This window comes from Paramisgurnus dabryanus, chromosome 7 (genome assembly GCF_030506205.2).
Source record: "Paramisgurnus dabryanus chromosome 7, PD_genome_1.1, whole genome shotgun sequence".
NCBI classification, from domain to species: domain Eukaryota; kingdom Metazoa; phylum Chordata; class Actinopteri; order Cypriniformes; family Cobitidae; genus Paramisgurnus; species Paramisgurnus dabryanus.
In genome coordinates, this window is record NC_133343.1 from 44,632,106 (window position 1) to 44,776,284 (window position 144,179).

Below are 144,179 nucleotides of genomic sequence, written 5' to 3' on the forward strand. Positions count from 1 at the left end.
TGCACACTCAGTTCCTGACTGGCATCACAAGTACCAAGTGTCGTGTCAATAGGCCTAAGTTTGACGAAGATACAGCCTAAAATCAGTTTTTTTGTGCTCTACGTAACATTTGTTGACGCGCTATACGACAACGGATTGGTTTATCAAAATTCTTTTAATAACTTTTTGCCGTGAGGGTCTCTAGATGCTACATACCAATTTTCGCGGCAATCGGGTAAAAACTCTAGGACGAGTTCGCAAAAGTAGGTTTTACAAATAATTCAAAATGGCGGAAAAATGTTCATGACGGAAAATGACGTCATAGGGTCCAATCGAATTGTCTTGAGCAAAGGAATTAGAGGAAACAAGAATTTTGTTTCTAGGACTTACGGATCAGAAGTTATAAGCAAAAACATAAGTGCAACTTTGGACTGTTGGTGGCGCTAGCGGGTTTGAGATAGAGACTCCAAATTTGCTGTGGGGACACATTGGACTGTCCTTTATCAGTGTGCCAAATTTCATAACTTTCCTACGTACGGTTCTATGGGCTGCCATAGACCGCAATGGCGGAAGAAGAAGAAGAAGAAGCAGAATAATTATTAATATAGCTGCAAGCAGCAATCACCGGGGTCAAGCCGAAAAGGGCACAGAAGGATGTAAAGTTGCGTTTGGATAAGCAGACTGAAGAACTTAGGTAAACCTAATGATTTCAGATGAAAAAATGCAAAGTAATCAACAAAAATAATCTATGTTCTTGTCTACTGCAACTGTCCTTCGGTTATTGACAATCATGGAACATTAGAGCACTGAAGGACATGTATGTGATGCTTACAGTGGGCAAACATGGGTCACAACATGTTACAACAAGTTAAAAGAGTCAAAAGAGGCCATCCCCATGTCTCTGCGATGTTCTGATGCAGAGAAAAAGCTCTTGCAAAAACAGTTGATAAGGTATTCTCATTGGTTGCTAGAGAGTAAATGGACATCCACTAGTGATTGTAGTCAAAGCCATGAAAGGAATAATCCATGATGACTCATGGTTTTAGATGTGTTGTTACAGTAGTTTTAGGCCAAAAAAATGCCATATTCTATCTCAAAACCAGTAGGTGGCGCAATGACAAAATTCGTGGATGCAACCTCAGGTCATAACTGTGTTACATCTAGCTAGTTTTATGACTATACACTTTAGTTTAGTGAAGAAACAGTTGTATGACCATAGGGTGGCTTGATTTCAAAGGTTTTATTCAATTATAAGGCCAACTAGTGGTGCAAGCATACAATTTTTTTTGTGTAGCCTCAGACTGTGGTCGTACATCAGCGTATCAAATATGGTGAAAAAATCTCTTTGCGTTACGAAGTTATAACCATTTATGTGTAAAAACAGAAAATTTAAAGGTAATTTTTCGTTTTTTGCAATTTTCGGCCATTTCTGATGAAAATTTTAATACAACGCAAATAGAACTTTTTGTTCAGAAGGTAATGCAATATTCTTCCTATGATGTTTTCGAGTCGATCAGAATTACGCTCGCGGAGATATTCGCGCGTGTTTTTTAAGTGCTGTTTTGCTGCGCAGGGCTAACCGTAAGGCGAAATCTGGCATGTTTGGTAACGTTGGACTCGGCAACTATTCTGGACTTCAGCGAAACAAGTCCCGTGAAAAAACACAGATCAGAGCCAAAGTTATAAGCATGTACAACATTCGTATGACCACTAGGTGGCGCTGTGACGAAACTCTGCATGCCCCCTCAGATCCTCACTGGCATCACATCTACCAAGTGTGGCATCAATAGACATAAGATTGGCGAAGATACACACTAAAACCTGTTTTTTTGCTCTCTACGTAAAATTTGTTGACGCGCTATACGAAAACGGAATGGTTTATCAAAATTCTTTTAATAACTTTTTGCCCTGAATGTCTCCAGATGCTACATACCGTTTTTCGTGGAAATTGGGCAAAAGCTCTAGGACAAGTTCGCAAAAGTAGGTTTTATGAATAAATCAAAATGGCGGAAAATTTTTCATGACGGAAAATGACGGGTCATAGGGTCCAATCGAATCGTCTTGAGCCAAGGAATCAGAGGAAGCAAGAATTTTGTTTATAGGACTTATGGATCAGAAGTTATAAGCAAAAACATAAGTGCAACTTTGGACTGTTGGTGGCGCTAGCGGGTTAGAGATTAAGACTCCAAATTTGTTGTGGAGACTTTTTGGACAGTCCTCTATCAGTGTGCAAAATTTCATAACTTTCCTATGTAAGCTGCTATGGGCTGCCATAGACGCAATGGTGGAAGAAAAAGAAAAAGAAAAAGAAAAAGAAAAAGAAAAAGAAAAAGAAAAAGAAAAAGAAAAAGAAAAGGGAAGAATAATAATAAGAAAACTAACGGATACAATAGGGGTCTTCGCCCATTCTGGGCTTGACCCCTAAAAAGAAAAGGGAAGAATAATAATAAGAAAACTAACGGATACAATAGGGGTCTTCGCCCATTCTGGGCTTGACCCCTAATAATAAGAAAACTAACAATAACAATAGGTGTCTATGCCACTTCGTGGCTTGACCCCTAATAAGAAAACTAACAATAACAATAGGGTTCTACGCCCCTTCGGGGCTTGACCCCTAATAAAAAGAAAACTAACGGATACAATAGGGGTCTTCGCCCCTTCGGGGCTTGACCCCTAAATATAGCTGCAAGCAGCAATACCGGGGTCAAGCCGAAAAGGGCACAGAAGGGTGTTAAGTTGAGTTTGGATAAGAATACTAAAGAACCTATGTAAACCTCATGATTTCAGATGAAAAAACCGCAAAAGTAATCAACAAAAATAATCTATGTTATTGACAATCATGGAACATTAGAGCACAGAAAGACATGTGAGTGATGTTTGCAGTGGCATAATATGGGTCACAACATGTTACAACACGTTGAATCAGTCAAAAGAGACCATCCCCATGTCTCTACAATGTTCTGATGCAGAGAAAAAGCTCTTTCAAAAACGGTTCATAAGGTTTTCTCATTGGTTGCTAGAGAGTAAATTCACATCCACCAGTGATTATAGTCCAACCCATGAAATGAAGAATCCATGATGACTCATGGTTTTAGATGTGCTGTTGCAGTAGTTTTAGGCAAAAATAGCTATTTTCTATCTCCAAACCACTAGGTGGCGCTATGACAGAATCGTGCATGCAACCTCAGGTCATGACTGCATTACATCTAGCTAGTTTCATGACTATACACTTTAGTTTGGCAAAGAAATAGTTGTATGACCATAGGGCTTGCTTGATATGAAAGATTATGTTCAATTATAGGGCCACCTAGTGGTTCAGGCATACCAATTTTTTTGTGTGGCCTCAGACTCTGCTCATACATCAGCGTATCAAATCTGGTGAAAAAATCTCTTTTCGTTGCAAAGTTATAACCATTTATGTGCAAAAACCACAAAATCTAAAGGTAATTTTTTGTTTTTTGCAATTTTCGGCCATTTCTGATGAAAATTTTAATATAACGCCAATAGAACTTTTTGTTCAGAAGGTAATGCAATGTTCTTCCTATGGTGTTTTCGAGTCGATCGGAATAACGCTTGCGGAGATATTCGCGCGTGTTTTTTAAGTGCTATTTTGCTGCGCAGGGCTAACCGTGAGGCGAATTCTGGCATGTTTGGTATTGTTGGACTCGGCGACTACTCAGGACTCCTAAAAATCAAGTCCCTTCAAAATACGTCAATCGGAGCCAAAGTTATAGGCGTGTAAAGCATAAGTCTGACCACTAGGTGGCGCTGTGACGAAACTCTGCATGCACTCGTAGTTCTTGACCGGCATCACAAGTACCAAGTATCGTGTCAATAGGCTTAAGTTTGCCGAAGATACAGCCTCAAATCCGTTTTTTTGCGCTTTACGTAAAATTCGTTGACGCGGTTTACGAAAACAGATTGGCGAATCGACTTGAATTCCATAACTTTTTGCCTCGATGGTCTGTAGATGCTACATACCGATTTTCTTGACAATCGGGCAAAAGCTCTAGGACGAGTTCGCAAAAGTAGGTTTTACGAATAATTCAAAATGGCGGAAAAATTTTCATGACGGAAAATGACGACATAGGGTCCAGTCGAATCGTCTTGAGCCAAGGAATCAGAGGAAACAAGAATTTCATTTCTAGGACGTACGGGTCAGAAGTTATAAGCAAAAACGTAAGTGCAACTTTGGACTGTTGGTGGCGCTAGAGGGTTGGAGTTAGAGACTCCAAATTTGCTGTGGGGACACATTGGACTGTCCTTTATCAGTGTGCCAAATTTCATAACTTTCCTACGTACGGTTCTATGGGCTGCCATAGACCGCAATGGCGGAAGAAGAAGCAGAATAATTATTATAATAATAATAAGAACACTAACAAATACAATAGGGGTCTTCGCCCCTTCGGGGCTTGACCCCTAATAATAATAAATATAGCTGCAAGCAGCAATGCCGGGGTCAAGCCGAAAAGGGCACAGAAGGGTGTAAAGTTGAGTTTGGATAAGAATACTAAAGAACCTAGGTAAACCTCATGATTTCAAATGAAAAAAACGCAAAAGTAATCAACAAAAATAATCTATGTTCTTGTCTAATGCAATCGTCCTTCTGTTATTGACAATCATGGAACATTAGAGCACTGAAGGACATGTGAATGATGTATGCAGTGGCATAACATGGGTCACAACATGTTACAACAAGTTAAAGCAGTCAAAAGAGACCATCCCCATGTCTCTACGATGTTCTGATGCAGAGAAAAAGCTCTTTCAAAAACAGTTGATTAGGTAATCTCATTGGTTGCTAGAGAGTAGATTCACATCCACCAGTGATAATAGTCCAAGCCATGAAATGAAGAATCCACGATGACTTATGATTTTAGATGTGTTGTTGCAGTAGTTTTAGGCAAAAATTGCTATTTTCTATCTCCAAGCCACTAGGTGGCGCTATGACAAAATTGTGCATGCAACCTCAGGGCATGACTGCGTTACATTTAGCTAGTTTTCTGACTATACACTTTAGTTCAGCAAAGAAATAGTTGTATGACCATAAGGCTTGCTTGATATGAAAGGTTTTGTCCAATTATAAGGCCAACTAGTGGTGAAGGCATACCAATGTTTTTTGTGTGACCTCAGACTCGGCTCGTACATCAGCGTATCAAATCTGGTGAAAAAATCTCTTTTCGTTGCGAAGTTATAACCATTTATGTGTAAAAAACACAAAATTCAAAGGTAATTTCTCGTTTTTTGCAATTTTCGGCCATTTCTGATGAAAATTTTAATATAACGCCAATAGAACTTTTTGTTCAGAAGGTAATGCAATATTCTTCCTATGGTGTTTTCGAGTCGATCAGAATAACGCTCGCGAAGATATTCGCGCTTGTTTTTTAAGTGCTGTTTTGCTGCGCAGAGCTAACCGTAAGGCGAAATCTGGCATGTTTGGTATCGTTGGACTCGGCGACTACCCAGGACTCCTAAAAATCAAGTCCCATCAAAATACGTTTATCACAGCTAAAGTTATAGGCGTATAAAACATTCGTCTGACCAGTAGGTGGCGCTGCGACGAAACTGTGCATGCACCCTCAGATCCTGACTGGCATCTCAAGTACCAAGTGTCGTGTCAATAGGCCTAAGTTTGACGAAGATACAGCCTAAAATCTGTTTTTTTGCGCTCTACGTAAAATTCGTTAAGGTGGTATTTGACAACGGATTGCTGTATCAAAATTCTTTTGATAACTTTTTGCCATGAGTGTCTCAAGATGATACATACCAATTTTCGTGGCAATCGGACAAAAGCTCTAGGACGAGTTCGAAAAAGTAGGTTTTTCGAATAATTCAAAATGGCGAGAAAATTTTCATGACGGAAAATGACGTCATAGAGTGTAATCGAATCGCCTTGAGCCAAGGAATCAGAGGAAGCAAGAATTTTGTTTCTAGGACTTACGGATCAGAAGTTATAAGCAAAAACATAAGTGCAATTTTGGACTGTTGGTGGCGCTAGCGGGTTTGACATAGAGACTCCAAATTTGCTGTAGGGACACATTGGAGTGTCCTTTATCAGTGTGCCAAATTTCATAACTTTCCTACGTACGGTTCTATGGGCTGCCATAGACCGCAATGGCGGAAGAAGAATAACTAATAAATATAGCTGCAAGCAGCAATGCCGGGGTCAAGCCAAAAAGGGCACAGAAGAAAGTAAAGTTGAATTCGGATGAGCAGTTTAAAGAACCTGGGAAAATCTCTTGATTTCAGACTAAATAGTATAACAGTTATCAGCAAAAAAGCTGTGTTTTCATTCAGTGTCATCTCTCCCTCTCTTCTCGAGGAGCATTGACAACTAGAACACTGAAAAAAATGTGAGCGGTGCTTGCAGTGGCAATTCTCAGCTCACAAAATGTTACAGTGGTGTTAATGAGTCAAAAGAGACCACCCCCATGTCTCTACGATGTTCTGATGCAGAGATATAGCTCTTGTAAAAAGGATTGATAAGGTATCCTAATTGGTTGCTAAGGAGTTAATTGGCATGCACCAATGATCTCCAAGCCATGAAAGGAATAATACATGATGACCCAAGATTTTAGATGTACTGTTGGAGTAGTTTTAGGCAAAAATACCATATTTCTATCTCAAAACCACTAGGTGGCGCAATGACAAAGTTGTGCATGCAACCTCAGGTCATGACTGCGTTACATCTGGCTAGTTTCATGACTAAACACTTTAGTTCGGCAAAGAAATAGTTGTATGACCATAGGGCTTGCTTGATATGAAATATTTTGTTCAATTATAGAGCCAACTAGTGGTTCAGGCATACCAATTTTTTGTGTGGCCTCAGACTCTGCTCATACATCAGCGTATCAAATCTGGTGAAAAAACCTCTTTTTGTTGCGAAGTTATAACCAATTATGTGTAAAAACCACAAATTTTAAAGGTAATTTTTCGTTTTTTGCAATTTTCGGCCATTTCTGATGAAAATTTTAATATAACGCCAATAGAACTTTTTGTTCAGAAGGTAATGCAATGTTCTTCCTATGGTGTTTTCGACTCGATTGGAATAACGCTCGCGGAGTTATTCGCGCGTGTTTTTTAAGCGCTATTTTAATGCAAAGGGCTAACCGTAAGACGAAATCTGGCATGTTTGGTATCGTTGGACTCGGCGACTATTCAGGACTCCTAAAAATCAAGTCCCGTCAAAATACGTTGATCACAGCCAAAGTTATAGGTGTAAAAAACATCTGTCTGGCCACTAGGTGGCGCTGCGACGAAACTGTGCATGCACACTCAGTTCCTGACTGGCATCACAAGTACCAAGTGTCGTGTCAATAGGCCAAAGTTTGACGAAGAAACAGCCTAAAATCTGTTTTTTTGTGCTCTACTTAAAATTTGTTGACGCGCTATACGACAACGGATTGGTTTATCGAAATTCTTTTGATAACTTTTTGCCGTGAGGGTCTGTAGATGCTACATACCGATTTTCGTGAAAATTGGGCAAAAGCTCTAGGACGAGTTCGCAAAAGTAGGTTTTACGAATAATTCAAAATGGCGGAAAAATTTATATGACAGAAAATGACGTCATAGGGTCAAATCGAATCGTCTTGAGCCAAGGAATCAGAGGAAACAAGAAATTTGTTTCTAGGACTTACGGATCAGAAGTTATAAGCAAAAACGTAAGTGCATCTTTGGACTGTTGGTGGCGCTAGAGGGTTGGAGATAGAGACCCCAAATTTGCTGTGGGGACACATTGGACTGTCCTTTATCAGTGTGCCAAATTTCATAACTTTCCTACGTACGGTTCTATGGGCTGCCATAGACCGCAATGGCGGAAGAAGAAGAAGAATAACTAATAAATATAGCTGCAAGCAGCGATACCGGGGTCAAGCCAAACATGGCAAAAAATGATTCATACGTGATGACTGCCATGATTTAACATCTAAGTTTGCATTAGTTTTATGAAAAAAAGCAATTTTTTCGTATCTTGAGACCACTAGGTGGCACTGTGCCGAAGGAATAGATGGTGCCTCAGGTCATGACTGTGATGACACCCACCAAATTTGGTGTAAATACAATAAAGCGATACGGAGATATAGCCTTAAATGACTTGACCACTAGGGGGCACTGACCAAAAAATAAATTGTGACTCAGGTCTTGATTGTAATGACACCCACCAAATTTGGTGTAAATACAATAAAGAGATGCAGAGATATAGCCTTAAATGACTTGACCACTAGGGGGCACTGACCAAAAAATAAATTGTGACTCAGGTCTTGATTGTGATGACACCCATCAAATTTGGTGTAAATACGATAAAGAGATGCAGAGATATAGCTTCAAATCTCTTGACCACTAGGGGGCACCGAAAAGTTTACAAGTCCTCCCAGAACATGTTGCTGATGAACCATACCAAGTTTCATAACAATACACAATTGCGTTTCTGAAATACTTGAACTTAAAGAAAATTCAAAATGGCCGACACACAAAATGGCCGACCAAAAACCATTTGGTATCGTTTGACTCGGCATGCCTCATGAAATCTAACAAGACCAGTCTCATAATTTTACATTCAAATTTGCAGTAGTTATAAGCAAAAATAGACATTTTTTATATCTCGTGACCAGTAGGGGGCAGTGTGACGAAATGGTGCATGCACCCTCAGGTCATCACTGTTATGACATATACCAAGTCTCACATTAATACGCAAAAGTTTTGCGAAGATACAGGCTCAAACACATTTTGGCGTGCTCGCCCTCGCATTCTTTGATGTGTTATACGACAACGGATAGGTCTACCGAAAATCTTTTGATAACTTTTTGTCTAGACTGTCTCTAGATGATGCATACCAAAAATCAAGTCAATCACACGAGCGCTCTAGGAGGAGTTCGAAAAAGTAGCTGTTCAATATAAATCAAAATGGCCGACAGGAAGTAGGTTTGACTCTGACATATTTGGTACAGTCGGACTCAGCATGAGCCAAGGAATCAATAGAGTGAAGTCTTATGTCATAGTGGCAATTTAATCAAATGATATAAAGATTTAAAAAATTTATTTTACATATCCTGACCACCAGGTGGCGCCGTCCTAAAGATTTATAGGTGCGCTCAGAACGAACATGTCACTGATGAACCATGCCTAATTTCGTAGCGATACGCCAATCTGTTTTTGAAATACTGAACTTAATGAGAAAATTCAAAATGGCCGACACCCAAAATGGCCGACCGAAAACTGTTTGGTATCGTTTGACTCGGCATGCCTCAAGGAATCTAACAAGACCACCTTCATGATTTTAGACTCAAGTTTGAAGTAGTTATAAGCAAAAATAGGCATTTTTCGAATCTCGTGACCACTAGGTGGCGCTGCGACGAAACGTTGCAGGCACCCTCAGGTCATGATTGTAATGACAAATACCAAGTTTCGTGTCGATACAATAAAGTTTTGCGAAGATACGGCCTCACGTCCGTTTTGGCGTGCTCGCCGCCATATATGTTGTCAATTTATACGAGAACGCATTGGTCTATCAAAAAGTTTTTGATAACTTTTTGTCTGGGGTGTCTCTAGATGCTACATACCAAAGGACATGCAAATCGGACGAACGCTCTAGGAGGAGTTCGAAAAAGTAGGTTTTACAGAAAATTCAAAATGGCGGAAAGATTTGCATGACACAAATGACATCAATGTGTGCAATTGAATCATTATGAGCAAAGGATTCAGAGGAACCAAGAGTTTAGTTTCTAGGACTCACGGGTCAGAAGTTATGAGCATGAACATAAGTGGACTTTTGGACTGTTGGTGGCGCTAGAGGGTTTGAGTTAGACACACCTATGTTGCTATAGTAACTTCTAAGACTGTCCTCTACATGTGTGCCAAATTGCATAACTTTCCTACGTACGGTTCTATGGGCTACCATTGACTTCAATGGCGGAAGAGGAAACATAATAATAATAATAATAAATATAGCTGCAAGCAGCAATCACCGGGGTCAAGCCGAAAAGGGCACAGCAGAAAGTAAAGTTGACTTCGGATGAGCAGTTTAAAAAACCTAGGAAAATCTCTTGATTTCAGACAAAACAATATAACAGTTATCAGCAAAAAAGCTGTGTTCTCATTTAGGCAAGGCAAGGCAAGGCAAGTTTATTTGTATAGCACATTTCATACACAGAGGTCATTCAAAGTGCTTTACACAGAGATGAGAAAACAATATATAAAAAAAGAAAAAGAAAATGTAAAAATAAGATATACACGATAAGATCACAATAAAGACATGAGAATTTTAAATAACAATTAAAGAAAATAAATGTGATTTTAATAAAACAGTTTAAAATATTAAAAAGAATAAAACAGGAGTAAAAGTGACTTGAGTTAAAAGTGCAGTCAGTGTGAAGCAGCACAGTGCTCATTCAGTAAATGCAGAGTTAAACAGATGTGTTTTTAATCTAGATTTAAAAGTGTTTACTGTTGAAGCACATCTGATCTCTTCTGGAAGTTGATTCCAGCTAGAGGTGGCATAATAACTAAATGCTGACGCACCTTGTTTTGAGTGAACCCTTGGTATTTCTAACTGACCGGATCCTAATGATCTGAGTAATCTTTTAGGTTTATATTCAGTTAGCATATCTGTCATGTATTTGGGTCCTTAGCCATGAAGTGATTTATAAACGGGTAACAATACTTTAAAGTCTATTCTAAATGTAACAGGAATTTAGTGAAATCTCTCCCTCTCTTTCGACGAGCATTGATAACTAGAACACTGAAGTAAAAATAAGTGGTGCTTGCAGTGGCAATACTCAGCTCACAAAATGTTACAGTGGTGTTAATGAGTCAAAAGAGCCCACCCCCGTGTCTCTACGATGTTCTGACACAGAGATATAGCTCTTGCAAAACGGTTGATAAGGTATTCTCATTGGTTGCTAGGGAGTGAATTGACAACCATCAGTGGATTATAGTCAAAGCCATGAAAGGAATAATCCATGATGACTCATGGTTTTAGATGTGTTGTTGCAGTAGTTTTAGGCAAAAAATGCCATATTTCTATCTCAAAACCAGTAGGTGGCGCAATGACAAAATTGTGCATGCAACCTGAGGTCATAACTGTGTTACATCTAGCTAGTTTTATGAGTATACACTTTAATTTAGTGAAGAAACAGTTGTATGACCATAGGGCTTGCTTGATATGTAAGATTTTGTTCAATTATAGGGCCACCTAGTGGTTCAGGCATACCAATTTTTTTGTGTGGCCTCAGACTCTGCTCATACATCAGCGTATCAAATCTGGTGAAAAAATTTCTTTTCGTTGCGAAGTTATAACCATTTATGTATAAAAACACAAATTGTAAAAGGTAATTTTTCTTTTTTTGCAATTTTCTGCCATTTCTGAAGAAAATTTTAATAAAACGCCAATAGAACTTTTTGTTCAGAAGGTAATGCAATGTTCTTCCTATGGTGTTTTCGAGTCGATCGGAATAACGCTTGCGGAGATATTCGCGCATGTTTTTTAAGTGCTGTTTTGCTGCGCAGGGATAACCGTAAAGCGAAATCTGGCATGTTTGGTATCGTTGGACTCAGCGACTATTCAGGACTCCTAAAAATCAAGTCCCGTCAAAATACATTGATCACAGCCAAAGTTATAGGTGAAAAAAACATCTGTCTGGCCACTAGGTGGCGCTGCGACGAAACTGTGCATGCACACTCAGTTCCTGACTGGCATCACAAGTACCAAGTGTCGTGTCAATAGGCCTAAGTTTGACGAAGATACAGCCTAAATTCTGTTTTTTTGTGCTCTACGTAAAATTTGTTGACGCGCTATACGACAACGGATTGGTTTATCGAAATTCTTTTAATAACTTTTGCCCTGAGTGTCTCCAGATGCTACATACCATTTTTCGTGGCAATTGGGCAAAAGCTCTAGGACAAGTTCGCAAAAGTAGGTTTTATGAATAAATCAAAATGGCGGAAAATTTTTCATGACGGAAAATGACGCCAAGGGTCCAGTCGAATCGGCTTGAGCCAAGGAATCAGAGGAAACAAGAATTTCGTTTCTAGGACCTACGGATCAGAAGTTATAAGCAAAAACATAAGTGCAACTTTGGACTGTTGGTGGCGCTAGAGGGTTAGAGATAGAGACTCCAAATTTGCTGTGGGGACACATTGGACTGTCCTTTATCAGTGTGCCAAAATTCATAACTTTCCTATGTACGGTTCTATGGGCTACCATTGACTTTCGGCGGAAGAACGAGGAAGAAAAATAATAATAATAATAATAATAATAATAATAATAATAATAATAAGAAAACTAACAATAACAATAGGGTTCTACGCCCCTTCGGGGCTTGACCCCTAATAATAATAATAATAAGAAAACTAACAATAACAATAGGTGTCTACGCCACTTCGTGGCTTGACCCCTAATAATAAGAAAACTAACAAATACAATAGGGGTCTTCGCCCCTTCGGGGCTTGACCCCTAATAATAATAAATATAGCTGCAAGCAGCAATACCGGGGTCAAGCCGAAAAGGGCACAGAAGGGTGTAAAGTTGAGTTTGGATAAGCAGACTGAAGAACCTAGGTAAATCTAATGATTTCAGATGAAAAAATGCAAAGGTAATCAACAAAAATAATCTATATTCTTGTCTACTGCAATCGTCCTTCTGTTATTGACAATCATGGAACATTAGAGCACTGAAGGACATGTGAGTGATGTATGCAGTGGCATAACATGGGTCACAACATGTTACAACAAGTTAAATCAGTCAAAAGAGACCATCCCCATGTCTCTACGATGTTCTGATGCAGAGAAAAAGCTCTTTCAAAAACAGTTGATTAGGTATTCTAATTGGTTGCTAGAGAGTAAATTCACATCCACCAGTGATAATAGTCCAAGCCATGAAATGAAGAATCCATGATGACTTATGATTTTAGATGTGTTGTTGCAGTAGTTTTAGGCAAAAATTGCTATTTTCTATCTCCAAGCCACTAGGTGGCGCTATGACAAAATTGTGCATGCAACCTCAGGGAATGACTGCGTTACATTTAGCTAGTTTCCTGACTATACACTTTAGTTCAGCAAATAAATAGTTGTATGACCATAGGGCTTGCTTGATATGAAAGCTTTTGTCCAATTATAAGGCCAACTAGTGGTGAAGGCATACCAATTTTTTCGTGTGGCCTCAGACTCTGCTCGTACATCAGCGTATCAAATCTGGTGAAAAAATCTCTTTTCGTTGCGAAGTTATAACCATTTATGTGTAAAAAACACAAAATTCAAAGGTAATTTTTCGTTTTTTGCAATTTTCGGCCATTTCTGATGAAAATTTTAATATAACACCAATAGAACTTTTTGTTCAGAAGGTAATGCAATGTTCTTCCTATGGTGTTTTCAAGTCGATCAGAATAACGCTCGCGAAGATATTCACACGTGTTTTTTAAGTGCTGTTTTGCTGCTCAGGGCTAACCGTAAGGCAAAATCTGGCATGTTTGGTATCGTTGGACTCGGCGACTACTCAGGACTCCTAAAATTCAAGTCCCGTCAAAATACGTTTATCGCAGCCAAAGTTGTAGGTGTATAAATCATTTGTCTGGCCACTAGGTGGCGCTGCAAAGACACTGTGCATGCACACTCAGTTCCTGACTGGCATCACAAGTACCAAGTGTCGTGTCAATAGGCCTAAGTTTGACGAAGATACAGCCTAAAATCTGTTTTTTTGCGCTCTACGTAAAATTTGTTGACGCGCTTTACAACAACGGATTGATTTATCAAAATTCTTTTAATAACTTTTTGCCGTGAGGGTCTCTAGATGCTACATACCAATTTTTGCGGCAATCGGGTAAAAACTCTAGGACGAGTTCGCAAAAGTAGGTTTTACGAATAATTCAAAATGGCGGAAAATTTTTCATGACGGAAAATGACGTCATAGGGTCCAATCGAATCGTCTTGAGTCAAGGAATCAGAGGAAACAAGACTTTCGTTTCTAGGACTTACGGATCAAAAGTTATAAGCAAAAACATAAGTGCAACTTTGGACTGTTGGTGGCGCTAGCGGGTTTGAGATAGAGACTCCAAATTTGCTGTGGATAATATTTGGACTGTCCTTTATCAGTGTGCCAAATTTCATAACTTTCCTATGTACGGTTCTATGGGCTGCCATAGACCGCAATGGCGGAAGAAGAAGAAGAAGAAGCAGAATAATAATAAATATAGCTGCAAGCAGCAATCACCGGGGTCAAGCCGAAAAGGGCACAGAAGCATGTAAAGTTGCGTTTGGATAAGCAGACTGAAGAACTTAGGTAAACCTAATGATTTCAGATGAAAAAATGCAAAGTAATCAACAAAAATAATCTATGTTCTTGTCTACTGCAACTGTCCTTCGGTTATTGACAATCATGGGACATTAGAGCACTGAAGGACATGTATGTGATGCTTACAGTGGGCAAACATGGGTCACAACATGTTACAACAAGTTAAAAGAGTCAAAAGAGACCATCCTCATGTCTCTGCGATGTTCTGATGCAGAGAAAAAGCTCTTGCAAAAACAGTTGATAAGGTATTCTCATTGGTTGCTAGAGAGTAAATTGACATCCACTAGTGATTATAGTCAAAGCCATGAAAGGAATAATCCATGATGACTCATGGTTTTAGATGTGTTGTTGCAGTAGTTTTAGGCCAAAAAAATGCCATATTCTATCTCAAAACCAGTAGGTGGCGCAATGACAAAATTCGTGCATGCAACCTCAGGTCATAACTGTGTTACATCTAGCTAGTTTTATGACTATACACTTTAGTTTAGTGAAGAAACAGTTGTATGACCATAGGGTGGCTTGATTTCAAAGGTTTTATTCAATTATAAGGCCAACTAGTGGTGCAAGCATACAATTTTTTTTGTGTAGCCTCAGACTGTGGTCGTACATCAGCGTATCAAATATGGTGAAAAAATCTCTTTGCGTTACGAAGTTATAACCATTTATGTGTAAAAACAGAAAATTTAAAGGTAATTTTTCGTTTTTTGCAATTTTCGGCCATTTCTGATGGAAATTTTAATACAACGCCAATAGAACTTTTTGTTCAGAAGGTAATGCAATATTCTTCCTATGATGTTTTCGAGTCGATCAGAATTACGCTCGCGAAGATATTCGCGCGTGTTTTTTAATTGCTGTTTGCCTGCGCAGGGCTAACCGTAAGGCGAAATCTGGCATGTTTGGTAACGTTGGACTCGGCAACTATTCTGGACTTCAGCGAAACAAGTCCCGTGAAAAAACACAGATCAGAGCCAAAGTTATAAGCATGTACAACATTTGTATGACCACTAGGTGGTGCTGTGACGAAACTCTGCATGCCCCCTCAGATCCTCACTGGCATCACAACTACCAAGTGTGGCGTCAATAGACATAAGATTGGCGAAGATACACACTAAAACCTGTTTTTTGGGCTCTACGTAAAATTTGTTGACGCGCTATACGAAAACGGAATGGTTTATCAAAATTCTTTTAATAACTTTTTGCCCTGAGTGTCTCTAGATGCTACATACCATTTTTCGTGGCAATTGGGCAAAAGCTCTAGGACAAGTTCGCAAAAGTAGGTTTTATGAATAAATCAAAATGGCGGAAAATTTTTCATGACGGAAAATGATGTCATAGGGTCCAATCGAATCGTCTTGAGCCAAGGAATCAGAGGATACAAGAATTTAGTGTCTAGGACTTACGGGTCAGAAGTTATAAGCAAATACATAAGTGCAAATTTGGACTGTTGGTGGCGCTAGCGGGTTAGAGATACAGACTTCAAATTTGCTGTGGAGACTTTTTGGACAGTCCTCTATCAGTGTGCCAAATTTCATAACTTTCCTACGTACGGTTCTATAGGCTGCCATAGACCGCAATGGCGGAGGAAGAAAAAGAAAAAGAAAAAGAAAAAGAAAAAGAAAAAGAAAACTAACAGAAACAATAGGGGTCTTCGCCCATTCTGGGCTTGACCCCTAAATATAGCTGCAAGCAGCAATACCGGGGTCAAGCCGAAAAGGGCACAGAAGGATGTAAAGTTGCGTTTGGATAAGCAGACTGAAGAACCTAGGTAAACCTATTGATTTCAGATGAAAAAATGCAAAGGTAATCAACAAAAATAATCTATATTCTTGTCTACTGCAACTGTCCTTCGGTTATTGACAATCATGGAACATTAGAGCACTGAAGGACATGTATGTGATGCTTACAGTGGGCAAACATGGGTCACAACATGTTACAACAAGTTAAAAGAGTCAAAAGAGACCATCCCCATGTCTCTGTGATGTTCTGATACAGAGAAAAAGCTCTTGCAAAAACAGTTGATAACGTATTCTCATTGGTTGCTAGAGAGTAAATGGACATCCTCTAGTGATTATAGTCAAAGCCATGAAAGGAATAATCCATGATGACTCATGGTTTTAGATGTGTTGTTGCAGTAGTTTTAGGCAAAAAATGCCATATTCTATCTCAAAACCAGTAGGTGGCGCAATGACAAAATTCGTGCATGCAACCTCAGGTCATAAATGTGTTACATCTAGCTAGTTTTATGACTATACACTTTAGTTTAGTGAAGAAACAGTTGTATGACCATAGGGTGGCTTGATTTCAAAGGTTATGTTCAATTATAAGGCCAACTAGTGGTGCAACCATACAATTTTTTTTGTGTAGCCTCAGACTCTGCTCATACATCAGCGTATCAAATCTGGTGAAAAAATCTCTTTTCGTTGCGAAGTTATAACCATTTATGTGTAAAAAACACAAAATCTAAAGGTAATTTTTTGTTTTTTGCAATTTTCGGCCATTTCTGATGAAAATTTTAATATAACGCCAATAGAACTTTTTGTTCAGAAGGTAATGCAATGTTCTTCCTATGGTGTTTTCGAGTCGATCGGAATAACGCTCGCGGAGATATTCGCGCGTGTTTTTTAAGTGCTGTTTTGCTGCGCAGGGCTAACCATAAGGCGAAATCTGGCATGTTTGGTATCGTTGGACTCGGCGACTACTCAGAACTCCAAAAAATCAAGTCCCGTCAAATTACGTTGATCGCAGCCAAAGTTACAGGTGTAAAAAACATCTGTCTGGCCACTAGGTGGCGCTGCGACGAAACTGTGCATGCACACTCAGTTCCTGACTGGCATCACAAGAACCAAGTGTCGTGTCAATAGGCCTAAGTTTGACGAAGATACAGCCTCAAATCTGTTTTTTTGTGCTCTACGTAAAATTTGTTGACGCGCTATACAACAACGGATTGGTTTATCGAAATTCTTTTGATAACTTTTTGCCGTGAGGGTCTCTAGATGCTACATACCATTTTTCGCGGCAATCGGGTAAAAACTCTAGGACGAGTTCGCAAAAGTAGGTTTTACGAATAATTCAAAATGGCGGAAAAATTTTAATGACGGAAAATGACGTCATAGGGTCCAATCGAATCGTCTTGAGCCAAGGAATCAGAGGAAACAAGAATTTCATTTCTAGGACGTACGGATCAGAAGTTATAAGCAAAAACATGAGTTCAACTTTGGAGTGTTGGTGGCGCTAGCGGGTTAGAGATAGAGACTCCAAATTTGCTATGGGGACACATTGGACTGTCCTTTATCAGTGTGCCAAATTTCATAACTTTCCTACGTACGGTTCTATGGGCTGCCATAGACCGCAATGGCGGAAGAAGAAACGGAAGAAGAAATATAGCTGCAAGCAGCAATCACCGGGGTCAAGCCAAAAAGGGCACAGCAGAAAGTAAAGTTGACTTTGGATGAGCAGTTTAAAGAACCTAAGAAAATCTCTTGATTTCAGACAAAACAATATAACAGTTATCAGCAAAAAAGCTGTGTTCTCATTTAGTGAAATCTCTCCCTCTCTTTCGACGAGCATTGATAACTAGAACACTGACGTAAAAATGAGTGGTGCTTGCAGTGGCAATACTCAGCTCTCAAAATGTTACAGTGTTGTTAATGAGTCAAAAGAGCCCACCCCCGTGTCTCTACGATGTTCTGACGCAGAGTTATAGCTCTTGCAAAACGGTTGATAAGGTATTCTCATTGGTTGCTAGGGAGTGAATTGGCAACCACCAGTGATTATAGTCAAAGCCATGAAAGGAATAATCCATGATGACTCATGGTTTTAGATGTGCTGTTGCAGTAGATTTAGGCAAAAATAGCTATTTTCTATCTCCAAACCACTAGGGGGCGCTATGACAGAATCGTGAATGCAACCTCATGACTGCGTTACATCTAGCTAGTTTCATGACTATACACTTTAGTTCGGCAAAGAAATAGTTGTATGACCATAGGACTTGCTTGATATGAAATATTTTGTTCAATTATAGGGCCACCTAGTGGTTCAGGCATACCAATTTTTTTGTGTGGCCTCAGACTCTGCTCATACATCAGCGTATCAAATCTGGTGAAAAAATCTCTTTTCGTTGCGAAGTTATAACCATTTATGTGTAAAAACCACAAAATCTAAAGGTAATTTTTCGTTTTTTGCAATTTTCGGCCATTTCTGATGAAAATTTTAATATAACGCCAATAGAACTTTTTGTTCAGAAGGTAATGCAATGTTCTTCCTATGGTGTTTTCGAGTCGATCGGAATAACGCTCGCGGAGATATTCGTGCGTGTTTTTTAAGTGCTGTTTTGCTGCGCAGGGCTAACCGTAAGGCGAAATCTGAAATGTTTGGTATCGTTGGACTCGGCGACTACTCAGGACTCCTAAAAATCAAGTCCCGTCAAAATACGTTGATCGCAGCCAAAGTTATAGGTGTATAAATCATCTGTCTGGCCACTAGGTGGCGCTGCGACGAAACTGTGCATGCACACTCAGTTCATGACTGGCATCACAAATACCAAGTGTCGTGTCAATAGGCCTAAGTTTGACGAAGATACAGCCTAAAATCTGTTATTTTGCGCTATACGTAAAATTTGTTGACACGCTATACGACAACGGATTGGTTTATCAAAATTCTTTTAATAACTTTTTGCCGTGAGGGTCTATAGATGCTACATACCAATTTTCGCGGCAATCGGGTAAAAACTCTAGGACGAGTTCGCAAAAGTAGGTTTTACGAATAATTCAAAATGGCGGAAAAATTTTCATGACGGAAAATGACGTCATAGGGTCCAATCGAATCGTCTTGAGCCAAGGAATCAGAGGAAACAAGAATTTCGTTTCTAGGACTTACGGATCAAAAGTTATAAGCAAAAACATAAGTGAAACTTTGGACTGTTGGTGGCGCTAGCGGGTTTGAGATAGAGACTCCAAATTTGCTGTGGATAATATTTGGACTGTCCTTTATCAGTGTGCCAAATTTCATAACTTTCCTACGTACGGTTCTATGGGCTGCCATAGACCGCAATGGCGGAAGAAGAAGAAGAAGAAGAAGAAGAATAATAAATATAGCTGCAAGCAGCAATCACCGGGGTCAAGCCGAAAAGGGCACAGAAGGATGTAAAGTTGCGTTTGGATAAGCAGACTGAAGAACTTAGGTAAACCTAATGATTTCAGATGAAAAAATGCAAAGTAATCAACAAAAATAATCTATGTTCTTGTCTACTGCAACTGTCCTTCGGTTATTGACAATCATGGGACATTAGAGCACTGAAGGACATGTATGTGATGCTTACAGTGGGCAAACATGGGTCACAACATGTTACAACAAGTTAAAAGAGTCAAAAGAGACCATCCCCATGTCTCTGCGATGTTCTGATGCAGAGAAAAAACTCTTGCAAAAACAGTTGATAAGGTATTCTCATTGGTTGCTAGAGAGTAAATGGACATCCACTAGTGATTATAGTCAAAGCCATGAAAGGAATAATCCATGATGACTCATGGTTTTAGATGTGTTGTTGCAGTAGTTTTAGGCCAAAAAAATGCCATATTCTGTCTCAAAACCAGTAGGTGGCGCAATGACAAAATTCGTGCATGCAACCTCAGGTCATAACTGTGTTACATCTTGCTAGTTTTATGACTATACACTTTAGTTTAGTGAAGAAACAGTTGTATGACCATAGGGTGGCTTGATTTCAAAGGTTTTATTCAATTATAAGGCCAACTAGTGGTGCAAGCATACAATTTTTTTTGTGTAGCCTCAGACTGTGGTCGTACATCAGCGTATCAAATATGGTGAAAAAATCTCTTTGCGTTACGAAGTTATAACCATTTATGTGTAAAAACAGAAAATTTAAAGGTAATTTTTCGTTTTTTGCAATTTTCGGCCATTTCTGATGAAAATTTTAATACAACGCCAATAGAACTTTTTGTTCAGAAGGTAATGCAATATTCTTCCTATGATGTTTTCGAGTCGATCAGAATTACGCTCGCGGAGATATTCGCGCGTGTTTTTTAAGTGCTGTTTTGCTGCGCAGGGCTAACCGTAAGGCGAAATCTGGCATGTTTGGTAAGGTTGGACTCGGCAACTATTCTGGACTTCAGCGAAACAAGTCCCGTGAAAAAACACAGATCAGAGCCAAAGTTATAAGCATGCACAACATTCGTATGACCACTAGGTGGTGCTGTGACGAAACTCTGCATGCCCCCTCAGATCCTCACTGGCATCACAACTACCAAGTGTGGCGTCAATAGACATAAGATTGGCAAAGATACACACTAAAACCTGTTTTTTGGGCTCTACGTAAAATTTGTTGACGCGCTATACGAAAACGGAATGGTTTATCAAAATTCTTTTAATAACTTTTTGCCCTGAGTGTCTCTAGATGCTACATACCATTTTTCGTGGCAATTGGGCAAAAGCTCTAGGACAAGTTCGCAAAAGTAGGTTTTATGAATAAATCAAAATGGCGGGAAATTTCTCATGACGGAAAATGACGTCATAGGGTCCAATCGAATCGTCTTGAGCCAAGGAATCAGAGGATACAAGAATTTAGTGTCTAGGACTTACGGGTCAGAAGTTATAGGCAAATACATAAGTGCAAATTTGGACTGTTGGTGGCGCTAGCGGGTTAGAGATACAGACTTCAAATTTGCTGTGGAGACTTTTTGGACAGTCCTCTATCAGTGTGCCAAATTTCATAACTTTCCTATGTACGGTTCTATAGGCTGCCATAGACCGCAATGGCGGAGGAAGAAAAAGAAAAAGAAAAAGAAATATAGCTGCAAGCAGCAATCACCGGGGTCAAGCCGAAAAGGGCACAGAAGGATGTAAAGTTGCGTTTGGATAAGCAGACTGAAGAACTTAGGCAAACCTAATGATTTCAGATGAAAAAATGCAAACTAATCAACAAAAATAATCTATGTTCTTGTCTACTGCAACTGTCCTTCAAGAAAAAGAAAAAGAAAAAGAAAACTAACAGAAACAATAGGGGTCTTCGCCCATTCTGGGCTTGACCCCTAATAATAAGAAAACTAACAAATACAATAGGGGTCTTCGCCCCTTCGGGGCTTGACCCCTAATAACTAATAATAAATATAGCTGCAAGCAGCAATACCGGGGTCAAGCCGAAAAGGGCACAGCAGAAAGTAAAGTTGACTTCGGATGAGCAGTTTAAAGAACCTAAGAAAATCTCTTGATTTCAGACAAAACAATATAACAGTTATCAGCAAAAAAGCTGTGTTCTCATTTAGTGAAATCTCTCCCTCTCTTTCGACGAGCATTGATAACTAGAACACTTACGTAAAAATGAGTGGTGCTTGCAGTGGCAATACTCAGCTCTCAAAATGTTACAGTGTTGTTAATGAGTCAAAAGAGCCCACCCCCGTGTCTCTACGATGTTCTGACGCAGAGTTATAGCTCTTGCAAAACGGTTGATAAGGTATTCTCATTGGTTGCTAGGGAGTGAATTGGCAACCACCAGTGATTATAGTCAAAGCCATGAAAGGAATAATCCATGATGACTCATGGTTTTAGATGTGCTGTTGCAGTAGATTTAGGCAAAAATAGCTATTTTCTATCTCCAAACCACTAAGGGGCGCTATGACAGAATCGTGAATGCAACCTCATGACTGCGTTACATCTAGCTAGTTTCATGACTATACACTTTAGTTCGGCAAAGAAATAGTTGTATGACCATAGGACTTGCTTGATATGAAATATTTTGTTCAATTATAGGGCCACCTAGTGGTTCAGGCATACCAATTTTTTTGTGTGGCCTCAGACTCTGCTCATACATCAGCGTATCAAATCTGGTGAAAAAATCTCTTTTCGTTGCGAAGTTATAACCATTTATGTGTAAAAACCACAAAATCTAAAGGTAATTTTTCGTTTTTTGCAATTTTCGGCCATTTCTGATGAAAATTTTAATATAACGCCAATAGAACTTTTTGTTCAGAAGGTAATGCAATGTTCTTCCTATGGTGTTTTCGAGTCGATCGGAATAACGCTCGCGGATATATTCGTGCGTGTTTTTTAAGTGCTGTTTTGCTGCGCAGGGCTAACCGTAAGGCGAAATCTGAAATGTTTGGTATCAGCGACTACTCAGGACTCCTAAAAATCAAGTCCCGTCAAAATACGTTGATCGCAGCCAAAGTTATAGGTGTATAAATCATCTGTCTGGCCACTAGGTGGCGCTGCGACGAAACTGTGCATGCACACTCAGTTCATGACTGGCATCACAAATACCAAGTGTCGTGTCAATAGGCCTAAGTTTGACGAAGATACAGCCTAAAATCTGTTATTTTGCGCTATACGTAAAATTTGTTGACACGCTATACGACAACGGATTGGTTTATCAAAATTCTTTTAATAACTTTTTGCCGTGAGGGTCTATAGATGCTACATACCAATTTTCGCGGCAATCGGGTAAAAACTCTAGGACGAGTTCGCAAAAGTAGGTTTTACGAATAATTCAAAATGGCGGAAAAATTTTCATGACGGAAAATGACGTCATAGGGTCCAATCGAATCGTCTTGAGCCAAGGAATCAGAGGAAACAAGAATTTCGTTTCTAGGACTTACGGATCAAAAGTTATAAGCAAAAACATAAGTGCAACTTTGGACTGTTGGTGGCGCTAGCGGGTTTGAGATAGAGACTCCAAATTTGCTGTGGATAATATTTGGACTGTCCTTTATCAGTGTGCCAAATTTCATAACTTTCCTACGTACGGTTCTATGGGCTGCCATAGACCGCAATGGCGGAAGAAGAAGAAGAAGAAGCAGAATAATTATTATAATAAATATAGCTGCAAGCAGCAATGCCGGGGTCAAGCCAAAAAGGGCACAGAAGAAAGTAAAGTTGAATTCGGATGAGCAGTTTAAAGAACCTAGGAAAATCTCTTGATTTCAGACTAAATAATATAACAGTTATCAGCAAAAAAGCTGTGTTTTCATTCAGTGTAATCTCTCCCTCTCTTCTCGAGGAGCATTGACAACCAGAACACTGAAGAAAACGTGAGTGGTGCTTGCAGTGGCAATTCTCAGCTCACAAAATGTTACATTGGTGTTAATGAGTCAAAAGAGACCACCCCCATGTCTCTACGATGTTCTGATGCAGAGAAAAAGCTCTTGCAAAAACAGTTGATAACGTATTCTCATTGGTTGCTAGAGATTAAATGGACATCCACTAGTGATTATAGTCAAAGCCATGAAAGGAATAATCCATGATGACTCATGGTTTTAGATGTGTTGTTGCAGTAGTTTTAGGCAAAAAAATGCCATATTCTATCTCAAAACCAGTAGGTGGCGCAATGACAAAATTGTGCATGCAACCTCAGGTCATAACTGTGTTACATCTAGCTAGTTTTATGACTATACACTTTAGTTTAGTGAAGAAACAGTTGTATGACCATAGGATGGCTTGATTTCAAAGGTTTTGTTAAATTATAAAGCCAACTAGTGGTGCAACCATACAATTTTTTTTGTGTAGCCTCAGACTGTGGTCGTACATCAGCGTGTCAAATATGGTGAAAAAATCTCTTTGCGTTACGAAGTTATAACCATTTATGTGTAAAAACACAATATTTAAAGGTAATTTTTCGTTTTTTGCAATTTTCAGCCATTTCTGATGAAAATTTTAATACAATGCCAATAGAACTTTTTGTTCAGAAGGTAATGCAATATTCTTCCTATGATGTTTTCGAGTCGATCGGAATAACGCTCGCGGAGATATTCGCACGTGTTTTTTAAGTGCTGTTTTGCTGCGCAGGGCTAACCGTAAAGCGAAATCTGGCATGTTTTGTAACGTTGGACTCGGCGACTACTCAGGACTCCTAAAAATCAAGTCCCGTCAAAATACGTTGATCGCAGCCAAAGTTATAGGTGTATAAATCATCTGTCTGGCCACTAGGTGGTGCTGCGACGAAACTGTGCATGCACACTCAGTTCATGACTGGCATCACAAGTACCAAGTGTCGTGTCAATAGGCCTAAGTTTGACGAAGATAAAGCCTAAAATCAGTTTTTTTGCGCTTTATGTAAAATTTGTTGACACGCTATACGACAACGGATTGGTTTATCAAAATTCTTTTAATAACTTTTTGCCGTGAGGGTCTCTAGATGCTACATACCAATTTTCGCGGCAATCGGTTAATAACTCTAGGACGAGTTCGCAAAAGTAGGTTTTACGAATAATTCAAAATGGCGGAAAAATTTTCATGACGGAAAATGACGTCATATAGTCCAATCGAATCGTCTTGAGCCAAGGAATCAGAGGAAACAAGTATTTTGTTTCTAGGACTTACGGATCAGAAGTTATAAGCAAAAACATAAGTTCAACTTTGGACTGTTGGTGGCGCTAGCGGGTTAGAGATAGAGACTCCAAATTTGCTGTGGGGACACATTGGACTGTCCTTTATCAGTGTGCCAAATTTCATAACTTTCCTACGTACGGTTCTATGGGCTGCCATAGACCGCAATGGCGGAAGAAGAAGAAGAAGAAGAAGAAGAAGAAGCAGAATAATTATTATAATAATAATAAGAAAACTAACAAATACAATAGGGGTCTTCGCCCCTTCGGGGCTTGACCCCTAATAATAATAAGAAAACTAACAAATACAATAGGGGTCTTCGCCCCTTCGGGGCTTGACCCCTAAATATAGCTGCAAGCAGCAATGCCGGGGTCAAGCCAAAAAGGGCACATAAGAAAGTAAAGTTGAATTCGGATGAGCAGTTTAAAGAACCTGGGAAAATCTCTTGATTTCAGACTAAATAATATAACAGTTATCAGCAAAAAAGCTGTTTTCATTCAGTGTCATCTCTCCCTCTCTTCTTGAGGAGCATTGACAACTAGAACACTGAAGAAAATGTGAGTGGTGCTTGCAGTGGCAATTCTCAGCTCACAAAATGTTACAGTGGTGTTAATGAGTCAAAAGAGACCACCCCCATGTCTCTACGATGTTCTGATGCATCTCTTGTAAAAAGGATTGATAAGGTATCCTAATTGGTTGCTAAGGAGTTAATTGGCATGCACCAATGATCTCCAAGCCATGAAAGGAATAATACATGATGACCCAAGATTTTAGATGTACTGTTGGAGTAGTTTTAGGTAAAAATACCATATTTCTATCTCAAAACCACTAGGTGGCGCAATGACAAAGTTGTGCATACAACCTCAGTTCATAACTGTGTTACATCTAGCTAGTTTTATGACTATACACTTTAGTTTAGTGAAGAAATAGTTGTATGACCATAGGGCTTGCTTGATATGAAAGATTTTGTTCAATTATAGGGCCACCTAGTGGTTCAGGCATACCAATTTTTTTGTGTGGCCTCAGACTCTGCTCATACATCAGTGTATCAAATCTGGTGAAAAAATTTCTTTTCGTTGCGAAGTTATAACAATTTATGTATAAAAACACAAATTGTAAAAGGTAATTTTTCGTTTTTTGCAATTTTCGGCCATTTCTGATGAAAATTTTAATATAACGCCAATAGAACTTTTTGTTCAGAAGGTAATGCAATGTTCTTCCTATGGTGTTTTCGAGTCGATCGGAATAACGCTCGCGGAGATATTCGCGCATGTTTTTTAAGTGCTGTTTTGCTGCGCAGGGCTAACCGTAAGGCGAAATCTGGCATGTTTGGTATTGTTGGACTCGGCGACTATTCAGAACTCCTAAAAATCAAGTCCCGTAAAAATATGTTGATCACAGCCAAAGTTATAGGTGTAAGAAACATCTGTCTGGCCACTAGGTGGCGCTGCGACGAAACTGTGCATGCACACTCAGTTCATGACTGGCATCACAAGTATCAAGTGTCATGTCAATAGGCCTAAGTTTGACGAAGATACAGCCTAAAATCTGTTTTTTCGCGCTCTATGTAAAATTTGTTGACGCGCTATACAACAACGGATTGGTTTATCGAAATTCTTTTGATAAATTTTTGCCGTGAGGGTCTCTAGATGCTACATACCAATTTTCGCGGCAATCGGGTAAAAACTCTAGGACGAGTTCGCAAAAGTAGGTTTTACGAATAATTCAAAATGGCGGAAACATTTTCATGACGGAAAATGACGTCATAGGGTCCAATCGAATCGTCTTGAGTCAAGGAATCAGAGGAAACAAGACTTTCGTTTCTAGGACCTAAGGTTCAGAAGTTATAAGCAAAAACATAAGTTCAACTTTGGACTGTTGGTGGCGCTAGCGGGTTAGAGATAGAGACTCCAAATTTGCTGTGGGGACACATTGGACTGTCCTTTATCAGTGTGCCAAATTTCATAACTTTCCTACGTACGGTTCTATGGGCTGCCATAGACCGCAATGGCGGAAGAAGAATAATAATAATAATAAATATAGCTGCAAGCAGCAATCACCGGGGTCAAGCCAAAAAGGGCACGGCAGAAAGTAAAGTTGACTTCGGATGAGCAGTTTAAAGTACCTAGGAAAATCTCTTGATTTCAGACAAAACAATATAACAGTTATCAGCAAAAAAACTGTTCTCATTTAGTGAAATCTCTCCCTCTCTTTCGTCGAGCATTGATAACTAGAACACTGACGTAAAAATGAGTGGTGCTTGCAGTGGCAATACTCAGCTCTCAAAATGTTACAGTGGTGTTAATGAGTCAAAAGAGCCCACCCCCATGTCTCTGCGATGTTCTGATGCAGAGAAAAGCTCTTGCAAAAACAGTTGATAACGTATTCTCATTGGTTGCTAGAGAGTAAATGGACATCCACTAGTGATTATAGTCAAAGCCATGAAAGGAATAATCCATGATGACTCATGGTTTTAGATGTGTTGTTGCAGTAGTTTTAGGCAAAAAAATGCCATATTCTATCTCAAAACCAGTAGGTGGCGCAATTACAAAATTGTGCATGCAACCTCAGGTCATAACTGTGTTACATCTAGCTAGTTTTATGACTATACACTTTAATTTAGTGAAGAAACCGTTGTATGACCACAGGGTGGCTTGATTTCAAAGGTTTTGTTAAATTATAAGGCCAACTAGTGGTGCAACCATACAATTTTTTTTGTGTAGCCTCAGACTGTGGTCGTACATCAGCGTATCAAATATGGTGAAAAAATCTCTTTGCGTTACGAAGTTATAACCATTTATGTGTAAAAACACAAAATTTAATGGTAATTTTTCGTTTTTTGCAATTTTCAGCCATTTATGATGAAAATTTTAATACAATGCCAATAGAACTTTTTGTTCAGAAGGTAATGCAATATTCTTCCTATGATGTTTTCGAGTCGATCAGAATTACGCTCGCGGAGATATTCGCGCGTGTTTTTTAAGTGCTGTTTTGCTGCGCAGGGCTAACCATAAGGCGAAATCTGGCATGTTTGGTATCGTTAGACTCGGCGACTATTCAGGACTCCTAAAAATCAAGTCCCGTCAAAATACGTTGATCACAGCCAAAGTTATAGGTGTAAAAAACATCTGTCTGGCCACTAGGTGGCGCTGCGACGAAACTGTGCATGCACACTCAGTTCCTGACTGGCATCACAAGTACCAAGTGTCGTGTCAATAGGCCTAAGTTTGACGAAGATACAGCCTAAAATCTGTTTTTTTGCGCTCTATGTAAAATTCGTTGACGCGCTATAAGACAACGGATTGGTTTATCGAAATTCTTTTAATAACTTTTTGCCGTGAGGGTCTCTAGATGCTACATACCAATTTTCGCGGCAATCGGGTAAAAACTGTAGGACGAGTTCGCAAAAGTAGGTTTTACAAATAATTCAAAATGGCGGAAAAATTTTCATGACGGAAAATGACATCATATGGTCCAATCGAATCGTCTTGAGCCAAGGAATCAGAGGAAACAAGAATTTCGTTTTTAGGACTTACGGATCAGAAGTTATAAGCAAAAACATAAGTTCAACTTTGGACTGTTGGTGGCGCTAGCGGGTTAGAGATAGAGACTCCAAATTTGCTGTGGGGACACATTGGACTGTCCTTTATCAGTGTGCCAAATTTCATAACTTTCCTACGTACGGTTCTATGGGCTGCCATAGACCGCAATGGCGGAAGAAGAAGAAGAAGAAGAAGAAGAAGCAGAATAATTATTATAATAATAATAAGAAAACTAACAAATACAATAGGGGTCTTCGCCCCTTCGGGGCTTGACCCCTAAATATAGCTGCAAGCAGCAATGCCGGGGTCAAGCCAAAAAGGGCACATAAGAAAGTAAAGTTGAATTCGGATGAGCAGTTTAAAGAACCTGGGAAAATCTCTTGATTTCAGACTAAATAATATAACAGTTATCAGCAAAAAAGCTGTGTTTTCATTCAGTGTCATCTCTCCCTCTCTTCTCGAGGATCATTGACAACTAGAACACTGAAGAAAATGTAAGTGGTGCTTGCAGTGGCAATTCTCAGCTCACAAAATGTTACAGTGGTGTTAATGAGTCAAAAGAGACCACCCCCATGTCTCTACGATGTTCTGATGCAGAGATATAGCTCTTGTAAAAAGGATTGATAAGGTATCCTAATTGGTTGCTAAGGAGTTAATTGGCATGCACCAATGATCTCCAAGCCATGAAAGGAATAATACATGATGACCCAAGATTTTAGATGTACTGTTGGAGTAGTTTTAGGCAAAAATACCATATTTCTATCTCAAAACCACTAGGTGGCGCAATGACATAGTTGTGCATGCAACCTCAGTTCATAACTGTGTTACATCTAGCTAGTTTTATGACTATACACTTTAGTTTAGTGAAGAAATAGTTGTATGACCATAGGGCTTGCTTGATATGAAAGATTTTGTTCAATTATAGGGCCACCTAGTGGTTCAGGCATACCAATTTTTTTGTGTGGCCTCAGACTCTGCTCATACATCAGCGTATCAAATCTGGTGAAAAAATGTCTTTTCGTTGCGAAGTTATAACCATTTATGTATAAAAACACAAATTGTAGAAGGTAATTTTTCGTTTTTTGCCATTTTCGGCCATTTCTGATGAAAATTTTAATATAACGCCAATAGAACTTTTTGTTCAGAAGGTAATGCAATGTTCTTCCTATGGTGTTTTCGAGTCGATTGGAATAACGCTCACGGAGATATTCGCGCATGTTTTTTAAGTGCTGTTTTGCTGCGCAGGGCTAACCGTAAGGCGAAATCTGGCATGTTTGGTATCGTTGGACTCGGCGACTATTCAGGACTCCTAAAAAAAAAGTCCCGTCAAAATACGTTGATCACAGCCAAAGTTATAGGTGTAAAAAACATCTGTCTGGCCACTAGGTGGCGCTGCGACGAAACTGTGCATGCACACTCAGTTCCTGACTGGCATCACAAGTACCAAGTGTCGTGTCAATAGGCCTAAGTTTGACGAAGATACAGCCTAAAATCTGTTTTTTTGCGCTCTATGTAAAATTCGTTGACGCGCTATACGAGAACGGATTGGTTTATCGAAATTCTTTTAATAACTTTTTGCCTTGAGTGTCTCTAGATGCTGCATACCGATTTTCGTGGCAATCGGGTAAAAACTCTAGGACGAGTTCGCAAAAGTAGGTTTTACGAATAATTCAAAATGGCGGAAAAATTTTCATGACGGAAAATAACGTCATAGGGTCTAATCGAATCGTCTTGAGCCAAGGAATCAGAGGAGACAAGAATTTGGTTTCTAGGACTTACGGATCAGAAGTTATAAGCAAAAACATAAGTGCAACTTTGGACTGTTGGTGGCGCTAGCGGGCTTGAGATAGAAACTCCAAATTTGCTGTGGATATTATTTGGACTGTCCTCTGTCAGTGTGCCAAATTTCATAACTTTCCTACGTACGGTTCTATGGGCTGCCATAGACCGCAATGGCGGAGGAATAATAATAATTATTATAAATATAGCTGCAAGCAGCGATACCGGGGTCAAGCCAAACATGGCAAAAAATGATTCATACGTGATGACTGTCATGATTTAAGATCTAAGTTTGCATTAGTTTTATGAAAAAATAGCATTTTTTTGTATCTTGAGACCACTAGGTGGCGCCGTGCCGAAACAATAGATGGTGCCTCAGGTCTTGATTGTGATGACACCCACCAAATTTGGTGTAAATACGATAAAGAGATGCAGAGATATAGCTTCAAATCTCTTGACCACTAGGGGGCACCGAAAAGTTTACAAGTCTTCCCAGAACATGTTGCTGATGAACCATACCAAGTTTCATAACAATACGCAATTGCGTTTCTGAAATACTTGAACTTAAAGAAAAATTCAAAATGGCCGACACACAAAATGGCCGACCAAAAACCATTTGGTATCGTTTGACTCGGCATGCCTCACGAAATCTAAAAAAGACCAGTCTCATAATTTTACATTCAAGTTTGCAGTAGTTATAAGCAAAAATAGACATTTTTTTTATTCCGTGACCAGTAGGGGGCAGTGTGACGAAACGGTGCATGCACCCTCAGGACATCACTGTTATGACATATACCAAGTCTCATATTAATACGCAAAAGTTTTGCGAAGATACAGGCTCAAACACATTTTGGCGTGCTCGCCCTCGCATTCTTTGATGCGTTATACGACAACGGATAGGTCTACCGAAAAGCTTTTGATAACTTTTTGTCTGGAGTGTCTCTAGATGATGCGTACCAAAAATCAAGCCAATCACTCGAGCGCTCTAGGAGGAGTTCGAAAAAGTAGGTGTTCAATATAATTCAAAATGGCCGACAGGAAGTAGGTTTGACTCAGACATATTTGGTACAGTCGGACTCAGCATGAGCCAAGGAATCAATAGAGTGAAGTCTTATGTCAGTGTGGCAATTTAATCAAATGATATAAAGATTTAAAAATTTCTTTTTACATATCCTGACCACTAGGTGGCGCCGTCCTAAAGATTTATAGGTGCGCTCAGAACATGTCACTGATGAACCATGCCAAATTTCGTAGCGATACGCAATTCTGTCTGTGAAATACTGAACTTAATGAGAAAATTCAAAATGGCCGACACCCAAAATGGCCGACCGAAAACCGTTTGGTATCGTTTGACTCGGCATGCCTCAAGGAATCTAACAAGACCACCTTCATGATTTTAGACTCAAGTTTGAAGTAGTTATAAGCGAAAATATGCATTTTTCGAATCTCGTGACCACTAGGTGGCGCTGTGACGAAACGTTGCAGGCACCCTCAGGTCATGACTGAAATGACATATACCAAGTTTCGTGTCGATACACCAAAGTGTTGCGAATTTACGGCCTCACGTCCGTTTTGGCGTGCTCGCCACCATATATGTTGTCAGTTTATATGAGAACGCATTGGTCTATCAAAAAGCTTTTGATAACTTTTTGTCTGGGGTGTCTATAGATGCTAGATACCAAAGGACATGCAAATCGGACAAACGCTCTAGGAGGAGTTCGAAAAAGTAGGTTTTACGGAAAATTCAAAATGGCGGAAATATGTGCATGACACAAATGACATCAATGTGTGCATTTGAATCATCATGAGCAAAGGATTCAGAGGAAACAAGAATTTAGTTTCTAGGACTCACGGGTCAGAAGTTATGAGCATGAACATACGTGGATTTTTGGACTGTTGGTGGCGCTAGAGGGTTTGAGTCAGACACACCAAAGTTGCTATAGTAACTTCTGAGACTGTCCTCTACATGTGTGCCAAATTTCATAACTTTCCTATATACGGTTCTATGGGCTGCCATTGACTTTCGGCGGAAGAACGAGGAAGAAAAATAATAATAATAATAAATATAGCTGCAAGCAGCAATCACCGGGGTCAAGCCAAAAAGGGCACAGCAGAAAGTAAAGTTGACTTCGGATGAGCAGTTTAAAGTACCAAGGAAAATCTCTTGATTTCAGACAAAACAATATAACAGTTATCACCAAAAAAGCTGTGTTCTTATTTAGTGAAATCTCTCCCTCTCTTTCGACGAGCATTGATAACTAGAACACTGACGTAAAAATGAGTGGTGCTTGCAGTGGCAATACTCAGCTCACAAAATGTTACAGTGGTGTTAATGAGTCAAAAGAGCCCACCCCCGTGTCTCTACGATGTTCTGACGCAGAGATATAGCTCTTGCAAAAACGGTTGATAAGGTATTCTCATTGGTTGCTAGGGAGTGAATTGGCAACCACCAGTGATTATAGTCAAAGCCATGAAAGGAATAATCCATGATGACTCATGGTTTTAGATGTGTTGTTGCAGTAGTTTTAGGCAAAAAATGCCATATTTCTATCTAAAAACCAGTAGGTGGCGCAATGACAAAATTGTGCATGCAACCTCAGGTCATAACTGTGTTACATCTAGCTAGTTTTATGACTATCCACTTTAGTTTAGTGAAGAAATAGTTGTATGACCATAGGGCTTGCTTGATATGAAAGATTTTGTTCAATTATAGGGCCACCTAGTGGTTCAGGCATACCAATTTTTTTGTGTGGCCTCAGACTCTGCTCATACATCAGCGTATCAAATCTGGTGAAAAAATTTCTTTTCGTTGCGAAGTTATAACCATTTATGTATAAAAACACAAATTGTAAAAGGTAATTTTTCGTTTTTTGCAATTTTCGGCCATTTCTGATGAAAATTTTAATATAACGCCAATAGAACTTTTTGTTCAGAAGGTAATGCAATGTTCTTCCTATGGTGTTTTCGAGTCGATCGGAATAACGCCCGCGGAGATATTCGCGCATGTTTTTTAAGTGCTGTTTTGCTGCGCAGGGCTAACCGTAAGGCGAAATCTGGCATGTTTGGTATCGTTGGATTCGGCGACTATTCAGGACTCCTAAAAATCAAGTCCCGTCAAAATACGTTGATCACAGCCAAAGTTAAAGGTGTAAAAAACATCTGTCTGGCCACTAGGTGGCGCTGCGACGAAACTGTGCATGCACACTCAGTTCCTGACTGGCATCACAAGTACCAAGTGTCGTGTCAATAGGCCTAAGTTTGACGAAGATACAGCCTAAAATCTGTTTTTTTGTGCTCTACGTAAAATTTGTTGACGCGCTATACGACAACGGATTGGTTTATCGAAATTCTTTTGATAACTTTTTGCCGTGAGGGTCTCTAGATGCTACATACCAATTTTCGCGGCAATCGGGCAAAAGCTCTAGGACGAGTTCGAAAAAGTAGGTTTGACGAATAATTCAAAATGGCGGAAAAATTGTCATGACGGAAAATGACGTCATAGGGTCCATTCGAATCGTCTTGAGCCAAGGAATCAGAGGAAACAAGAATTTAGTTTCTAGGACCTACGGATCAGAAGTTATAAGCAAAAACATAAGTGCAACTTTGGACTGTTGGTGGCGCTAGAGGGTTAGAGATAGAGACTCCAAATTTGCTGTGGGGACACATTGGACTGTCCTTTATCAGTGTGCCAAATTTCATAACTTTCCTACGTACGGTTCTATGGGCTGCCATAGACCGCAATGGCGGAAGAAGAAAAATTTACTAACAGAAACAATTGCCAATATAGCTGCAAGCAGCAATGCCGGGGTCAAGCCGAAAAGGGCACAGAAGGATGTAAAGTTGCGTTTGGATAAGCAGACTGAAGAACCTAGGTAAACCTAATGATTTCAGATGAAAAAATGCAAAGGTAATCAACAAAAATAATCTATATTCTTGTCTACTGCAACTGTCCTTCGGTTATTGACAATCATGGAACATTAGAGCACTGAAGGACATGTATGTGATGCTTACAGTGGGTAAACATGGGTCACAACATGTTACAACAAGTTAAAAGAGTCAAAAGAGACCATCCCCATGTCTCTGTGATGTTCTGATACAGAGAAAAAGCTCTTGCAAAAACAGTTGATAACGTATTCTCATTGGTTGCTAGAGAGTAAATGGACATCCTCTAGTGATTATAGTCAAAGCCATGAAAGGAATAATCCATGATGACTCATGGTTTTAGATGTGTTGTTGCAGTAGTTTTAGGCAAAAAATGCCATATTCTATCTCAAAACCAGTAGGTGGCGCAATGACAAAATTCGTGCATGCAACCTCAGGTCATAAATGTGTTACATCTAGCTAGTTTTATGACTATACACTTTAGTTTAGTGAAGAAACAGTTGTATGACCATAGGGTGGCTTGATTTCAAAGGTTTTGTTCAATTATAAGGCCAACTAGTGGTGCAACCATACAATTTTTTTTGTGTAGCCTCAGACTGTGGTCGTACATCAGCGTATCAAATATGGTGAATAAATCTCTTTGCGTTACGAAGTTATAACCATTTATGTGTAAAAACACAAAATTTAAAGGTAATTTTTCGTTTTTTGCAATTTTCAGCCATTTCTGATGAAAATTTTAATATAGTGCCAATAGAACTTTTTGTTCAGAAGGTAATGCAATATTCTTCCTATGATGTTTTCGAGTCGATCAGAATTACGCTCGCGGAGATATTCGCGCGTGTTTTTTAAGTGCTGTTTTGCTGCGCAGGGCTAACCGTAAGGCGAAATCTGGCATGTTTGGTATCGCTGGACTCGGCGACTATTCAGGACTCCTAAAAATCAAGTCCCGTCAAAATACGTTGATCACAGCCAAAGTTATAGGTGTAAAAAACATCTGTCTGGCCACTAGGTGGCGCTGCGACGAAACTGTGCATGCACACTCAGTTCCTGACTGGCATCACAAGTACCAAGTGTCGTGTCAATAGGCCTAAGTTTGACGAAGATACAGCCTAAAATCTGTTTTTTTGCGCTCTACGTAAAATTTGTTAACGCGCTATACGACAACGGATTGGTTTATCGAAATTCTTTTGATAACTTTTTGTCGTGAGGGTCTCTAGATGATACATACCAATTTTCGTGGCAATCGGACAAAAGCTCTAGGACGAGTTCGAAAAAGTAGGTTTTATGAATAATTCAAAATGGCGGAAAATATTTTATGACGGAAAATGACGTCATAGGGTCCATTCGAATCGACTTGAGCCAAGGAATCAGAGGAAACAAGAATTTTGTTTGTAGGACATACGCATCAGAAGTTATAAGCAAAAACGTAAGTGCAAATTTGGACTGTTGGTGGCGCTAGCGGGTTTGAGATAGAGACTCCAAATTTGCTGTGGGGACACATTGGACTGTCCTCTATCAGTGTGCCAAATTTCATAACTTTCCTATGTACGGTTCTATGGGCTGCCATAGGCCGCAATGGCGGAAGAAGAAGAATAATAAATATAGCTGCAAGCAGCGATACCGGGGTCAAGCCAAACATGGCAAAAATGATTCATACGTGATGACGGTCATGATTCAAGATCTAAGTTTGCATTAGTTTTAGGGAAAAAAATTGCAATTTTTTGTATCTTGAGACCACTAGGTGGCACTGTGCCGAAACAATAGATGGTGCCTCAGGCCATGACTGTGATGACACATACCAAATTTAGTGTAAATACGATAAAGCGATACGGAGATATAGCCTTAAATGACTTGACCACTAGGGGGCACTGACCAAAACAATAGATGGTGACTCAGGTTATGATTGTGATGACACCCACCAAATTTGGTGTAAATACGATAAAGAGATGCAGAGATATAGCTTCAAATGTCTTGACCACTAGGGGGCGCCAAAAAGTTTACAAGCCCTCTCAGAACATGTTGCTGATGAACCATACCAAGTTTCATAACAATACGCAATTGCGTTTCTGAAATGCTTGAACTTAAAAAAAACTCAAAATGGCCGACACACAAAATGGCCGACCAAAAACCATTTGGTATCGTTTGACTCGGCATGCCTCACGAAATCTAACAAGACTACTCTCATAATTTTACATTTAAGTTTGCAGTAGTTATAAGCAAAAATAGAAATTTTTATATCTCGTGACCACTAGGGGGCGCTGTGACGAAACGGTGCATGCACCCTTACGTCATCACTGTTATGACATATACCAGGTCTCATATCAATACGCAAAAGTTTTGCGAAGATACAGGCTCAAACACATTTTGGCGTGCTCGCCCTCGCATTCTTTGATGTGTTATACGACAACGGATAGGTCTACCGAAAAGCTTTTGATAACTTTTTGTCTAGAGTGTCTCTAGATGATGCGTACCAAAAATCAAGCCAATCAAACAAGCGCTCTAGGAGGAGTTCGAAAAAGTAGGTGTTCAATATAATTCAAAATGGCCGACAGGAAGTAGGTTTGACTCAGACATATTTGGTACCGTCGGACTTAGCACGAGCCAAGGAATCAATAGAGTGAAGTCTCATGTCAGTGTGGCAAATGAATCAAATGCTATAAAGATTTTAAACAATTTCTTTACATATCCTGACCACTAGGTGGCGCTGTCCTAAAGATTTATAGGTGCGCTCAGAACATGTCACTGATGAACCATGCCAAATTTCGTAGCGATACGCCATTTTGTTTGTGAAATACTGAACTTAATGAGAAAATTCAAAATGGCCGACACCCAAAATGGCCGACCGAAAACCGTTTGTTATCGTTTGACTCTGCATGCCTCAAGGAATCTAACAAAACCACCTTCATGATTTTAGACTCAAGTTTGAAGTAGTTATAAGCAAAAATAAGCATTTTTCGAATCTCGTGACCACTAGGTGGCGCTGAGACGAAACGTTGCAGGCACCCTCAGGTCATGACTGTAATGACATATACCAAGTTTCGTGTCGATACACAAAAGTTTTGGGAAGATACGGCCTCACGTCCGTTTTGGCGTGCTCGCCGCCTTATATGTTGTCACTGTATACGAGAACGCATTGGTCTATCAAAAAGCTTTTGATAACTTTTTGTCTGGGGTGTCTCTAGATGCTACATACCAAATGACATGCAAATCGGACAAACGCTCTAGGAGGAGTTCGAAAAAGTAGGTTTTACGGAAAATTCAAAATGGCGGAAAGATGTGCATGACACAAATGACATCAATGTGTGCAATTGAATCATCATGAGCCAAGGATTCAGAGGAAACAAGAATTTATTGTCTAGGACTCACGGGTCAGAAGTTATGAGCATGAACATAAGTGGATTTTTGGACTGTTGGTGGCGCTAGAGGGTTTGAGTCAGACACACCAATGTTGCTATAGTAACTTCTAAGACTGTCCTCTACATGTGTGCCAAATTACATAACTTTCCTACGTACGGTTCTATGGGCTGCCATTGACTTCAATGGCGGAAGAACTAGGATGAATAATAATAAGAAAACTAACAATAACAATAGGTGTCTACGCCACTTCGTGGCTTGACCCCTAATAACAAGCCAAACATGGCAAAAAATGATTCATACGTGATGACTGCCATGATTTAACATCTAAGTTTGCATTAGTTTTATGAAAAAAACAATTTATTCGTATCTTGAGACCACTAGGTGGCACTGTGCTGAAAGAATAGATGGTGCCTCAGGTCATGACTGTGATGACACAAACCAAATTTAGTGTAAATACAATAAAGCGATACGGAGATATAGCCTTAAATGACTTGACCACTAGGGGGCACTGCCCAAAAATAAATTGTGACTCAGGTCTTGATTGTGATGACACCCACCAAATTTGGTGTGAATACAATAAAGAGATGCAGAGATATAGCCTTAAATGACTTGACCACTAGGGGGCACTGACCAAAAAATAAATTGTGACTCAGGTCTTGTTTGTGATGACACCCACCAAATTTGGTGTAAATACGATAAAGAGATGCAGAGATATAGCTTCAAATCTCTTGACCACTAGGGGGCACCGAAAAGTTTACAAGTCCTCCCAGAACATGTTGCTGATGAACCATACCAAGTTTCATAACAATACGCAATTGCGTTTCTGAAATACTTAAACTTAAAGAAAAATTCAAAATGGCCGACACACAAAATGGCCGACCAAAAACCATTTGGTATCGTTTGACTCGGCATGCCTCATGAAATCTAACAAGACCAGTCTCATAATTTTACATTCAAATTTGCAGTAGTTATAAGCAAAAATAGACATTTTTTTATATATCGTGACCAGTAGGGGGCAGTGTGGCGAAATGGTGCATGCACCCTCAGGGCATCACTGTTATGACATTTACCAAGTCTCATATTAATACGCATAAGTTTTGCGAAGATACAGGCTCAAACACATTTTGACGTGCTCGCTCTCGCATTCTTTGATGCATTATACGACAACGGATAGGTCTACCGAAAATCTTTTGATAACTTTTTGTATAGAGTGTCTATAGACGATGCATACCAAAAATCAAGCCAATCACACGAGCGCTCTAGAAGGAGTTCGAAAAAGTAGCTGTTCAATATAATTCAAAATGGCCGACAGGAAGTAGGTTTGACTCAGACATATTTGGTACAGTCGGACTCAGCATGAGCCAAGGAATCAATAGAGTGAAGTCTTATGTCATAGTGGCAATTTAATCAAATGATATAAAGATTTAAAAAAATTGTTTTACATATCCTGACCACTAGGTGGCGCCGTCCTAAAGATTTATAGGTGCGCTCAGAACATGTCACTGATGAACCATGCCAAATTTCGTAGCGATACGCCATTCTGTTTGTGAAATACTGAGCTTAATGAGAAAATTCAAAATGGCCGACACCCAAAATGGCCGAGCGAAAACCGTTTGGTATCGTTTGACTCGGCATGCCTCAAGGAATCTAACAAGACCACCTTCATGATTTTAGACTCAAGTTTGAAGTAGTTATAAGCGAAAATAAGCATTTTTCGAATCTCGTAACCACTAGGTGGCGCTGTGACGAAACGTTGCAGGCACCCTCAGGTCATGACTGTTATGACATATACCAATTTTCGTGTCGATACAATAAAGTTTTGCGAAGATAAGGCCTCACGTCCGTTTTGGCGTGCTCGCCGCCATATATTTTGTCAATTTATATGAGAACGCATTGGTCTATCAAAAAGCTTTTGATAACTTTTTGTCTTGGGTGTCTCTAGATGCTACATACCAAAGGACATGCAAATCGGACAAACGGTCTAGGAGGAGTTCGAAAAAGTAGGTTTTTCAAAAAATTCAAAATGGCGGAAAGATGTGCATGACACAAATGACATCAATGTGTGCATTTGAATCACCATGAGTCAAGGATTCAGAGGAAACAAGAATTTTGTTTCTAGGACTCATGGGTCAGAAGTTATGAGCATGAACATAAGTGGATTTTTGGACTGTTGGTGGCGCTAGAGGGTTTGAGTCAGACACACCAATGTTGCTATAGTAACTTCTGAGACTGTCCTCTACATGTGTGCCAAAATTCATAACTTTCCTATGTACGGTTCTATGGGCTGCCATTGACTTTCGGCGGAAGAACGAGGAAGAAAAATAATAATAATAATAATAAATATAGCTGCAAGCAGCAATCACCGGGGTCAAGCCAAAAAGGGCACAGCAGAAAGTAAAGTTGACTTCGGATGAGCAGTTTAAAGTACCAAGGAAAATCTCTTGATTTCAGACAAAACAATATAACAGTTATCACCAAAAAAGCTGTGTTCTCATTTAGTGAAATCTCTCCCTCTCTTTCGACGAGCATTGATAACTAGAACACTGACGTAAAAATGAGTGGTGCTTGCAGTGGCAATACTCAGCTCACAAAATGTTACAGTGGTGTTAATAAGTCAAAAGAGCCCACCCCCGTGTCTCTACGATGTTCTGACGCAGAGATATAGCTCTTGCAAAAACGGTTGATAAGGTATTCTCATTGGTTGCTAGGGAGTGAATTGGCAACCACCAGTGATTATAGTCAAAGCCATGAAAGGAATAATCCATGATGACTCATGGTTTTAGATGTGTTGTTGCAGTAGTTTTAGGCAAAAAATGCCATATTTCTATCTCAAAACCAGTAGGTGGCGCAATGACAAAATTGTGCATGCAACCTCAGGTCATAACTGTGTTACATCTAGCTAGTTTTATGACTATCCACTTTAGTTTAGTGAAGAAATAGTTGTATGACCATAGGGCTTGCTTGATATGAAAGATTTTGTTCAATTATAGGGCCACCTAGTGGTTCAGGCATACCAATTTTTTTGTGTGGCCTCAGACTCTGCTCATACATCAGCGTATCAAATCTGGTGAAAAAATTTCTTTTCGTTGCGAAGTTATAACCATTTATGTATAAAAACACAAATTGTAAAAGGTAATTTTTCGTTTTTTGCAATTTTCGGCCATTTCTGATGAAAATTTTAATATAACGCCAATAGAACTTTTTGTTCAGAAGGTAATGCAATGTTCTTCCTATGGTGTTTTCGAGTCGATCGGAATAACGCCCGCGGAGATATTCGCGCATGTTTTTTAATTGCTGTTTTGCTGCGCAGGGCTAACCGTAAGGCGAAATCTGGCATGTTTGGTATCGTTGGATTCGGCGACTATTCAGGACTCCTAAAAATCAAGTCCCGTCAAAATACGTTGATCACAGCCAAAGTTAAAGGTGTAAAAAACATCTGTCTGGCCACTAGGTGGCGCTGCGACGAAACTGTGCATGCACACTCAGTTCCTGACTGGCATCACAAGTACCAAGTGTCGTGTCAATAGGCCTAAGTTTGACGAAGATACAGCCTAAAATCTGTTTTTTTGTGCTCTACGTAAAATTTGTTGACGCGCTATACGACAACGGATTGGTTTATCGAAATTCTTTTGATAACTTTTTGCCGTGAGGGTCTCTAGATGCTACATACCAATTTTCGCGGCAATCGGGCAAAAGCTCTAGGACGAGTTCGAAAAAGTAGGTTTGACGAATAATTCAAAATGGCGGAAAAATTGTCATGACGGAAAATGACGTCATAGGGTCCATTCGAATCGTCTTGAGCCAAGGAATCAGAGGAAACAAGAATTTAGTTTCTAGGACCTACGGATCAGAAGTTATAAGCAAAAACATAAGTGCAACTTTGGACTGTTGGTGGCGCTAGAGGGTTAGAGATAGAGACTCCAAATTTGCTGTGGGGACACATTGGACAGTCATTTATCAGTGTGCCAAATTTCATAACTTTCCTACGTACGGTTCTATGGGCTGCCATAGACCGCAATGGCGGAAGAAGAAAAATTTACTAACAGAAACAATTGCCAATATAGCTGCCAGCAGCGATACCGGGGTCAAGCCAAACATGGCAAAAAATGATTCATACGTGATGACTGCCATGATTTAACATCTAAGTTTGCATTAGTTTTATGAAAAAAAGCAATTTATTCGTATCTTGAGACCACTAGGTGGCACTGTGCCGAAAGAATAGATGGTGCCTCAGGTCATGACTGTGATGACACATACCAAATTTAGTGTAAATACAATAAAGCGATACGGAGATATAGCCTTAAATGACTTGCCCACTAGGGGGCACTGACCAAAAAATAAATTGTGACTCAGGTCTTGATTGTGATGACACCCACCAAATTTGGTGTGAATACAATAAAGAGATGCAGAGATATAGCCTTAAATGACTTGACCACTAGGGGGCACTGACCAAAAAATAAATTGTGACTCAGGTCTTGATTGTGATGACACCCACCAAATTTGGTGTAAATACGATAAAGAGATGCAGAGATATAGCTTCAAATCTCTTGACCACTAGGGGGCACCGAAAAGTTTACAAGTTCTCCCAGAACATGTTGCTGAAGAACCACACCAAGTTTCATAACAATACGCAATTGCGTTTCTGAAATACTTGAACTTAAAGAAAAATTCAAAATGGCCGACACACAAAATGGCCGACCAAAAACCATTTGGTATCGTTTGACTCGGCATGCCTCATGAAATCTAACAAGACCAGTCTCATAATTTTACATTCAAATTTGCAGTAGTTATAAGCGAAAATAGACATTTTTTATATCTCGTGACCAGTAGGGGGCAGTGTGACGAAATGGTGCATGCACCCTCAGGTCATCACTGTTATGACATATACCAAGTATCATATTAATACACAAAAGTTTTGCGAAGATACAGGCTCAAACACATTTTGGCGTGCTCGCCCTCGCATTCTTTGATGCGTTATACGACAACGGATAGGTCTACCGAAAATCTTTTGATAACTTTTTGTCTAGAGTGTCTCTAGATTATCCATACCAAAAATCAAGCCAATCACACGAGCTCTCTAGGAGGAGTTCGAAAAAGTAGGTGTTCAATATAATTCAAAATGGCCGACAGGAAGTAGGTTTGACTCAGACATATTTGGTACAGTCGGACTCAGCATGAGCCAAGAAATCAATAGATTGAAGTCTTATGTCATAGTGGCAATTTAATCAAATGATATAAAGATTTCAAAAAATTTTTTTACATATCCTGACCACTAGGTGGCGCCGTCCTATAGATTTATAGGTGCGCTCAGAACATGTCACTGATGAACCATGCCAAATTTCGTAGCGATACGCCATTTTGTTTGTGAAATACTGAACTTAATGAGAAAATTCAAAATGGCCGACACCCAAAATGGCCGACCGAAAACCGTTTGTTATCGTTTGACTCGGCATGCCTCAAGGAATCTAACAAAACCACCTTCATGATTTTAGACTCAAGTTTGAAGTAGTTATAAGCAAAAATAAGCATTTTTCGAATCTCGTGACCACTAGGTGGCGCTGAGACGAAACGTTGCACGCACCCTCAGGTCATGACTGTAATGACATATACCAAGTTTCGTGTCGATACACAAAAGTTTTGCGAAGATACGGCCTCACGTCCGTTTTGGCGTGCTCGCCGCCTTATATGTTGTCACTGTATACGAGAACGCATTGGTCTATCAAAAAGCTTTTGATAACTTTTTGTCTGGGGTGTCTCTAGATGCTACATACCAAATGACATGCAAATCGGACAAACGCTCTAGGAGGAGTTCGAAAAAGTAGGTTTTACGGAAAATTCAAAATGGCGGAAAGATGTGCATGACACAAATGACATCAATGTGTGCAATTGAATCATCATGAGCCAAGGATTCAGAGGAAACAAGAATTTATTGTCTAGGACTCACGGGTCAGAAGTTATGAGCATGAACATAAGTGGATTTTTGGACTGTTGGTGGCGCTAGAGGGTTTGAGTTAGACACACCAATGTTGCTATAGTAACTTCTAAGACTGTCCTCTACATGTGTGCCAAATTACATAACTTTCCTACGTACGGTTCTATGGGCTGCCATTGACTTCAATGGCGGAAGAACTAGGATGAATAATAATAAGAAAACTAACAATAACAATAGGTGTCTACGCCACTTCGTGGCTTGACCCCTAATAATAATAATAATAATAAGAAAACTAACAATAACAATAGGGTTCTACGCCCCTTCGGGGCTTGACCCCTAATAATAAATATAGCTGCAAGCAGCGATACCGGGGTCAAGCCAAACATGGCAAAAAATGATTCATACGTGATGACTGCCATGATTTAACATCTAAGTTTGCATTAGTTTTATGAAAAAAAGCAATTTATTCGTATCTTGAGACCACTAGGTGGCACTGTGCCGAAAGAATAGATGGTGCCTCAGGTCATGACTGTGATGACACATACCAAATTTAGTGTAAATACAATAAAGCGATACGGAGATATAGCCTTAAATGACTTGCCCACTAGGGGGCACTGACCAAAAAATAAATTGTGACTCAGGTCTTGACTGTGATGACACCCACCAAATTTGGTGTGAATACAATAAAGAGATGCAGAGATATAGCCTTAAATGACTTGACCACTAGGGGGCACTGACCAAAAAATAAATTGTGACTCAGGTCTTGATTGTGATGACACCCACCAAATTTGGTGTAAATACGATAAAGAGATGCAGAGATATAGCTTCAAATCTCTTGACCACTAGGGGGCACCGAAAAGTTTACAAGTTCTCCCAGAACATGTTGCTGAAGAACCACACCAAGTTTCATAACAATACGCAATTGCGTTTCTGAAATACTTGAACTTAAAGAAAAATTCAAAATGGCCGACACACAAAATGGCCGACCAAAAACCATTTGGTATCGTTTGACTCGGCATGCCTCATGAAATCTAACAAGACCAGTCTCATAATTTTACATTCAAATTTGCAGTAGTTATAAGCGAAAATAGACATTTTTTATATCTCGTGACCAGTAGGGGGCAGTGTGACGAAATGGTGCATGCACCCTCAGGTCATCACTGTTATGACATATACCAAGTATCATATTAATACACAAAAGTTTTGCGAAGATACAGGCTCAAACACATTTTGGCGTGCTCGCCCTCGCATTCTTTGATGCGTTATACGACAACGGATAGGTCTACCGAAAATCTTTTGATAACTTTTTGTCTAGAGTGTCTCTAGATTATCCATACCAAAAATCAAGCCAATCACACGAGCGCTCTAGGAGGAGTTCGAAAAAGTAGGTGTTCAATATAATTCAAAATGGCCGACAGGAAGTAGGTTTGACTCAGACATATTTGGTACAGTCGGACTCAGCATGAGCCAAGAAATCAATAGATTGAAGTCTTATGTCATAGTGGCAATTTAATCAAATGATATAAAGATTTCAAAAAAAAATTTTACATATCCTGACCACTAGGTGGCGCCGTCCTATAGATTTATAGGTGCGCTCAGAACATGTCACTGATGAACCATGCCAAATTTCGTAGCGATACGCCATTTTGTTTGTGAAATACTGAACTTAATGAGAAAATTCAAAATGGCCGACACCCAAAATGGCCGACCGAAAACCGTTTGTTATCGTTTGACTCGGCATGCCTCAAGGAATCTAACAAAACCACCTTCATGATTTTAGACTCAAGTTTGAAGTAGTTATAAGCAAAAATAAGCATTTTTCGAATCTCGTGACCACTAGGTGGCGCTGCGACGAAACGTTGCAGGCACCCTCAGGTCATGACTGTAATGACATATACCAAGTTTCGTGTCGATACACAAAAGTTTTGCGAAGATACGGCCTCACGTCCGTTTTGGCGTGGTCGCCGCCTTATATGTTGTCACTGTATACGAGAACGCATTGGTCTATCAAAAAGCTTTTGATAACTTTTTGTCTGGGGTGTCTCTAGATGCTACATACCAAATGACATGCAAATCGGACAAACGCTCTAGGAGGAGTTCGAAAAAGTAGGTTTTACGGAAAATTCAAAATGGCGGAAAGATGTGCATGACACAAATGACATCAATGTGTGCAATTGAATCATCATGAGCCAAGGATTCAGAGGAAACAAGAATTTATTGTCTAGGACTCACGGGTCAGAAGTTATGAGCATGAACATAAGTGGATTTTTGGACTGTTGGTGGCGCTAGAGGGTTTGAGTTAGACACACCAATGTTGCTATAGTAACTTCTAAGACTGTCCTCTACATGTGTGCCAAATTACATAACTTTCCTACGTACGGTTCTATGGGCTGCCATTGACTTCAATGGCGGAAGAACTAGGATGAATAATAATAAGAAAACTAACAATAACAATAGGTGTCTACGCCACTTCGTGGCTTGACCCCTAAATATAGCTGCAAGCAGCAATGCCGGGGTCAAGCCAAAAAGGGCACATAAGAAAGTAAAGTTGAATTCGGATGAGCAGTTTAAAGAACCTGGGAAAATCTCTTGATTTCAGTAAATAATATAACAGTTATCAGCTAAAAAGCTGTGTTTTCATTCAGTGTCATCTCTCCCTCTCTTTCGTCGAGCATTGATAACTAGAACACTGACGTAAAAATGAGTGGTGCTTCTAGTGGCAATACTCAGCTCACAAAATGTTACAGTGGTGTTAATGAGTCAAAAGAGCCCACCCCCATGTCTCTGCGATGTTCTGATGCAGAGAAAAAGCTCTTGCAAAAACAGTTGATAACGTATTCTCATTGGTTGCTAGAGAGTAAATGGACATCCACTAGTGATTATAGTCAAAGCCATGAAAGGAATAATCCATGATGACTCATGGTTTTAGATGTGTTGTTGCAGTAGTTTTAGGCAAAAAATGCGTTATTCTATCTCAAAACCAGTAGGTGGCGCAATGACAAAATTGTGCATGCAACCTCAGGTCATAACTGTGTTACATCTAGCTAGTTTTATGACTATACACTTTAGTTTAGTGAAGAAACAGTTGTATGACCATAGGGTGGCTTGATTTCAAAGGTTTTGTTAAATTATAAGGCCAACTAGTGGTGCAACCATACAATTTTTTTTGTGTAGCCTCAGACTGTGGTCGTACATCAGCGTATCAAATATGGTGAAAAAATCTCTTTGCGTTACGAAGTTATAACCATTTATGTGTAAAAACAGAAAATTTAAAGGTAATTTTTCGTTTTTTGCAATTTTCGGCCATTTCTGATGAAAATTTTAATACAACGCCAATAGAACTTTTTGTTCAGAAGGTAATGCAATATTCTTCCTATGATGTTTTCGAGTCGATCAGAATTACGCTCGCGGAGATATTCGCGCGTGTTTTTTAAGTGCTGTTTTGTTGCGCAGGGCTAACCGTAAGGCGAAATCTGGCATGTTTGGTAAGGTTGGACTCGGCAACTATTCTGGACTTCAGCGAAACAAGTCCCGTGAAAAAACACAGATCAGAGCCAAAGTTATAAGCATGTACAACATTCGTATGACCACTAGGTGGTGCTGTGACGAAACTCTGCATGCCCCCTCAGATCCTCACTGGCATCACAACTACCAAGTGTGGCGTCAATAGACATAAGATTGGCGAAGATACACACTAAAACCTGTTTTTTGGGCTCTACGTAAAATTTGTTGACGCGCTATACGAAAACGGAATGGTTTATCAAAATTCTTTTAATAACTTTTTGCCCTGAGTGTCTCTAGATGCTACATACCATTTTTCGTGGCAATTGGGCAAAAGCTCTAGGACAAGTTCGCAAAAGTAGGTTTTATGAATAAATCAAAATGGCGGAAAATTTTTCATGACGGAAAATGACGTCATAGGGTCCAATCGAATCGTCTTGAGCCAAGGAATCAGAGGATACAAGAATTTAGTGTCTAGGACTTACGGGTCAGAAGTTATAGGCAAATACATAAGTGCAAATTTGGACTGTTGGTGGCGCTAGCGGGTTAGAGATACAGACTTCAAATTTGCTGTGGAGACTTTTTGGAGAGTCCTCTATCAGTGTGCCAAATTTCATAACTTTCCTACGTACAGTTCTATAGGCTGCCATAGACCGCAATGGCGGAGGAAGAAAAAGAAAAAGAAAAAGAAAAAGAAAAAGAAAACTAACAGAAACAATAGGGGTCTTCGCCCATTCTGGGCTTGACCCCTAAATATAGCTGCAAGCAGCAATCACCGGGGTCAAGCCAAAAAGGGCACAGCAGAAAGTAAAGTTGACTTTGGATGAGCAGTTTAAAGAACCTGGGAAAATCTCATGATTTCAGAAAAAACAATATAACAGTTATCAGCAAAAAAGCTGTGTTCTCATTCAGTGAAGTCTCTCCCTCTCTTTCGACGAGCATTGATAACTAGAACACTGATGTAAAAATGAGTGGTGCTTGCAGTGGCAATACTCAGCTCACAAAATGTTACAGTGGTGTTAATGAGTCAAAAGAGCCCACCCCCGTGTCTCTACGATGTTCTGACACAGAGATATAGCTCTTGCAAAAACGGTTGATAAGGTATTCTCATTGGTTGCTAGGGAGTGAATTGGCAACCACCAGTGATTATAGTCAAAGCCATGAAAGGAATAATCCATGATGACTCATGGTTTTAGATGTGTTGTTGCAGTAGTTTTAGGCAAAAAATGTCATATTTCTATCTCAAAACCAGTAGGTGGCGCAATGACAAAATTGTGCATGCAACCTCAGGTCATAACTGTGTTACATCTAGCTAGTTTTATGACTATACACTTTAGTTTAGTGAAGAAACAGTTGTATGACCATAGGGTGGCTTGATTTCAAAGGTTTTGTTGAATTATAAGGCCAACTAGTGGTGCAAGCATACAATTTTTTTTGTGTAGCCTCAGACTGTGGTCGTACATCAGCGTATCAAATCTGGTGAAAAAATCTCTTTTCGTTGCGAAGTTATAACCATTTATGTGTAAAAAATGCAAAATTTAAAGGTAATTTTTCGTTTTTTGCATTTTTCGGCCATTTCTGATAAAAATTTTAATATAATGCCAATAGAACTTTTTGTTCAGAAGGTAACGCAATGTTCTTCCTATGGTGTTTTCGAGTCGATTGGAATAACGCTCGGCGAGATATTCGCGCGTGTTTTTTAAGTGCTATTTTGCTGCGCAGGGTTAACCGTATGACGAATCCTGGCATGTTTGGTATCGTTGGACTCGGCGACTACTCAGGACTCCAAAAAATCAAGTCCCGTGAAAATACTTTTATCGCAGTCAAAGTTATAGGCGTATAGAACATTCGTCTGGCCACTAGGTGGCGCTGCAACGAAACTGTGCATGCACCCTCAATTCCTGACTGGCATCTCAAGTACCAAGTGTCGTGTCAATAGGCCTAAGTTTGGCGAAGATACAGCCTAAATTCTGTTTTTTTGCGCTCTATGTAAAATTCGTTGACGCGCTATACGAGAACGGATTGGTTTATCGAAATTCTTTTAATAACTTTTTGCCTTGAGTGTCTCTAGATGCTGCATACCGATTTTCGTGGCAATCGGGTAAAAACTCTAGGACGAGTTCGCAAAAGTAGGTTTTACGAATAATTCAAAATGGCGGAAAAATTTTCATGACGGAAAATAACGTCATAGGGTCTAATCGAATCGTCTTGAGCCAAGGAATCAGAGGAAACAAGAATTTCGTTTCTAGGACTTACGGATCAACAGTTATAAGCAAAAACGTAAGTGCAACTTTGGACTGTTGGTGGCGCTAGCGGGTTTGAGATAGAGACTCCAAAATTGCTATGGATATTATTTAGACTGTCCTCTGTTAGTGTGCCAAATTTCATAACTTTCCTACATACGGTTCTATGGGCTGCCATAGACCGCAATGGAACAGGAAGAAGAATAATAGTTAAGAAAAAGAAAAAGAAAACTAACGGATACAATAGGGGTCTTCGCCCATTCTGGGCTTGACCCCTAATAATAATAAAAAGAAAACTAACGGATACAATAGGGGTCTTCGCCCATTCTGGGCTTGACCCCTAATAAAAAGAAAACTAACGGATACAATAGGGGTCTTCGCCCCTTCGGGGCTTGACCCCTAATAAATATAGCTGCAAGCAGCAATGCCGGGGTCAAGCCAAAAAGGGCACATAAGAAAGTAAAGTTGAATTCGGATGAGCAGTTTAAAGAACCTGGGAAAATCTCTTGATTTCAGACTAAATAATATAACAGTTATCAGCTAAAAAGCTGTGTTTTCATTCAGTGTCATCTCTCCCTCTCTTTCGTCGAGCATTGATAACTAGAACACTGACGTAAAAATGAGTGGTGCTTCTAGTGGCAATACTCAGCTCACAAAATGTTACAGTGGTGTTAATGAGTCAAAAGAGCCCACCCCCATGTCTCTGCGATGTTCTGATGCAGAGAAAAAGCTCTTGCAAAAACAGTTGATAACGTATTCTCATTGGTTGCTAGAGAGTAAATGGACATCCACTAGTGATTATAGTCAAAGCCATGAAAGGAATAATCCATGATGACTCATGGTTTTAGATGTGTTGTTGCAGTAGTTTTAGGCAAAAAATGCGTTATTCTATCTCAAAACCAGTAGGTGGCGCAATGACAAAATTGTGCATGCAACCTCAGGTCATAACTGTGTTACATCTAGCTAGTTTTATGACTATACACTTTAGTTTAGTGAAGAAACAGTTGTATGACCATAGGGTGGCTTGATTTCAAAGGTTTTGTTAAATTATAAGGCCAACTAGTGGTGCAACCATACAATTTTTTTTGTGTAGCCTCAGACTGTGGTCGTACATCAGCGTATCAAATATGGTAAAAAAATCTCTTTGCGTTACGAAGTTATAGCCATTTATGTGTAAAAACACAAAATTTAAAGGTAATTTTTCGTTTTTTGCAATTTTCAGCCATTTCTGATGAAAATTTTAATACAATGCCAATAGAAATTTTCATGACGGAAAATGACGTCATAGGGTCCAGTCGAATCGTCTTGAGCCAAGGAATCAGAGGAAACAAGAATTTCGTTTCAAGGACGTACGGGTCAGAAGTTATAAACAAAAACGTAAGTGCAACTTTAGACTGTTGGTGGCGCTAGAGGGTTGGAGTTAGAGACTCCAAATTTGCTGTGGGGACACATTGGACTGTCCTTTATCAGTGTGCCAAATTTCATAACTTTCCTACGTACGGTTCTATGGGCTGCCATAGACCGCAATGGCGGAAGAAGAAGAAGAAGAAGAAGAATAATAATTATAATAATAAGAAAACTAACAAATACAATAGGGGTCTTCGCCCCTTCGGGGCTTGACCCCTAATAATAATAAATATAGCTGCAAGCAGCAATCACCGGGGTCAAGCCAAAAGGGGCACAGCAGAAAGTAAAGTTGACTTCGGATGAGCATTTTAAAGAACCTAGGAAAATCTCTTGATTTCAGACAAAACAATATAACAGTTATCAGCAAAAAAGCTGTGTTCTCATCCAGTGAAATCTCTCCCTCTCTTTCGACGAGCATTGATAACTAGAACACTGAAGTAAAAATGAGTAGTGCTTGCAGTGGCAATACTCAGCTCACAACATGTTACAGTGGTGTTAATGAGTCAAAAGAGCCCACCCCCTTGTCTCTTCGATGTTCTGACGCAGAGATATAGCTCTTGCAAAAACGTTTGATAAGGTATTCTCATTGGTTGCTAGGGAGTGAATTGGCAACCACCAGTGATTATAGTCAAAGCCATGAAAGGAATAATCCATGATGACTTATGGTTTTAGATGTGTTGTTGCGGTAGTTTTAGGCAAAAAATGCCATATTTCTATCTCAAAACCAGTAGGTGGCGCAATGACAAAATTGTGCATGCAACCTCAGGTCATAACTGTGTTACATCTAGCTAGTTTTATGACTATACACTTTAGTTTAGTGAAGAAACAGTTGTATGACCATAGGGTGCCTTGATTTCAAAGGTTTTGTTCAATTATAAGGCCAACTAGTGGTGCAAGCATACATTTTTTTTTGTGTAGCCTCAGACTGTGGTCGTACATCAGCGTATCAAATCTTGTGAAAAAATCTCTTTTCGTTGCGAAGTTATAACCATTTATGTGTAAAAAATGCAAAATTTAAAAGGTAATTTTTCGTTTTTTGCATTTTTCGGCCATTTCTGATAAAAATTTTAATATAACGCCAATAGAACTTTTTGTTCAGAAGGTAACGCAATATTCTTCCTATGGTGTTTTCGAGTCGATCGGAATAACGCTCGCCGAGATATTTGCGCGTAATTTTTAAGTGCTATTTTGCTGCGCAGGGCTAACCGTATGACGAATCCTGGCATGTTTAGTATCGTTGGACTCGGCGACTACTCAGGACTCCTAAAAATCAAGTCCCGTGAAAATACTTTTATTGCAGTCAAAGTTATAGGCGTATAGAACATTCGTCTGGCCACTTGGTGGCGCTGCAAAGAAACTGTGCATGCACCCTCAATTCCTGACTGGCATCTCAAGTACCAAGTGTCGTGTCAATAGGCCTAAGTTTGGCGAAGATACAGCCTAAACTCTATTTTTTTGCGCTCTATGTAAAATTCGTTGACGCGCTATACGAGAACGGATTGGTTTATCGAAATTCTTTTAATAACTTTTTGCCTTGAGTGTCTTTAGATGCTGCATACCGATTTTCTTCCTATGGTGTTTTCGAGTCGATCGGAATAACGCTCGCGGAGATATTCGCGCGTGTTTTTTAAGTGCTGTTTTGCTGCGCAGGGCTAACCGTAAGGCAAAATCTGGCATATTTGGTATCGTTGGACTCGGCGTCTACTCAGGACTCCTAAAAATCAAGTCCCGTCAAAATACGTTGATCACAACCAAAGTTATAGGCGTATAGAACATTCGTCTGGCCACTTGGTGGCGCTGCGACGAAACTGTGCAAGCACACTCATATCCTGACTGGCATCACAAGAACCAAGTGTCGTGTCAATAGGCCTAAGTTTGGCGAAGATACAGCCTTAAATCTGTTTTTTTGCGCTCTACGTAAAATTTGTTGACACGCTATACGACAACGGATTGGTTTATCAAAATTCTTTTAATAACTTTTTGCCGTGAGGGTCTCTAGATGCTACATACCAATTTTCGCGGCAATCGGGTAAAAACTCTAGGACGAGTTCGCAAAAGTAGGTTTTACGAATATTTCAAAATGGCGGAAAAATTTTTATGACGGAAAATGACGTCATAGGGTCCAATCGAATCGTCTTGAGCCAAGGAATCAGAGAAAACAAGAATTTCGTTTCTAGGACTTACGGATCAGAAGTTATAAGCAAAAACGTAAGTGCAACTTTGGACTGTTGGTGGCGCTAGCGAGTTTGAGATAGAGACTCCAAAATTGCTATGGGGACACATTGGACTGTCCTTTATCAATGTGCCAAATTTCATAACTTTCCTACGTACGGTTCTATGGGCTGCCATAGACCGCAATGGCGGAAGAAGAAGAAGAAGCAGAATAATAATAATAATAATAAGAAAACTAACAAATACAAAAGGGGTCTTCGCCCCTTCGGGGCTTGACCCCTAATAATAATAATAAGAAAACTAACAAATACAATAGGGGTCTTCGCCCCTTCGGGGCTTGACCCCTAAATATAGCTGCAAGCAGCAATGCCGGGGTCAAGCCAAAAAGGCACATAAGAAAGTAAAGTTGAATTCGGATGAGCAGTTTAAAGAACCTGGGAAAATCTCTTGATTTCAGACTAAATAATATAACAGTTATCAGCAAAAAAGCTGTGTTTTCATTCAGTGTCATCTCTCCCTCTCTTTTCGAGGAGCATTGACAACTAGAACACTGAAGAAAATGTGAGTGGAACTTGCAGTGGCAATTCTCAGCTCACAAAATGTTACAGTGGTGTTAATGAGTCAAAAGAGACCACCCCCATGTCTCTACGATGTTCTCATGCAGAGATATAGCTCTTGTAAAAAGGATTGATAAGGTATCCTAATTGGTTGCTAAGGAGTTAATTGGCATGCACCAATGATCTCCAAGCCATGAAAGGAATAATACATGATGACCCAAGATTTTAGATGTAATGTTGGAGTAGTTTTAGGCAAAAATGCCATATTCTATCTCAAAACCAGTAGGTGGCGCAATGACAAAATTCGTGCATGCAACCTCAGGTCATAAATGTGTTACATCTAGCTAGTTTTATGACTATACACTTTAGTTTAGTGAAGAAACAGTTGTATGACCATAGGGTGGCTTGATTTCAAAGGTTTTGTTCAATTATAAGGCCAACTAGTGGTGCAACCATACAATTTTTTTTGTGTAGCCTCAGACTGTGGTCGTACATCAGCGTATCAAATATGGTGAAAAAATCTCTTTGCGTTACGAAGTTATAAGCATTTATGTGTAAAAACAGAAAATTTAAAGGTAATTTTTCGTTTTTTGCAATTTTCGGCCATTTCTGATGAAAATTTTAATACAACGCCAATAGAACTTTTTGTTCAGAAGTTAATGCAATATTCTTCCTATGATGTTTTCGAGTCGATCAGAATTACGCTCGCGGAGATATTCGCGCGTGTTTTTTAAGTGCTGTTTTGCTGCGCAGGGCTAACCGTAAGGCGAAATCTGGCATGTTTGGTATCATTGGACTCGGCGACTATTCAGGACTCCTAAAAATCAAGTCCCGTCAAAATACGTTGATCACAGCCAAAGTTATAGGTGTAAAAATCATCTGTCTGGCCACTAGGTGGCGCTGCGACGAAACTGTGCATGCACACTCAGTTCCTGACTGGCATCACAAGTACCGAGTGTCGTGTCAATAGGCCTAAGTTTGACGAAGATACAGCCTAAAATCTGTTTTTTTGCGCTCTACGAAAATTTTGTTGACGCGCTATACGACAACGGATTGGTTTATCGAAATTCTTTTGATAAATTTTTGCCGTGAGGGTCTCTAGATGCTACATACCAATTTTCGTGGAAATCGGGTAAAAGCTCTAGGACGAGTTCGCAAAAGTAGGTTTTACGAATAATTCAAAATGGCGGAAAAAATTTCATGACGGAAAATGACGTCATAGGGTCTATTCGAATCGTCTTGAGCCAAGGAATCAGACGAAACAAGATTTTCGTTTCTAGGACCTACGGATCAGAAGTTATAAGCAAAAACATAAGTGCAACTTTGGACTGTTGGTGGCGCTAGAGGGTTAGAGATAGAGACTCCAAATTTGCTGTGGGGACACATTGGACTGTCCTTTATCAGTGTGCCAAATTTCATAACTTTCCTACGTACGGTTCTATGGGCTGCCATTGACTTTCGGCGGAAGAACGAGGAAGAAAAATAATAATAAATATAGCTGCAAGCAGCGATTAGCGGGGTTCAAGCTATTTGGGATCACAAGACGTTTAAGGACATGGCCATATAGATATTCTGCATTGTATATTATACACATACACGTTTACCTGAGAAAGGAGAAACAAGACTGTTAAAGAACAAGACTTAATACTGACATGGTTACACACTCATTTTGTATGTAGTTTTTTTTTATAAAAAACATAAAAATATAATTCTTACTGCAAATGTCGTGTAAGTGCCTCCAAAGTTATGTTCACGTTTCACAGCTATCATAAAGTGACATGAGTGATAAAACTGACAACTCAGAACAATTAGAGGGGTTGTCTTTCACTAAATTTGATTTTAATATTATAACAGTAAAATCATGAAGTTAAAGGTGCAGTGTGTACATTTTAGTGGCATCTAGTGGTGAGGTCACGAAATGCAACCAATGGCTTAGTCCACTGCTCACCCCTTGCTTTTGAAACACATAGAGAAGCTACGGTAGCCGCCACCAGACAAACCTGTCATCGTCGGAGATAACTTAGTAAAAAATTTGTCCGTTAGGGGCTTCTGTAGAAAAATGGCGCCACAAAATGTTGACTTCCATGTAAGGGGACCTTGGTGTTTGTAGATAAAAAGGTCTCGTTCTAAGCTAATAAACACATACCGGTTCATTATGAAAGGTCTTTATACACCCCTGATAATATAGTTTTGTATATCATTTTGCATTTCTGTCAAGAGATCCTTCTAAAAATTACACACTGCACCTTTAAATGTGAACAGATTTCTATTAATAGTAGAATTAGTTAAAGAGTAATCATATTCTGTGTTTTCTGTGAGTTCAAATGTCAGCCAGTGATTGATCCTCTTCTGCCATCTAGTGGACATAACGGAAAATTGCACCTAAAATCCACAATAAGGAATTTGAGTATATTGCCTGATCTCAATAATACATTGTATGCTTTGTCATAAGCTTTAGGGGCCGTTCGTCAGGGCCATTTTCAAAATGACTGTGTGATAGCTATACTTTTGCAAAGTTGTTTTTGTATTTGATATATATATATATATATATATACAGTGTAGAGAAAATTGTACTGCACTGGCTTTACTGTTGTTGAGTGTAAGAACTGAAACAATTTAATAAAACAACCAGATACGTTATCAGAATGGTGGATGGTGTTATTAAATCCTGTCAATAACAAATATCATTTCATTTAGCAGATTCATGTTCATGTCCTTTAATCGAGTACCATGAAGGCTTTCTGTTTTAATTAGGTAAATAAAGTGAGGTATGCAAGTTATTAAACCGTATATATTTTTATGGACAAAAGGAACATATACACAAACATGCTCTGCACATTTTGTATGTTTCTCTCATCTGAAACAGTCATTTTAGTTCATAAAGATCTATTCTGTAGGTCTTACTAAATGTTTGCTTGTTTAAATCTTTTAGACATTTTTTTAACAAAAGTAATTGTTCTTATAGAACATATATATTCTTTGACATAGATATTATGTGCAAACATACAAGTATTTCAGATAACAGCCTCTGTCATATTATAGTAGGCCTAAAAGTAGTACTAAAGCTCTACATTTTTTTATATTTAACCACTGGCTATGTCCATACATAACTGATACAGATGTGTTGTTTATATCAAATGGAGTTAATAACAAATGATGTCATTAAGCAAATGTCAGTCAGATTTGCTATTAAGCACTTATTAGTGTTCACACATGTGCTGTGCTAGAGTAAGTTTTCAGCAAATCATTTACATTTAAAATAACCAATTGTATCATAACATTACAATTTCATTGCAATAATTCTATAAACAATTATTAAAAACTTTATAAGATACATCATGACATGTTTATGTTCTGGAAAGTAGATTAGAATACTAAAGCTTCTGATAACCAAATATATATTCGTTTTATGTATGATTATTAGTTATTATTTCTAATGTTGGCCTATTATTGTTCTTTAAGGATCCACATATTTACAGCAATCTTTTTCATACCTTTAGGATTTGAAAAATTCTAAGACAACATTTGAAGCTTTATAACTTTATTGGGTTGTTTCCCACAGGTTTAGATTGATGCATGACTAGCCATTAGTTATGTAAAAACATTTAGGTACTTTTTACAAACAAACCTTATAAAAAACATTTCTGGTGTACATCTTAAGACAAAACTATGGCCCAGATATATTTAAAGGTAGGCCAGTGTAAGCTATTTTCAAGTAAGACAACTAAAACTTAAGCCTAAATTTTAGTCTGTAACTACACTTAAACCAATGGTCAGTAACATTAATCTCTAAGACTAGTATTCAAAGTTAGTCATACATTTTTGTCTTCATGATTGAACATAACTGCTTTAAGTATCATGTGAAAAAATATTTAAATTATTTAAAATATATTTAAATCCAAATAGTTAGACTGATTAGCCCTAACTAACTACTAATTCTTCAGACTAGTCCTTAAAACACAGTCTTAATTATGTTTTTTATATTATATAGTTTTTTTAAATAACATTACTAAAATATTAAATGTATCATTTTTTATTACGAGTTGAATTTGAATCCCGAGCAGTTTTAACCTTACGGACATGTTACTATAACAACAACTCTAGGATGACCTTCGAAGAAACAAATAATTCAACATGAAGCTAAATCGTCAACAATGAAATCCAGCTAACTGAGTAATCCACGTATGAACGACAGACCCAGCAGTGAAGCACTACATTAAAAAGTCAATTCTATGCAATCCAGTTGAGAAAGGAGGATACTTTTTTTACTAGATTTTAATACTGCTAACTGTGTTTTTAAAAATAAGTGGATAAAAAGTTACTGAAGTTGCAAAGGTAGTATATGGAACATCATACAAGAAATGATTTTTAAGAAATTGGGTGGTTTGGAATTTTTTTTGCGATACAATTTTGATATAAACAAGTTTCCCATAAAACTGTCAGGTTTCCATAAACAGGTTTGTTTTCTTGGATGCTCATATAAAAACATAACTTTTCTCCACATAGATCTGTTATTTGGAATAACAAGAATATTCTATACAAGAAACAGATCCTTATTTTATAGAAATTGGTATGATAATAATATAATATTAGTGAGGCAGTTATTTAAAGATGATGGTCACCTCTTTAATTATTGTGAATTCCTCAATCACTATAAGATTCCAGTAACTGCTAAGGAATTTGCAGTTGTATTTGATGCCATACCTAGTGGACTTATTCAACTCTTTCAATGTTATACATCTTATGATTGTAACTCCTTACATAATACTCAGTTATGTATTAATAGAGTAAATATTCTAGAAAAAAAAATTATAACTTTTTTATAAGAACAGAAATGAATGTAGAAGTGAATATTTGCCTAGATGTAAACCATACTAATCTGCAGTTCAACCTTTAAACAAGTTTTAATTTAAACTATTTGATTGTAATATTATAGTAATGAGTTTCTAAAATTAATATATATATATATATATATATATAAATTGTTCATATTTTAATTTGAAAACAGAAGTGGAGATAATTAGATTTTAATTAGTTTTAATACATTTTGATGATTTGATTATAAAATAAAATAGATATAGTACAGTAAATTCACAAAATAGTTTTTCATATAAACATAAACATCTAGAGAAGTACTTTCAACTCACTGAAACGCGGTGGTTTCTCGAGACCCAATGCTCGGCACATTTTGTATGATTCTCTCATCTGACACAATCAGTTCAGTTCATACAAATCTCTACTGATGATTAAAGTAGATTTGTTTAAAATAGAAGACTTTTGTATATGTGCAGAGCAGTGGGCCTCCAGGAATAATTTTGAGAACCACTGATCTAGGGTACAGTTAACGTAACACCCGTTGTTCTAGATGCAAATATTTCCGGAATGATGAGCCAAAAATCCTCACAGACACTTGAGAACATAAGACAAACAGGCCCATCAGTTTAGTTGTAATCTCACACCATTACGCTGGACTCGTACATGGTTAATGCTGGCTGGCTTTTGGTCGCATGTTTTCTAAGATATGTAATTATCCTAATAGACCCTTATAAGAATCTGAAAGCAGATGTTAAGTGCAAAATAACAAGTAGGTCAGACAAATATTTATGTGTCGTATACATATGCTATAGTCATCGTTCTTTGTTCTTAGGTTATAGCGCCACCTAGTGGACAATCTCTGAAATTTTTTGCATGTGACCTCGGCCTAGGTCTATACATATGTGTACCAAATTTCGTGTTGATATCTGATTCCTATCATAAATGATAGCCATTTAAGTATTTGTGGCACCGCCTCTTCGTACTTTTGACTGTGGTATTGCAACGACGAGTGCAAAGTTCAACTTTTTTTTGATAATTATTGATATTCAGTGTCTAAGGAATATTCCAGCACTGGATTGGTTCAGATCGGTCAAAAAACCTAGGACTAGTTCGCAAAAGTAGGTTTATAAGAAAATGATGAATATCTAACAAACGATTCGACTGAGACAAGTGCTGCTTGAGGGAAAGTTGTTCATTATAAGTACCTCTATTAAATGATATGAGGATCTTGTTGATATCTAAAACACTGCATAATACACAATCACTTAAACACTGAAAAAACGTGATAGCGCCTCCCGGAGGCCGAATTTTTTCTTACTCTGCACAGACCTTCATGGCCAAGAGACAAACAGGCCCAACGCGTTTCGTTTTGATCGGCCTCCGTTAACCCTGTCTAATACCTGCTTTTTCTTGATTGGCCGATGGCGGCCATGTTTTTTGAGCTACGCGAAATTGCTTTAAGACACAGATAGTACCCTAGACCAGGAGCACCGGTGCCAAATGTCAAGTTGATCGGTCCCATATTTCTGTAGTTACAGACCTTCAAAGTTGAGGTGGTCTTATAGCGCCAGCTAGTGGTCAAGCGGCGCAATTTTTGTTTCGTGACCCCAGAATAGTCCATTGTATATGTGTACCAAATTTGGTCTTGATACCTCTTTCCAATCCCAAGTTATAGCCATTTAAGTCCAAGAGGCTCCGCCCATTGGGGGCGTTTGGGCGTGGCTTGACGACGGCGAGTCTAAAGTTCCACTTTTTTTTGATAACTTTTCATATTCACACTCCAAGGAATATTACAGCACTGGAACGGTTCCGATCGGACGAAAAACCTAGGACTAGTTCGTTTTTATTTTTTTCGACAAAATCGAAAATAGCGAAAAATTTTCCATGGCGGAAATGAAATCGGAGATATACGTTTTGTTCGACTTGACGCAATGATTCCAGTGATATAAGACACTTGACATTTGGACAAGATTTGTGGGAGTTATGATCATCAACGCGTTTGTTATTGCTATAGCGCCACCTATAGGCCAATCGGGTTGATACTCTATCAACCTCTCCCCAAATTGGGTCCTACCATTTGACCAAGTTTCAAGTCTCTAGGCCTTACGGTTTGGTCTGCACGTTCCGTTTTACGGCAAAATAATAATAATAAATAAAAATCTTAACAATTACAATAGGGTTTCAGCCCTACGGGCTTGAACCCCTAATAATAATAATAATAATAATAATAATAATAATAAGAAAACTAACAATAACAATAGGGTTCTACGCCCCTTCGGGGCTTGACCCCTAAATATAGCTGCAAGCAGCGATACCGGGGTCAAGCCGAAAAGGGCACAGAAGGGTGTAAAGTTGAGTTTGGATAAGCAGACCAAAGAACCTAGGTAAACCTAATGATTTCAGATGAAAAAACGCAAAAGTAATCAACAAAAATAATCTATGTTCTAATCCACTGCAATCGTCCTTATGTTATTGACATTTATGGAACATTAGAGCACAGAAGGATATGTGAGTGATGTTTGCAGTGGCATAACATGGGTCACAACATGTTACAACAAGTTAAATCAGTCAAAAGAGACCATCCCCATGTCTCTACGATGTTCTGATGCAGAGAAAAAGCTCTTTCAAAATGGTTCATAAGGTATTCTCATTGGTTGCTAGAGAGTAAATTCACATCCACCAGTAATTATAGACCAAGCCATATGAAATGAAGAATCCATGATGACTCATGGTTTTAGATGTGTTGTTGCAGTAGTTTTAGGCAAATATAGCTATTTTCTATCTCCAAACCACTAGGTCGCGCTATGACAGAATCGTGCATGCAACCTCGGGTCATATCTGCCTTACATCTAGCTAGTTTCATGACTATACACTTTAGTTCAGCAAAGAAATAGTTGTATGACCATAGGGCTTGCTTGATATGAAAGATTTTGTTCAATTATAGGGCCACCTAGTGGTTCAGGCATACCAATTTTTTTGTGTGGCCTCAGACTCTGCTCATACATCAGCGTATCAAATCTGGTGAAAAAATGTCTTTTCGTTGCGAAGTTATAACCATTTATGTATAAAAACACAAATTGTAAAAGGTAATTGTTTGTTTTTTGCAATTTTCGGCCATTTCTGATAAAAATTTTAATATAACGCCAATAGAACTTTTTGTTCAGAAGGTAATGCAATGTTCTTCCTATGGTGTTTTCGAGTCGATCGGAATAACGCTCGCGGAGATATTCGCGCATGTTTTTTAAGTGCTGTTTTGCTGCGCAGGGCTAACCGTAAGGCGAAATCTGGCATGTTTGGTATCGTTGGACTCGGCGACTATTCAGGACTCCTAAAAATCAAGTCCCGTCAAAATACGTAGATCACAGCCAAAGTTATAGGTGTAAAAAACATCTGTCTGGCCACTAGGTGGCGCTGCGACGAAACTGTGCATGCACACTCAGTTCCTGACTGGCATCACAAGTACCAAGTGTCGTGTCAATAGGCTTAAGTTTGCCGAAGATACAGCCTCAAATCCGTTTTTTTTGCGCTCTACGTAAAATTTGTTGACGCGGTTTACGAAAACAAATTGACGAATTGACATGAATTCCATAACTTTTTGCCGTGAGGGTCTGTAGATGCTACATACCGATTTTCGTGGAAATCGAGCAAAAGCTCTAGGACGAGTTCGCAAAAGTAGGTTTTACGAATAAATCAAAATGGCGGAAAAATTTTCATGACGGAAAATGACGTCATAGGGTCCAATCGAATCGTCTTGAGCCAAGGAATCAGAGGAAACAAGAATTTTGTTTCTAGGACTTACGAATCAGAAGTTATAAGCAAAAACATAAGTGCAACTTTGGACTGTTGGTGGCGCTAGCAAGTTAGAGATAGAGACTCCAAATTTGCTATGGGGACACATTGGACTGTCCTTTATCAGTGTGCCAAATTTCATAACTTTCCTACGTACGGTTCTATGGGCTGCCATAGACCGCAATGGCGGAAGAAGAAACGGAAGAAGAATAACTAATAATAAATATAGCTGCAAGCAGCAATGCCGGGGTCAAGCCAAAAAGGGCACATAAGAAAGTAAAGTTGAATTCGGATGAGCAGTTTAAAGAACCTGGGAAAATCTCTTGATTTCAGACTAAATAATATAACAGTTATCAGCAAAAAAGCTGTGTTTTCATTCAGTGTCATCTCTCCCTCTCTTTTCGAGGAGCATTGACAACTAGAACACTGAAGAAAATGTGAGTGGTGCTTGCAGTGGCAATTCTCAGCTCACAAAATGTTACAGTGGTGTTAATGAGTCAAAAGAGACCACCCCCATGTCTCTACGATGTTCTCATGCAGAGATATAGCTCTTGTAAAAAGGATTGATAAGGTATCCTAATTGGTTGCTAAGGAGTTAATTGGCATGCATCAATGATCTCCAAGCCATGAAAGGAATAATACATGATGACCCAAGATTTTAGATGTACTGTTGGAGTAGTTTTAGGCAAAAATGCCATATTCTATCTCAAAACCAGTAGGTGGCGCAATGACAAAATTCGTGCATGCAACCTCAGGTCATAACTGTGTTACATCTAGCTAGTTTTATGACTATACACTTTAGTTTAGTGAAGAAACAGTTGTATGACCATAGGGTGGCTTGATTTCAAAGGTTTTGTTCAATTATAAGGCCAACTAGTGGTGCAACCATACAATTTTTTTTGTGTAGCCTCAGACTGTGGTCGTACATCAGCGTATCAAATATGGTGAAAAAATCTCTTTGCGTTACGAAGTTATAAGCATTTATGTGTAAAAACAGAAAATTTAAAGGTAATTTTTCGTTTTTTGCAATTTTCGGCCATTTCTGATGAAAATTTTAATACAACGCCAATAGAACTTTTTGTTCAGAAGGTAATGCAATATTCTTCCTATGATGTTTTCGAGTCGATCAGAATTACGCTCGCGGAGATATTCGCGCGTGTTTTTTAAGTGCTGTTTTGCTGCGCAGGGCTAACCGTAAGGCGAAATCTGGCATGTTTGGTATCATTGGACTCGGCGACTATTCAGGACTCCTAAAAATCAAGTCCCGTCAAAATACGTTGATCACAGCCAAAGTTATAGGTGTAAAAAACATCTGTCTGGCCACTAGGTGGCGCTGCGACGAAACTGTGCATGCACACTCAGTTCCTGACTGGCATCACAAGTACCGAGTGTCGTGTCAACAGGCCTAAGTTTGACGAAGATACAGGCTAAAATCTGTTTTTTTGCGCTCTACGAAAATTTTGTTGACGCGCTATACGACAACGGATTGGTTTATCGAAATTCTTTTGATAACTTTTTGCCGTGAGGGTCTCTAGATGCTACATACCAATTTTCGTGGAAATCGGGTAAAAGCTCTAGGACGAGTTCGCAAAAGTAGGTTTTACGAATAATTCAAAATGGCGGAAAAAATTTCATGACGGAAAATGACGTCATAGGGTCTATTCGAATCGTCTTGAGCCAAGGAATCAGACGAAACAAGAACTTCGTTTCTAGGACCTACGGATCAGAAGTTATAAGCAAAAACATAAGTGCAACTTTGGACTGTTGGTGGCGCTAGAGGGTTAGAGATAGAGACTCCAAATTTGCTGTGGGGACACATTGGACTGTCCTTTATCAGTGTGCCAAATTTCATAACTTTCCTACGTACGGTTCTATGGGCTGCCATTGACTTTCGGCGGAAGAACGAGGAAGAAAAATAATAATAAATATAGCTGCAAGCAGCGATACCGGGGTCAAGCCAAACATGGCAAAAAATGATTCATACGTGATGACTGTCATGATTTAAGATCTAAGTTTGCATTAGTTTTATGAAAAAAAGCAATTGTTTCGTATCTTGAGACCACTAGGTGGCACTGTGCCGAAAGAATAGATGGTGCCTCAGGTCATGACTGTGATGACACATACCAAATTTAGTGTAAAAACAATAAAGCGATACGGAGATATAGCCTTAAATGACTTGACCACTAGGGGGCACTGACCAAAAAATAAATTGTGACTCAGGTCTTGATTGTAATGACACCCACCAAATTTGGTGTAAATACAATAAAGAGATGCAGAGATATAGCCTTAAATGACTTGACCACTAGGGGGCACTGACCAAAAAATAAATTGTGACTCAGGTCTTGATTGTGATGACACCCACCAAATTTGGTGTAAATACAATAAAGAGATGCAGAGATATAGCCTTAAATGACTTGACCACTAGGGGGCACTGACCAAAAAATAAATTGTGACTCAGGTCTTGATTGTGATGACACCCACCAAATTTGGTTTAAATACGATAAAGAGATGCAGAGATATAGCTTCAAATCTCTTGACCACTAGGGGGCACCGGAAAGTTTACAAGTCCTTCCAGAACATGTTGCTGATGAACCATACCAAGTTTCATAAAAATATGCAATTGCGTTTCTGAAATACTTGAACTTAAAGAAAAATTCAAAATGGCCGACACACAAAATGGCCGACCAAAAAACATTTGGTATCGTTTGACTCGCCATTCCTCACGAAATCTAACAAGACCAGTCTCATTATTTTACATTCAAATTTGCAGTAGTTATAAGCAAAAATAGACATTTTTTATATCTCGTGACCAGTAGGGGGCAGTGTGACGAAATGGTGCATGCACCCTCAGGTCATCACTGTTATGACATATACCAAGTCTCATATTAATACGCAAAAGTTTTGCGAAGATACAGGCTCAAACACATTTTGGCGTGCTCGCCCTCGCATTCTTTGATGCGTTTTACGAGAACGGATAGGTCTAACGAAAATCTTTTGATAACTTTTTGTCTAGAGTGTCTCTAGATGATGCATACCAAAAATCAAGCCAATCACACGAGCGCTCTAGGAGGAGTTCAAAAAAGTAGGTGTTTAATATAATTCAAAATGGCCGACAGGAAGTAGGTTTGACTCAGACATATTTGGTACAGTCGGACTCAGCATGAGCCAAGGAATCAATAGAGTGAAGTCTTATGTCATAGTGGCAATTTAATCAAATGACATAAAGATTTTAAAAAAAAATGTACATATCCTGACCACTAGGTGGCGCCGTCCTAAAGATTTATAGGTGCGCTCAGAACATGTCACTGATGAACCATGCCAAATTTCGTAGCGATACGCCATTCTGTTTGTGAAATACTGAACTTAATGAGAAAATTCAAAATGGCCGACACCCAAAATGGCCGACCGAAAACCGTTTGGTATCGTTTGACTCGGCATGCCTCAAGGAATCTAACAAGACCATTTCATGATTTTAGACTCAAGTTTGAAGTAGTTATAAGCGAAAATAGGCATTTTTCGAATCTCGTGACCACTAGGTGGCGCTGTGACGAAACGTTGCAGGCACCCTCATGTAATGACTGTAATGACATATACCAAGTTTCGTGTCGATACAATAAAGTTTTGCGAAGATAAGGCCTCACGTCCGTTTTGGCGTGCTCGCCGCCATATATGTTGTCAATTTATATGAGACCGCATTGGTCTATCAAAAAGCTTTTGATAACTTTTTGTCTTGGGTGTCTCTAGATGCTACATACCAAAGGACATGCAAATCGGACAAACGGTCTAGGAGGAGTTCGAAAAAGTAGGTTTTACGAAAAATTCAAAATGGCGGAAAGATGTGCATGACACAAATGACATCATAGTGTGCATTTGAATCATCATGAGCCAAGGATTCAGAAGAAACAAGAATTTAGTTTCTAGGCCTCATGGGTCAGAAGTTATGAGCATGAACATAAGTGGATTTTTGGACTGTTGGTGGCGCTAGAGGGTTTGAGTCAGACACACCAATGTTGCTATAGTAACTTCTGAGACTGTCCTCTACATGTGTGCCAAAATTCATAACTTTCCTATGTACGATTCTATGGGCTGCCATTGACTTTCGGCGGAAGAACGAGGAAGAAAAATAATAATAATAATAATAATAATAATAATAATAATAAGAAAACTAACAATAACAATAGGGTTCTACGCCCCTTCGGGGCTTGACCCCTAATAATAATAATAATAATAATAATAATAAGAAGAAAACTAACAATAACAATAGGGTTCTACGCCCCTTCGGGGCTTGACCCCTAATAAGAAAACTAACAAATACAATAGGGGTCTTCGCCCCTTCGGGGCTTGACCCCTAATAACTAATAATAATAAGAAAACTAACAAATACAATAGGGGTCTTCGCCCCTTCGGGGCTTGACCCCTAAATATAGCTGCAAGCAGCAATACCGGGGTCAAGCCGAAAAGGGCACAGAAGGATGTAAAGTTGCGTTTGGATAAGCAGACTGAAGAACCTAGGTAAACCTAATGATTTCAGATGAAAAAATGCAAAGGTAATCAACAAAAATAATCTATATTCTTGTCTACTGCAACTGTCCTTCGGTTATTGACAATCATGGAACATTAGAGCACTGAAGGACATGTATGTGATGCTTACAGTGGGCACATGGGTCACAACATGTTACAACAAGTTAAAAGAGTCAAAAGAGACCATCCCCATGTCTCTGTGATGTTCTGATACAGAGAAAAAGCTCTTGCAAAAACAGTTGATAACGTATTCTCATTGGTTGCTAGAGAGTAAATGGACATCCTCTAGTGATTATAGTCAAAGCCATGAAAGGAATAATCCATGATGACTCATGGTTTTAGATGTGTTGTTGCAGTAGTTTTAGGCAAAAAATGCCATATTCTATCTCAAAACCAGTAGGTGGCGCAATGACAAAATTCGTGCATGCAACCTCAGGTCATAAATGTGTTACATCTAGCTAGTTTTATGACTATACACTTTAGTTTAGTGAAGAAACAGTTGTATGACCATAGGGTGGCTTGATTTCAAAGGTTTTGTTCAATTATAAGGCCAACTAGTGGTGCAACCATACAATTTTTTTTGTGTAGCCTCAGACTGTGGTCGTACATCAGCGTATCAAATATGGTGAAAAAATCTCTTTGCGTTACGAAGTTATAACCATTTATGTGTAAAAACACAAAATTTAAAGGTAATTTTTCGTTTTTTGCAATTTTCGGCCATTTCTGATGAAAATTTTAATATAACGCCAATAGAACTTTTTGTTCAGAAGGTAATGCAATGTTCTTCCTATGGTGTTTTCGAGTCGATCGGAATAACGCTCGCGGAGATATTCGCGCATGTTTTTTAAGTGCTGTTTTGCTGCGCAGGGCTAACCGTAAGGCGGAATCTGGCATGTTTGGTATCGTTGGACTCGGCGACTATTCAGGACTCCTAAAAATCAAGTCCCGTCAAAATACGTTGATCACAGCCAAAGTTATAGGTGTAAAAAACATCTGTCTGGCCACTAGGTGGCGCTGCGACGAAACTCTGCATGCCCCCTCAGATCCTCACTGGCATCACAACTACCAAGTGTTGCGTCAATAGACATAAGATTGGCGAAGATACACACTAAAACCTGTTTTTTTGGGCTCTACGTAAAATTTGTTGACGCGCTATATGAAAACGGAATGGTTTATCAAAATTCTTTTAATAACTTTTTGCCCTGAGTGTCTCTAGATGGTACATACCGTTTTTCGTGGCAATTGGGCAAAATCTCTAGGACAAGTTCGCAAAAGTAGGTTTTATGAATAAATCAAAATGGCGGAAAATTTTTAATGACGGAAAATGACGTCATAGGGTCCAATCGAATCGTCTTGAGCCAAGGATTCAGAGGAAACAAGAATTTGTTTATATGACTTATGGATCAGAAGTTATAAGCAAAAACATAAGTGCAACTTTGGACTGTTGGTGGCGCTAGCGGGTTAGAGATTAAGACTCCAAATTTGCTGTGGAGACTTTTTGGACAGTCCTCTATCAGTGTGCAAAATTTCATAACTTTCCTATGTACGCTGCTATAGGCTGCCATAGACTGCAATGGCGGAGGAAGAAAAAGAAAAAGAAAATATAGCTGCAAGCAGCGATTAGCGGGGTTCAAGCGATCTGGGACCTTAAAGGGGTCATAGCGTGAAAATCTGACTTTTTCCAAGTGTAAGTGCTATAATTGGGTCCCCAGTGCTTATATCAACCTAGAAAACATGAAAAAGATAAAAAATAAAATAATCGAGAGCACAATTGAATTTCAATTACAACAAACCACCATCATTGTGATCAGTGTTTGCATTTCATCCACTCATTTGCATTTTAAAGGAAACACCCAAAAACTGCACAATTTTGCTCAGGCCTACAAAGTGTCAATTTTAACATGCTATAATAAATGATCTGTGGAGTATTTTGAGATAACACTTCACATACACACTCTGGGTACACAAACAATTTATTTTACATCTTTAAAAAATCTCATTATATGAACCTTTAAGACCTTTAAGGGCATGCCTGTTTAGATTTGCTGCATTGTTATCAAATATACTTAGAATATGAAATACTAACATGTTACCAATTAGGTAAATTTTCTGAAGAGAAAATTATGTGGTGCATGCTGTTGCAAGATTTGTCACACAAAATGTTTCAAAAATTGTTAACATGAGACAAAACAGCCCACCACAATTTCTCTACGATGTTCTGATATAGAGATATAGGTCTCATATGGCTAATCTATAACACAGCAATGATGAAGAATAAGCTAAAACACATACATGCATTTACACACAGAAGCAGAAATGGCAGGGTTAGGAAATAAGACTTTGAAATAAATGACCAATCTCCATATGCTTGGTGTCCTTTAAGAGTTCATCAACCTATTTAAATGTTTATCCTATGTTCGAATGTCACATGACTGTTAAAACGGATACCGTCAGAATGATTGACGAAATGTTATTTTAACATAATAATACTGACTTCATAAAGTTAAATCATGCATCCATTGATGAAACCTGTGAACACAATTTCATTGAGTATACATTTTAAATACTAAATAATAATTTTAGCCAGCAGATGGCAGAAGATGACCTTCTGCCATCTGTTGGCTAAAATTATTGTTTTCCTTTTACAATTAATTTAACATAAAATTAGTATTGAATATTTAAAAGTAAATAAAGGTAGACACATTTTTAACTCAAATCCTGATAAGCATGCTCTTAAGTATATTAATGAGGGTCTGTGTTTCACACAGAGAGTATATATTTTTCATATAATCCTTTTATTGTGTTATTGTAAGAGAATACTAATTTATGGATTTGGAAACAATAAAGCAAAGTTACATATTTTAATAGAAACATTTTTAGGCTCTGTCATGTTAAATTGTCAAATAGTGGTATAGCTCTGCAATTATTTTCATGTGATTTTAGGCTGGGCCAATAAATAACTGATCCAGATATGTTTTCAATATCAAATTATGTCAATAACAAATGTCATGTTATTTAGTAGATTTGCAGCAGATTTGCTGGTGAGCATTTGTCTGTGTTACTTTCATAAAGTGCTGCTTTTTAGTTGGGTTCTAGCAGGTCATTTATGTGAATAATAACCAATTGCATTATCACATGAAGTTTTTGGTGCAATATTTGAAAAATAACATATAAAAATGTAACAACTTTGTATTATACATCATGTCAGGACACGTTTATGTCATGGAAGGTAGAATAGAATCCTAATGCTACTGATGTAAATAAATGGAGATAATGAAAAACTTTAATCCATATCTTTATGAGTTCCTTTAAACACACATGCTGCAATTCAGTCGTACAAATGGCACCTACACCAATGTGTGACATCACATGAAATCTATGCTTACAAAAGCAGGTATTCAAATTCATTACATTTTGTATTTGATATACCTTTACACACAGAGGACAGAAAAATGTACTGCGCTGATTTTATTGTTGTTGACTGAAAAAATTCTAGTAGTTTTGAAAAGTTGTTTTTGTAATTCAAAGCTAAACAACTAAAGGAATAAGACGTACAATTGGTGATAACAATTTGGCATTCATATTTGCTCACAGACTACAGGAAATTGTATTGCATTGGCTTTAGTGGTGTTGAGTGAAAAACCAAGTATTAGTTCACAAAATAGTTTTTTCATATAAACATAAACATATAGAGCAGTGGTTCTCTACTCCGTTTCTGGAGAACCACTGCTCTGCACATTTTGTATGTTTCTCTCATCTGACACAATCAGTTTAGTTAATAGAGATCTCTACTATTGTGCTGATTATGTGAAGCAGGTGTGTTGAGAACCACTGATCTAGAGAACTGTTTACTTTGCACACATTGTGTTAGATGCAAAGATTTTCAGAAAGATGAACTAAAAATCCTCACAGACACTTGGAAACATAAGACCAACAGTCCCATGAGTTTAGTTGTAATCACACACCATTAGGCTTGACTCGTACATGGTTAATACTGGTTGGCTGTTGAGTGGCATGTTTTCAAAGATAAATAATTATCCTCATAGACCATTATAAGAACCTGAAAGTAGATGTAATGTGCAAAATAACAAGTAGGTCAGACAAATATTTATGTGTCATATACATATGCTATAGTTATGGTTATTTGTTCTTAAGTTATAGCGCCACCTAATGGACAATCTCTGCAATTTTTTGCATGTGACCTCAGCTTGGGTCTATACATATGTGTACCAAGTTTCATGTTGATATCTCATTCCTATCATAAATGATAGCAATTTAAGTATTTGTGGCCCCGCCTCTTCGTACTTTTGACCGTAGTGTTGCGACGACGAGTGCAAAGTTCAACTTTTTTTTGATAATTATTGATATTCAGTGTCTAAGGAATATTCCAGCACTGGATTGGTTCAGATCGGTCAAAAAACCTAGGACTAGTTCGCAAAAGTAGGTTTAAGAGAAAATTATGAATATCTAACAAACGATTCGACTGAGACAAGTGCTTCTTGAGGAAAAGTTGTTCATTAAATGTAGCTCTATTAAATGATATAAAGATCTTGTTGATATCTGAAACACTGCATAATACACAATCACTTAAACATTGAAAAAACGTGATAGCGCCTCCCGGAGGCCGAATTTTTTCTTACTCTGCACAGACCTTCATGGCCAAGAGACAAACAGGTCCACCACGTTTCGTTTCGATCGGCCTCCGTTAACCCTGCCCAATAGCTGCTTTTTCTTGATTGGCCGATGGCGGCCATGTTTTTTGAGCTACGCGAAATTCCTTTCCCACACAGATAGTACCCTAGACCAAGAGCACCCGTGCCAAATCTCAAGTTGATCGGTCCCATATTTCTCTAGTTACAGCTCTTCAAAGTTGAAGTAGTGTTATAGCGCCAACTAGTGGTCAAGCGATGCAATTTTTTGCACGTGACCCCAGAATAGTCCGCTGTATATGTGTACCAAATTTGGTTTCGATACCTCTTTCCAATCCCAAGTTACAGCCAGTGAAGTCCAAGAGGCTCCGCCCATTGGGGGCGTTTGGGCGTGGCTTGACGACGACGAGTATAAAGTTCAACTTTTTTTTGATAACTTTTCATATTCACACTCCAAGGAATATTACAGCACTGGAACGGTTCCGATCGGACAAAAAACCTAGGACTAGTTCGTTTTTATTTTTTTCGACAAAATCGAAAATAGCGAAAAAATTTTCATGACGGAAATGAAATCGGAGATATACGTTTTGTTCGTCTTGACGCAAGGAATCCAGGGATATAAGACACTTGACATTTGGACAAGAATTCTGGGAGTTATGAGCATCAACGCGTTTGTTATCGCTATAGCGCCACCTATAGGCCAATCGGGTTGAAACTCTATCAACCTCTCCCCAAATTGGGTCCTACCATTTGGCCAAGTCTCAAGTCTCTAGGCCTTACGGTTTGGTCTGCACGATCCGTTTTACGGCAGAAGAAAAATAATAAAAAGAAATATAGCTGCAAGCAGCGATTAGCGGGGTTCAAGCGATCTGGGACCTTAAAGGGGTCATAGCGTGAAAATCTGACTTTTTCCAAGTGTAAGTGCTATAATTGGGTCCCCAGTGCTTATATCAACCTAGAAAACATGAAAAAGATAAAAAATAAAATAATCGAGAGCACAATTGAATTTCAATTACAACAAACCACCATCATTGTGATCAGTGTTTGCATTTCATCCACTCATTTGCATTTTAAAGGAAACACCCAAAAACTGCACAATTTTGCTCAGGCCTACAAAGTGTCAATTTTAACATGCTATAATAAATGATCTGTGGAGTATTTTGAGATAACACTTCACATACACACTCTGGGTACACAAACAATTTATTTTACATCTTTAAAAAATCTCATTATATGAACCTTTAAGACCTTTAAGGGCATGCCTGTTTAGATTTGCTGCATTGTTATCAAATATACTTAGAATACGAAATACTAACATGTTACCAATTAGGTAAATTTTCTGAAGAGAAAATTATGTGGTGCATGCTGTTGCAAGATTTGTCACACAAAATGTTTCAAAAATTGTTAACATGAGACAAAACAGCCCACCACAATTTCTCTACGATGTTCTGATATAGAGATATAGGTCTCATATGGCTAATCTATAACACAGCAATGATGAAGAATAAGCTAAAACACATACATGCATTTACACACAGAAGCAGAAATGGCAGGGTTAGGAAATAAGACTTTGAAATAAATGACCAATCTCCATATGCTTGGTGTCCTTTAAGAGTTCATCAACCTATTTAAATGTTTATCCTATGTTCGAATGTCACATGACTGTTAAAACGGATACCGTCAGAATGATTGACGAAATGTTATTTTAACATAATAATACTGACTTCATAAAGTTAAATCATGCATCCATTGATGAAACCTGTGAACACAATTTCATTGAGTATACATTTTAAATAATAAATAATAATTTTAGCCAGCAGATGGCAGAAGATGACCTTCTGCCATCTGTTGGCTAAAATTATTGTTTTCCTTTTACAATTAATTTAACATAAAATTAGTATTGAATATTTAAAAGTAAATAAAGGTAGACACATTTTTAACTCAAATCCTGATAAGCATGCTCTTAAGTATATTAATGAGGGTCTGTTTCTCACACAGAGAGTATATATTTTTCATATAATCCTTTTATTGTGTTATTGTAAGAGAATACTAATTTATGGATTTGGAAACAATAAAGCAAAGTTACATATTTTAATAGAAACATTTTTAGGCTCTGTCATGTTAAATTGTCAAATAGTGGTATAGCTCTGCAATTATTTTCATGTGATTTTAGGCTGGGCCAATAAATAACTGATCCAGATATGTTTTCAATATCAAATTATGTCAATAACAAATGTCATGTTATTTAGTAGATTTGCAGCAGATTTGCTGGTGAGCATTTGTCTGTGTTACTTTCATAAAGTGCTGCTTTTTAGTTGGGTTCTAGCAGGTCATTTATGTGAATAATAACCAATTGCATTATCACATGAAGTTTTTGGTGCAATATTTGAAAAATAACATATAAAAATGTAACAACTTTGTATTATACATCATGTCAGGACACGTTTATGTCATGGAAGGTAGAATAGAATCCTAATGCTACTGATGTAAATAAATGGAGATAATGAAAAACTTTAATCCATATCTTTATGAGTTCCTTTAAACACACATGCTGCAATTCAGTCGTACAAATGGCACCTACACCAATGTGTGACATCACATGAAATCTATGCTTACAAAAGCAGGTATTCAAATTCATTACATTTTGTATTTGATATACCTTTACACACAGAGGACAGAAAAATGTACTGCGCTGATTTTATTGTTGTTGACTGAAAAAATTCTAGTAGTTTTGAAAAGTTGTTTTTGTAATTCAAAGCTAAACAACTAAAGGAATAAGACGTACAATTGGTGATAACAATTTGGCATTCATATTTGCTCACAGACTACAGGAAATTGTATTGCATTGGCTTTAGTGGTGTTGAGTGAAAAACCAAGTATTAGTTCACAAAATAGTTTTTTCATATAAACATAAACATATAGAGCAGTGGTTCTCTACTCCGTTTCTGGAGAACCACTGCTCTGCACATTTTGTATGTTTCTCTCATCTGACACAATCAGTTTAGTTAATAGAGATCTCTACTATTGTGCTGATTATGTGAAGCAGGTGTGTTGAGAACCACTGATCTAGAGAACTGTTTACTTTGCACACATTGTGTTAGATGCAAAGATTTTCAGAAAGATGAACTAAAAATCCTCACAGACACTTGGAAACATAAGACCAACAGTCCCATGAGTTTAGTTGTAATCACACACCATTAGGCTTGACTCGTACATGGTTAATACTGGTTGGCTGTTGAGTGGCATGTTTTCAAAGATAAATAATTATCCTCATAGACCATTATAAGAACCTGAAAGTAGATGTAATGTGCAAAATAACAAGTAGGTCAGACAAATATTTATGTGTCATATACATATGCTATAGTTATGGTTATTTGTTCTTAAGTTATAGCGCCACCTAATGGACAATCTCTGCAATTTTTTGCATGTGACCTCAGCTTGGGTCTATACATATGTGTACCAAGTTTCATGTTGATATCTCATTCCTATCATAAATGATAGCAATTTAAGTATTTGTGGCCCCGCCTCTTCGTACTTTTGACCGTAGTGTTGCGACGACGAGTGCAAAGTTCAACTTTTTTTTGATAATTATTGATATCCAGTGTCTAAGGAATATTCCAGCACTGGATTGGTTCAGATCGGTCAAAAAACCTAGGACTAGTTCGCAAAAGTAGGTTTAAGAGAAAATTATGAATATCTAACAAACGATTCGACTGAGACAAGTGCTTCTTGAGGAAAAGTTGTTCATTAAATGTAGCTCTATTAAATGATATAAAGATCTTGTTGATATCTGAAACACTGCATAATACACAATCACTTAAACATTGAAAAAACGTGATAGCGCCTCCCGGAGGCCGAATTTTTTCTTACTCTGCACAGACCTTCATGGCCAAGAGACAAACAGGTCCACCACGTTTCGTTTCGATCGGCCTCCGTTAACCCTGCCCAATAGCTGCTTTTTCTTGATTGGCCGATGGCGGCCATGTTTTTTGAGCTACGCGAAATTCCTTTCCCACACAGATAGTACCCTAGACCAAGAGCACCCGTGCCAAATCTCAAGTTGATCGGTCCCATATTTCTCTAGTTACAGCTCTTCAAAGTTGAAGTAGTGTTATAGCGCCAACTAGTGGTCAAGCGATGCAATTTTTTGCACGTGACCCCAGAATAGTCCGCTGTATATGTGTACCAAATTTGGTTTCGATACCTCTTTCCAATCCCAAGTTACAGCCATTGAAGTCCAAGAGGCTCCGCCCATTGGGGGCGTTTGGGCGTGGCTTGACGACGACGAGTATAAAGTTCAACTTTTTTTTGATAACTTTTCATATTCACACTCCAAGGAATATTACAGCACTGGAACGGTTCCGATCGGACAAAAAACCTAGGACTAGTTCGTTTTTATTTTTTTCGACAAAATCGAAAATAGCGAAAAAATTTTCATGACGGAAATGAAATCGGAGATATACGTTTTGTTCGTCTTGACGCAAGGAATCCAGGGATATAAGACACTTGACATTTGGACAAGAATTCTGGGAGTTATGAGCATCAACGCGTTTGTTATCGCTATAGCGCCACCTATAGGCCAATCGGGTTGATACTCTATCAACCTCTCCCCAAATTGGGTCCTACCATTTGGCCAAGTCTCAAGTCTCTAGGCCTTACGGTTTGGTCTGCACGATCCGTTCTACGGCAGAAGAAAAATAATAACTAGAAATATAGCTGCAAGCAGCGATTAGCGGGGTTCAAGCGATCTGGGACCTTAAAGGGGTCATAGCGTGAAAATCTGACTTTTTCCAAGTGTAAGTGCTATAATTGGGTCCCCAGTGCTTATATCAACCTAGAAAACATGAAAAAGATAAAAAATAAAATAATCGAGAGCACAATTGAATTTCAATTACAACAAACCACCATCATTGTGATCAGTGTTTGCATTTCATCCACTCATTTGCATTTTAAAGGAAACACCCAAAAACTGCACAATTTTGCTCAGGCCTACAAAGTGTCAATTTTAACATGCTATAATAAATGATCTGTGGAGTATTTTGAGATAACACTTCACATACACACTCTGGGTACACAAACAATTTATTTTACATCTTTAAAAAATCTCATTATATGAACCTTTAAGACCTTTAAGTGCATGCCTGTTTAGATTTGCTGCATTGTTATCAAATATACTTAGAATATGAAATACTAACATGTTACCAATTAGGTAAATTTTCTGAAGAGAAAATTATGTGGTGCATGCTGTTGCAAGATTTGTCACACAAAATGTTTCAAAAATTGTTAACATGAGACAAAACAGCCCACCACAATTTCTCTACGATGTTCTGATATAGAGATATAGGTCTCATATGGCTAATCTATAACACAGCAATGATGAAGAATAAGCTAAAACACATACATGCATTTACACACAGAAGCAGAAATGGCAGGGTTAGGAAATAAGACTTTGAAATAAATGACCAATCTCCATATGCTTGGTGTCCTTTAAGAGTTCATCAACCTATTTAAATGTTTATCCTATGTTCGAATGTCACATGACTGTTAAAACGGATACCGTCAGAATGATTGACGAAATGTTATTTTAACATAATAATACTGACTTCATAAAGTTAAATCATGCATCCATTGATGAAACCTGTGAACACAATTTCATTGAGTATACATTTTAAATAATAAATAATAATTTTAGCCAGCAGATGGCAGAAGATGACCTTCTGCCATCTGTTGGCTAAAATTATTGTTTTCCTTTTACAATTAATTTAACATAAAATTAGTATTGAATATTTAAAAGTAAATAAAGGTAGACACATTTTTAACTCAAATCCTGATAAGCATGCTCTTAAGTATATTAATGAGGGTCTGTGTTTCACACAGAGAGTATATATTTTTCATATAATCCTTTTATTGTGTTATTGTAAGAGAATACTAATTTATGGATTTGGAAACAATAAAGCAAAGTTACATATTTTAATAGAAACATTTTTAGGCTCTGTCATGTTAAATTGTCAAATAGTGGTATAGCTCTGCAATTATTTTCATGTGATTTTAGGCTGGGCCAATAAATAACTGATCCAGATATGTTTTCAATATCAAATTATGTCAATAACAAATGTCATGTTATTTAGTAGATTTGCAGCAGATTTGCTGGTGAGCATTTGTCTGTGTTACTTTCATAAAGTGCTGCTTTTTAGTTGGGTTCTAGCAGGTCATTTATGTGAATAATAACCAATTGCATTATCACATGAAGTTTTTGGTGCAATATTTGAAAAATAACATATAAAAATGTAACAACTTTGTATTATACATCATGTCAGGACACGTTTATGTCATGGAAGGTAGAATAGAATCCTAATGCTACTGATGTAAATAAATGGAGATAATGAAAAACTTTAATCCATATCTTTATGAGTTCCTTTAAACACACATGCTGCAATTCAGTCGTACAAATGGCACCTACACCAATGTGTGACATCACATGAAATCTATGCTTACAAAAACAGGTATTCAAATTCATTACATTTTGTATTTGATATACCTTTACACACAGAGGACAGAAAAATGTACTGCGCTGATTTTATTGTTGTTGACTGAAAAAATTCTAGTAGTTTTGAAAAGTTGTTTTTGTAATTCAAAGCTAAACAACTAAAGGAATAAGACGTACAATTGGTGATAACAATTTGGCATTCATATTTGCTCACAGACTACAGGAAATTGTATTGCATTGGCTTTAGTGGTGTTGAGTGAAAAACCAAGTATTAGTTCACAAAATAGTTTTTTCATATAAACATAAACATATAGAGCAGTGGCTCTCTACTCCGTTTCTGGAGAACCACTGCTCTGCACATTTTGTATGTTTCTCTCATCTGACACAATCAGTTTAGTTAATAGAGATCTCTACTATTGTGCTGATTATGTGAAGCAGGTGTGTTGAGAACCACTGATCTAGAGAACTGTTTACTTTGCACACATTGTGTTAGATGCAAAGATTTTCAGAAAGATGAACTAAAAATCCTCACAGACACTTGGAAACATAAGACCAACAGTCCCATGAGTTTAGTTGTAATCACACACCATTAGGCTTGACTCGTACATGGTTAATACTGGTTGGCTGTTGAGTGGCATGTTTTCAAAGATAAATAATTATCCTCATAGACCATTATAAGAACCTGAAAGTAGATGTTATGTGCAAAATAACAAGTAGGTCAGACAAATATTTATGTGTTGTATACATATGCTATAGTCATCGTTCTTTGTTCTTTGGTTATAGCGCCACCTGGTGGACAACCTCTGAAATTTTTTGCATGTGACCTCGGCCTAGGACTATACATATGTGTACCAAATTTCGTGTTGATATCTCATTCCTATCATAAATGATAGCCATTTAAGTATTTGTGGCACCGCCTCTTCGTACTTTTGACCATGGTGTTGCGACCACGAGTGCAAAGTTCAACTTTTTTTGATAATTATTGATATTCAGTGTCTAAGGAATATTCTAGCACTTGATTGGTTCAGATCGGTCAAAAAACCTAGGACTAGTTCGCAAAAGTAGGTTTATAAGAAAATTATGAATATCTAACAAACGATTCGACTGAGACAAGTGCTTCTTGAGGGAAAGTTGTTCATTATAAGTAACTCTATTAAATGATATGAAGATCTTGTTGATATCTGAAACACTGCATAATACACAATCACTTAAACACTGAAAAAACGTGATAGCGCCTCCCGGAGGCCGAATTTTTTCTTACTCTGCACAGACCTTCATGGCCAAGAGACAAACAGGCCCAAAGTGTTTCGTTTTGATCGGCCTCCGTTAACCCTGTCTAATACCTGCTTTTTCTTGATTGGCCGATGGCGGCCATGTTTTTTGAGCTACGCGAAATTCCTTTTAGACATAGATAGTACCCTAGACCAGGAGCACCGGTGCCAAAGGTCAAGTTGATCGGTCGCATATTTCTATAGTTACAGACCTTCAAAGTTGAGGTGGTGTTATAGCGCCAACTAGTGGTCAAGCGGCACAATTTTTTGCAGGTGACCCCAGAATAGTCCCCTGTATATGTGTACCAAATTTGGTGTCGATACCTCTTTCCAATCCCAAGTTATAGCTATTTAAGTCCAAGAGGCTCCGCCCATTGGGGGCGTTTGGGCGTGGCTTTACGACGGTGAGTCGAAAGTTCAAATTTTTTTTGATAACTTTTGATATTCACACTCCAAGGAATATTACAGCACTGGAACGGTTCCGATCGGACAAAAAACCTAGGACTAGTTCGTTTTTATTTTTTTCGACAAAATCGAAAATAGCGAAAAAAATTTCATGACGGAAATGAAATCGGAGATATACGTTTTGTTTGTCTTGACGCAAGGATTCCAGTAATATAAGACACTTGACATTTGGACAAGATTTGTGGGAGTTATGATCATCAACGCGTTTGTTATCGCTATAGCGCCACCTATAGGCCAATCGGGTTGATACTCTATCAACCTCTCCCCAAATTGGGTCCTACCATTTGACCAAGTTTCAAGTCTCTAGGCCTTACGGTTTGGTCTGCACGTTCCGTTTTACGGCAAAATAATAATAATAAATAAAAATCTTAACAATTACAATAGGGTTTCAGCCCTACGGGCTTGAACCCCTAATAATAATAAAAATCCATACAAATACAATAGGGTTTCAGCCCTACGGGCTTGAACCCCTAATAAAAATCCATACAAATACAATAGGGTTTCAGCCCTTCGGGCTTGAACCCCTAAAAAAAGAAAAAGAAAACTAACAGATACAATAGGGGTCTTCGCCCATTCTGGGCTTGACCCCTAATAATAAGAAAACTAACAAATACAATAGGGGTCTTCGCCCCTTCGGGGCTTGACCCCTAAATATAGCTGCAAGCAGCGATACCGGGGTCAAGCCGAAAAGGGCACAGAAGGGTGTAAAGTTGAGTTTGGATAAGCAGACCAAAGAACCTAGGTAAACCTAATGATTTCAGATGAAAAAACGCAAAAGTAATCAACAAAAATAATCTATGTTCTAATCCACTGCAATCGTCCTTCTGTTATTGACAGTCATGGAACATTAGAGCACAGAAGGATATGTGAGTGATGTTTGCAGTGGCATAACATGGGTCACAACATGTTACAACAAGTTAAATCAGTCAAAAGAGACCATCCCCATGTCTCTACGATGTTCTGATGCAGAGAAAAAGCTCTTTCAAAAACGGTTGATAAGGTATTCTCATTGGTTGCTAGAGAGTAAATTCACATCCACCAGAAATTATAGACCAAGCCATATGAAATGAAGAATCCATGATGACTCGTGGTTTTAGATGTGTTGTTGCAGTAGTTTTAGGCAAATATAGCTATTTTCTATCTCCAAACCACTAGGTCATGCTATGACAGAATCGTGCATGCAACCTCGGGTCATATCTGCCTTACATCTAGCTAGTTTCATGACTATACACTTTAGTTCAGCAAAGAAATAGTTGTATGACCATAGGGCTTGCTTGATATGAAAGATTTTGTTCAATTATAGGGCCACCTAGTGGTTCAGGCATACCAATTTTTTTGTGTGGCCTCAGACTCTGCTCATACATCAGCGTATCAAATCTGGTGAAAAAATCTCTTTTCGTTACGAAGTTATAACCCTTTATGTGTAAAAAACACAAAATGTAAAGGTAATTTTTCGTTTTTTGCAATTTTCGGCCATTTCTGATGAAAATTTTAATATAACGCCAATAGAGTTTTTTGTTCAGAAGGTAATGCAATGTTCTTCCTATGGCATTTTCGAGTCGATCGGAATAACGCTGGCGGAGATATTCGCGCATGTTTTTTAAGTGCTATTTTGCCACGCAGGGTTAACCGTAAGGCCAATTCTGGCATGTTTGGTATCGTTGGACTCGGCAACTATTCAGAACTCCAAAGAAACAAGTCCCGTGAAAATACGTCAATCGGAGCCAAAGTTATAGGCGTGTAAAGCATAAGTCTGACCACTAGGTGGCACTGTGACGAAACTCTGCATGCACTCGTAGTTCCTGAATGGCATCACAAGTACCAAGTATCGTGTCAATAGGCTTAAGTTTGCCGAAGATACAGCCTCAAATCCGTTTTTTTGCGCTCTACGTAAAATTTGTTGACACGCTATACGACAACGGATTGGTTTATCAAAATTCTTTTAATAACTTTTTGCCGTGAGGGTCTCTAGATGCTACATACCAATTTTCGCGGCTATCGGGTAAAAACTCTAGGACGAGTTCGCAAAAGTAGGTTTTACGAATAATTCAAAATGGCGGAAAAATTTTCATGACGGAAAATGACGTCTTAGGGTCCAATCGAATCGTCTTGAGCCAAGGAATCAGAGGAAACAAGAATTTCTTTTCTAGGACTTACGGATCAGAAGTTATAAGCAAAAACATAAGTTCAACTTTGGACTGTTGGTGGCGCTAGCGGGTTAGAGATAGAGACTCCAAATTTGCTGTGGGGACACATTGGACTGTCCTTTATCAGTGTGCCAAATTTCATAACTTTCCTAAGTACGGTTCTATGGGCTACCATAGACCGCAATGGCGGAAGAAGAAGAAGAAGAATAAATATAGCTGCAAGCAGCAATGCCGGGGTCAAGCCAAAAAGGGCACAGAAGAAAGTAAAGTTGAATTTGGATGAGCAGTTTAAAGAACCTGGGAAAATCTCTTGATTTCAGACTAAATAATATAACAGTTATCAGCAAAAAAGCTGTGTTTTCATTGTGTAATCTCTCCCTCTCTTCTCGAGGAGCATTGACAACTAGAACACTGAAGAAAATGTGAGTGGTGCTTGCAGTGGCAATTCTCAGCTCACAAAATGTTACAGTGGTGTTAATGAGTCAAAAGAGACCACCCCCGTGTCTCTACGATGTTCTGATGCAGAGATATAGCTCTTGTAAAAAGGATTGATAAGGTATCCTAATTGGTTGCTAAGGAATTAATTGGCATGCACCAATGATCTCCAAGCCATGAAAGGAATAATACATGATGACCCAAGATTTTAGATGTACTGTTGGAGTAGTTTTAGGCAAAAATACCATATTTCTATCTCAAAACCACTAGGTGGCGCAATGACAAAGTTGTGCATGCAACCTCAGTTCATAACTGTGTTACATCTAGCTAGTTTTATGACTACCCTTACGAAAATTAACCATGGTTTTATTGTGGTAAAAGTGTAGTAACCATGGTTTTTTGGTGAATTGATTACTATGAGCAAAACCATAGTTTTACTACACTAACCATGGTTTAACTATGGTTTTTGAAAACCATGATTGTCAAAACCATGGTTATTTTGTGGTAACCATGGTTTTACTACAGTAACCATGGTTTTTTGGTCTTAACTGTAGTAAAACCATGGTTAATTTTCGTAAGGGTATACACTTTAGTTCAGTAAAGAAATAGTTGTATGACCATAGGGCTTGCTTGATATGAAAGATTTTGTTCAATTATAGGGCCACCTAGTGGTTCAGGCATACCAATTTTTTTGTGTGGCCTCAGACTCTGCTCATACATCAGCGTATCAAATCTTGTGAAAAAATTTATTTTCGTTGCGAAGTTATAACCATTTATGTATAAAAACACAAATTGTAAAAGGTAATTTTTCGTTTTTTGCAATTTTCGGCCATTTCTGATGAAAATTTTTATATAACGCCAATAGAACTTTTTGTTCAGAAGGTTTTGCAATGTTCTTCCTATGGTGTTTTCGAGTCGATCGGAATAACGCTCGCGGAGATATTCGCGCATGTTTCTTAAGTGCTGTTTTGCTGCGCAGGGCTAACCGTAAGGCGAAATCTGGCATGTTTGGTATCGTTGGACTCGGCGACTATTCAGGACTCCTAAAAATCAAGTCCCGTCAAAATACGTTGATCACAGCCAAAGTTATAGGTGTAAAAAACATCTGTCTGGCCACTAGGTGGCGCTGCGACGAAACTGTGCATGCACACTCAGTTCCTGACTGGCATCACAAGTACCAAGTGTCGTGTCAATAGGCCTAAGTTTGACGAAGATACAGCCTAAAATCTGTTTTTTTGTGCTCTACGTAAAATGTGTTGACGCGCTATACGACAACGGATTGGTTTATCGAAATTCTTTTGATAACTTTTTGCCGTGAGTGTCTCTAGATGATACATACCAATTTTCGTGGCAATCGGACAAAAGCTCTAGGACGAGTTCGATAAAGTAGGTTTTACGAATAATTCAAAATGGCGGAAAAATTTTCATGACGGAAAATGACGTCATAAGGTCCAGTCGAATCGTCTTGAGCCAAGGAATCAGAGGAAACAAGAATTTCGTTTCTAGGACCTACGGATCAGAAGTTATAAGCAAAAACATAAGTGCAACTTTGGACTGTTGGTGGCGCTAGAGGGTTAGAGATAGAGACTCCAAATTTGCTGTGGGGACACATTAGACAGTCCTTTATCAGTGTGCCAAATTTCATAACTTTCCTACGTACGGTTCTATGGGCTGCCATAGACCGAAATGGCGGAAGAAGAAAAATTTACTAACAGAAACAATTGCCAATATAGCTGCAAGCAGCAATCACCGGGGTCAAGCCAAAAAGGGCACAGCAGAAAGTAAAGTTGACTTCGGATGAGCAGTTTAAAGTACCTAAGAAAATCTCTTGATTTCAGACAAAACAATATAACAGTTATCAGCAAAAAAGCTGTGTTCTCATTTAGTGAAATCTCTCCCTCTCTTTCAAAGAGCATTGATAACTAGAACACTGACGTAAAAATGAGTGGTGCTTGCAGTGGCAATACTCAGCTCTCAAAATGTTACAGTGTTGTTAATGAGTCAAAAGAGCCCACCCCCGTGTCTCTACAATGTTCTGACGCAGAGTTATAGCTCTTGCAAAATGGTTGATAAGGTATTCTCATTGGTTGCTAGGGAGTGAATTGGCAACCACCAGTGATTATAGTCAAAGCCATGAAAAGAATAATGCATGATGACTCATGGTTTTAGATGTGCCGTTGCAGTAGATTTAGGCAAAAATAGCTATTTTCTATCTCCAAACCACTAGGGGGCGCTATTACAGAATCGTGCATGCAACCTCATGACTGCGTTACATCTAGCTAGTTTCATGACTATACACTTTAGTTCGGCAAAGAAATAGTTATATGACCATAGGGCTTGCTTGATATGAAATATTTTGTTCAATTATAGGGCCACCTAGTGGTTCAGGCATACCAATTTTTTTGTGTGGCCTCAGACTCTGCTCATACATCAGCGTATCAAATCTGGTGAAAAAATCTCTTTTCGTTGTGAAGTTATAACCATTTATGTGTAAAAACCACAAATTTTAAAGGTAATTTTTCGTTTTTTGCAATTTTCGGCCATTTCTGATGAAAATTTTAATATAACGCCAATAGAACTTTTTGTTCAGAAGGTAATGCAATGTTCTTCCTATGGTGTTTTCGAGTCGATCGGAATAACACTCGCGGAGTTATTCGCGCGTGTTTTTTAAGCGCTATTTTAATGCACAGGGCTAACCATAAGACGAAATCTGGCATGTTTGGTATCGTTGGACTCGGAATCTACTCAGGACTCTTAAAAATCAAGTCCCGTCAAAATACGTTGATCGCAGCCAAAGTTATAGGTGTATAAAACATCTGTCTGGCCACTAGGTGGCGCAGCGACGAAACTGTGCATGCACACTCAGTTCCTGACTGGCATCACAAGTACCAAGTGTCGTGTCAATAGGCCTAAGTTTGACGAAGATACAGCCTAAAATCTGTTTTTTTGCGCTGTACGTAAAATTTGTTGACGCGCTATACGACAACGGATTGATTTATCAAAATTCTTTTAATAACTTTTTGCCTTGAGTGTCTCTAGATGCTGCATACCGATTTTTGAGGCAAACGGGCAAAAACTCTAGGACGAGTTCGCAAAAGTAGGTTTAACGAATAATTCAAAATGGCGGAAAAATTTTTATGACAGAAAAAGTCGTCATAGGGTCATATCGAATCGTCTTGAGCCAAGGAATCAGAGGAAACAAGAATTTTATTTCTGGGACTTACGGTTCAGAAGTTATAAGACAAAACGTAAGTGCAACTTTCGACTGTTGGTGGCGCTAGTGGGCTTCAGATAGAGACTCCAAATTTGCTGTGGATATTATTTGGACTGTCCTCTATCAGTGTGCCAAATTTCATAACTTTCCTACGTACGGTTCTATGGGCTGCCATAGACCGCAATGGCGGAAGAAGAAAAATTTACTAACAGAAACAATTGCCAATATAGCTGCAAGCAGCAATCACCGGGGTCAAGCCAAAAAGGGCACAGCAGAAAGTAAAGTTGACTTCGGATGAGCAGTTTAAAGTACCTAAGAAAATCTCTTGATTTCAGACAAAACAATATAACAGTTATCAGCAAAAAAGCTGTGTTCTCATTTAGTGAAATCTCTCCCTCTCTTTCGACGAGCATTGATAACCAGAACACTGACGTAAAAATGAGTGGTGCTTGCAGTGGCAATACTCAGCTCTCAAAATGTTACAGTGTTGTTAATGAGTCAAAAGAGCCAACCCCCGTGTCTCTACGATGTTCTGATGCAGAGTTATAGCTCTTGCAAAACGGTTGATAAGGTATTCTCATTGGTTGCTAGGGAGTGAATTGGCAACCACCAGTGATTATAGTCAAAGCCATGAAAGGAATAATCCATGATGACTCATGGTTTTAGATGTGCTGTTGCAGTAGATTTAGGCAAAAATAGCTATTTTCTATCTCCAAACCACTAGGGGGCGCTATGACAGAATCGTGCATGCAACCTCAGGTCATGACTGCGTTACATCTAGCTAGTTTCATGACTATACACTTTAGTTCGGCAAAGAAATAGTTGTATGACCATAGGGCTTGCTTGATATGAAATATTTTGTTCAATTATAGGGCCACCTAGTGGTTCAGGCATACCATTTTTTTTGTGTGGCTTCAGACTCTGCTCATACATCAGCGTATCAAATCTGGTGAAAAAATCTCTTTTCGTTGCGAAGTTATAACCATTTATGTGTAAAAACCAAAAATTTTAAAGGTAATTTTTCGTTTTTTGCAATTTTCGGCCATTTCTGATGAAAATTTTAATATAACGCCAATAGAACTTTTTGTTCAGAAGGTAATGCAATGTTCTTCCTATGGTGTTTTCGAGTCGATCAGAATAACGCTGGCGGAGTTATTCGCACGTGTTTTTTAAGCGCTATTTTAATGCACAGGGCTAACCGTAAGACGAAATCTGGCATGTTTGGTATCGTTGGACTCGGCGACTATTCAGGACTCTTAAAAATTAAGTCCCGTCAAAATACGTTGATCGCAGCCAAAGTTATAGGTGTATAAAACATCTGTCTGGCCACTAGGTGGCGCAGCGACGAAACTGTGCATGCACACTCAGTTCCTGACTGGCATCACAAGTACCAAGTGTCGTGTCAATAGGCCTAAGTTTGACGAAGATACAGCCTAAAATCTGTTTTTTTGCGCTCTACGTAAAATTTGTTGACGCGCTATACAACAACGGATTGATTTATCAAAATTCTTTTAATAACTTTTTGCCGAGAGGGTCTCTAGATGCTACATACCAATTTTTGCGGCAATCGGGTAAAAACTCTAGGACGAGTTCGCAAAAGTAGGTTTTACGAATAATTCAAAATGGCGGAAAAATTTTCATGACGGAAAATGACGTCATAGGGTCCAATCGAATCGTCTTGAGCCAAGGAATCAGAGGAAACAAGAATTTCGTTTCTAGGACTTACGGATCAAAAGTTATAAGCAAAAACATAAGTGCAACTTTGGACTGTTGGTGGCGCTAGCGGGTTTGAGATAGAGACTCCAAATTTGCTGTGGATAATATTTGGACTGTCCTTTATCAGTGTGCCAAATTTCATAACTTTCCTACGTACGGTTCTATGGGCTGCCATAGACCGCAATGGCGGAAGAAGAAGAAGCAGAATAATAATAATAATAATAATAATAAGAAAACTAACAAATACAATAGGGGTCTTCGCCCCTTCGGGGCTTGACCCCTAATAAATATAGCTGCAAGCAGCAATGCCGGGGTCAAGCCAAAAAGGGCACATAAGAAATTAAAGTTGAATTCGGATGAGCAGTTTAAAGAACCTGGGAAAATCTCTTGATTTCAGACTAAATAATATAACAGTTATCAGCAAAAAAGCTGTGTTTTCATTCAGTGTCATCTCTCCCTCTCTTCTCGAGGAGCATTGACAACTAGAACACTGAAGAAAATGTGATTGGTGCTTGCAGTGGCAATTCTCAGCTCACAAAATGTTACAGTGGTGTTAATGAGTCAAAAGAGACCACCCCCATGTCTCTGCGATGTTCTGATGCAGAGATATAGCTCTTGTAAAAAGGATTGATAAGGTATCCTAATTGGTTGCTAAGGAGTTAATTGGCATGCATCAATGATCTCCAAGCCATGAAAGGAATAATACATGATGACCCAAGATTTTAGATGTACTGTTGGAGTAGTTTTGGGCAAAAATACCATATTTCTATCTCAAAACCACTAGGTGGCGCAATGACAAAGTTGTGCATGCAACCTAGTTCATAACTGTGTTACATATAGCTAGTTTTATAACTATACACTTTAGTTTAGTGAAGAAATAGTTGTATGACCACAGGGCTTGCTTGATATGTAAGATTTTGTTCAATTATAGGGCCACCTAGTGGTTAAGGCATACCAATTTTTTTGTGTGGCCTCAGACTGTGGTCGTACATCAGCGTATCAAATCTGGTGAAAAAATCTCTTTTCGTTGCGAAGTTATAACCATTTATGTGTAAAAAATGCACAATTTAAAGGTAATTTTTCGTTTTTTGCATTTTTCGGCCATTTCTGATGAAAATTTTAATATAACGCCAATAGAACTTTTTGTTCAGAAGGTAATGCAATATTCTTCCTATGGTGTTTTCGTGTCGATCGGAATAACGCTCGCGGAGTTATTCGCGCGTGTTTTTTAAGTGCTATTTTGATGCACAGGGCTAACCGTAAGGCGAATCCTGGCATGTTTGGTATCGTTGGACTCGGCGACTACTCAGGACTCCAAAAAATCAAGTCCCGTGAAAATACTTTTATCGCAGCCAAAGTTATAGGCGTATAGAACATTCGTCTGACCACTAGGTGGCGCTGCAACGAAACTGTGCATGCACCCTCAGTTCCTGACTGGCATCTCGAGTACCAAGTGTCGTGTCAATAGGCCTAAGTTTGGCGAAGATACAGCCTAAAATCAGTTTTTTTGCGCTCTATGTAAAATTCGTTGACGCGCTATACGAGAACGGATTGGTTTATCGAAATTCTTTTAATAACTTTTTGCCTTGAGTGTCTCTAGATGCTGCATACCGATTTTCGTGGCAATCGGGTAAAAACTCTAGGAGGAGTTCGCAAAAGTAGGTTTTACGAATATTTCAAAATGGCGGAAAAATTTTCATGACGGAAAATAACGTCATAGGGTCTAATCGAATCGTCTTGAACCAAGGAATCAGAGGAAACAAGAATTTCGTTTCTAGGACTTACGGATCAGAAGTTATAAGCAAAAACGTAAGTGCAACTTTGGACTGTTGGTGGCGCTAGCGGGTTTGAGATAGAGACTCCAAAATTGCTAGGGATATTATTTGGACTGTCCTCTGTCAGTGTGCCAAATTTCATAACTTTCCTATGTACGGTTCTATGGGCTGCCATAGACCGCAATGGAACAGGAAGAAGAATAATATTTAAAAAGAAAAAGAAAAAGAAAAAGAAAAAGAAAAAGAAAACTAACGGATACAATAGGGGTCTTCGCCCATTCTGGGCTTGACCCCTAATAATAAATATAGCTGCAAGCAGCAATACCGGGGTCAAGCCGAAAAGGGCACAGAAGGATGTAAAGTTGCGTTTGGATAAGCAGACTGAAGAACCTAGGTAAACCTAATGATTTCAGATGAAAAAATGCAAAGGTAATCAACAAAAATAATCTATATTCTTGTCTACTGCAACTGTCCTTCGGTTATTGACAATCATGGAACATTAGAGCACTGAAGGACATGTATGTGATGCTTACAGTGGGCACATGGGTCACAACATGTTACAACAAGTTAAAAGAGTCAAAAGAGACCATCCCCATGTCTCTGTGATGTTCTGATACAGAGAAAAAGCTCTTGCAAAAACAGTTGATAACGTATTCTCATTGGTTGCTAGAGAGTAAATGGACATCCTCTAGTGATTATAGTCAAAGCCATGAAAGGAATAATCCATGATGACTCATGGTTTTAGATGTGTTGTTGCAGTAGTTTTAGGCAAAAAATGCCATATTCTATCTCAAAACCAGTAGGTGGCGCAATGACAAAATTCGTGCATGCAACCTCAGGTCATAAATGTGTTACATCTAGCTAGTTTTATGACTATACACTTTAGTTTAGTGAAGAAACAGTTGTATGACCATAGGGTGGCTTGATTTCAAAGGTTTTGTTCAATTATAAGGCCAACTAGTGGTGCAACCATACAATTTTTTTGTGTAGCCTCAGACTGTGGTCGTACATCAGCGTATCAAATATGGTGAAAAAATCTCTTTGCGTTACGAAGTTATAACCATTTATGTGTAAAAACACAAAATTTAAAGGTAATTTTTCGTTTTTTGCAATTTTCGGCCATTTCTGATGAAAATTTTAATATAACGCCAATAGAACTTTTTGTTCAGAAGGTAATGCAATGTTCTTCCTATGGTGTTTTCGAGTCGATCGGAATAACGCTCGCGGAGATATTCGCGCATGTTTTTTAAGTGCTGTTTTGCTGGGCAGGGCTAACCGTAAGGCGGAATCTGGCATGTTTGGTATCGTTGGACTCGGCGACTATTCAGGACTCCTAAAAATCAAGTCCCGTCAAAATACGTTGATCACAGCCAAAGTTATAGGTGTAAAAAACATCTGTCTGGCCACTAGGTGGCGCTGCGACGAAACTCTGCATGCCCCCTCAGATCCTCACTGGCATCACAACTACCAAGTGTTGCGTCAATAGACATAAGATTGGCGAAGATACACACTAAAACCTGTTTTTTTGGGCTCTACGTAAAATTTGTTGACGCGCTATATGAAAACGGAATGGTTTATCAAAATTCTTTTAATAACTTTTTGCCCTGAGTGTCTCTAGATGCTACATACCGTTTTTCGTGGCAATTGGGCAAAATCTCTAGGACAAGTTCGCAAAAGTAGGTTTTATGAATAAATCAAAATGGCGGAAAATTTTTAATGACGGAAAATGACGTCATAGGGTCCAATCGAATCGTCTTGAGCCAAGGAATCAGAGGAAACAAGAATTTTGTTTATATGACTTATGGATCAGAAGTTATAAGCAAAAACATAAGTGCAACTTTGGACTGTTGGTGGCGCTAGCGGGTTAGAGATTAAGACTCCAAATTTGCTGTGGAGACTTTTTGGACAGTCCTCTATCAGTGTGCAAAATTTCATAACTTTCCTTTGTACGCTGCTATAGGCTGCCATAGACTGCAATGGCGGAAGAAGAAAAAGAAAAAGAAAATATAGCTGCAAGCAGCAATCACCGGGGTCAAGCCAAAAAGGGCACAGCAGAAAGTAAAGTTGACTTCGGATGAGCAGTTTAAAGAACCTAAGAAAATCTCTTGATTTCAGACAAAACAATATAACAGTTATCAGCAAAAAAGCTGTGTTCTCATTTAGTGAAATCTCTCCCTCTCTTTCGACGAGCATTGATAACTAGAACACTGACGTAAAAATGAGTGGTGCTTGCAGTGGCAATACTCAGCTCTCAAAATGTTACAGTGTTGTTAATGAGTCAAAAGAGCCCACCCCCGTGTCTCTACGATGTTCTGACGCAGAGTTATAGCTCTTGCAAAACGGTTGATAAGGTATTCTCATTGGTTGCTAGGGAGTGAATTGGCAACCACCAGTGATTATAGTCAAAGCCATGAAAGGAATAATCCATGATGACTCATGGTTTTAGATGTGCTGTTGCAGTAGATTTAGGCAAAAATAGCTATTTTCTATCTCCAAACCACTAGGGGGCGCTATAACAGAATCGTGAATGCAACCTCATGACTGCGTTACATCTAGCTAGTTTCATGACTATACACTTTAGTTCGGCAAAGAAATAGTTGTATGACCATAGGACTTGCTTGATATGAAATATTTTGTTCAATTATAGGGCCACCTAGTGGTTCAGGCATACCAATTTTTTTGTGTGGCCTCAGACTCTGCTCATACATCAGCGTATCAAATCTGGTGAAAAAATCTCTTTTCGTTGCGAAGTTATAACCATTTATGTGTAAAAACCACAAAATCTAAAGGTAATTTTTCGTTTTTTGCAATTTTCGGCCATTTCTGATGAAAATTTTAATATAACGCCAATAGAAATTTTTGTTCAGAAGGTAATGCAATGTTCTTCCTATGGTGTTTTCGAGTCGATCGGAATAACGCTCGCGGAGATATACGTGCGTGTTTTTTAAGTGCTGTTTTGCTGCGCAGGGCTAACCGTAAAGCGAAATCTGAAATCTTTGGTATCGTTGGACTCGGCGACTACTCAGGACTCCTAAAAATCAAGTCCCATCAAAATACGTTGATCGCAGCCAAAGTTATAGGTGTATAAATCATCTGTCTGGCCACTAGGTGGCGCTGCGACGAAACTGTGCATGCACACTCAGTTCATGACTGGCATCACAAGTACCAAGTGTCGTGTCAATAGGCTTAAGTTTGACGACGATACAGCCTAAAATCAGTTTTTTTGCGCTCTACGTAAAATTTGTTGACGTGCTATACGACAACGGATTGATTTATCGAAATTCTTTTAATAACTTTTTGCCGTGAGTGTCTCTAGATGCTACATACCAATTTTTGCGGCAATCGGGTAAAAACTCTAGGACGAGTTCGCAAAAGTAGGTTTTACGAATAATTCAAAATGGCGGAAAAATTTTCATGACGGAAAATGACGTCATAGGGTCCAATCGAATCGTCTTGAGCCAAGGAATCAGAGGAAACAAGAATTTCGTTTCTAGGACTTACGGATCAAAAGTTATAAGCAAAAACATAAGTGCAACTTTGGACTGTTGGTGGCGCTAGCGGGTTTGAGATAGAGACTCCAAATTTGCTGTGGATAATATTTGGACTGTCCTTTATCAGTGTGCCAAATTTCATAACTTTCCTACGTACGGTTCTATGGGCTGCCATAGACCGCAATGGCGGAAGAAGAAGAAGCAGAATAATAATAAATATAGCTGCAAGCAGCGATACCGGGGTCAAGCCAAACATGGCAAAAATGATTCATACGTGATGACGGTCATGATTCAAGATCTAAGTTTGCATTAGTTTTAGGGAAAAAATTGCAATTTTTTGTATGTTGAGACCACTAGGTGGCACTGTGCCGAAACAATAGATGGTGCCTCAGGCCATGACTGTGATGACACATACCAAATTTAGTGTAAATACGATAAAGCGATACGGAGATATAGCCTTAAATGACTTGACCACTAGGGGGCACTGACCAAAACAATAGATGGTGACTCAGGTCATGATTGTGATGACACCCACCAAATTTGGTGTAAATACGATAAAGAGATGCAGAGATATAGCTTCAAATCTCTTGACCACTAGGGGGCGCCAAAAAGTTTACAAGCCCTCTAAGAACATGTTGCTGATGAACCATACCAAGTTTCATAACAATACGCAATTGCGTTTCTGAAATGCTTGAACTTAAAAAAAACTCAAAATGGCCGACACACAAAATGGCCGACCAAAAACCATTTGGTATCGTTTGACTCGGCATGCCTCACGAAATCTAACAAGACTACTCTCATAATTTTACATTTAAGTTTGCAGTAGTTATAAGCAAAAATAGAAATTTTTATATCTCGTGACCACTAGGGGGCGCTGTGACGAAACGGTGCATGCACCCTTACGTCATCACTGTTATGACATATACCAGGTCTCATATCAATACGCAAAAGTTTTGTGAAGATACAGGCTCAAACACGTTTTGGCGTGCTCGCCCTCGCATTCTTTGATGTGTTATACGACAACGGATAGGTCTACCGAAAAGCTTTTGATAACTTTTTGTCTAGAGTGTCTCTAGATGATGCGTACCAAAAATCAAGCCAATCAAACAAGCGCTCTAGGAGGAGTTCGAAAAAGTAGGTGTTCAATATAATTCAAAATGGCCGACAGGAAGTAGGTTTGACTCAGACATATTTGGTACCGTCGGACTTAGCACGAGCCAAGGAATCAATAGAGTGAAGTCTCATGTCAGTGTGGCAAATGAATCAAATGCTATAAAGATTTTAAACAATTTCTTTACATATCCTGACCACTAGGTGGCGCTGTCCTAAAGATTTATAGGTGCGCTCAGAACATGTCACTGATGAACCATGCCAAATTTCGTAGCGATACGCCATTTTGTTTGTGAAATACTGAACTTAATGAGAAAATTCAAAATGGCCGACACCCAAAATGGCCGACCGAAAACCGTTTGTTATCGTTTGACTCGGCATGCCTCAAGGAATCTAACAAAACCACCTTCATGATTTTAGACTCAAGTTTGAAGTAGTTATAAGCAAAAATAAGCATTTTTCGAATCTCGTGACCACTAGGTGGCGCTGAGACGAAACGTTGCAGGCACCCTCAGGTCATGACTGTAATGACATATACCAAGTTTCGTGTCGATACACAAAAGTTTTGCGAAGATACGGCCTCACGTCCGTTTTGGCGTGCTCGCCGCCTTATATGTTGTCACTGTATACGAGAACGCATTGGTCTATCAAAAAGCTTTTGATAACTTTTTGTCTGGGGTGTCTCTAGATGCTACATACCAAATGACATGCAAATCGGACAAACGCTCTAGGAGGAGTTCGAAAAAGTAGGTTTTACGGAAAATTCAAAATGGCGGAAAGATGTGCATGACACAAATGACATCAATGTGTGCAATTGAATCATCATGAGCCAAGGATTCAGAGGAAACAAGAATTTATTGTCTAGGACTCACGGGTCAGAAGTTATGAGCATGAACATAAGTGGATTTTTGGGCTGTTGGTGGCGCTAGAGGGTTTGAGTTAGACACACCAATGTTGCTATAGTAACTTCTAAGACTGTCCTCTACATGTGTGCCAAATTACATAACTTTCCTACGTACGGTTCTATTGGCTGCCATTGACTTCAATGGCGGAAGAACTAGGATGAATAATAATAAGAAAACTAACAATAACAATAGGTGTCTACGCCACTTCGTGGCTTGACCCCTAATAAATATAGCTGCAAGCAGCAATCACCGGGGTCAAGCCAAAAAGGGCACAGCAGAAAGTAAAGTTGACTTCGGATGAGCAGTTTAAAGTACCTAAGAAAATCTCTTGATTTCAGACAAAACATTATAACAGTTATCAGCAAAAAAGCTGTGTTCTCATTTAGTGAAATCTCTCCCTCTCTTTCGACGAGCATTGATAACTAGAACACTGAAGTAAAAATGAGTGGTGCTTGCAGTGGCGATACTCAGCTCTCAAAATGTTACAGTGGTGTTAATGAGTCAAAAGAGCCCACCCCCGTGTCTCTACGATGTTCTGACGCAGAGTTATAGCTCTTGCAAAACGGTTGATAAGGTATTCTCATTGGTTGCTAGGGAGTGAATTGGCAACCACCAGTGATTATAGTCAAAGCCATGAAAGGAATAATCCATGATGACTCATGGTTTTAGATGTGCTGTTGCAGTAGATTTAGGCAAAAATAGCTATTTTCTATCTCCAAACCACTAGGGGGGGCTATGACAGAATCGTGCATGCAACCTCATGACTGCGTTACATCTAGCTAGTTTCATGACTATACACTTAAGTTTAGTGAAGAAATAGTTGTATGACCATAGGGCTTGCTTTATATGAAAGATTTTGTTCAATTATAGGGCCACCTAGTGGTTCAGGCATTCCAATTTTTTTGTGTGGCCTCAGACTCTGCTCATACATCAGCGTATCAAATCTGGTGAAAAAATTTATTTTCGTTGCGAAGTTATAACCATTTATGTATAAAAACACATTGTAAAAGGTAATTTTTCGTTTTTTGCAATTTTCGGCCATTTCTGATGAAAATTTTAATATAACACCAATAGAACTTTTTGTTCAGAAGGTAATGCAATGTTCTTCCTATGGTGTTTTCGAGTCGATCGGAATAACGCTCGCGGAGATATTCGCGCATGTTTTTTAAGTGCTGTTTTGCTGCGCAGGGCTAACCGTAAGGCGAATTCTGGCATGTTTGTTATCGTTGGACTCGGCGACTATTCAGGACTCCTAAAAATCAAGTCCCGTCAAAATACGTTGATCACAGCCAAAGTTATAGGTGTAAAAAACATCTGTCTGGCCACTAGGTGGCGCTGCGACGAAACTGTGCATGCACACTCAGTTCCTGACTGGCATCACAAGTACCAAGTGTCGTGTCAATAGGCCTAAGTTTGACGAAGATACAGCCTAAAATCTGTTTTTTTGCGCTCTACGTAGAATTTGTTGACGCGCTATACGACAACGGATTGGTTTATCGAAATTCTTTTGATAACTTTTTGCCGTGAGGGTCTCTAGATGCTACATACCAATTTTCGTGGCAATCGGGTAAAAGCTCTAGGACGAGTTCGCAAAAGTAGGTTTTACGAATAATTCAAAATGGCGGAAAAATTTTCATGACGGAAAATGACGTCATAGGGTCTATTCGAATCGTCTTGAGCAAAGGAATCAGACGAAACAAGAGTTTCGTTTCTAGGACCTACGGATCAGAAGTTATAAGCAAAAACATAAGTGCAAATTTGGACTGTTGGTGGCGCTAGAGGGTTAGAGATAGAGACTCCAAATTTGCTGTGGGGACACATTGGACTGTCCTTTATCAGTGTGCCAAATTTCATAACTTTCCTACGTACGGTTCTATGGGCTGCCATTGACTTTCGGCGGAAGAACGAGGAAGAAAAATAATAATAATAATAATAATAAGAAAACTAACAATAACAATAGGGTTCTACGCCCCTTCGGGGCTTGACCCCTAATAATAAGAACACTAACAAATACAATAGGGGTCTTCGCCCCTTCGGGGCTTGACCCCTAAATATAGCTGCAAGCAGCAATCACCGGGGTCAAGCCAAAAAAGGCACAGCAGAAAGTAAAGTTGACTTCGGATGAGCAATTTAAAGCACCTAGGAAAATCTCTTGATTTCAGACAAAACAACATAATAGTTATCAGGAAAAAGCTGTGTTCTCATTTAGTGAAATCTCTCCCTCTTTTTCGACGAGCATTGATAACTAGAACACTGAAGTAAAAATGAGTGGTGCTTGCAGTGGCAATACTCAGCTCACAAAATGTTACAGTGGTGTTAATGAGTCAAAAGAGCCCACCCCCGTGTGTCTACGATGTTCTGACGCAGTGATATAGCTCTTGCAAAAACGGTTGATAAGGCATTCTCATTGGTTGCTAGAGAGTAAATTCACATCCACCAGTGATTATAGTCCAAGCCATGAAATGAAGATTCCATGATGACTCATGGTTTTAGATGTGTTTTTGCAGTAGTTTTAGGCAAAAATAGCTATTTTCTATCTCCAAACCACTAGGTGGCTCTATGACAGAATCGTGCATGCAACCTCGGGTCATATCTGCCTTACATCTAGCTAGTTTCATGACTATACACTTTAGTTCAGCAAAGAAATAGTTGTATGACCATAGGGCTTGCTTGATATGAAAGATTTTGTTCAATTATAGGGCCACCTAGTGGTTCAGGCATACCAATTTTTTTGTGTGGCCTCAGACTCTGCTCATACATCAGCGTATCAAATCTGGTGAACAAATCTCTTTTCGTTGCGAAGTTATAACCATTTATGTGTAAAAAACACAAAATTTAAAGGTAATTTTTCGTTTTTTGCAATTTTCGGCCATTTCTGATGAAAATTTTAATATAACGCCAATAGAACTTTTTGTTCAGAAGGTAATGCAATGTTCTTGCTATGGTGTTTTCGAGTCGATCGGAATAACGCTCGCGGAGATATTCGCGCGTGTTTTTTAAGTGCTGTTTTGCTGCGCAGGGCTAACCGTAAGGCGAAATCTGGCATGTTTGGTATCGTTGGACTCGGCGTCTGCTCAGGACTCCTAAAAATCAAGTCCCGTCAAAATACGTTGATCGCAGCCAAAGTTATAGGTGTATAAAACATCTGTCTGGCCACTAGGTGGCGCTGCGACGAAACTGTGCATGCACACTCAGTTCCTGACTGGCATCACAAGTACCAAGTGTCGTGTCAATAGGCCTAAGTTTGACGAAGATACAGCCTAAAATCTGTTTTTTTGCGCTCTATGTAAAATTTGTTGACGCACTATACGACAACGGATTGGTTTATCAAAAATCTTTTAATAAATTTTTGCCGTGAGGGTCTCTAGATGCTACATACCAATTTTCGCGGCAATCGGGTAAAAACTCTAGGACGAGTTCGCAAAAGTAGGTTTTCCGAATATTTCAAAATGCCGGAAAATTTTTCATGACGGAAAATGACGTCATAGGGTCCAATCGAATCGTCTTGAGCCAAGGAATCAGAGGAAACAAGAATTTCGTTTCTAGGACTTACGGATCAATAGTTATAAGCAAAAACATAAGTGCAACTTTGGACTGTTGGTGGCGCTAGCGGGTTTGAGATAGAGACTCCAAATTCGCTGTGGATAATATTTGGACTGTCCTTTATCAGTGTGCCAAATTTCATAACTTTCCTACGTACGGTTCTATGGGCTGCCATAGACCGCAATGGCGGAAGAAGAAGAAGAAGAAGAAGAAGAATAAATATAGCTGCAAGCAGCAATGCCGGGGTCAAGCCAAAAAGGGCACATAAGAAAGTAAAGTTGAATTCGGATGAGCAGTTTAAAGAACCTGGGAAAATCTCTTGATTTCAGACTAAATAATATAACAGTTATCAGCAAAAAAGCTGTGTTTTCATTCAGTGTCATCTTTCCCTCTCTTCTTGAGGAGCATTGACAACTAGAACACTGAAGAAAATGTGAGTGGTGCTTGCAGTGGCAATTCTCAGCTCACAAAATGTTACAGTGGTGTTAATGAGTCAAAAGAGATCACCCCCATGTCTCTACGATGTTCTGATGCAGAGATATAGCTCTTGTAAAAAGGATTGATAAGGTATCCTAATTGGTTGCTAAGGAGTTAATTGGCATGCACCAATGATCTCCAAGCCATGAAAGGAATAATACATGATGACCCAAGATTTTAGATGTACTGTTGGAGTAGTTTTAGGCAAAAATACCATATTTCTATCTCAAAACCACTAGGTGGCGCAATGACAAAGTTGTGCATGCAACCTCAGTTCATAACTGTGTTACATCTAGCTAGTTTTATGACTATACACTTTAGTTTAGTGAAGAAATAGTTGTATGACCATAGGGCTTGCTTGATATGAAAGATTTTGTTCAATTATAGGGCCACCTAGTGGTTCAGGCATACCAATTTTTTTGTGTGGCCTCAGACTCTGCTCATACATCAGCGTATCAAATCTGGTGAAAAAATTTCTTTTCGTTGCGAAGTTATAACAATTTATGTATAAAAACACAAATTGTAAAAGGTAATTTTTCGTTTTTTGCAATTTTCGGCCATTTCTGATGAAAATTTTAATATAACGCCAATAGAACTTTTTGTTCAGAAGGTAATGCAATGTTCTTCCTATGGTGTTTTCGAGTCGATCGGAATAACGCTCGCGGAGTTATTCGCGCGTGTTTTTTAAGTGCTGTTTTGCTGCGCAGAGCTAATCGTAAGGCGAAATCTGGCATGTTTGGTATCGTTGGACTCGGCGTCTACTCAGGACTCCTAAAAATCAAGTCACGTAAAAATACGTTGATCGCAGCCAAAGTTATAGGTGTATAAAACATCTGTCTGGCCACTAGGTGGCGCTGCGACGAAACTGTGCATGCACACTCAGTTCCTGACTGGCATCACAATTACCAAGTGTCGTGTCAATAGGCCTAAGTTTGACGAAGATACAGCCTAAAATCTGTTTTTTTGCGCTCTATGTAAAATTTGTTGACGCACTATACGACAACGGATTGGTTTATCAAAAATCTTTTAATAAATTTTTGCCGTGAGGGTCTCTAGATGCTACATACCAATTTTCGCGGCAATCGGGTAAAAACTCTAGGACGAGTTCGCAAAAGTAGGTTTTCCGAATATTTCAAAATGCCGGAAAATTTTTCATGACGGAAAATGACGTCATAGGGTCCAATCGAATCGTCTTGAGCCAAGGAATCAGAGGAAACAAGAATTTCGTTTCTAGGACTTACGGATCAATAGTTATAAGAAAAAACATAAGTGCAACTTTGGACTGTTGGTGGCGCTAGCGGGTTTGAGATAGAGACTCCAAATTCGCTGTGGATAATATTTGGACTGTCCTTTATCAGTGTGCCAAATTTCATAACTTTCCTACGTACGGTTCTATGGGCTGCCATAGACCGCAATGGCGGAAGAAGAAGAAGAAGAAGAAGAAGAAGAAGAATAAATATAGCTGCAAGCAGCAATGCCGGGGTCAAGCCAAAAAGGGCACATAAGAAAGTAAAGTTGAATTCGGATGAGCAGTTTAAAGAACCTGGGAAAATCTCTTGATTTCAGACTAAATAATATAACAGTTATCAGCAAAAAAGCTGTGTTTTCATTCAGTGTCATCTTTCCCTCTCTTCTTGAGGAGCATTGACAACTAGAACACTGAAGAAAATGTGAGTGGTGCTTGCAGTGGCAATTCTCAGCTCACAAAATGTTACAGTGGTGTTAATGAGTCAAAAGAGATCACCCCCATGTCTCTACGATGTTCTGATGCAGAGATATAGCTCTTGTAAAAAGGATTGATAAGGTATCCTAATTGGTTGCTAAGGAGTTAATTGGCATGCACCAATGATCTCCAAGCCATGAAAGGAATAATACATGATGACCCAAGATTTTAGATGTACTGTTGGAGTAGTTTTAGGCAAAAATACCATATTTCTATCTCAAAACCACTAGGTGGCGCAATGACAAAGTTGTGCATGCAACCTCAGTTCATAACTGTGTTACATCTAGCTAGTTTTATGACTATACACTTTAGTTTAGTGAAGAAATAGTTGTATGACCATAGGGCTTGCTTGATATGAAAGATTTTGTTCAATTATAGGGCCACCTAGTGGTTCAGGCATACCAATTTTTTTGTGTGGCCTCAGACTCTGCTCATACATCAGCGTATCAAATCTGGTGAAAAAATTTCTTTTCGTTGCGAAGTTATAACAATTTATGTATAAAAACACAAATTGTAAAAGGTAATTTTTCGTTTTTTGCAATTTTCGGCCATTTCTGATGAAAATTTTAATATAACGCCAATAGAACTTTTTGTTCAGAAGGTAATGCAATGTTCTTCCTATGGTGTTTTCGAGTCGATCGGAATAACGCTCGCGGAGTTATTCGCGCGTGTTTTTTAAGTGCTGTTTTGCTGCGCAGAGCTAATCGTAAGGCGAAATCTGGCATGTTTGGTATCGTTGGACTCAGCGTCTACTCAGGACTCCTAAAAATCAAGTCACGTAAAAATACGTTGATCGCAGCCAAAGTTATAGGTGTATAAAACATCTGTCTGGCCACTAGGTGGCGCTGCGACGAAACTGTGCATGCACACTCAGTTCCTGACTGGCATCACAATTACCAAGTGTCGTGTCAATAGGCCTAAGTTTGACGAAGATACAGCCTAAAATCTGTTTTTTTGTGCTCCACGTAACATTTGTTGACGCGCTATACGACAACGGATTGGTTTATCAAAATTATTTTAATAACTTTTTGCCGTGAGGGTCTCTAGATGCTACATACCAATTTTCGCGGCAATCGGGTAAAAACTCTAGGACGAGTTCGCAAAAGTAGGTTTTACAAATAATTCAAAATGGCGGAAAAATTTTCATGACGGAAAATGACGTCATAGGGTCCAATCGAATTGTCTTGAGCCAAGGAATCAGAGGAAACAAGAATTTCGTTTCTAGGACTTACGGATCAAAAGTTATAAGCAAAAACATAAGTGCAACTTTGGACTGTTGGTGGCGCTAGCGGGTTTGAGATAGAGACTCCAAAATTGCTGTGGGGACACATTGGACTGTCCTTTATCAGTGTGCCAAATTTCATAACTTTCCTACGTACGGTTCTATGGGCTGCCATAGACCGCAATGGCGGAAGAAGAAGAAGAAGAAGAAGCAGAATAATTATTATAATAATAATAATAAATATAGCTGCAAGCAGCGATACCGGGGTCAAGCCAAACATGGCAAAAAATGATTCATACGTGATGACTGCCATGATTTAACATCTAAGTTTGAATTAGTTTAATGAAAAAAAGCAATTTTTTCGTATCTTGAAACCACTAGGTGGCACTGTGCCGAAAGAATAGATGGTGCCTTAGGTCATGACTGTGATGACACATACCAAATTTAGTGTAAATACAATAAAGCGATACGGAGATATAGCCTTAAATGACTTGACCACTAGGGGGCACTGACCAAAAAATAAATTGTGACTCAGGTCTTGATTGTGATGACACCCACCAAATTTGGTGTGAATACAATAAAGAGATGCTGAGATATAGCCTTAAATGACTTGACCACTAGGGGGCACTGACCAAAAAATAAATTGTGACTCAGGTCTTGATTGTGATGACACCCACCATATTTGGTGTAAATACGATAAAGAGATGCAGAGATATAGCTTCAAACCTCTTGACCACTAGGGGGCACCGAAAAGTTTACAAGTCCTCCCAGAACATGTTGCTGATGAACCATACCAAGTTTCATAACAATAAGCAATTGCTGTTCTGAAATACTTGAACTTAAAGAAAAATTCAAAATGGCCGACACACAAAATGGCCGACCAAAAACCATTTGGTATCGTTTCACTCGGCATGCCTCATGAAATCTAACAAGACCAGTCTCATAATTTTACATTCAAATTTGCAGTAGTTATAATCAAAAATAGACATTTTTTATATCTCGTGACCAGTAGGGGGCAGTGTGACGAAATGGTGCATGCACCCTCAGGTCATCACTGTTATGACATATACCAAGTCTCATATTAATACACAAAAGTTTTGCGAAGATACAGGCTCAAACACATTTTGGCGTGCTCGCCCTCGCATTCTTTGATGCGTTATACGACAACAAATAGGTCTACCGAAAAGCTTTTGATAACTTTTTGTCTAGAGTGTCTCTAGATGATGCATACCAAAAATCAAGCCAATCACACGAGCGCTCTAGGAGGAGATCGAAAAAGTAGGTGTTCAATATAATTCAAAATGGCCGACAGGAAGTAGGTTTGACTCAGACATATTTGGTACAGTCGGACTTAGCATGAGCCAAGGAATCAATAGAGTGAAGTCTTATGTCATAGTGGCAATTTAATCAAATGATATAAAGATTTTAAACAATTTATTTACATATCCTGACCACTAGGTGGCGCCGTCCTAAAGATTTATAGGTGCGCTCAGAACATGTCACTGATGAACCATGCCAAATTTCGTAGCGATACACCATTCTGTTTGTGAAATACTGAACTTAATGAGAAAATTCAAAATGGCCGACACCCAAAATGGCCGACTGAAAACCGTTTGGTATCGTTTGACTCGGCATGCCTCAAGGAATCTAACAAGACCAACTTCATGATTTTAGACTCAAGTTTGAAGTAGTTATAAGCGAAAATAGGCATTTTTCGAATCTCGTGACCACTAGGTGGCGCTGTGACGAAACGTTGCAGGCACCCTCAGTTCATGACTGTAATGACATATACCAAGTTTCGTGTCGATACACCAAAGTGTTGCGAAGATACAGCCACACGTCTGTTTTGGCGTGCTCGCCGCCATATATGTTGTTAATTTATACGAGAACGCATTGGTCTATAAAAAAGCTTTTGATAACTTTTTGTCAGAGGTGTCTCTAGATGCTATATATCAAAGGACATGCAAATCGGACAAACGCTCTAGGAGGAGTTCGAAAAAGTAGGTTTTACGGAAAATTCAAAATGGCGGAAAGATGTGCATGACACAAATGACATCAATGTGTGCAATTGAATCAACATGAGCCAAGGATTCAGAGGAAACAAGAATTTAGTTTCTAGGACTCACGGGTCAGAAGTTATGAGCATGAACATAAGTGGACTTTTGGACTGTTGGTGGCGCTAGAGAGTTTGAGTTAGACACACCAAATTTGCTATAGTAACTTCTAAGACTGTCCTGTACATGTGTGCCAAATTTCATAACTTTCCTATGTACGGTTCTATGGGCTGCCATTGACTTCAATGGCGGAAGAGGAAGAATAATAATAATAATAATAATAAGAAAACTAACAATAACAATAGGGTTCTACGCCCCTTCGGGGCTTGACCCCTAATAAGAAAACTAACAAATACAATAGGGGTCTTCGCCCCTTCGGGGCTTGACCCCTAATAAGAACACTAACAAATACAATAGGGGTCTTCGCCCCTTTGGGGCTTGACCCCTAATAATAATAATAAGAAAACTAACAAATACAATAGGGGTCTTCGCCCCTTCGGGGCTTGACCCCTAAATATAGCTGCAAGCAGCAATGCCGGGGTCAAGCCAAAAAGGGCACAGAAGAAAGTAAAGTTGAATTCGGATGAGCAGTTTAAAGAACCTAGGAAAATGTATTGATTTCAGACTAAATAATATAACAGTTATCAGCAAAAAAACTGTGTTTTCATTCAGTGTAATCTCTCCCTCTCTTCTCGAGGAGCATTGACAACTAGAACACTGAAGAAAATGTGAGTGGTGCTTGCAGTGGCAATACTCAGCTCACAAAATGTTACAGTGGTGTTAATGAGTCAAAAGAGACCACCCCCATGTCTCTACAATGTTCTGACGCAGAGATATAGCTCTAGCAAAAACAGTTGATAAGGTATCCTAATTGGTTGCTAAGGAGTTAATTGGCATGCACCAATGATCTCCAAGCCATGAAAGGAATAATACATGATGACCCAAGATTTTAGATGTACTGTTGGAGTAGTTTTAGGCAAAAATACCATATTTCTATCTCAAAACCACTAGGTGGCGCAATGACAAAGTTGTGCATGCAACCTCAGGTCATAACTGTGTTACATCTAGCTAGTTTTATGACTATACAGTTTAGTTTAGTGAAGAAACAGTTGTATGACCATAGGGTGGCTTGATTTCAAAGGTTTTGTTCAATTATAAGGCCAACTAGTGGTGCAAGCATACAATTTTTTTTGTGTAGCCTCAGACTGTGGTCGTACATCAGCGTATCAAATATGGTGAAAAAATCTCTTTGCGTTACGAAGTTATAACCATTTATGTGTAAAAACTGAAAATTTAAAGGTAATTTTTCGTTTTTTGCAATTTTCGGCCATTTCTGATTAAAATTTTAATATAACGCCAATAGAACTTTTTGTTCAGAAGGTAATGCAATGTTCTTCCTATGGTGTTTTCGAGTCGATCGGAATAACGCTCGCGGAGTTATTCGCGCGTGTTTTTTAAGCGCTTTTTTAATGCACAGGGCTAACCGTAAGACGAATCCTGGCATGTTTGGTATCGTTGGACTCGGCGACTACTCAGTCAAAGTTATAGGCGTATAGAACATTCGTCTGGCCACTAGGTGGCGCTGCAACGAAACTGTGCATGCACCCTCAATTCCTGACTGGCATCTCAAGTACCAAGTGTCGTGTCAATAGGCCTAAGTTTGGCGAAGATACAGCCTAAACTCTGTTTTTTTGCGCTCTATGTAAAATTCGTTGACGCGCTATACGAGAACGGATTGGTTTATCGAAATTCTTTTAATAACTTTTTGCCTTGAGTGTCTCTAGATGCTGCATACCGATTTTCGTGGCAATCGGGTAAAAACTCTAGGACGAGTTCGCAAAAGTAGGTTTTACGAATAATTCAAAATGGCGGAAAAATTTTCATGACGGAAAATGACGTCATAGGGTCCAATCGAATTGTCTTGAGCCAAGGAATCAGAGGAAACAAGAATTTTGTTTCTAGGACTTACGGATCAGAAGTTATAAGCAAAAACGTAAGTGCAACTTTGGACTGTTGGTGGCGCTAGCGGGTTAGAGATAGAGACTCCAAATTTGCTATGGGGACACATTGGACTGTCCTTTATCAGTGTGCCAAATTTCATAACTTTCCTACGTACGGTTCTATGGGCTGCCATAGACCGCAATGGCGGAAGAAGAAGAAGAAGAAGAAGAAGCAGAATAATTATTATAATAATAATAATAAGAAGAAAACTAACAAATACAATAGGGGTCTTCGCCCCTTCGGGGCTTGACCCCTAAATATAGCTGCAAGCAGCAATCACCGGGGTCAAGCCAAAAAAGGCACAGCAGAAAGTAAAGTTGACTTCGGATGAGCAATTTAAAGCACCTAGGAAAATCTCTTGATTTCAGACAAAACAACATAATAGTTATCAGGAAAAAGCTGTGTTCTCATTTAGTGAAATCTCTCCCTCTTTTTCGACGAGCATTGATAACTAGAACACTGAAGTAAAAATGAGTGGTGCTTGCAGTGGCAATACTCAGCTCACAAAATGTTACAGTGGTGTTAATGAGTCAAAAGAGCCCACCCCCGTGTGTCTACGATGTTCTGACGCAGTGATATAGCTCTTGCAAAAACGGTTGATAAGGCATTCTCATTGGTTGCTAGAGAGTAAATTCACATCCACCAGTGATTATAGTCCAAGCCATGAAATGAAGATTCCATGATGATTCATGGTTTTAGATGTGTTTTTGCAGTAGTTTTAGGCAAAAATAGCTATTTTCTATCTCCAAACCACTAGGTGGCTCTATGACAGAATCGTGCATGCAACCTCGGGTCATATCTGCCTTACATCTAGCTAGTTTCATGACTATACACTTTAGTTCAGCAAAGAAATAGTTGTATGACCATAGGGCTTGCTTGATATGAAAGATTTTGTTCAATTATAGGGCCACCTAGTGGTTCAGGCATACCAATTTTTTTGTGTGGCCTCAGACTCTGCTCATACATCAGCGTATCAAATCTGGTGAAAAAATCTATTTTCGTTACGAAGTTACAACCATTTATGTGTAAAAACACAAATTTAGAAGGTAATTTTTTGTTTTTTGCAATTTTCGGCCATTTCTGATGAAAATTTTAATATAACGCCAATGGAACTTTTTGTTCAGAAGGTAATGCAATGTTCTTCCTATGGTGTTTTCGAGTCAATCGGAAAAACGCTCGCGGAGATATTCGCACGTGTTTTTTAAGTGCTGTTTTGCTACGCAGGGCTAACCGTAAGGCGTAATCTGGCATGTTTGGTATCGTTGGACTTGGCGACTACTCAGGACTCCTAAAAATTAAGCCCCATGATAATACATCGATCACAGCCAAAATTATAGGCATATAAAACATTGGTCTGGCCACTAGGTGGTGCTGTGACGAAACTGTGCATGCAACCTCAGTTCCTGACTGGCATCACAAGTACCAAGTGTCGTGTCAATAGGCCTAAGTTTGACGAAGATACAGCCTAAAATCTGTTTTTTTGTGCTCTATGAAACATTTGTCAAGGCGGTCGGTATACGACAACGGATTGGTGTATCGAAATTCTTTTGATAACTTTTTGCCAGGAGCGTCTCTAGATGATACATACCAATTTTCGTGGCAATCGGAAAAAAGCTCTGGGACGAGTTTGAAAAAGTAAGTTTTTCGAATAAATCAAAATGGCGAAAAAAATTTCATGACGGAAAATTACGTCATAGGGTCAAATCGAATTGTCTTGAGCCAAGGAATCAGAGGAAACAAGAATTTTGTTTCTAGGACTTATGGATCAAAAACATAAGTGCAACTTTGGACTGTTGGTGGTGCTAGCGGGTTAGACATAGAGACTCCAAACTTGCTGTGTGGACACATTGGAGTGTCCTTTATCAGTGTGCCAAATTTCATAACTTTCCTACGTACGGTTCTATGGGCTGCCATAGACCGCAATGGCGGAAGAAGAAGAAGAATAACTAATAATAATAATAATTGTTATTATAAGAAAACTAACGAATACAATAGGGGTCTTCGCCCCTTCGGGGCTTGACCCCTAATAATAATTGTTATTATTATAAGAAAACTAACGGATACAATAGGGGTCTTCGCCCCTTCGGGGCTTGACCCCTAAAAAGAAAACTAACAGATACAATAGGGGTCTTCGCCCATTCTGGGCTTGATCCCTAAAAAGAAAACTAACAGATACAATAGGGGTCTTCGCCCATTCTGGGCTTGACCCCTAATAATTGTTATTATTATAAGAAAACTAACGGATACAATAGGGGTCTTCGCCCCTTCGGGGCTTGACCCCTAATAAGAAAACTAACAAATACAATAGGGGTCTCCGCCCCTTCGGGGCTTGACCTCTAAAAAGAAAAAGAAAAGGGAATAATAATAATAAGAAAACTAACGGATACAATAGGGGTCTTCGCCCATTCTGGGCTTGACCCCTAAAAAGAAAACTAACAGATACAATAGGGGTCTTCGCCCATTCTGGGCTTGACCCCTAAAAAGAAAAAGAAAACTAACAGATACAATAGGGGTCTTCGCCCATTCTGGGCTTGACCCCTAATAATAAGAAAACTAACAAATACAATAGGGGTCTTCGGCCCTTCGGGGCTTGACCCCTAATAATAATAAGAAAACTAACAAATACAATAGGGGTCTTCGCCCCTTCGGGGCTTGACCCCTAATTAGAAGACAACGGAAATATTTGACATGGGAGTCCAGCAGACAGCCAGAGACACGACACACACGGAGCTGAAGCGCGTTTGACTGACGCGTACGGAAGATCAGGCACGTGCACTGGAGCTCGTGCACGCACACACAAACACGGAGCACAGGAAAATTACAACTGTTCAATTAAAATAAAAGAACTTTGTGGTAAACAATGTTTAGCGTGTCTGATTTCATTGGTTGTAATGAAATAAAACGATGTGCTGAGGACTTTAGGCGAACGTCCCCTAAATGTCCCAAAAGTCCACTGACCGTCCTGCAAACGTCCTTGTGAAAGTCCGGAGGACGTCTTCACGGACGTCCGCTCGACGTAACAGGGGACCCTAAACGATAACGTCCAGGGGACGTTCGCAGAGGACATTTAGGGGACGTCCAGGGGACCTTTTTTTGTTAGCTGGGTAAGCGGACCTGTAAACGTTTACATCAATAATAAAACGAATACACAACTAAGGAAATAAAAATCTTTCTGAGGGCCGAAATATGTTATGTTTGACAAAAGAACGCGGAGACTTCCGGCACTTAATTTGTTCGTGTGGACACACGAAAATTGACCTATGTTCCGCACACAAAAGACTGCATTCGGCGCACATGTGCACCTTGTCGAAAGCCATGTACCGAAACGGTCCGGTATGAAAACACGTACATTCCCCCCTAGTAAATACAGATTATGCACGGGAATATTGTCTTATTTCAAGTCGGGGTGGCTGTTGAGCAGGTCTGAAAGTGAGTAACTTCTGGTTCGCTGCTGTTTGGAGACACAAATGTTCACAAACTAAACAGACATCATTAGTCATCACAAATAGTATTTTGGGATGGGAGGCTTTCAAAGTAGCCGGGTTTAAACCGTGCTCAAGGCCAGGCAATGAATACTGATGGTAAAGCGAAGCTTTGAATTTAATTGCTTCAACAATGATTCACTGTTTCAAAGCACTAGAAAAGCCTAGATATGGCCTCATCTGCTGGTAAAAACGTAGTACACATTTTATTTAAACTTCACCAAGCAGAGGCAGGCTCTCTCTTGGGGGGCAAGAGAATAGAAAAAGGGAGCTGAGGAAGAATATAGGGCGTCCGGGCTTGTGCCGGTAGCGGAGGCAGCCTCACGCTACAGTTTTCAGTCAGGCCACAGTCGTAGGAAAGGATTATAAGGAGAAGCCTGTGCCACTAGCGGAGGCATGCTCACACTTGTCCTTGGCAAATAAAGGAAGAAGGGAGATGAGGAAGAAAATAGGGCGTCTGGGCTTGTGCCGGTGGTGGAGGCAGCCTCATTTTCAGTTGGGCCACGGACAGAGGACACGATTAGAATGAGATGGATCCTGAGTCTGAGCCACTAGCGGAGCCATGCTCACGCTGCGAGTTCGTCATGTGTTGCCGATGGCTGTTGCTGCATGGAGAGCAGTGTTGGGGAAAGCTACAACAAGAAGTTCGGCAGAGCGAAGAGGAGCGGCGGATTCCATGGCATGATCCTGCCGTGCTGGAGACTGTAAGATCTAGAGCAAGGGTCTAAGCATAGCACATTCTTTTAATAGTCTTAAATGTAATATTTATTTATTTATTACGTATTTTAGCTTGGATTGGTTTACATATGTTAACATTTTAAACAACACTAAAACATATCAACAAGTAAAACAACAAGTTTTTAGTAGACTATATCAAAAAGTAGCCCTCCAGATTGTTTTATTAATTGTGGTAGCCCTTGCTCACAAAAAGTTTGGAGACCCCTGGTCTAGAGCTTCTGAAGACGGTAGAGAATCCTTTGGTGAGTTTGACTGTTAGTATATATGGGCTTGCCTTCATGCTGATTGGGTAGATATGTTGATTACTGATTGTAGACAGCTGGTGATACTAGAGTATTATTGATTACTGATTGTAGACTTAAGTGGTTTATTTGACGTGTTCCTCCCAAACTAGGTTAATAAACATCATTTATAGTCATAGCGCCACCAGCTGGCAACAGGAAGTGACATGTTTTACACCGATTACACAATGTCTGATTTGTCCCAAACTTCTCATGATTCATAAGAGTCCTAACCAAAACACATCTACATGCCAAAATTAACTTATAGTGATAGTGCCACCTGCTGGCATTACAAACAGGCATGTTTTACATTAGCTTAAACACACAGGGGCAGTTTCCCAGACAGGGATTAGACTAGTCCTAGACTAAAATAAACGTAACAGCTGTCCAAACTGAAAATAACTTGCACTGACATATCTTAAAATACATCAGTGCCCTTTGTTTTGCCTCAAAATGCACACACGTAAAATTTTTAGTAAGGCATGTTTGTTAAAACTAGTTATATTTCCTAATTAAACTAAGGCCTAGTCCTGGTTTAAGCTAATCCCTGTAGGGGAAACCACCCCACAGTGTTCAATATGTGCTCTAATTAATGTTTAATAAGCCTCTAGGACTGAAGGCATTTATGTGCACTATTCAGTTTTAGTTACTGCATCACTTGCTGCCAAAAGGAGGTGTGGCACATTAAAATAACATTGCCATATTCCTCCTATATTCGCCACTTAAATACATATCATCCACTGTTCACTGCTTTCCTAAGGCCATCGGCTGGTGGTGACCATAGGTGCGAGGGCCTTTTCATCGCTGCATGCAGCGCTTATTGCATATATATTTGTAAATATTGATACACTGATCATGTAGTGAAATGTCTCTGTAAGGATTACTAGGGTGTGTATAGCTATCAGAATCTGCCATCCCTCTGTGTATTATAAGCTCACTTTTAGCTGTTTGCATCTAATTTGTGTTTTTAATTGCAGAAGTTTGATTAAGCCCAGCCTCAAGTGTTAAATGGCATGAGGCACAGCCATATGTTTTGCTAGTAATATGCAGATATCCATTCTCATCTTATTTTCTTGTTTCTTGCTCCCTATTGCCTGTAAAGTTGTTATGATTGCATCTGCCCTAACTTAACCAATGTTTCCTCCAGTTGTGTGCAATCTCGAGCTGTGACCTTTAATCTGACACTAACAGAATGCTCCCAACTATCATGGTTGTCAATTTGAAAATTGTAATCTCCTCTGAAATGTCTTTGCAAGTGAAGCTGGATTACTCCGAGGTGATTAATCATATTCAGGCGCATGAAAACAAAATTTGTTTACATCTTTAGGATTACGTGCAATGAGGGGAAAATAAGTAAAATTCTGCAAGGAGCTATGTAAACAAGGTAAAGCGTTTAGCTGCACAGGATGATCGTGGAGGCAGTAATGTTAAAGGAAAATAAAATGGTAAATGGCTCATTGAAGCTGCCTCAGGGTTTAAGACACGCTTTATTTCAAAAACCTGGGCAGTAAACGAGGTGAGCTTTCATTCTTTGACTCAAAATAAAAATTCACATTCGTGGTGGGCCCTCTTTTAATTTACAAAATCCAGCTCTGGTTATGTGTTTTCTTGTTGAAAAGAACAAATTCTTCTCAAAGAGAAGAAGGAAAAATTGGTTTCTTTTTCAATTACCCCATCTACTTCATCTTCCCAGTTCTGCTTCGCTCAGAGAGAGAGAGAGAGAGAGAGAGAGAGAGGGAGAGAGAGAGAGAGAGAGAGAGAGAGAGAGAGAGAGAGAGAGAGAGAGAGGAAAGCAGCTGGAGGGAGGCTTGCTTTTCACAGGCCCCCTTCCTCGCCAAATTGCTCAGACCTCCACTTTTATGCATGAAACACAGAAGTAGATTAAAAGCATTCAGTGGCCATTCAGACACTGAAGAAAAGAGATCCTCTGAGCTTTATTAGATATGAAGATCTACAATAAAAATCAATTTCTGGCCTCTTTATGCAGTTAAAATGACAAAGCTTCCATCCATTCATCCGGCATTGTGTGGCAGAAAGTAATTCTGCAGCAGTGGGCGAGACAAGAGCCCTGTATACTTTCTGACCCGATTGCAGATTCTAATATGATACAGACCTACAGAGATAATGGCAGGCACTTAATATCATCCGTGGATAGGAAGAAAAAGTTATCTGGTATCTTTTGGGGGGGTTAAACACTTTCATGGTCAGAATATTAAGTAGACAAAGACAAAGTTTTCTCTAAACGTGGTCCTGCTGTATCCTGACATACATCTGAATATAAAAATTTGCCATAAAGTCAGAAGACATACTGGATTGAGGGGGCTAATATTTGTGCTATTTGTGAATCTGTGGCATTAATTATATTAATTAGATTAAATGCTAAGAAGAAATGGAGCATATTTGCATGCTTTTGTCATTTATAGATACAGATATACTCATGAATATGAAAGGTTGTTTCTCTAAAATCTAAAAGGTCATCACACATTTAGTTCATAGGCTCGTTGAATGATCCCTCTGTAAGCAATGCAATCTCTCAAATCAAATGGATTTTACAGATATCTTAACACTATTTTGCAGTTAAATGCTGGCACAAACAATACAACCAGTATTTGGTATTTAGCAGAAGTTTTAGAGAGGTAGCAAAGCTGGCGTCAAAAAATGTTAACTCTTATGTGTTTGTTGGGTATGTTTTCATTGACTAGATGTTTTTTTTTATTTGGCCACAACTTTCTCTCTGTTTCAGCAAATTTAATTAATTTTGGTGACAAGTCTTATATTAAAGGGGACATTCCATGAAAATCAGACTTTTTCCATGTTTAAGTGCTATAATCGGGTCCCCAGTGCTTCTACCAACCCAGAAAACATGAAAAATAGCAACCCTGTAACTTTGTTTTGGTAAGGCTCTCACTGCAAGCATGTGAATATATAGGTCATTCGGATTTCGCTCCCCCCATGACGTAGGTAGGGGCTCTTATTATAATGATACCGCCCCTTCAACTGTGCTATCCAACCATAAACGGCCTCACGAGTGCGATAGACAGAGAGAAAGAATGACTGACAGCAGCACGACGCGTTTGTATTCCCTCAAACACAAACAGGAGCCTACAATCTTATAACTTGTAGTTTTAATAATCTTTCTAAAGATTGAGTTAACCTTCTAAAGGATTAACCTTACCGTAGTGCAAGAGAGAGAGCGAGTGAGTGAGAGAGAGAGAGCGAACGAACGAGAGAGAGAGAGAGCAACGCGACGGTTCCCTTTCAAGTATGTTGTTTAATATGTTTCTCTGAAGTTTATATAAATGAACACAAGGATTAATGCACTGCACGAGACAGAGTGAGGGAACAACGCGTATTCACTATCATACACAATAAGCATAAATATGTTGTTTAATGTTTCTCTGAAGTTTCAAATGAATACAAGGAGTTACAAGATAGAGAGTGAGAGACTGACAGAAACACGAATGTGTTCAATATGTGTACACAATAAACTTAAAGGGACCATTTAACATGTCCGCCCAAAAAAAAATCAATTCATACTCCACACGCCAAACAGACGGGGGCAGTATACCTCCAGAAAAGTGAGTTGGTCTATTTTAATTTAGCAGCTGCAAATTCAGTAGCATATATCAAGTTTGATTTACATTAGCAACTAAGTTATCATTAGTCACAAAAAAAACATTCGGTCTCATTAAAATTGCAATGTTTTCCGCTACGTTTCGTGCGTCCATTTGGTGTTCATTATAATCGAAGACATTTCAAGCTTCTTAGCTAATGTTACATTTTAGCATCAGCTTGGTAGATAACGGGTGAAAACCGGATCGGATCCGTGGGTAGAGCTAACTATTAAACGTTAACAGCTAAGGATGCGCAATAATTTGCATGTGATAGTCATTGCGCTTCTCGTCAGTGAAGCCGGTTTATTGATTAAAAGTTAATCGCCATCAGCTGCTTTCAGATGGAGCCACATTTACTGCACAAAGCCGTAGTTCATGTACAAGCTGAGCATAGGTTATGGCAATGCCTATTATAAGTGAACTTCTAGCGAAATACTAACAGCATCTTACTTACCAATCGAAAAGAAAAGTTGTCATTTCGGAGTCGAACCTCATTTCTTTCATGTCCATTAGTTGTCTCCAGCGATGAAAAGCAGTGCCAGTATTTACTCTGGTTCGGTTACTTTATTTATCATATTTTATTTGTGATTCCGAGCGCGTTGTTCCCTGCAGCAAATGTTTGTGGTAGTGGTAAATGTCTCTTGCTTTAGCCATTCTTCCGCTCTCTTCCCTGAACTGAAATACGTCCAAAACCCCTATTGCAAGGCAGGAAGGCATCAAGGCATGTCCGAATCCATGGCTGTCCGAATTGCATTTCTCTGAGCTGCATTCATAAATCTTAAATCAACAAGTCAGCTGCCTTACCGCTCGGACGCAGCGGTAGTAGTAGAGGGCTGTACTCCCACACATGCGACTTATTCGTGTATTGCAGTTTGGCTGGCGGTTATGTGCGTGGCCCGCATACCGCCTCCCATGGTCGAAACTGGTATTACAACACCAGTCGGGCTGTAGCTAGTAATTTAGCATGCTAATTCAGATTGATATTTCTGCAGCACTATACCTTGTCGTTTTTTTATGACATCTTTGCCCTTATTTCTTCTCATTCTTTTGATGCGTGTAACTAATTTTTAAAAATCTTTTACCTCAATTATTACAAATGGCACCTTTAAACATGTCATTTGATCTGTTTCTCTAAAGTTTAAGCATTAAACGTGTTGTTTTATTACAGATCATTTAAATGTGCTCACGTGGTTTGGTCAAAAAATAAACTTCTGAGTGTTTGTGGAAGTGGATTTAATTGTTACATGCTGAAAATCATTGTGCCTGTTTAAAACACTGGCAGCCTAAAAGACTTTATTTTTATTCCACAATGTTCCCCATCTGCTGATAAACATGTATTTAGTATGCATAAAACAGATGATTGACCTTTTAAACTTGTTCAAATATATATAACTTCTTTTGTGAGAATATCTCCCTGATGCTCTGTCATGTCTACAGCGTGAGCGCTTGAGACTCTGCCCACCTGAGCAGCCCGTTTGGATTTAAAGGGATACACACCAAGACGGTGCATTTTTGCTCAGACCCATAAAGTGCCTATTTTAACATGCCACAATAAATTACCTATATGGTATTTTGAGCTAACACTTCACATATGTACTCTGGGGAAATCAAATATTTATTTAATATCTTAAAAATGTCTTGTGGAGTGTCCCCTTTAATATACATTTTAAGAAAATGCTTTGAAATTTTTCAAAAATTCAACGATATACCGTTGGCAAATTTACTACCCTTATGTGTTGTTAGTGGATTAAAACATCTACTAAATTAATCAGCTCTAAAATTGTATCAGATGAATTTTCTTTTTAAAAAAAATTCATAAATCTGTTAATTAACCTTAGTACTGATCAAAACAACCAAATCTTCACAAAAATTCCATGATTTTAACTCTTTAATTGCCAAGTTCCTAAGTGGTGTCACTGATTTGGAGAAAAACACACACAAAATGATCGATTTTCAATAATAAAATTGATTGTACTTATTTCACAGTCTTGGACATGTAAAAGATTGGTAAAAACATTGATGCATTTTTAGTTTTTGTATAGCATCAGTTTTTATTTTTTTCTCCCTTATTTATTGTTAATAGTGGCTGTTTTTGCCCAACTGACTTCCATTATAACCACATTTTTTGATTGCAGAGCCATGACACCTTATTATCATGCAATCTTGAATGAATGTAGTTTTTCCTTGTCCCCACAAAACATGGAAACCCGAATGTGTGTGTGCGTGTGTGCATGAAAAAAGATTTTCTGTAAAAATCTTCTCTGCATAAGATTTATGAACATCATTGATTATGAACACAAAAACAACTTCAAATAAATTAAACAATGAGCCAAGAGTAGAGGATGGATGTAGAACTAAACAATCAAACTAACTTTTAGTGTGTATGTGTGCACGTGTGTGTGTTTAGTCTTTCCAGCAGGACTTGCAGCATATCAATTGGTACTCTCCTCAAGTGTGTCCACCACAACAGATGCAAGCAGGGACGTGCACAGGGGGTTGCTCAGGTTGCCCGGACAACTGCCCATATGCCCTTCTCGTCAAATCATACTTTTACTTCGTTACACTGGGAGGCGTTCCTTCGTTCCTGTATTTTAATTAATTAAGAAATTTGTATTTTATTTTTAAATTGCTGTCTCGTGTTTCTGGGACATTTGCGAATTAATGACCCGTTTGAGTCGATTCCTTACTTAGTATTGCAAATAAATGAGTCTTTTGAGTCGTTTCTTTAAAAAGCAAATGGGCCAAACGTTTTGAATTGGTTCTCGAATCAGTTTGATTGAATTGTTCAAATCGCTGCAAAAACTGAATCGTCTGATGCGGTTTTACTTGTAGCCTATGTAGAAACATGGAGAACATAAAAAATGTTGGATGACGTGAATACTTATTTACTAATCTTTTAACTAAAAGCAAAACTTCACACATGTACCCGCCACCTTTGGAGAAACCTATCAGTGACTTGATAGGATATTGATAGGAATATTGATTTAGGGATTTTCGTGACTCAAGTAATGTTTTTCTGTGTTATTATTAGTAGTAGTTAAGGTGATTAAGTGCTGTATTTCAGTGTTTTACTTCTTTGTGTGTATATATTTTAATAAAGACCCTGTTATTCTCAGTCCTTCATATAGCCGGTGAGTTTTTTTTTTTTTTTGGAGGGTGCCCTTTATTAGGTCAGAGCAACTGCCCCTCAAGATTCTTGTGCACGTCCCTGGATGCAAGTGCTGACTCTTCTTCTTTTTTGTTCTGTGCACCAATTGCATATGTTCCTCTCTGCACTCCTGAGCTGCTGGTGCCTGCTGGTGTCTGTGGATTTGTGTCTAGAAGGACAGCTACAGGTTGAATCTCTCACCAGTGCAGTAGCAACTGGTAAAAAGCTGTTTAGGAGAAGGCTTTTCTTAGAAGACCTGGGAAAATCTCTGGCCTCTGCAGCAATATTGAGGAGAGAGCATCTCCCTCACACACCAGTTGCTACTGCACTGGTGAGAGAGATTCATTCTCATGCAGCTGTCCCTCCAGACAAACTTGCAGAGAGCACCAGGTGAAATGCTGCAAGCCACACACACACACACACACTCACACACACACACACACACACACACACACACACACGCACACACACACACACACGCACATTCTGGTTTCCATGTGTTGTGGGGACATTTCATAGACGTAATGCATTTTATACCATACAAACTGTATATTCTATTTCCCTTACCTACCCCATTCTCTAACCCCAACCATCACAGAAACCCTTCTACTACTTTACATTTTCAAGAAACATCATTCTGTTTGATTTATAAGCTTGTTTTCTCATGGGGACCTTAAAATGTCCCCACAAGGTCACAAAAATACTGGTACTCCTATCTTTGTGCGGACAATTGGTCACCACAACGTGATAATTACCAGGTACACACGCACATACACATACAATTTTCAGTACACACATACAAACCACACTCTGACATCCATACCAAGACACCCACACAATTATAGCTTCATAATATATCTAATTGGCTCTATAATATGCATAAGCAGAAAACAACAATAAAGCGATAATTTGCTTTATATGCCAAACCTAAAAAAATGGCACCATCTGGTAAAAAATAGTAAAAATTTACATTTTGAAGCCTTGCCAACAGAATGAAAGCCTGTTAACAATCATTTTATAGTTGAATGGCACCGGCATTAAAAATTGCAGTTTTAATGGGTTTAAATGGGGACATTTTTGTCCAAAAGGTCCTGAGAGGAAGTATTTTGTGTACCTAGTAGAAAATAGATTTTTTAAAGGAAATGAATGTGAAATATTAAAATTCCAATAGAAATGCACACCTGTGGCAAATTTTATGCAGTTAGCATTAACGCAGGCAAAGTTATCAAAAAAACAAAACTGAAAAGGACAAAAATGTCCTCAAGGATGCACAAGGGTTAAGTCAATGGAAATTTTGGGGTGTTTAAGCGCCCCGTTTAGGAATTCGGAAGGTCCCATCAGTTAGAAAAGATATAGCACACCTCGTCAGATCAGACCGAAGGTCTGTCCAAAGTTTGGTGGCTGTAGCTTGAAAGCTCTAGGACGAGTTAGAGTTAGAAATTTTAGTAAAAAAAAAGAAGATGGAATAATAACTAGATGAGGTTAAAGTTTGTGAACAAACTATATGTTGGCTTGAGAAAGCCTAGTCAGTAGAGTAATAGATGGAGCTGCAGTTGAGTTAGTTGGGGCAGAATTGGGCAGTTGGGGCATTTGGGGCAGAATTGGGCAGTTGGGGCATTTGGGGCAGAATGGGGCAGATGAGGCATTTGGGGCAGAATTGGGCAGTTGGGGCAGATGAGGCATTTGGGGCAGAATGGGGCAGATTGGGCATTTAGGCGAGTTAGGGCATTTGGGGCAGAATTGGGCAGATGGGGCATTTAGGGCAGTTGTGTGTGGTTGTGTGTCTGTGTGTGGTTGTGTGTCTGTGCATGTCTGTGTTTTCGTGACAGTATGTTATATATAATTTTGCGTTTGTGTGTGTAATTGTGTGTCTGTGTGTAGTTGTGTGGTTGTGTCTGTGTGTGATTGTGTGTGTGCATGTCTGTGTTTTTGTGAAAGTATGTTATATATAATTTTGTGTTTGTGTGTGTAATTGTGTGTCTTTGTGTAGTTGTCTGTCTGTGTGTAGTTGTGTTTGGTTGTGTGTCTGTGTGTGATTGTGTGTGTGTGTGTGTGTGTGTGTGTGTGTGTGTGTGTGTGTGTGTGTGTGTGTGTGTGTGTGTGTGTGTGTGTGTGTGTGTGTGTGTGTGTGTGTGTGTGTGTGTGTGTGTGTGTGTGTGTGTGTGTGTATGTGTGTGTGTGTGTATGTGTGTGTGCATGTTTGTGTTTTTGTGACAGTATGTTATATATAATTTTGTGTTTGTGTGTGTAATTGTATCTGTGTGTAGTTGTGTGTCTGTGTGTAGTTGTGTGGTTGTGTGTATTGTGTGTAGTTGTGTGTGTGTTTGTGCTATTGAGTGAGTTTTGTGAGACAGAGATAGACTGAGAGAGGTTGAGAGATGATGTAATGTATTTGTATGAATGAGAGTTGACAGTTAGAATTTGAAAATAAACACTCAGCCTAAACATTCTATGAATGTAAGTCTATGGGACTTTTTTGGGATGTTTGATCGGACAGTTTAGGAGAACCGTAAGTCTGATCCCTTAGAAAAGATATAGCAACTCAAGTCAGATCAGACTGAAGGTCTGTGCAAAGTTTGGTGGCTGTAGCTTGAAAGCTCTAGGAGGAGTTAGAGTTAGAAATTTTTAGGTCAGAAGAAAAAGAAGAATAAAAATAAAAACTAGATGGGTACATTTCCTGAAGAAAATGTGAAGTGGTGCTTGCCATGGCAAATTTCGGGGGGAGGGGCAATATATGAATATACTCTAAGCCACAAGTAAAACGATCCAACCGCCATGTCTTTACGATGTTCTGATGCGGAGATATAAGGCTTTGTTTATTCGGTTGCTAGGGTACTGTATTTGTTTACTATGGAGAAAATTTGGCATCCACTGGTGATTACCCTCCGAGTCACGAGTCAAACGGTCCAACCCCCATGTCTCTATGATGTTCTGAGGCGGAGTTATAAGGCTTTGTTTACTCTGTTGCTAGGGTACTGTATTTGGTTGCTATGGAAAAAAATGGCATCCACTAGTGATTTCCCTCCGAGTCACGAGTCAAACGGTCCAACCCCCATGTCTCTATGATGTTCTGAGGCGGAGTTATAAGGCTTTGTTTACTCTGTTGCTAGGGTCCTGCATTTGGTTGCTAGGGGGAAAAATGGCATCCACTAGTGATTACCCTCCGAGTCACGAGTCAAACGGTCCAAACCCCATGTCTCTACGATGTTCTGATGCGGAGATGTAAGGCTTTGTTTATTCCGTTGCTAGGGTACTAAGTTTGGTTGCTAGGGAGAAAATTGGCATCCCATAGTGATTACACTCTGAGTCACGAGTCAAACGGTCCAACACCCGTGTTTCTACAATGTTCTGATGCGGAGATATAAGGCTTTGTTTACTCTGTTGCTAGGGTACTGTATTTGGTTGCTAGGGAAAAAATTTGGCATCCCATAGTGATTACACTCTGAGTCACGAGTCAAACGGTCCAACCCACGTGTCTCTACGATGTTCTGATGCCGAGATATAAGGCATTGTTTACTCTGTTGCTAGAGTACTGTATTTGGTTGCTAGGGAAAAAATTGGCATCCCATAGTGATTACACTCTGAGTCACGAGTCAAACGGTCCAACCCCCGTGTCTCTACGATGTTCTGATGCGAAGATATAAGGCTTTGTTTACTCTGTTGCTAGGGTACTGTATTTGGTTGCTAGGGAAAAAATTGGCATCCCATAATGATTACACTCCGAGTCACAAGTAAACCGGTCCAACCCCCATGTCTCCATGATGTTCTGATGCAGAGATATAACTGTTTGAATTTTATGTTGCTAGGGTGCTCAAAAGTGGTTGCTAGGGGCGTGGCTTAAAAGCTTTGGGAATATCCTGATAGACTGATTGGATGTCTGAGTAAAATGAGCCCACCCCCTTGTCTTTACGACATTGTAAATCAAAGATATCCCATCTGGAACTTTTTTATTCCCTTATATGGGCATGTTTCCTGCTCCATTATAAGTCAATGGGAAATTTCGGATGCCTCTTACATCCCAGTGGTACAACTTACACCCCAATGTCATGTATGTTCTTACAGAGTCTACCACCCTCTTTAAATAATGTAACCCACATGTTTCTACAAAATCCTCGCTCGTACCTATGACCCGTAAAAGTTTTTGCAATGTTAAGTCTATGGGATTTTCCCCCATTGACTTTTCATTGGGGCACTTTTGGGCGCCTCTTACACCCCAGGGGTACAACTTACACCACATTGTGATATATGTTCTTACAGAGTCTACCACCCTCTCCAAATGTTGTAACCTACATGTTTCTACAAAATCCTCGAGTGGAGATATGACTCGTCAAAGTTGGGCTCAATGTTAAGTCAATGGGATTTTTCGGGTGGTTTTTCGCCCCCCTTTCAAAAGTCCTGCACCCGATCGCTTATAAAAGTCATAGCAGTCGTGTCCTTAATAAGCCCGTTGATTTGAGCCCTCTTTCATGGGCCTACGACAAACCGTGCGGGACGAGTTAGGTGCCGAAAAAACGTGCAGATGTAAGAATAAAATATAACTAGAAATGCAATTCCCAAGGAATTACCAGTGCATGAAAATGCAAAAAAGTTGATTGACAGAAATGTAAAAGAAACTTAGTCTAGTAGTTTACCTGGCTGTTGACATGTTTTAGTGTGAAGCTAGCATGATTTAAAAAAGTTATCATGATGAAATATGAAGCTAGCATGAGTTAACATGATTTACCATGAAGTTAACATGATTTATCATGAAGCTAGCATGATTTATCATGAAGCTAACATGATTTAGCATGAAGCTAACATGATTTAACATGAAGATAACATGACGTTAACATGATTTAGCATGATTTAGCATGAAGCTAACATGAAGCTAGCATGATTTAACATGAAGCTAGCATGATGTTAACATGATTAGCATGAAGCTAACATGATTTAACATGAAGCTAACATGACGTTAACATGATTTAGCATGATTAGCATGAAGCTAGCATGATGTTAACATGATTAGCATGAAGCTAGCATGATGCTAGCATGATTAGCATGAAGCTAGCATGATGCTAGTATGATTAGCATGAAGCTAGCATGAAGCTAGCATGATTAGCATGATTAGCATGATGGTAGCATGATTAGCATGAAGCTAGCATGATTAGCATGAAGCTAGCATGATGCTAGCATGATTAGCATGAAGCTAGCATGAAGCTAGCATGATTAGCATGAAGCTAGCATGAAGCTAGCATGATTAGCATGAAGCTAGCATGATTAGCATGAAGCTAGCATGATGCTAGCATGATTAGCATGAAGCTAGCATGATGCTAGCATGATTAGCATGAAGCTAGCATGATTTTAGCATGATTAGCATGAAGCTAACATGAAGCTAGCATGATTAGCATGAAGCTAGCATGATGCTAGCTAACATGATTCTAGCATGATTAACACGAAGGTAGCATGAAGCTAGCATGATTAGCACGAAGCTAGTATGATTAGCATGAAGCTAGCAAGATGCTAGCATGATTAGCACAAAGCTAGCATAAAGCTAGCATGATTAGCACGAAGCTAGCATGAAGTTAGCATGATTAGCACAAAGCTAGCATGATGTTAGCATGATTAGCACGAAGCTAGCATGATGTTAGCATGATTAGCACGAAGCTAACATGATGCTAGCATGATAAGCACGAAGCTAGCATGATGCTAGCATGATAAGCACGAAGCTAGCATGATGCTAGCATGATTAGCACGAAGCTAGCATGATGCTAGCATGATTAGCACGAAGCTAGCATGATGATAGCATGATTAGCACGAAGCTAGCATGATGCTAGCATGATTAGCATGAAGCTAGTATGATTAACATGATGTTAGCATGATTAGCATGAAGTTAGCATGATGTTAGCATGATTAGCATGAAGCTAGCATGATGTTAGCATGAAGCTAGCATGATGTTAGTATGATTAGCATGAAGCTAGCATAATTTGCATGAAGCTAGCATGATGTTAGCATGATTACCATGAAGTTAGCATGAATTTAGCATGAAATTAACATGATGCTAGCATGATTAAGATGATGCTAGCATGGTTAGCATGAAGCTAGCATGATTTAGCATGAAGCTAACAAGATTTAACATGAAGTTAGCATGATTTAGCATCAAGTTAGCAAGATTTATTATGAAATTAGCATAAAGCTAGCATGAAACTAGCATGAAGCTAGTATGACTTAGCATGAAGCTAGCATGAAGCTAATATTACCCAAAGACCCAACCCCCATGTCTCTATGATGTTCGGATCCAGAGATATAAGGCTTTGTTTATTATGTTGCTAGGCTGCTCATATTTGGTTGCTAGGGGCGTGGCTTAATACCTCAATAAGGATGGTGAGAGACAGATTGGATGCCTGAGTAAAATGAGCCCACCCCCATGTCTCTGTGACACTGTGCTGCAAAGATATCCATCTGGGCATTTTATAATGGCAGTCTATGGGAAATGTTGCTAGGGTGCCCAAAATGGTTGCTAGGGGCGTGGCTTAATAGCTCAATAAGGATCCTAAGGGACTGATTGGATGCCTGAGTAAAATGAGCCCACCCCCACGTCTCTACGACACTGCGCTGCAAAGATATCCCATCTGGGACGTTTTTATTTCCTTATATGGGCATGATTCCTGCCCCATTATAAGTCTATGGGGAAATTTGGGGGCCTCTTACACCCCAGGGGTACAACTTACACCCCATTGTGAGGTATGTTCTTACAGAGCCTGCCAGCCTCTTCAAATGTGGCAAGTCACAAGTTTCTGTGAAATTCTAGGTCTGAGCTACGACTCGTCAAAGTTTGTCTCCATGTTAAGTCAATGGGATTTTTCGGCTGCATTTTCGCCCCTGGGGCGAAGACCGTACCCCCGATCGCTTATAAAAGTCATAGCACACTATTCCCGAATAGTCCGCACGTTTGAGAGTTTGAATGAAGTTTCTAAGTTAAGCGGTTCGAGCCGTATTAATTGCGGAAATTTGGTTGGAAGAATAATAATAATAAAAAGCCCAGTAAGAACAGTACAGCGCATTTTCAATGCACTGTAATAATAATAACTAGATGGGTACATTTCCTGAAGAAAATGTGAAGTGGTGCTAGCTGTGGCAAAATTCGGCTGACAATATATGATTATACACCAAACCACAAGTAAAACGGTTTAACCCCCGTGTCTCTACGATGTTCTGATGCGGAGATATAAGGCCTTGTTTACTCTGTTGCTAGGGTACTGTATTTGGTTGCTATGGAAAAATTGCCATTCACTAGTCATTACACTCTGACTCCCGAGTAAAACTGTCCAACCCGCGTGTCTCTACGATGTTCTGATGTGGAGATATAAGGCTTTGTTTTTTCGGTTGCTAGGGCACTGGATTTGGTTGCTAGGGGAAAAATTGGCATCCATTAGTGATTACATGCCGAGTCACGAGTCATACGGTCCAACCCCTGTGTCTCTACGATGTTCTGATGCGGAGATATAAGGCTTTGTTTGCTCTGTTGCTAGGGTACTGCATTTGGTTGCTAGGGAAAAAATTGGCATCCCATAGTGATTACACTCTGAGTCACAAGTCAAACGGTCCAACCCCTGTGTCTCTACGATGTTCTGATGCGGAGATATAAGAGTTTGTTTACTCTGTTGCTAGGGTACTGTATTTGGTTGCTAGGGAAAAAATTGGCATCCACTAGTGATTACATGCCGAGTCACGAGTAAAACGGTCCAACCCCCGTTTCTCTACGATGTTCTTATGCGGAGATATAAGGCTTTGTTTACACTGTTGCTAGGGTACTGTATTTGGTTGCTAGGGAAAAAATTGGCATCCATTAGTGATTACCCTCCGAGTCACGAGTCAAACGGTCCAACCCCCGTGTCTCTACGATGTTCTGATGCGGAGTTATAAGGCTTTGTTTACTCTGTTGCTAGGGTACTGTATTTGGTTGCTAGGGAAAAAATGGCATCCACTAGTGATTACCCTCCGAGCCACGAGTCAAACGGTCCAACCCTGTGTCTCTACGATGTTCTGATGCGGAGATATAAGGCTTTGTTTACTCTGTTGCCAGGGTACTGTATTTGGTTGCTAGGGACAAAAATGGCATCCACTAGTGATTACCCTCCGAGTCATGAGTCAAACGGTCCAAACCCTGTGTCTCTACGATGTTCTGATGCGGAGATATAAGGCTTTGTTTACTCTGTTGCTAGGGTCCTGCATTTGGTTGCTAAGGAAAAAAATGGCATCCACTAGTGATTACCCTCCGAGTCACACTGTCCAAACCCTGTGTCTCTTCGATGTTCTGATGCGGAGATTTAAGGCTTTGTTTACTCTGTTGCTAGGGTCCTGCATTTGGTTGCTAGGGGAAAAAATTGGCACCCACTAGTGATTACATGCCGAGTCACAAGTAAAATGGTCCAACCCCCGTGTCTCTACGATGTTCTGATGCGGAGATATAAGGCTTTGTTTACTCTGTTGCTAGGGCACTGTATTTGGTTGCTAGGGGAAAAAATGGCATCCACTAGTGATTACCCTCAGAGTCACGAGTCAAACGGTCCAAACCCCGTGTCTCTACGATGTTCTGATACGGAGATATAAGGCTTTGTTTACTCTGTTGCTAGGGTCCTGCATTTGGTTGCTAGGTAAAAAATTGGCACACACTAGTGATTACCTCCGAGTCACGAGTCAAACGGTCAAACCCCCATGTCTCTACAATGTTCTGATGCGGAGATATAAGGCTTTGTTTACTCTGTTGCCAGGGAACTGTATTTGGTTGCTAGGGAAAAAAATGGCATCCACTAGTGATTACCCTCCGAGTCATGAATCAAACGGTTCAAACCCCGTGTCTCTACTATGTTCTGATGCGGAGATATAAGGCTTTGTTTACTCTGTTGCTAGGGTACTGTATTTGGTTGCTAGGGAAAAAATTGGCATCCCATAGTGATTACACTCTGAGTCACGAGTCAAACGGTCCAACCCCCGTGTCTCCATGATGTTCTGATGCGGAGATATAAGGCTTTGTTTACTCTGTTGCTAGGGTACTATATTTGGTTGCTAGGGGAAAAAATGGCATCTACTAGTGATTACACTCTGAGTCACAAGTCAAACGGTCCAACCCCCATGTCTCTACGATGTTCTGATGCGGAGATATAAGGTTTTGTTTACTCTGTTGCTAGGGTACTGTATTTGGTTGCTAGGGAAAAAATTGGCATCCCATAATGATTACACTCTGAGTCACGAGTCAAACGGTCCAACCCCCGTGTCTCTACGATGTTCTGATGCGGAGATATAAGGCTTTGTTTACTCTGTTGCTAGGGTACTGTATTTGGTTGCTAGGGAAAAATTGGCATCCCATAAGGATTACACTCCGAGTCACGAGTCAAACGGTCCAACACCTGTGTCTCTACGATGTTCTGATGCCGAGATATAAGGCTTTGTTTACTCTGTTGCTAGGGTACTGTATTTGGTTGCTAGGGAAAAAATTGGCATCCCATAATGATTACACTCCGAGTCACGAATCAAACGGTCCAACACCTGTGTCTCTACGATGTTCTGATGCCGAGATATAAGGCTTTGTTTACTCTGTTGCTAGGGTACTGTATTTGGTTGCTAGGGAAAAAATTGGCATCCCATAATGATTACACTCTGAGTCACGAGTCAAACGGTCCAACCCCCGTGTCTCTACGATGTTCTGATGCGGAGATATAAGGCTTTGTTTACTCTGTTGCTAGGGTACTGTATTTGGTTGCTAGGGAAAAAATTGGCATCCCATAATGATTACACTCTGAGTCACGAGTCAAACGGTCCAACCCCCGTGTCTCTACGATGTTCTGATGCGGAGATATAAGGCTTTGTTTACTCTGTTGCTAGGGTACTGTATTTGGTTGCTAGGGAAAAAAATTGGCATCCCATAATATTACACTCTGAGTCACGAGTCAAACGGTCCAACCCCCGTGTCTCTACGATGTTCTGATGCCGAGATATAAGGCTTTGTTTACTCTGTTGCTAGAGTACTGTATTTGGTTGCTAGGGAAAAAATTGGCATCCCATAATGATTACACTCTGAGTCACGAGTCAAACGGTCCAACCCCCGTGTCTCTACGATGTTCTGATGCCGAGATATAACTGTTTGAATTTTAAGTTGCTAGGGTGCTCAAAAGTGGTTGCTAGGGGCGTGGCTTAATACCTATGTAAGGATCCTGAGAGACTGATTGGGTGCCTGAGTAAAATGAGCCCACCCCCATGTCTCTGTGACAGTGTGATGCAAAGATATCCATCTGGGCATTTTATAATGGCAGTCTATGGGAGATGTTGCTAGGGTGCCCAAAATTGTTGCTAGGGGCGTGGCTTAATAGCTCTGGGATGATCCTGAGAGACTGATTGGATGCCTGAGTGAAATGAGCCCACCCACTTATCTCTATGACACTGTAAAGCAAAGATATCCCATCTGGAACTGTTTTATTCCCTTATATGGGCATGTTTCCTGCCCCATTATAAGTCAATGGGAATTTTTGGGTGCCTCTTACACCCCAGGGGTACAACTTACACCCCATTGTGATCCATGTTCTTACAGAGCCTACCACCCTCTTCAAATGTTGTAACCCACATGTTTCTATAAAATCCTCTAGCGGAGCTATGACCTGTCAAAGTTGGGCACAATGTTAAGTCAATGGGATTTTTCGGGTGGTTTTTTGCCCCCCTTTCAGAAATCCTGCACCCGATCCCTTATAAAAGTCATAGCACACCTCTCCTCAATAATCCGGTCGATTTGAGCCCTCTTTCGTGGGACTACGTTAAACCGTGCGGGACGAGTTACGCGCCGAAAAAGTGTCCAGAAAAAGAAGAAGAATAACTAGATAGGTACATTTCCTGAAGAAAATGTGAGTGGTGCTTGCCGTGGCAAATTTCGGGGGACAATATATGATTATACTCCAAGCCAAAAGTAAAACAATTCAACCCACATGTCTCTACGATATTCTGATGCGAAGATATAAGGCTTTGTTTATTCGGTTGCTAGGGTACTGTATTTGGTTGCTAGGGAGAAAATTGGCATCCACTAGTGATTACACTCCGAGTCACGAGTCAAACGGTCAAACCCCCGTGTCTCTACGATGTTCTGATGCGGAGATATAAGGCTTTGTTTACTCTGTTGCTAGGGTACTGTATTTGGTTGCTAGGGAAAAAATTGGCATCCACTAGTGATTACACTCCGAGATACGAGTCAAAAGGTCCAACCCCCGTGTCTCTGCGATGTTCTGATGTGGAGATAAAAGGCTTTGTTTACTCTGTTGCTAGGGTAATGTATTTGGTTGCTAGGGAGAAAATTGGCATCCACTAGTGATTACACTCCGAGTCACGAGTCAAACGGTCCAAACCCCGTGTCTCTACGATGTTCTGATGCGGAGATATAAGGGCTTGTTTACTCTGTTGCTAGGGTACTGTATTTGGTTGCTAGGGAAAAAATGGCATCCACTAGTGATTAACCTCCGAGTCATGAGTCAAACGGTCCAACCCCCGTGTCTCTACGATGTTCTGATGCGGAGATATAAGGCTTTGTTTACTCTGTTGCTAGGGTACTGTATTTGGTTGCTAAGGAAAAAAATGGCATCCACTAGTGATTACCCTCCGAGTCACGACTCAAACGATCCAACCCCCGTGTCTCTACGATGTTCTGATGCGGAGATATAAGGCTTTGTTTACTCTGTTGCTAGGGTACTGTATTTGGTTGCTAGGGAAAAAATGGCATCCACTAGTGATTACTCTCCGAGTCACGAGTCAAACGGTCCAAACCCCGTGTCTCTACGATGTTCTGATGCGGAGATATAAGGCTTTGTTTACTCTGTTGCTAGGGTACTGTATTTGGTTGCTAGGGGAAAAAATGGCATCCACTAGTGATTACCCTCCGAGTCACGAGTCAAACGGTCCAACCCCCGTGTCTCTACGATGTTCTGATGCGGAGATATAAGGCTTTGTTTACTCTGTTGCTAGGGTACTGTATTTGGTTGCTAGGGAAAAAAATGGCATCCACTAGTGATTACCCTCCGAGTCACGAGTCAAACGGTCCAACCCCCGTGTCTCTACGATGTTCTGCTGCGGAGATATAAGGCTTTGTTTACTCTGTTGCTAGGGTACTGTATTTGGTTGCTAGGGAAAAAAATTGCATCCACTAGTGATTACCCTCCGAGTCACGAGTCAAACGGTCCAAACCCCGTGTCTCTACGATGTTCTGATGCGGAGATATAAGGCTTTGTTTACTCTGTTGCTAGGGTACTGTATTTGGTTGCTAGGGGAAAAAATGGCATCCACTAGTGATTACCCTCCGAGTCACGAGTCAAACGGTCCAACCCCCGTGTCTCTACGATGTTCTGATGCGGAGATATAAGGCTTTGTTTACTCTGTTGCTAGGGTACTGTATTTGGTTGCTAGGGAAAAAAATGGCATCCACTAGTGATTACCCTCCGAGTCACGAGTCAAACGGTCCAACCCCCGTGTCTCTACGATGTTCTGATGCGGAGATATAAGGCTTTGTTTACTCTGTTGCTAGGGTACTGTATTTGGTTGCTAGGGAAAAAAATTGCATCCACTAGTGATTACCCTCCGAGTCACGAGTCAAACGGTCCAACCCCCGTGTCTCTACGATGTTCTGATGCGGAGATATAAGGCTTTGTTTACTCTGTTGCTAGGGTACTGTATTTGGTTGCTAGGGGAAAAAATGGCATCCACTAGTGATTACCCTCCGAGTCACGAGTCAAACGGTCCAAACCCCATGTCTCTACGATGTTCTGATGCGGAGATATAAGGCTTTGTTTACTCTGTTGCTAGGGTACTGTATTTGGTTGCTAGGGAAAAAAATGGCATCCCATAATGATTACACTCTGAGTCACGAGTCAAACGGTCCAACCCCCGTGTCTCTACGATGTTCTGATGCGGAGATATAAGGCTTTGTTTACTCTGTTGCTAGGGTACTGTATTTGGTTGCTAGGGAAAAAATTGGCATCCCATAATGATTACACTCTGAGTCACTAGTCAAACGGTCCAACCCCCGTGTCTCTACGATGTTCTGATGCGGAGATATAAGGCTTTGTTTACTCTGTTGCTAGGGTACTGTATTTGGTTGCTAGGGAAAAAATTGGCATCCCATAATGATTACACTCTGAGTCACTAGTCAAACGGTCCAACCCCCGTGTCTCTACGATGTTCTGGTGCGGAGATATAAGGCTTTGTTTACTCTGTTGCTAGGGTACTGTATTTGGTTGCTAGGGAAAAAAATGGCATCCCATAATGATTACACTCCGAGTCACAAGTCAAAAGGTCCAACCCCCGTGTCTCTACGATGTTCTGGTGCGGAGATATAAGGCTTTGTTTACTCTGTTGCTAGGGTACTGTATTTGGTTGCTAGGGAAAAAATTGGCATCCCATAATGATTACACTCTGAGTCATGAGTAAAACGGTCCAACCCCCGTGTCTCTACGACATTGTAAAGCGAAGATATCCCATCTGGAACTTTTTTATTCCCTTATATGGGCATGTTTCCTGCCCCATTATAAGTCAATGGGAATTTTCGGGTGTCGCTTACACCCCAGGGGTACAACTTACACCCCATTGTGATCCATGTTCTTACAGAGTCTACCACCCTCTTCAAATGTTGTAACCCACATGTTTCTACAAAATCCTTGAGCGGAGCTATGACCCATCAAAGTTGGGCGTAATGTTAAGTCAATGGGATTTTTTGGGTGGTTTTTCGCCCCCCTTTCGAAAACCTTGCACCCGATCGCTTATAAAAGTCATAGCAGACGTGTCCTCAATTAGCCGGTCGTTTTGAGCACTGTTTCATTGGTCTACGACAAACCGTGCGGGACGAGTTACGCGCCGAAAAAGTGTCCAGATATAAGAATAATAAATAAATAAATAATAAGTATGAGCAATAATAATAGTGATGCCTTGCATAAATGCAAGCACCACTAACTAGATAGGTACATTTCCTGAAGTAAATGTGAAGTGGTGCTTGCCGTGGCAAATTTCTGGGGATCATGTATGTTTATACTCCAAGCCAAAAGTAAAACAATCCAACTCCCGTGTCTCTACAATGTTCTGATGCGGAGATATAAGGCTGTGTTTATCCGGTTGCTAGGGTACTGTATTTTGTTGATAGGGATAAAATTTGCACCTACTAGTGATTACACTCCGAGTCACAAGTCAAACGGTCCAACCCCCGTGTCTCTACCATGTTCTGATGCGTAGATATAAGTCTTTGTTTACTCTGTTGCTAGGGTACTGTATGTGGTTGCTAGGGGGAAAATTGGCATCCACTGGTAATTACACTCCAAGTCACAAGTTAAACGGTCCAACCCTCATGTCTTTACGATGTTCTGATGCGGAGATATAACGCTTTGTTTACTCTGTTGCTAGGGTACTGTATTTGGTTGCTAGGGGAAAAATGGCATCCACTGGTGATTACATGCTGAGTCACGAGTAAAATGGTCCAACTCCCGTGTCTCTACGATGTTCTGATGCGGAGATATAAGGCTTTGTTTACTCTGTTGCTAAGGTACTGTATTTGGTTGCTAGGGAAAAAATGGCATCCACTAGTGATTACCCTAAGAGTCACGAGTCAAACGGTCCAAACCCCGTGTCTCTACGATGTTCTGATGCGGAGATATAAGGCTTTGTTTACTCTGTTGCTAGGGTACTGTATTTGGTTGCTAGGGGAAAAAATGGCATCCACTAGTGATTACCCTCCGAGTCACGAGTCAAACGGTCCAACCCCCGTGTCTCTACGATGTTCTGATGCGGAGATATAAGGCTTTGTTTACTCTGTTGCTAGGGTACTGTATTTGGTTGCTAGTGAAAAAAATTGCATCCACTAGTGATTACCCTCCGAGTCATGAGTCAAACGATCCAACCCCCGTGTCTCTACGATGTTCTGATGCGGAGATATAAGGCTTTGTTTACTCTGTTGCTAGGGTACTGTATTTGGTTGCTAGGGAAAAAAATGGCATCCACTAGTGATTACCCTCCGAGTCACGAGTCAAACGGTCCAAACCCCATGTCTCTACGATGTTCTGATGCGGAGATATAAGGCTTTGTTTACTCTGTTGCTAGGGTACTGTATTTGGTTGCTAGGGGAAAAAATGGCATCCACTAGTGATTACCCTCCGAGTCATGAGTCAAACGGTCCAACCCCCATGTCTCTACGATGTTCTGATGTGGAGATATAAGGCTTTGTTTACTCTGTTTCTAGGGTACTGTATTTGGTTGCTAGGGGCGTGGCTTGGGAGTGGCCAATGATGTGCCCAGTGATTACACTCCGAGTCACAAGTAAAACGGTCCAACCCCCGTGTCTCTACGATGTTCTGATGCGGAGATATAAGGCTTTGTTTACTCTGTTGCTAGGGTACTGTATTTGGTTGCTAGGGGAAAAAATGGCATCCACTAGTGATTACCCTCCGAGTCACGAGTCAAACGGTCCAACCCCCGTGTCTCTACGATGTTCTGATGCGGAGATATAAGGCTTTGTTTACTCTGTTGCTAGGGTACTGTATTTGGTTGCTAGGGAAAAAATTGCATACACTAGTGATTACCCTCCGAGTCATGAGTCAAATGGTCCAACCCCCGTGTCTCTACGATGTTCTGATGCGAAGATATAAGGCTTTGTTTACTCTGTTGCTAGGGTACTGTATTTGGTTGCTAGGAAAAAAATGGCATCCACTAGTGATTACCCTCCGAGTCACGAGTCAAACGGTCCAAACCCCATATCTCTACGATGTTCTGATGCGGAGATATAAGGCTTTGTTTACTCTGTTGCTAGGGTACTGTATTTGGTTGCTAGGGAAAAAAATGGCATCCACTAGTGATTACCCTAAGAGTCATGAGTCAAACGGTCCAACCCCCATGTCTCTACGATGTTCTGATGTGGAGATATAAGGCTTTGTTTACTCTGTTGCTAGGGTACTGTATTTGGTTGCTAGGGGCGTGGCTTGGGAGTGGCCAATGATGTGCCCAGTGATTACCCTCCGAGTCATGAGTCAAACGGTCCAACCCCCATGTCTCTACGATGTTCTGATGTGGAGATATAAGGCTTTGTTTACTCTGTTGCTAGGGTACTGTATTTGGTTGCTAGGGGCGTGGCTTGGGAGTGGCCAATGTTGTGCCCAGTGATTACACTCCGAGTCACAAGTAAAACGGTCCAACCCCCGTGTCTCTACGATGTTCTGATGCGGAGATATAAGGCTTTGTTTACTCTGTTGCTAGGGTACTGTATTTGGTTGCTAGGGGCGTGGCTTGGGAGTGGCCAATTATGTGCCCAGTGATTACACTCCGAGTCACAAGTAAAACGGTCCAACCCCCGTGTCTCTACGATGTTCTGATGCGGAGATATAAGGCTTTGTTTACTCTGTTGCTAGGGTACTGTATTTGGTTGCTAGGGGCGTGGCTTGGGAGTGGCCAATGATGTGCCCAGTGATTACACTCCGAGTCACAAGTAAAACGGTCCAAACCCCGTGTCTCTACGATGTTCTGATGCAGAGATATAAGGCTTTGTTTATTCGGTTGCTAGGGTGCTCAAATTTGGTTGCTAGGGGCGTGGCTTGGGAGTGGCCAATGATGTGCCCAATTTTTACACCCCTAGTCACAAGTAAAACGGTCCAACCCCCGTGTCTCTACGATGTTCTGATGCTGAGATATAACTGTTTGTATTTTATGTTGCTAGGGTGCTCAAAAGTGGTTGCTAGGGGCGTGGCTTAGTAAGTCTGTAAGGATCCTGAGAGACTGATTGGATGCCTGAGTAAAATGAGCCCACCCCCCTGTCTCTATGACACTGTGGTGCAAAGATATCCATCCGGGCATTTTATAATGGCAGTCTATGGTATAGGTTGCTAGGGTGCCCAAAATGGTTGCTATGGTAACCTTACACCCCATTGTGGGGGACGTCCTGACAGAGTCTAGCACCTTCTTCAAATTTAGTGACCCACATGTTTCTATGAAATCCTGGCTCGGACCTATGACCCGTCAAAATTTTTGCAATGGTAAGTCTATGGGATTTTGCCCCATTGACAGAGGTGGGTAGTAACGAATTACATTTACTTCGTTACATGTACTTGAGTAAATTTTTTGTGTAACTAGTACTTTTAGAGTAAATTTAAGGATAGGTACTTTTTACTCTTACTCAAGTACATTTCTAGTGAAAAAACTGTACTTTTACTTCGCTACATTCGGCGGCGTTACTGCGCTACTTTCAAATGGTAATAATTAATGAATATATATTTTTAAAAAAGTTTAAAGCGCGTGTTCGAAAGTTTTGCGAGACAGGCTGCGTCACCCTTTAGCGCGTAGATGATAGTAGAAGCAGATGAGGGTGCGTGTGCATTGTGCGAGATATCAGAGGCAGGTCATGCATGGCGGCTTCAAGTTCGGTCTATGTTTTCACTCCAAGAGGTCAAAAAGAATAGTTTCATGATGCGATGCATGCTTTGTTCAATAAACGAGCTGACATCTCAGCGTACAGGAATTCAAGATCCAACCTGAAGTAAGTGTCAGTAATGTCTATTTGAACACTATTAATGGTCATTTCACATACTATCCGAGTTATTTTGCCATATGCACTCTTGTGCAAGCGATGACAAAATCTAGTGTAAGTTAAACCATACAAACAGCACGTTCATATGCACATTTCCATATCATTTCCCCACAACTAAACAAACTGAACAGCAAAATGTAAGGACGTCTTGCATTTATACACAAATCCTGACACCTCACTAATGTGTAGAAAATACATTCAAATAAAAACGGGATTATATTTTATTTAAATCCTTCCTATGAATGAATAAAAATAAATGAATAAAGTTTGATTTTAAAGAAACGTGTATTATATATTATACTAAATGTAGAGTTAATTTGCACAAACAGATAAGTTCCATATGAAATTCTAAAATGATCATTTTTATTAAACTTGTGTTTATGTTCAGTAATTGCACTTTAATGGCAATGAAAATAACCTATTCATATAAAAACATGATAACAAACAGACACACACGTTCTTTTTTGTTTACTGTTTGCATGTTTAAAGGCAGATGCTGACAAGTTTGTGTTGTGAACATGAAAATAAATACAGAGTTAACCGTCAGAAAAACATCTGTGTGTGTGTGTGTGTGTGTGTGTGTGTGTGTGTGTGTGTGTGTGTGTGTGTGTGTGTGTGTTGAGATGTTTTCTCAAATGACACGTCATGTGATCTTAATGTACCCATTGCAGGACTGTGATAGGCTGCTTTACTTATATATAAGCAGAACAATGAGACTTTTAAGGAGAGGTTTGTGAAAACCTACCAAGTAGTCTGAAATTCAGTGCTTTTGCGCTACTTCTTTATCAGATCAGAAGTAACGAGTAACTAACTACTTGAGTAGTTTTTTCATCTAATACTTTTTTACTCTTACTCAAGTAAATAATTAGATTGATACTTTTACTTTTACTTGAGTACATTTTTGTATAAGTACTTGTACTTTTACTTGAGTACAGATTTTGGGTACTCTACCCACCTCTGCCCATTGACTTTTCATTGGGGCACTTTTGGGCACCTCTTACACCCCAGGGGTACAACTTACACCCCATTGTGATCCAAGTTCTTACAGAGCCTACCACCCTCTTCAAATGTTGTAACCCACATGTTTCTACAAAATCCTCGAGCGGAGCTATGACTCGTCAAAGTTGGGCGCAATGTTAAGTCAATGGGATTTTTTGGGTGGTTTTTCGCCCCCCTTTCGGAAATCCTGCACCCGATCGCTTATAAAAGTCATAGCACACCTCTCCTCAATAAGCCGGTCGATTTGAGCCCTAATTTATGGGTCTACGACAAAGCGTGCGGGACGAGTTACGCGCCGAAAAAGTGTCCAGAAAAAGAAGAATAATAACTAGATAGGTACATTTCCTGAAGAAAATGTGAAGTGGTGCTTGCCGTGGCAAAATTCTCGGGACAATATATGATTATACTCCAACCCAAAAGTAAAACGTTCCAAACACCTTGTCTCTATGAGGTTTTGATGCAGAGATATAAGGCTTTGTTTATGCGGTTGCTAGGGTACTGTATTTGGTTGCTATGGAAAAATTTGGCATCCACTAGTGATTACACTCAGAGTCACGAGTTAAACGGTCCAACCCCCGTGTCTCTACGATGTTCTGATGCGGAGATATAAGGCTTTGTTTACACTGTTGCTAGGGTACTGTATTTGGTTGCTAGGGAAAAAATTGGCATCCACTGGTGATTACACTCTAAGTCACAAGTCAAACGGTCCAACCCCCGTGTCTCTACGATGTTCTGATGCGGAGATATAAGGCTTTGTTTACACTGTTGCTAGGGTACTGTATTTGGTTGCTAGGGAAAAAATTGGCATCCCATAGTGATTACACTCTGAGTCACGAGTCAAACGGTCCAACCCCCGTGTCTCTACGATGTTCTGATGCCGAGATATAACTGTTTGAATTTTGTGTTGCTAGGGTGCTCAAAAGTGGTTGCTAGGGGCGTGGCTTAATACCTATGTAAGGATCCTGAGAGACTGATTGGATGCCTGAGTAAAATGAGCCCACCCCCATGTCTCTATGACACTGTGGTGCAAAGATATCCATCTGGGCATTTTATAATGGCAGTCTATGGGAGATGTTGCTAGGGTGCCCAAAATTGTTGCTAGGGGCGTGGCTTAATAGCTCTGGGATGATCCTGAGAGACTGATTGGATGCCCGAGTAAAATGAGCCCACCCACTTATCTCTACGACACTGTAAAGCAAAGATATCCCATCTGGAACAGTTTTTTTTCCCTTATATGGGCGTGTTCCCTGCCCCATTATAAGTCAATGGGAAATTTCGGGGGCCTCTTACACCCCAGGGGTACAACTTACACCCCAATGTCATGTATGTTCTTACAGAGTCTACCACCCTCTTCAAATGTTATAACCCACATGTTTCTACAAAATCCTCGAGCGGAGCTATGAGTTGTCAAAGTTGGGCCCAATGTTAAGTCAATGGGATTTTTCGGGTGGTTTTTCGCCCCCCTTTCGGAAATCCTGCACCCGATCCCTTATAAAAGTCATAGCAGACGTGTCCTCAATAAGCCGGTCGTTTTGAGCCCTGTTTCATTGGTCTACGACAAACCGTGTGGGACGAGTTACGCGCCGAAAAAGTGTCCAGATATAAGAATAAATAAATAAAGATATAATAATAAGTATGAGCAATAGTAATAGTGATGCCTTGCATAAATGCAAGCACCACTAATAATAATTTTTGGAATAGTAATAGTGATGCCTTGCATGAATGCAAGCACCACTAATAATAAGTATGCAAGATAGTAATAGTGATGCTTTGCATAAATGCAAGCACCACTAATAAGTTTAATAGCAACTAGATATTAAAGTTTGAGGACAAACTTTATGTTGGCTTGAAAAAGCGTAGCCTGAACATTTAAAATGGTTTGACAGAAGTTTATTTTAGTAGGCTATCTGGCTGTTAGCATGATTAGCATGAAGTTAACATGATTAGCATGAAGCTAGCATGATTAGCATGAAGCTAGCATGATGTTAGCATGATCAGTATGAAGCTAGCATGAAGCTAACATGATTAGCATGAAGCTAACATGAAGCTAACATGATTAGCATGAAGCTAGCATGAAGCTAACATGATTAGCATGAAGCTAGAATGAAGCTAACATTTATTCCGTTGCTAGGGTACTAAGTTTGGTTGCTAGGGAGAAAAATGGCATCCCATAATGATCAACCTTCAAGCCACAAGTAAAACGGTCCAACCCCCGTGTCTCTATGATGTTCTGAAGCGGAGATATAAGGCTTTGTTTATTCCGTTGCTAGGGTACTAAGTTTGGTTGCTAGGGAGAAAATTGGCATCCCATAATGATCAACCTTCAAGCCACAAGTAAAACGGTCAAACCCCCGTGTCTCTAAGATGTTCTGAAGCGGAGATAAAAGGCTTTGTTTATTCCGTTGCTAGGGTACTAAGTTTGGTTGCTAGGGAGAAAATTGGCATCCCATAATGATCAACCTTCAAGCCACAAGTAAAACGGTCCAACCCCCGTGTCTCTATGATGTTCTGAAGCGGAGATATAAGGCTTTGTTTATTCCGTTGCTAGGGTACTAAGTTTGGTTGCTAGGGAGAAAATTGGCATCCCATAATGATCAACCTTCAAGCCACAAGTAAAACGGTCCAACCCCCGTGTCTCTATGATGTTCTGAAGCGGAGATATAAGGCTTTGTTTATTCCGTTGCTAGGGTACTTAGTTTGGTTGCTAGGGAGAAAATTGGCATCCCATAATGATCAACCTTCAAGCCACAAGTAAAACGGTCCAACCCCCGTGTCTCTATGATGTTCTGAAGCGGAGATATAAGGCTTTGTTTATTCCGTTGCTAGGGTACTAAGTTTGGTTGCTAGGGAGAAAATTGGCATCCCATAATGATCAACCTTCAAGCCACAAGTAAAACGGTCCAACCCCCGTGTCTCTATGATGTACTGAAGCAGAGATATAAGGCTTTGTTTATTCCGTTGCTAGGGTACTTAGTTTGGTTGCTAGGGAGAAAATTGGCATCCCATAATGATCAACCTTCAAGCCACAAGTAAAACGGTCCAACCCCCGTGTCTCTATGATGTTCTGAAGCGGAGATATAAGGCATTGTTTATTCCGTTGCTAGGGTACTAAGTTTGGTTGCTAGGGAGAAAATTGGCATCCCATAATGATCAACCTTCATGCCACAAGTAAAACGGTCCAACCCCCGTGTCTCTATGATGTTCTGAAGCGGAGATATAAGGCTTTGTTTATTCCGTTGCTAGGGTACTAAGTTTGGTTGCTAGGGAGAAAATTGGCATCCCATAATGATCAATCTTTAAGCCACAAGTAAAACGGTCCAACCCCCGTGTCTCTATGATGTTCTAAAGCGGAGATATAAGGCTTTGTTTATTCCGTTGCTAGGGTACTAAGTTTGGTTGCTAGGGAGAAAAATGGCATCCCATAATGATCACACTTAAAGCCACAAGTAAAACGGTCCAACCCCCGTGTCTCTACAATGTTCTGATGCTGAGATATAAGGCTTTGTTTATTCCGTTGCTAGGGTACTAAGTTTGGTTGCTAGGGAGGAAATTGGCATCCCAAAATAATCAACCTTCAAGCCACAAGTAAAACGGTCCAACCCCCGTGTCTCTAAGATGTTCTGAAGCGGAGAAATAAGGCTTTGTTTATTCCGTTGCTAGGGTACTAAGTTTGGTTGCTAGGGAGAAAATTGGCATCCCATAATGATCAACCTTCAGGCCACAAGTAAAACGGTCCAACCCCCGTGTCTCTATGATGTTCTGAAGCGGAGATATAAGGCTTTGTTAATTCCGTTGCTAGGGTACTTAGTTTGGTTGCTAGGGAGAAAATTGGCACCCCATAATGATCAACCTTAGCCTAGAAATCTAGACGCACCCTAGCGGCCGCAAAATATATTTGCTGCCAGGGTTTAGTCTAGGCACTCTCAATACACTTAACCGGTCCAAAAACCAAAATTTGGTCAGGCCAATCACATCGTGTGTAGCGTCTGTGGGGCGGGCTTAACATGATGACGACAGAGCTGCAACGGTTCCTACTTGAAAACAGAGAATGGCTGCTGCTGGCGAACAGCTATCTTTTGAAGCGGCTTTGGCCGCGACTCTGGAGGACTTAGACTTATGTTTTTCTTTGAGAGAAGAGCAAATAAACCCTACTGAAGTCCTTTTTAAGCAAGAAAGATGTGTTTGGAGTTTTGCCGACTGGTTACGGTAACTACGTCACCTTCTTCGTTGCTCTGATCCGTCATAGCGCTATCCTATTGCGTGCAGAGGCATTTTGAGGGACAACCTTATATCCCGCCCCTTGCATTGAGCCGTTTGTGTGAAGAGTTGCCAGACCTTACATCTTGATGTAGGTCTGGCTAACCAGGCTAGATCAACCTTCAAGCCACAAGTAAAACGGTCAAACCCCCGTGTCTCTATGATGTTCTGAAGCGGAGATATAAGGCTTTGTTTATTCCGTTGCTAGGGTACTAAGTTTGGTTGCTAGGGAGAAAATTGGCATCCCATAATGATCAACCTTCAAGCCACAAGTAAAACGGTCCAACCCCTGTGTCTCTATGATGTTCTGAAGCGGAGATATAAGGCTTTGTTTATTCCGTTGCTAGGGTACTAAGTTTGGTTGCTAGGGAGAAAATTGGCATCCCATAATGATCAACCTTCAAGCCACAAGTAAAACGGTCCAACCCCCGTGTCTCTATGATGTTCTGAAGCGGAGATATAAGGCTTTGTTTATTCCGTTGCTAGGGTACTAAGTTTGGTTGCTAGGGAGAAAAATGGCATCCCATAATGATCACACTTACAGCCACAAGTAAAACGGTCCAACCCCCGTGTCTCTATGATGTTCTGATGCTGAGATATAAGGCTTTGTTTATTCCGTTGCTAGGGTACTAAGTTTGGTTGCTAGGGAGAAAATTGGCATCCCATAATGATCAACCTTCAAGCCACAAGTAAAACGGTCCAACCCCCGTGTCTCTATGATGTTCTGATGCTGAGATATAAGGCTTTGTTTATTCCGTTGCTAGGGTACTAAGTTTGGTTGCTAGGGAGAAAATTGGCATCCCATAATGATCAACCTTAAGCCACAAGTAAAACGGTCCAACCCCCGTGTCTCTATGATGTTCTGAAGCGGAGATATAAGGCTTTGTTTATTCCGTTGCTAGGGTACTAAGTTTGGTTGCTAGGGAGAAAATTGGCATCCCATAATGATCAACCTTCAAGCCACAAGTAAAACGGTCCAACCCCCGTGTCTCTATGATGTTCTGAAGCGGAGATATAAGGCTTTGTTTATTCCGTTGCTAGGGTACTAAGTTTGGTTGCTAGGGAGAAAAATGGCATCCCATAATGATCACACTTACAGCCACAAGTAAAACGGTCCAACCCCCGTGTCTCTATGATGTTCTGATGCTGAGATATAAGGCTTTGTTTATTCCGTTGCTAGGGTACTAAGTTTGGTTGCTAGGGAGAAAATTGGCATCCCATAATGATCAACCTTCAAGCCACAAGTAAAACGGTCCAACCCCCGTGTCTCTATGATGTTCTGATGCTGAGATATAAGGCTTTGTTTATTCCGTTGCTAGGGTACTAAGTTTGGTTGCTAGGGAGAAAATTGGCATCCCATAATGATCAACCTTAAGCCACAAGTAAAACGGTCCAACCCCCGTGTCTCTATGATGTTCTGATGCTGAGATATAAGGCTTTGTTTATTCCGTTGCTAGGGTACTAAGTTTGGTTGCTAGGGAGAAAATTGGCATCCCATAATGATCAACCTTCAAGCCACAAGTAAAACGGTCAAACCCCCGTGTCTCTATGATGTTCTGAAGCGGAGATATAAGGCTTTGTTTATTCCGTTGCTAGGGTACTAAGTTTGGTTGCTAGGGAGAAAATTGGCATCCCATAATGATCAACCTTCAAGCCACAAGTAAAACGGTCCAACCCCCGTGTCTCTATGATGTTCTGAAGCGGAGATATAAGGCTTTGTTTATTCCGTTGCTAGGGTACTAAGTTTGGTTGCTAGGGAGAAAATTGGCATCCCATAATGATCAACCTTCAAGCCACAAGTAAAACGGTCCAACCCCCATGTCTCTACGACACTCTAAAGTTAAGATATTCCATCTGGGACGCTTTTATTCCTTTATATGGGCATGTTTCCTGCTCCATTATAAGTCAATGGGAAATTTTGGGGGCCTCTTACACCCCAGGGGTACAGCTTACACCCCATTTTGATGTATGTTCTTACAGAGCCTGTCCGCCTCCTTAAATGTGGTAAGCCACAAGTTTCTACAAGTTTCTCACTCGCAGCTATGACCCGTCAAAGTTTGTCTCCATGTTAAGTAAATGGGAGTTTTGGGGTTTTTGAGCGCCCCGTTTAGGAATTTGGAAGGTCCCATCAGTTAGAAAAGATATAGCACACTAAGTCAGACCAGTCTTAAGGTCCGTGGAAAATTTGGTGCATGTAGCTTGAAAGCTCTAGGACGAGTTAGTGTCAGAAATTTTGGGGTGCTAAGAAGAATAATAATAACTAGATATTAAAGTTTGAAGACAAACTTTATGTTGGCTTGAAAAAGCGTACCCTGAACGTTTAAAACGGATTGACAGAAGTTTAGTTTAGTAGGCTATCTGGCAGTTAGTATGTTTAAGTATGAAGCTAACATGATTAGCATGAAGCTAGCATGAAGCTAACATGATTAGCATGAAGCTAGCATGATTAGCATGAAGCTAGCATGATGCTAGCATGATTAGCATGAAGTTAGCATGATGCTAGCATGATTAGCATGAAGCTAGCATGATGCTAGCATGATTAGCATGAAGCTACCATGATGCTAGCATGAAGCTAGCATGATTAGCATGAAGCTAGCATGAAGCTAGCATGATGCTAGCATGATTAGCATGAAGCTAGCATGATGCTAGCATGATTAGCATGTAGCTAGCATGATGTTAGCATGATTAGTATGTAGCTAGCATGAAGCTAGCATGATGTTAGCATGATTAGCATGAAGCTAGCATGATGCTAGCATGATTAGCATGAAGCTAGCATGATTAGCATGTAGCTAGCATGATGCTAGCATGATTAGCATGTAGCTAGCATGAAGCTAGCATGAAGCTAGCATGATGCTAGCATGATTAGCATGAAGCTAGCATGATGCTAGCATGAAGCTAGCATGATGCTAGCATGATTAGCATGAAGCTAACATGATGCTAGCATGATTAGCATGAAGCTAGCATGATGCTAGCATGATTAGCATGAAGCTAGCATGATGCTAGCATGATTAGCATGTAGCTAGCATGAAGCTAGCATGATGCTAGCATGATTAGCATGAAGCTAGCATGATGCTAGCATGATTAGCATGAAGCTAGCATGATTAGCATGAAGCTAGCATGATTAGCATGAAGCTAGCATGAAGCTAACATGATGCTAGCATGAAGCTAGCATGATGCTAGCATGATAAGCATGAAGCTAGCATGATGCTAGCATGATTAGCATGTAGCTAGCATGATGTTAGCATGATTAGCATGTAGCTAGCATGAAGCTAGCATGAAGCTAGCATGATGTTAGCATGATTAGCATGAAGCTAGCATGATGCTAGCATGATTAGCATGAAACTAGCATGATTCTAGCATGATTAGCATGAAGCTAGCATGATGCTAGCATGATTAGCATGAAGCTAGCATGAAACTAGCAAGATTAGCATGAAGCTAGCATGAAGCTAGCACGAGGCTTGCATGATTAACATGAAGTTAGCATGAGAATAGCATGATTAGCATGAAGCTAGCATGATTTAACGTGAAGCTAGCATGATTAGCATGATGCTAGCATGATTAGCATTAAGCTAGCACTATTTAGCGTGCAGCTAACAAGATTTAACATGAAGTTAGCATGATTTAGCATGAAGTTAGCAAGATTTATTATGAAATTAGCATAAAGCTAGCATGAAACTAGCATGAAGCTAGTATGACTTAGCATGGAGCTAGCATGAAGCTAACATGACCCAAAGACCCAACCCCCATGTCTCTAAGATGTTCAGATCCAGAGATATAAGGCTTTGTTTATTATGTTGCTAGGGTGCTCAAATTGGTTGCTAGGGGCGTGGTTTAATACCTCAGTAGGAATCCTAAGAGACTGATTGGATGCCTGAGTAAAATGAGCCCACCCCTATGTCTCTATGACACTCTGGTGTAAAGATATCCATCTGGGCTTTTTATAATGGTAGTCTATGGGAGATGTTGCTAGGGTACCCAAAATTGTTGCTAGGGGCGTGGCTAAATAGCTTTGGGGCGATCCTAAGAGACTGATTGGATGACTGAGTAAAATGAGCCCACCCCCATGTCTCTACGACACTCTAAAGTAAAGATATTCCATCTGGGACGCTTTTATTCCCTTATATGGGCATGTTTCCTGCCCCATTATAAGTCAATGGGAAATTTTGGGGGCCTCTTACACCCCAGGGGTATAGCTTACACCCCATTGTGATGTATGTTCTTACAGAGCCTGTCAGCCACCTTAAATGTGGTAAGCCACAAGTTTCTACAAGTTTCTCACTCACAGCTATGACCCGTCAAAGTTTGTCTCAATGTTAAGTCAATGGAAATTTTGGGGTGTTCGAGACCCCCGTTTAGGAATTCGGAAGGTCCCATCAGTTAGAAAAGATATAGCACACTAAGTCAGACCAGTCTGAAGGTCTGTGGAAAATTTGGTGCATGTAGCTTGAAAGCCCTAGGACGAGTTAGTGTTTATAATTTTGGGGGGAGAAAAAGAATAATAATAATAATAACTAGATATTAAAGTTTGAAGACAAACTTTATGTTGGCTTGAAAAAGCGTAGCTTGAACGTTTAAAACGGTTTGACAGAAGTTTAGTTTATTAGGCTATCTGGCTGTTAGAATGTTTAAGTATGAAGGTAGCATGATTAACATGAAGTTAGCATGATGTTAGCATGATTAGCATGATGCTAGCATGAAGCTAGCATGATTAACATTAAGCTAGCATGATGCTAGCATGATTAGCATGAAGCTAGCATGATGCTAGCATGATTAGCATGAAGCTAGCATGATGCTAGCATGATGAGCATGAAGCTAGCATGATGCTAGCATGATTAGCATGAAGCTAGCATGATGCTAACATGATTAGCATGAAGCTAGCATGATGCTAGCATGATTAGCATGAAGCTAGCATGATGCTAACATGATTAGCATGAAGCTAGCATAATGCTAGCATGATTAGCATGAAGCTAGCATGATGTTAGCATGATTAGCATGAAGTTAGCATGATGTTAGCATGATCAGCATGAAGCTAGCATGATTAGCATGAAGCTAGCATGATGCAAACATGATTAGCATGAAGCTAGCATGATGTTAGCATGATTAGCATGAAGCTAGCATGATGCTAACATGATTAGCACGAAGCTAGCATGATTAACACGAAGCTAGCATGATGTTAGCATGATTAGCATGAAGCTAGTATGATGTTAGCATGATTAGCATGAAGCTAGCATGATGTTAGCATGATTAGCATGAAGCTAGCATGATGTTAGCATGATTAGCATGAAGCTAGCATGAAGCTAGCATGATGCTAGCATGATTAGCATGA